At 43.4% G+C, this 121,896-nt stretch overlaps 4 protein-coding genes across 9 annotated transcripts in view; 3 read left to right on the top strand and 1 right to left on the bottom strand.

The window, feature by feature from the left end:
* Window positions 1-654: 654 nt before the first annotated feature.
* LOC108414959 (cytochrome P450 3A56-like) lies at window positions 655-28,829 on the top strand. 5 transcript variants are annotated; one of them, XM_037543410.1, is made up of 13 exons: window positions 655-811; window positions 3,722-3,815; window positions 3,918-3,970; window positions 8,271-8,370; window positions 12,848-12,961; window positions 17,061-17,149; window positions 20,031-20,179; window positions 20,366-20,493; window positions 20,748-20,832; window positions 24,586-24,746; window positions 25,025-25,251; window positions 26,291-26,453; window positions 28,425-28,829. In XM_037543410.1, the coding sequence occupies exons 1-13, from the start codon at window positions 741-743 to the stop codon at window positions 28,545-28,547; spliced, it is 1,557 nt and encodes a 518-aa protein (XP_037399307.1). In that variant the 5' UTR covers window positions 655-740; the 3' UTR covers window positions 28,548-28,829. The 5 variants fall into 5 exon arrangements, with proteins under 5 accessions (XP_037399307.1, XP_037399308.1, XP_037399309.1 ...); XM_037543411.1 differs by having other exon boundaries at window positions 20,748-20,814; window positions 28,425-28,562; XM_037543412.1 differs by lacking the exons at window positions 3,722-3,815; window positions 3,918-3,970 and having other exon boundaries at window positions 700-811; window positions 28,425-28,562.
* A 3,567-nt stretch (window positions 28,830-32,396) lies between these two features.
* Window positions 32,397-62,428, top strand: LOC108414960 (cytochrome P450 3A56-like). Its single transcript, XM_017687893.2, has 14 exons — window positions 32,397-32,423; window positions 39,213-39,373; window positions 47,771-47,864; window positions 47,968-48,020; window positions 48,319-48,418; window positions 48,838-48,951; window positions 49,969-50,057; window positions 52,818-52,966; window positions 53,111-53,238; window positions 53,389-53,455; window positions 54,650-54,810; window positions 55,708-55,934; window positions 56,213-56,375; window positions 57,643-62,428. Exons 2-14 carry the CDS (start codon window positions 39,303-39,305, stop codon window positions 57,763-57,765), a joined length of 1,539 nt encoding a protein of 512 aa, XP_017543382.1. The 5' UTR covers window positions 32,397-32,423; window positions 39,213-39,302; the 3' UTR covers window positions 57,766-62,428.
* Window positions 62,429-70,996: 8,568 nt separating this feature from the next.
* LOC108414575 (SEC14-like protein 5) lies at window positions 70,997-106,659 on the top strand. The gene is made up of 15 exons (XM_017687459.2): window positions 70,997-71,061; window positions 75,254-75,403; window positions 77,546-77,677; window positions 78,457-78,585; window positions 79,878-80,073; window positions 80,599-80,711; window positions 82,933-83,040; window positions 86,735-86,905; window positions 88,077-88,147; window positions 88,288-88,459; window positions 89,562-89,696; window positions 90,618-90,755; window positions 94,556-94,789; window positions 105,229-105,389; window positions 106,188-106,659. Exons 1-15 carry the CDS (start codon window positions 70,999-71,001, stop codon window positions 106,291-106,293), a joined length of 2,079 nt encoding a protein of 692 aa, XP_017542948.1. The 5' UTR covers window positions 70,997-70,998; the 3' UTR covers window positions 106,294-106,659.
* A 1,639-nt stretch (window positions 106,660-108,298) lies between these two features.
* The window catches only part of LOC108414577 (general transcription factor 3C polypeptide 1), a 50,812-nt gene continuing 37,214 nt past the window's right edge, over window positions 108,299-121,896 (bottom strand). Inside the window, exons 28-38 of one of the 2 annotated variants that reach the window (XM_037543398.1) lie at window positions 120,365-120,424; window positions 119,633-119,726; window positions 118,154-118,326; window positions 116,652-116,935; window positions 116,057-116,609; window positions 115,292-115,530; window positions 114,254-114,537; window positions 113,361-114,012; window positions 109,680-109,716; window positions 108,799-108,982; window positions 108,299-108,641 (exon numbers count right to left, since the gene is read on the bottom strand). In XM_037543398.1, the coding sequence (XP_037399295.1) occupies window positions 108,414-108,641; window positions 108,799-108,982; window positions 109,680-109,716; window positions 113,361-114,012; window positions 114,254-114,537; window positions 115,292-115,530; window positions 116,057-116,609; window positions 116,652-116,935; window positions 118,154-118,326; window positions 119,633-119,726; window positions 120,365-120,424 (2,788 nt within the window). In that variant the 3' untranslated portion in view covers window positions 108,299-108,413. Of the gene's footprint in view, window positions 108,642-108,798; window positions 108,983-109,679; window positions 109,717-113,360; window positions 114,013-114,253; window positions 114,538-115,291; window positions 115,531-116,056; window positions 116,936-118,153; window positions 118,327-119,632; window positions 119,727-120,364; window positions 120,425-121,896 lie in introns of both variants that reach the window. The other variant, XM_037543397.1, reaches the window with a different exon arrangement.

The following is a 121,896-nucleotide window of genomic DNA, read 5'->3' as shown; positions in this document are numbered from 1 at the left end:
AAAATAAATTGCTGCATCTCTACTGTTGTTATATAATTTGAAATTCTCAAACATTTGTCCCAATGAACTGTCACTTAGATAGACCAAGGCCAATGTTCACAGAGACATTTCTGCCTCCCATAAAGCCACTTACATAACTTCATTATCATAACAATAACAGCATGTACCCGTTAGAAATAGACCCAGGGTTCTTGTAGAACTGTCCGTTTTACCCCATAATGTACTTTAATATGTTTGAAGTAGTTCTGTAAATGCCCATAACAAGGTGTACATAGTTTGGAAAAAGTGTATATAATTATTAAACCATAAACACCTGAGCTAAAGGATTTCATAGAGAAAAGATTGTAAAAAACTACATTTGGGGATAGTAAGCCAATTGCTTGTTTATCTTTAAAAAATTGTTGTTTTTAATTTGTCTTTGGAGGCCAAAGTGCAGGTGTTTGTGGTGGGCCAAGGGCCAAAAAGATTAAACAGTAAACAAATAAAAAAGACTGGCAAGTTTTAAAAACGTGTTTTATAAACTGCCACTATATTTCAAAAACATACATTTAAAAGGATTATAAGACTTTGATTGAATAAGTTCACGGTGCGTATCAACGTGTGTCTGTGTAAATGTTCAGATCTGACATTTACTGTCTGTTTACTTACCTAATCATTAACCTGTAGGCTGAGCATTTAAAGGACGCTCCAGTCCAGGAACCATCCAGAGAAACAGAGACACTGTGGACAGTCCAACAGTCATGGGCTACTTCTGGTTCTTCTCTGCTGAAACGTGGGCTCTCCTGCTGCTGTTTATAGGCCTTTTGGTTCTGTAAGTAGATTATTATCATTATTTCTCTATCAAATACACACATCTGGTTGCCTCAGTGCTGTAAACACTGTTTTAACACATTGGAAAAAAGACTGAAGAGGTGCCAAAACTTTTGTGCAAGCCACATTTTTATTTCCAGTAACTGTATTAGAAGTGTGGTCTCTAGAGGATGCATTGACTTATTGTCACTTGGCAGGGGTGCTCACACTTTTGCACATTCAGTATTTTTCAGTGTTTTTGTCATGTTTGGTAATTTTCCTACCATAAAAACAATACGGATGCTTCTATTATCTACTGTGAAACCTGTTTAAAAGACTGCTGTGTTTTTCCACAGCCAAACATTATTTATGCACTCACCGGCTACTTTATTAGGTACTAGGTATTAGGTGTTCAGTGGCTTGTTAACACAAATAGCTAATCAGCCAATCACACGGCTGCAGCTCACTGCATTGAGGCATGTAGAGGTGGTCAGGACGACTTGCTGAAGTGCAGGCCGAGCATCAGAATGGGGAAGAAAGGGGATTTAAAGGGCTTTGAACGTGGCGTGGTTGTTGGTGCCAGACGGGCTGGTCTGAGTATTTCAGAAACTGCTGATCTGTTGGGATTTTCACCACAACCATCTCTAGGGTTTACAGAGAACGGTCCGAAAAAGAGGAAATATCCAGTGAGTGGTCAGTTGTGTGGACGAAAATGCCTTGTTGATGTGAGAGGTCAGAGGAGAATGGGCAGACTGGTTCCAGATGATAGAAAGGCAACAGGAACTCAAATAACCAACCAGAATCTCTGAGGAACGTTTCCAACACCTTGAGTGTGTATATTATTAATGTTATGGTTTGGCATGAAATGGTTGATTGTAGAGACCCAGATTTCTTTACAGTGGCGCTGATAAGAACCAAGGGCACTATGACTGCAACACAAATATAGACAATTTATTAATATTCAGAACAGTCAGTGAAAGAGCCCAGACTGGGCCCGGACTGCCTGCTAGGCGAATAGCAGCCACCAAAGGGATGCACAGAGTCAGTCTGCTGTGTTTAGGAGCAATTGGTGGCATTTGTCCCGCCCTTAAGCCAATAATTTGATACAGCCCTCGAGTTGAATCCTGGGTCTTCCTTCCCTCTTGCCACTCTAGTCTGTGCCAGACCCAACCCTTTGCATGTTTCTCTCAGGGTTTTTCTGCCAGGTTTCAGGTTAGATTAGATTAGACTAGATTAGATTCAACTTCATTGTCATTGTGCAAAGTACAGTTACAGAGCCAATGACATGCAGAAGTGCAAAATGCAGCATTATTTACCTATAATGTGCAGAAGGACAGTATAGTGGTAAGAAAAATATACAGATATGGAAGCATAACATGCGGTTAGAGTGGCAGTGTGGAGTTCAGCAGCACCACAGCTGAGAGGAGGATAAAAAATCCATGGTTAGAGTGAGAAACATCCTTGATGATGTTCCTCGCCCTGCCCAGGCAGCACTTATGGACAGTGCTCTCAACAGATGGTAACTGGGCACCTGTGATGCACATGGACACAGCAAGCTGCCCTGCCTATGTCAGGGAGATGCTATTGAGAGGCATCAACAGGCCCTGCACAAGATATTACTCTGCTGCAGGGCTCACCACAGCCATAAAGTCTGGGCCTGTCCCCTCCAGAACCTGCGCCTTCAGCAGCCCCTGGACTCAACCTTTGGATTGACCTCCACCTGCTGCTCCAGAGAGATGTGATGGGGACCCAGGGCATTGTCAGGCTTTGTACTCCAGTGCTCACTTGCCTTTGAGCAGGATCCCTCTCAGTTCCCCTCAGAGTGGGTAAAGGTGGCCTACATCATCTTCCTGCTCACAAGACGAGCCTTCACTTAGGTCACCCCAGTCTGGGAGAATCAAACTGCAATATGTGCTTCCTCAGGCCTGTACATGGCTGCCATGTGCAGCACTTTTGACCAGTCTGTAGAGGGGAAAGTGGCCCACTGTTTGCATATGGCAGAAGAGTTCTGCATTATGGCTGCAGAAAGTGGATAGAACTCATCCGCCAGGGTCTTATCCAGGATCCTGAAGACAAGTTGAGCCCTTGAGATCCTCCTTTCTCCCTCAAGGACCTTATTGAAATTGCCTTCAAAGACAACTGATAATGTGAGTGCTGCAGGGACTGTGACACCAGGCTCCCCATTCAACAGCATCTGCAGCATCATAACTCCTACTTTGACTGAGTGACATGGTCTGTGGCAGTCCTGGGATCCCAGTTATGGGGTTCCTGTTTAGAGTCCTTCCTGGAGTTCCCTCATCACCCTCCTGACCCATGATGCACCACTTTGATCTTCAGGAGATCTTCAGCAAACAGAATGCCCAGCTTCTGCCTGTCCATCGGCTGGACAATTGTGCATTGACTTCCTCAGAGGTACCAGTCCTCCCTAGGGCAGATTATCCTCTCTGTCAAAACTTCAGGCCATGGAGGACTACATCCATGAGGCTTTGGCCATGGACCTCATCAGGCCCTCTGCCTCTTCAGCAGGCACAATGTTCTTGTTTGTGGGGAGGAACAACTTTGTTCCTGCATTGAATACCAGGATATCAACAAGATCGTAGTCAAGCACTGTTATCTCCTATCCCTCATGACCTCTGCCTTTGAGGAACTGCAACTGTTTGTTGATTTTGATGACATCCTCATTTATAGCTGCTCATTGAACGAACATGTAGCTTTAAAATCTGGAGTAATACGTTTTCTTTGGGGGCTATTTTGTCTCACAGCTCCCTGCTTGTCTCCCTTCACCATGAATGGATTTTTAGGAAAACGTCTCAGACATTAATTCTGACTCAGTACGTTTCTTCTGCACCAAACCATTCCAAACTACTTCTTTTAGCATTTAATTATGCAGGAAATTGGTGAAGGTCCCCTGTACTGTATTGTATATGTGCAGGTATGGACACTGGCCCAACAGTTTCTTCAGAAAGTTAGGAATTCCTGGACCCAAACCTCTCCCACTGCTGGGGAACATGTTAGAGTACAGAAAGGTAAGTTAACACAGGATAAAGGTTTGTCTCTATTACAAGGGGATAGTTATTATTCCCATCATTTTTTATCATTATTTGTTTTTGTAATTCTAATATTTTCAGGGTTTCCATGCGCTTGATATGGAGTGCTTTATGAAGTATGGGAGGATTTGGGGGTGAGTATATACTCTTCATTGCAGCTTTTTACCATCTGGTACATAATAAAGGTGCTAGACGGAATCAAACATGCTCCTTAGGAGATGTGAAAGAGTTCCTTTGGTTCCATAAAGAACATTTCAATGAGTGGTTCTGTAAAGAACTGCTTTTGTGAAGGAGATGTGAGAGTGTGAGCTTTCTGTTCCCCCCAACACCAACAACTCAATGTTGCTTCCTTGGAATTGAATCACTTTTATCAGTCAGAATCAAACTTGTTTTTTGTGGTGAGCAGAGCTGGCAGCTAAGCGTTCCGTGTAGAAGTTCTGTGTGGAAAAGCCACTGGAATGCTTACCCTCCTTGCTCAGAACCACTTGGCCTTACAGTGGAAAGGAGGTCATTGAGATTTTCAAAAATAGACGTCCCGAAAAGGTTATTTGTGCGATGAACAATGATTGAAAATGAGATTTGTAAGAGTGCATGGGTTACACCCTGAGGACTTTACATTATGTGGAGGTTCTTTAAACCTAAAGACAGTTTGTTCACATTCACACTTCTAATTTACATAAATGATTCTCCATAGAACATTCACTAAAAGACATCCGCTGAAAACATCTTTACACATCAAGAAGTGGTACTTATATGGCATTGTTTAGAGAACCCTTTTTGGGACCTTAATTTTTAAGAGGGCTAGGTTGTTGGGTGGAGAATCAATGTTGACACTGAACACCATGCTGGATATCATGCCCATGCTGTACGTGATACAGAACACAGCTCAGAACACAGACAACATAATAGTCTAGCACATCAAGGACAGAGTTTAGAACTTTGAGGCGTGGAGAACAGAGAGGTAATTAAGGATAATTAATTGGTGGCTCTTTAAAGGTCTATTTTTGTGAACGAGACATATGAGTATGAAGAACCTTTTTAAACCCCAGAATAATAAAAGCAATAAAAGGCTTTTCCTAGAACCGCACGTTCAAGCCAAAAGCCATTCAGGAACCTGTATGTTTAAAGGCCTCAGCATACTTCTTGCAAAACGAAATTCTCGAGGGTGGTGCAGAGACTGAAACGCCTCCAAAAATCACACCAACTATTGCGATGTTTGAGTTACTGAATACTGCCACCATTTAAGCCAATTTCAGCCTCTAATGAACCTTAATATAAGATAACCTGTATGTTTTGGCACTCAGTGCTAGTTAGTACTACTGAATAAGATAAGATTAGATAAGATAGACTTTTATTATCCCACTGGGGGAAATTTGCATTGCTACAGCAGATAAAGAGCAGTAAGTAGACAAAGATGTGCATCATACAAAATGCAAAATATAAGATATACTATAGAAATAAATAAATAAACAAGGTGTCTGTTAGCAGAAAAATATAAAAAATAAAAATAGAATTAAGGAACTATACAAATTTACAGTTTACACATGCAGTTGTGTGGATATCACACATTTCTGAGCAGGTAATGACTGGATATCGCACAGAAACTGTAGATATTGCACAGTAATAATTACAGAACGTGCGTATGTATTGCACTTGTGCCATTCTGTCAGCAGCAGATACTGCACATTAATTAGAGGCAGGATAAGATACAGGTCTATGTGGTGTGTTCATGATAAAGTGCACTATGATAGAGTGACGTGTGAATCCATAGAGTGGACATGTTATATCTAATCTAATCAAAACAGATGTATTTGTGGCGCTTTTTATAAGTGATGTTGTCTCAAAGCAGCTTCACAGAATTCCAGTGAAGACAAAGTTTTAACAGGAATGTAAAACCCCCTGGTGGGCAAGCCAGGGGCAACAGTGGCAAGGAGAACCTCCCTCAGAACTGAGGAAGAAACCTTGGGAGGAACCAGGCTCACCAGGGGGGACCCGTCCTCCTCTGGTCATTGTTTACTTAACAAATAACAGTGAAATATTAGTGTCTTTGTCAAAGCTGAAGGTTGAAAGTTATACATCTTTCTTTAATGACACGCCTGGTTTTGGTCTTTGTCTAAACAGTTGGCCCAGCTGCCAAAAGCCTCCACATGATGTCACATTGTTCACGGAAGCCAGGCGAATGCCATCTCCGCAGAAGTCTGCTGAGGCCTTAGGAGTGTAGAGTCTTTTTCACATATTTAAAAAATTACATAAATACACAGGAATATTAACTACATTTAAGACACTTTGATATAGGTTCCTTTCAATATGCCATTGAAGAACCATTTTTGGTTCCCTAACAAACCAAGATTGAAGATGCAATTTGTGAATGTGAAGAACCTTGAGGTCCTCATAACGTACCAAATCATATCTTAGAACCTGCGCATTAAGTTGAGGTTCTTCAAATTTTAAAAAAGATTTTTAAAAAGTTTTTAAAATTTTAAAAAATTCTTCACATTCAGACATCTCATTAAAAAGAATGATTCTCCAAGGGCCCATCCACTGAAAGCTTCTATAGGCAACTGAAATGGTTCCACTGCGGTATCAAAAAAGAACCATTTTAGGGACCTTCATTTACAACCCCAATTCCAATGAAGTTGGGACGTTGTGTAAACCATAAATAAAAACAGAATACGATGATTTGCAAATCCTATTCAATTGAATACATTACAAAGACGTTTATTAAAGATATTTCAAATTAAACTTTTTAAATATTCACTCATTTTGAATTTGATGCCTGCAACACGTTCCAGAGAAGTTGGGACAGGGGCGTGTTTCCCACTGTGTTACATCATCTTTCCTTTAACAACTCAAGCGTTTGGGAACTGAGGACACTGACTGTTGAAGCTTTGTAGGTGGAATTCTTTCCCATTCCTGCTTGATGTACAGCTTCAGCTGCTCAGCAGTCCTGGGTCTCCGCTGTCGTATTTTGAGCTTCATAATGTGCCGCACATTTTCAATGGGAGACGGTATGGACTACAGGCAGGCCAGTCTAGTACCCGCACTCTTTTACTACGAAGCCACGCTGTTGGAACACGTGCAGAATGTGGCTTGGCATCATCTTGCTGAAATAAGCAGGACGTCCCTGAAAAAGACGCTGCTTGGATGGCAGCAGATGTTGCTCCAACACCTGTATGGACCTTTCAGCATTAATGGGCCTTCACAGATGTGCAGGTTACCCCTGCCATGGGCACTAACACACCCCCCACACCATCAGAGACGCTGGCTTTTGAACTCTGAAAACAATCCAGACAGTCCTATTCCTCTTTGGCCCGGAGATCACGACGTCCATGATTTCCAGAAACAGTGTGAAATGTGGACGCGTCAGACCACAGGACACTTTTCCACTCTGCGTCAGTCCATCTCAGATGAGCTCGGCCCAGAGAAGCCGGCGGCGTTTCTGGGTGGTGTTGATATGTGGCTTCGCTTTGCATGGCAGAGTTTTAACTTGCACTTGAAGATGGAGCGACGAACTGAGTTCACTGACAGTGGTTTTCCCGAAGTGTTCCTGAGCCCATGTGGGAATATCCGTTACAGAATGATGTGGGTTTTTAATGCAGTGCCGCCTGAGGGGTCGAAGGTCACGGGCATTCAGTGTTGGTTTTCTGCCTTGCTGCTTACTTGCAGAGATTTCTCCAGAATCTCTGAATCTTTTGATGATATTATGGACTGTAGATGATGAAATCCCTAAATTCCCTGCAGTTGCACGTTGAGAAACGTTGTTCTTAAACTGTTGGACCATTTGCTCACGCAGTTGTTCACTAAGTGGTGAACCTCGCCCGTCCTTGCTTGTGAACGACTGAGCCTTTCAGGGATGCTCCCTTTATACCCAATCATGACACTCACCTAAGTTTCCAATTAACCTGTTCACCTGTGGAATGTTCCAAACAGGTGTTTTTTGAGCATTCCTCAACTTTCCCAGTCTTTTGTTGCCCCTGTCCCAACTTCTCTGGAACGTGTTGCAGGCATCAATTTCAAAATGAGAGAATATTTGCAAAAAACAACAAAGTTTATCTGTTTGAACATTAAATATCTCGTCTTTGTAGTGGATTCAGTTGAATTTCGGTTGAAAAGGATTTGCAAATCATCGTATTCTGTTTTTATTTATGTTTTACACAACGTCCCAACTTCACTGGTATTGGGGTTGTAGTACTGTACAAGGTACAGAACATAACTTAGAACACAGAGAACATTACATTCTAGCACATTGGGGTTGCTAAAAAATGTATGTGAGTGTGAAGAACCTAATGAAAATTTAAATTGTAAAGGTTCTGCACCAAATGAAGATTTTCCTGGAATTGCAGTCTGAGATAAAAACTTTATTTAAGGACATTTAAGATTGTAAGCATTAAATTTTTCTGAGTTTTATTTCGGTATTATGTCTTTTCCTTTCAGGATATATGAAGGGAGAACGCCTGTCCTTTGTGTTCTAGACAGAACCATCATTAAATCAGTGCTTGTTAAAGAATGTTACTCGCTCTTCACCAACAGACGGGTAAGGACATCATTATCCATCTCGTTATCAGTGACGATGTCAGCAGGACTTTACTGTGATCCCTGAGGTTAAACATTAATCTGATTTCATAAAAGATGACTGTAAACAGCACTGAGCAAAAGTCAGAGACCCTTCATTCATTTAAATTCCTGTCAAAACAGACATTAAATACAAAATATTCATTTTTAAACATCATGAAAAAAGCAGAAAAGACACCTTTATGTTCAGTGAGTCGTTTTTTCCCTTCATTCCATCTTCCGTTCTTCTCAGGTGCCTCACTTTCAGCTCATCAAAGAATCTGCAGACAAGCCTCCAAAGCTCAGTCTGAGAAGCTGGTTGATGATTTCCTGAAGTGATCAAACCCATTCAGTGGTGCTGAGGTCTGGACTCTGGGGTGGTCAGTCCATCGTCCAGCTTCTTTGTTTGATGTGTCCGTCTCCTTTTCTCAGTGAGGTTCTTCTTGATCAGCTACATGTCCTTTCAGACCCACAGCGCTGAGTGGTCTTCTCACAGTAGAAGGATGGACAGAAACCTGTGGATGTTTTCAGATCTGAAGCAGCTTGATGTTCTCCTCTCTCTCAGAGAAGCTTTCAGCGCTGTTTATCTGATGGGGGCAGTTTTGGGGTCAAGCAGGTGGTTGTTAGGAGGAACATTTTCTCTGGAGCCGTTAACCATTTTTTGACCTCCAGTTCTTTTATTTTGATGTTCTCTTTCTTTATGCAGGTGGATGATCTTATGTCTAATCTCCTCACAGACATCTCAAAATTAAAGCGGTTGTACTTAATGGCTGTTTTGACTGTAAAGAATATAAATGAAGGAGCTCTTTTGAACAGTACTGTAGATCTACATGGCTAATATTTGCATATGCTGTTATACTGGTACAATGTATTTGAATATATTTGCATATGTCATTTACTTCAACACTTTGATATTTGACAACCAGCATGTAAATAAATAAAATTAATTACTGCAGTAGCTTAATATTAAACGTTAGTGCTGAAGTTCACAGACAGATCCTTCCTGGATCGGGGCCTTGTCATGGTGGAAGGGCTTGTGTGGTCTAGGGATCTTCAGAGCTAAGTCGTCGGGAGCAATATGCTCCTGGTAGGGTCTCCCAGGGCGAACAGGTCTGGAGTGAAGACCCAGACTAACACGATCCAAAGTTTATTCTCCATGAATATGGTACATAAAAAATCGTGTACCCTGCCCGGGAAAGGGTCACCGGGACCTACCCCTGGAGCCAGGCCTGGGGGTAGAGTTCCACGGCGAGCGCCTGGTGGCCGGGCAGCCCACGTAATCCGGCCGGGCTCAGCCCGAAGAGGCAACGTGGGGAGGCCATGTGGGCCCACCACCCGCAAGGTCCAGAATGAGGGAGCGGTGCAGTGCCATATTGGCAGTGGGAGATGGCGGGGAGGCCCTAGTTGGCCTAGGCCCCTGCAGCAGAAACTAGCTCTTGGTACATGGAACGTAACCTCACTGGGGGGGAAGGAGCCGGAACTTGTGCAGGAGGTTGAGAGGTACCAACTAGATATAGTTGGGCTCACCTCCACCCACAGTGTCGGCTCTGGAACCAAACTCCTAGGGGTTGATCTCTCTCCTACTCATGGGTTGCACAGGGTGAGAGGCGCCGGGCGGGTGTGGGGATACTCACAAGTCCCTGGCTGGTGACCAGGCAGTTGTAGTTTGTCCCGGTGGACGAGAGGGTCGCCTCAATGCGAATTAAAATTGCAGAGAGGAAAACTTTGACTGTTGTCTGTGCGTATGCACCAAACAACAGGTCAGAGTATTCGGCCTTCCTGGAACGAGTGGACGGGGTTCTGGAAAGGGTCCCGCCTAAAGACTCCATAGTCCTACTGGGAGACTTCAATGCTCACGTTGGCAATGACTGGGAGACCTGGAGAGGCGTGATTGGGAAGAACGGCCTGCCCGATCTAAACCCGAATGGTGAGTTGTTATTGGACTTCTGTGCCAGGCATGGATTGTCCATAACGAACACCAAGTTCGAACACAAGGATGTTCATAAGTGTACATGGTACCAGAGCTCCTTGGGTCAAAGGTCAATGATCGACTTTGTTGTCGTTTCATCTGACTTGGGACCATATGTTCTGGACACTAGGGTGAAGAGAGGTGCTGAGCTGTCAACTGATCACCATCTGGTGGTGAGTTGGATCAGATGGCAGGGAAGACTGATGGTCAGACCCGGTAGGCCCAAGCGAATAGTGAGGGTGTGCTGGGAACGACTTTCAGAGGCCCCTGTTCGGAATGATTTCAACTCCCACCTCCAGGAGAGCTTTTCTCACGTCCCGGAGGAGGTAGGGGACATGGAGTCTGAATGAACCCTGTTCAAAACCTCCATTGTGGAAGCTGCCAGGCGTAGCTGTGGCCAAAAGCCTGTGGGTGCCTGTCGGGGCGGTAACCCAAGAACCTCCTGGTGGACACCAGTGGGGAGGGAGGCCGTCAAGCTGAAGAAAGAGGCCTTTAGGGACTGGTTGGCCCGAAGGACTCCCGATTCAGCAGATAGGTACCGACAGGCAAAAAAGGTGGCAGCTGCAACTGTGGCAGAAGCAAAATCCAGGGCATGGGAGGAGTTTGGTGAGGCCTTGGAAAAAGACTTTCGTTCGGCCTCAAAGAGGTTCTGGACAACTGTCCGGCGACTCAGGAGGGGTCGGGGTGGCTGCGCCCAAGCTGTATTCGGCAAGGGTGGAGAAACTCTGACTTCAAATGAGGATATTGTCGGTCGGTGGAAGGAGCACTTTGAGGAACTTCTTAATCCGGGAGACGTGCCTCCCTCACAGGAGTCAGGGCCAGAGGCTTCTGGGGTGTCAAGTTCCATTTCCCTGGTGGAGATCACTGAGGTAGTTGGTAAGCTCCTCAGTGGTAAGGCACCGGGGGTGGATGAGATTCGTCCAGAAATGCTTAAGGCTCTGGATATTGTGGGATTGTCATGGCTAACACGCCTTTGCGATATTGCATGGACCTCGGGAACAGTACCCTTGGACTGGCAGACTGGGGTGGTGGTCCCTATTTTTAAAAAGGGGGACCGGAGGGTGTGTGCCAATTATCGGGGTATCACACTGCTCAGCCTCCCTGGGAAAGTCTATGCAAAGGTGCTGGAAAGGAGACTCCGACCGATAGTTGAACCTCAGATTGAGGAGGAACAATGTGGATTCCGTCCCGGCCGTGGAACAATGAATCAGCTTTTCACCCTCTCACAGATTGTTGAGGGGGCATGGGAGTTTGCCAACCCAGTCTACATGTGTTTTGTGGACTTGGAGAAGGCTTATGACCGTGTTCCTCGAGATATCTTGTGGGAGGTCCTCTGGGAGTATGGGGTGCAGGGGCTACTACTCCGGGCTATCCAATCTCTGTACTCCCGGAGTGAGAGCTGTGTCCGTATACTCGGCATTAAGTCAGACTCTTTCAGGGTTAGCGTTGGACTTCGCCAGGTTTGTGCTTTGTCTGCACTCTTGTTTGTGATATTCATGGACAGATTATCCGGGCGTAGCCGGGGTCAGGAGGGCATTATGTGTGGAGGCCGGAGGGTGGCGTCTCTGCTATTTGCAGATGATGTTGTTCTTTTGGCGGAATCACATGGATCCCTCCAGCGCTCACTGGAGCGGTTTGCAGCTGAGTGTGAAGTGGTTGGTATGCGGATCAGCACCTCCAAGTCTGAGTCCATGGTCTTGGCCCGGAAAAGGATGGCATGCCCACTCCAGGTAAGGGGAAAGGACCTGCCCCAGGTGGAGGAGTTTAAGTATCTTGGGGTCTTGTTCACGAGTGACGGGAAGAGGGATCATGAGATCGGCCGTAGGCTGGGACAGGCGGCAGCATCGGCAGTAACGCGGTCACTGTACCAGACTGTATTGGTGAAGAGGGAGTTGAGCCAAAAGGCGAAGCTCTCTGTTTACCGGTCGATCTACATCCCAACCCTCACCTAAGGTCATGAGCTGTGGGTAATGACCGAAAGAACGAGATCGCGAGTACAAGCGGCGGAAATGAGCTTTCTTCGTCGGGTGGCGGGCTACACGCTCTGCGATAGAGTGAGAAGCTCGGTCATCCGGAAGGAGCTCAGAGTAGAGCCGCTACTCCTCCGCATTGAGAGGAGCCAGTTGAGGTGGTTCGGGCATCTGATCCGGATGCCCCCTGGACGCCTCCCGGTGGGGGTGTTCCAGGCACGGCCTACCGGGACAAGACCCCGGGGCCGCCCTAGGACCCGCTGGAGGGATTATGTCTCCAAGTTGGCCTGGGAGCGGCTTGGGGTCCCCGGGAATGAGCTGGAGGAAGTTGCGGGGGACAGGGTCATCTGGGATTCTCTGCTCTCCCAACTGCTACCGCGACCCTGTTTGGACTGTAAGTTCACAGTAACCAAAACTCAACATTGTGAGTGTCTGAAGTCGAGGGTCAACAACAGACCCCTGTTCTGTTTATGTAGACCTGACCTTTAACCCTATGTGCTTTTATTCTGTAATGTGGTCAGGATTTCGGTCTGAATGGTCCACTGTACGACGTCCTGTTTGTGACCATAGATGAGGATTGGAAGAGAATCCGGAACATTCTCTCTCCCTGTTTCACCAGTGGAAGACTGAAGGAGGTGAGATTAACACTAATTAACACTAACTAACACTAACACTAATTAGCAGTATCTTACATGAATTAACATGCTTTTTGAAACACTATTGTGCACTAATTACATGAATTGTTATGAAGATATGAATAGACACCAATTAACGCTAATTAAGATCCTTTAAAATAAAATAATTAATGATGATAAACACTAACATATATTAACACTATTGTGCACTCTATTACATGAACTACCAATAATCTACATTAATTTGCACAAATGACTCATTTGAATAAATTACTGAATGCTGTCTGTTGATTACTGTGAGTACTGTTGATTACTGTGAGTACTGTTGATTACTGTAAGTACTGTTGAGTCCAGCAAATCAACACATATTAAAACATCAACCTTCAACTGAATGATACATTTTAGTAAACTGATTAACTGGCCAGTTTGTGGATCAGTCGGTCTGTTTGTGGATCAGTCTGTCTGTTTGTGGATCAGTGGGACAGTTTGTGGATCAGTGGGTCAGTTTGTGGATCAGTCTCTCTATTTGTGGATCAGTGGATCTGTTTGTGGATCAGTGGGTCTATTTGTGGATCAGTGGGTCTGTTTGTGGATCAGTCTGTCTGTTTGTGGATCAGTGGGTCTGTTTTTGGATCAGTCTGTCTGTTTGTGGATCAGTGGGTCTGTTTGTGGATCAGTCTGTCTGTTTGTGGATCAGTGGGTCAGTTTGTGGATCAGTCGGTCTGTTTGTGGATCAGTCTGTCTGTTTGTGGATCAGTGGATCAGTTTGTGGATCAGTGGGTCAGTTGTGGATCAGTCTGTCTATTTGTGGATCAGTGGATCTGTTTGTGGATCAGTGGGTCTATTTATGGATCAGTGGATCTGTTTGTGGATCAGTGGGTCTGTTTGTGGATCAGTCTGTCTGTTTGTGGATCAGTGGGTCTGTTTGTGGATCAGTCTGTCTGTTTGTGGATCAGTGGGTCTGTTTGTGGATCAGTCTGTCTGTTTGTGGATCAGTCTGTCTGTTTGTGGATCAGTGGGTCAGTTTGTGGATCAGTCGGTCTGTTTGTGGATCAGTCTGTCTGTTTGTGGATCAGTGGATCAGTTTGTGGATCAGTGGGTCAGTTGTGGATCAGTCTGTCTATTTGTGGATCAGTGGATCTGTTTGTGGATCAGTGGGTCTGTTTGTGGATCAGTCTGTCTGTTTGTGGATCAGTCTGTCTGTTTGTGGATCAGTGGGTCTGTTTGTGGATCAGTCTGTCTGTTTGTGGATCAGTCGATCTGTTTGTGGATCAGTGGGTCAGTTTGTGGATTAGTGGGTCAGTTTGTGGATCAGTCTGTCTGTTTGTGGATCAATGGGTCAGTTTGTGGATCAGTGGGTCAGTTTGTGGATCAGTGGGTCAGTTTGTGGATCAGTCTGTCTGTTTGTGGATCAGTGGGTCTGTTTGTGGATCAGTAGCAAGCAAGCAAGCAAAATTTATTTATATAGCGCTTTTTACAACAGGTGTTGTCACAAAGCAGCTTTACAGAACAATCAGCATTACAGAGAGAAGAGAAAAGAAAAGAGAAACTCCGGGTCCGAGCCCCCATGAGCAAGCCAGCGGCGACGGTGGCAAGGAAAAACTCCCTAAAAGAGGAAGAAACCTTGAGAGGAACCAAGACTCAGAAGGGGAACCCATCCTCCTATGGTCGACACCGGACAGCGAACATTATTAGTAAGAAGTATTATAGTAAAGTGGGAAAAGAAAGAGAGAGATCTGAGGGTGAGGACTGCACAGCGCTGTACAGCAAGAAGCTCAGTGGTGGTCAAACCGGTCCAGAAGGCTGGTGAGCAGCGGCACCAATCAAGGCAGTAGAGGCAACAGCATCAGGCGCACAGGATGGGCAGCTGATCAGCTCGGCAGAGAAAGGAGAAGAAAAAAAACAGAGTTAATACTGTAAAGAGTGGCTGACCACAGATTACAGTAAAACAGAGCGTAGAGTGTAGACTCCAGCAGGTCTAGACCTGACAGGGAAGACTAATCACCAAATGCTTGACTGTACAAATAAGTTTTTAGCCTAGACTTAAAGATTGGGGCTGTGTCTGATTCCCGAACATTGGCAGGAAGATTATTCCAGAGCTGGGGGGCTTTGTATGAGAAAGCTCTCCCCCCTGATGTAGCTTTATTTATTCTAGGTACCCGTAGTAAGCCAGCACCTTGTGATCTAAGTAGGCGTGATGGTTCATAGTAGGAGAGGAGCTCACTCAGGTACTGAGGGGCGAGCCCGTTTAGAGCTTTATAAGTCAGTAATAGAATTTTATAATCAATGCGAAATTTAACTGGTAACCAGTGCAGGGCTGATAAAACTGGACTAATATGGCCAAACTTCCTAGTTCTTGTGAGACTCTGGCTGCAGCGTTCTGGACCAGCTGAAGCTTGTTAAGGCTTTTGCTGGGACATCCAGACAGCAGGACATTACAGTGTCCAGCCTTGAAGTGATAAATGCATGAACTAGCTTTTCTGCATCCTGTAGAGATAATGAATTTCTTAATTTAGCGATATTGTGGAGATGCAGGAAAGCTGTTCTAGTGATATTAGATATATGTGTGTCGAAAGAGAGATCAGCGTCTATCATGACACCAAGATTTTTAACAGATAGGCTTGATGAAACTGAGAGATTGTTAAGTTTTAGTGTTGAGTTAGACAGTCTGTGTCTGGCTAATTTTGGACCAAGAAGCAGGACCTCTGTTTTATCTGAGTTAAGTAACAGAAAATTATTTGACATCCAATCTTTTATGTCTTTTACACAGTCCTCAATCTTGGCAAGTTTAATTTTATCATCCGGTTTACTTGATATGTATAACTGGGTGTCATCTGCATAACAGTGGAAATTTATGCCGTGTTTACTGATAATGGTGCCTAGTGGTAGCATATATATTGTAAATAATATAGGTCCTAAAACAGAACCTTGTGGAACACCATAAATTACTTTTGCACGAACAGATGATTCACCCTTTACATTAACAAACTGATATCGATCGGTGAGGTAGGACCTGAACCAGGAAAGAGCTGTTCCTGTTACCCCAACAAGTCTGTCAGTTTGTGGATCAGTCTGTCTGTTTGTGGATCAATGGGTCAGTTTGTGGATCAGTCTGTCAGTTTGTGGATCAGTCTGTCTGTTTGTGGATCAATGGGTCAGTTTGTGGATCAGTGGGTCAGTTTGTGGATCAGTGGGTCAGTTTGTGGATCAGTCTGTCTATTTGTGGATCAGTGGATCTGTTTGTGGATCAGTGGGTCTATTTGTGGATCAGTGGATCTGTTTGTGGATCAGTGGGTCTGTTTGTGGATCAGTCTGTCTGTTTGTGGATCAGTGGGTCTGTTTGTGGATCAGTCTGTCTGTTTGTGGATCAGTGGGACAGTTTGTGGATCAGTCTGTCTATTTTTGGATCAGTGGATCTGTTTGTGGATCAGTGGGTCTATTTGTGGATCAGTGGGTCAGTTTGTGGATCAGTGGGTCTGTTTGTGGATCAGTCTTTCTGTTTGTGGATCATTGGGTCTGTTTGTGGATCAGTCTGTCTGTTTGTGGATCAGTGGGTCTGTTTGTGGATCAGTCTGTCTGTTTGTGGATCAGTGGGACAGTTTGTGGATCAGTCTGTCTATTTGTGGATCAGTGGATCTGTTTGTGGATCAGTGGGTCTGTTTGTGGATCAGTGGGTCAGTTTGTGGATCAGTGGGTCAGTAAGTGGGTCAGTTTGTGGATCAGTGGGTCAGGTAGTGGATCAGTCTGTCTGTTTGTGGATCAGTCTGTCAGTTTGTGGATCAGTCGGTCTGTTTGTAGATCAGTGGGTCAGTTTGTGGATCAGTCTGTCTGTTTGTGGATCAGTCTGTCTGTTTGTGGATCAGTCGGTCTGTTTGTGGATCAGTGGGTCAGTTTGTGGATCAGTGGGTCAGTTTGTGGATCAGTGGGTCAGGTAGTGGACCAGTTGGTAAGTTAGTGGATCAGTAAGTCAGTTAGTGGATCAATGGGTCAGTTTCTGGATCAGTTGGTGGATCAGTGGGTCAGTAAGTGGGTCATTTGGTGGGTCAGTGGGTCATTTGGTGAATCAAAGAATGGATTAATGTTTCCTGTTTTTCTGTAGATGTTTGGGATCATGAAGACACATTCAGACACTTTAGTTAGAAACCTGCAGAAGAAAACGAAGCAAAACAGTGGAGTTCACGTTAAAGAGTAAGTATCAGTTTATTATTATTATTATTATTATTATTATCATCATCTCAATGCATTAGTTCTACATTTTAATGGGGGTTCATTCAGCTGACAGCTGTGTAGAGAACTCAATTTGCTGAACTCCAGCTCAAACACCAAACTCTTTATTATAACGTTATATATCGTTGTTATTTATCATTCTATGAAAAACAAGTATCTCCAAAATAGTAACTTTACAGGACAAGGCAAAAACACTCTTTACGCTCAACATGAGATAATGAAAAGAGATTTTATTCTAAGAAATTTTGGGGCATTTTAATTGGTCCAGTTGTCATGGAATTTTCATACAGTGTGACCTGTTGAGCTTAAACGATGCAGAAAAGTAAAAATCACAAAAAAAATGTTTTTCATTGGACGGCGACAATATGCAGTGTTGTGGTGTTGTGTATTGTCATGTTGTTAGTATGTTATGTTAATGTTATGCTGTGAGGTTTGTGATTTTGTTATAGTGTTGTGTTAAGGTGTGAGTTGTTATGTTGACGGCACATTAGTGGTGTTATGTTCTTGGTATGTAAAGTTGTTAAATTGTTATGCTATTGTTATGATTTGATGTTATAGTACATTATGCTATGTTGATGGCTTATTATGTTGTTATGGTGGTGTTATGTTGTTGATATTGTAACGTCACAAGAATCATTGACAACTCCAAGTTTGGACCCATAACGCACATTTATTAGAAACTTTAACCAGCAGATCACAAACAAAGCAGCATGCTCTCTGACTGTTCACACACACAGCCCTGACCTCCAGACTAAAAGTCTAAAGAGACTAAGTACAGTCTTAAAACTAAAAACATCTTCTGAGAAATCATAAAACAAAATAAAGACAAATTCTGAAAACATCATCTACTCTCTTTTTAGCTAAAAAACACAGGCGTGTTTTTACCCCACATTGTCCTCCCACTTTGTCCAACAGCAGCGAGCCCTGCTTACCAGTCCCACCAGACCAAGCCTTTGACATGTCTCGGGGCTCATTGCCTCCTCAGTCTGCAGTCCTCCTGAGAGATTCTAAAGCTGCTGAGGGGCATTGGTAGTGCTCTGGTGATGCCAGCAAGCCTGGAGGACTGCGTCTTCAATGCTGGAAAGGATGCTGCTTGTGCACACTGCTCACAGCCCTTGAGGATCCCTCCACAGGCACTAGTGCTGCATCTTTAGCTCCTAGAGCATTGGCTTTCTTGACTTGACAACACACTCTGCCTCACCAACCGGCTTTAACAATATGTGAGTTTCCCTCTAAATGAATAAAGCTGACACTGCCAGGGAGCTCCAACTCTTTGCCTTGGCTTCGACCAACTTCACTTGTCCCATCTCCAAACCCATAAGAGTCCTTCCTGAGGTTGAGCACAGACCTGGTCGATGAAGGGAAATCCAAAGTAAATATGCACAGATCCTGTTTAGGTGCAAGATACAACTTGTGCACTCAGCTCAGGCCCCCCACCATGAAGGAAACCGCCTCCTTCCTCCTTGGAAGACAGTGACAGATTTGAGTTGGATGCTTGTTGCTTCCCAGTTGGCAGATGTGAGGCAGCACACTTTTGCACATACAGAACACTGAGCTGCAGTCGACCCAACGTCTGCAGCAGCCATCAATCTTTCTGGCTGGCTTCCAATTCCCCATGGAAATGTTTCATAGCATTGAATGTGAATATGAACAGGGCAGTGTGCCCTCTTCCTGCATCACCAACAATCCACCTGCTCTGCTGCCAAACATATCATCTTCTCCATCAGCATGAGGTTACATGCCACAGTGTCTCCACACCAAGGACCAGCTCTGACCCTTCTGTCTCTTCTCCCTCACACTCTCTGGTATTGGAGTCCGCCTCGATGTCCAAACAACCTTGGCTTCAGCCTGCATATTCATTGATTCTGCTCACTTTAGAGCCTCTCCCCAAGGCAAGTTGGCTTTGCAAGCCACAGCCAATGGAGTTTTTCTCTAATGTCCGTCGCAAACACTTGCTCACCAAACTGCCTCTCTAGGCTGAATGTAAGGTGGTACCAAGTTAATGTAACATTGGCAGGGAGCTCTAAAGGTACCTGCAGGGCTGCCCCTTTCCATGGCAGAGGCTAACTGAGCCACCTTCACTCGGTCCCACCCAACAACCATCTCCACGTATCATCATAACACTTTACCTTAGGCATATACATTGATATTGTAGGGCTGGATTTGGCTGCTATGTTTGCAGAGTCACGGGTGATGGGAGTGGCATTGGGTTGGATGCCGTGGACATAATTTCAATGATTCATTGCTATTTTGACACTGTAGGTTTTTCAGCTAAACTGCATACACAAACCTCCACAAATTTTCAGGAGATTACTCTTCGCCAGGGCCAGGGGATGAGCACAGCAGATGGCTGAAGCTTTGGCATCTTCGGGAGAGCGCACTCTTCCCGGGGCCTCCAGACCTGAGTTTTGCAGCTTCTTCTTGTAGCAAGCAAGCAAGCAAAATTTATTTATATAGCACTTTTTACAACAAGTGTTGTCACAAAGCAGCTTTACAGAACAATCAGTACTTGTCCTCCATTGGCGCCGCCTCCTTCTGCTGCCAATTTCTTGAGCCACTTCTGAGACCATAGCATAGGCAATAATCACAAGAACCTTAGACAACTTGGAGTTCAAACCCGTAACACAGCTTTTTTAGGAACTTGAATCGGCAAACAGTACAAGCAAAGCAGCACATTCTCTAACTGTTACCTCATCCCTGTTCTTCACAATAAAAGTCCACAGAGAACAAATCCAGATCCCAAAACTAACATGTAATAACATCCACCTACTGTCTTTTCTTTAACTATATGGAACCCAGGTGTGTTCTGATAATATGTTATGATGTTATGTTGTGTACACAGGTTGTTTGGAGCGTACAGTATGGACGTGATAACCAGCTCAGCATTCAGCGTTGACATCGATTCTCTGAATAATCCCAAAGATCCGTTTGTGAACAACGTGAAGAAGATCCTGAATTTTGATTTCTTAAAGCCAGTGTTCCTCATTACACGTAGTTCAGCTTTATATTTACTCCTATTTACATTCAGATGTTTACAAAATAGTTGGTACTTAAAATATTTTGTGCTATTACCACACTCACATCACTCTATTCTTCATTATATATTTATTATTCATAGTAAGTTTACCAAATATCTTAAGCAAAAATAAGTGTTGTTCCTCTTCATGGCTTCTCTAGTTTTGTTCCCCTTCACCATCCCCCTGCTGGAGAAAATGAATGTTGCTTTCTTCCCTACATCTGCGACTGACTTTTTCTGTGCCGTCCTGCAGAAGATCAAGGCTGAAAGAGTGGCCAAAGACCACAAGGTTCATTCAAGACTTCAAGTTGGCAAAGATGCTGATGTTATTGTACTAAAGACCTTGCTTTTACACAATATTTTAAAAATATAATAAGTATTTGTTCCTCAATAATACTAATTTTCTAAAGCAAATATTTTACAAAGACACAGTTCAGATTCAGATTATCTACAGTATCTTGTCACTTTCTAACTTTTCATGTAGCAGTTCCAGGATGTGTGGGAGAATTACCTGTTTTTTTATGTGTCCCTCACTTCCTGTAGAGCAGAGTGGACTTTCTGCAGCTAATGGTGGATTCTCAAACACCAGAGAAAGTAGAAGCCCAGCAAGGTGAGGAGATAAAGGAAGGTAATGCTTTATCACTTTAGAATGCCTCCTCCCTGACCAGGTCAGATCTGATTAATATTTTCAGGAAATAATGTCCACATTCAAAACATGCTAAACTTAAGACTTTTATTTGTTTCTGAGATATAGAGGCTTTAAAAAAATTGCCTTAAAATGCAGTACTGTGCAAAGGTTCTAGGCATCTAAGCTAATTTTTAAACGATTGACCTCAGCAGTGAGTTTATCACAATATACATTAGAATAAAGTCGTATTCATAATTCAAATAAACAGAAAAACAAAATTCTTGGGTCCATATTTTTTCTTGACACCTTCACAGCCGCCACAAAGACTCGTTAATATCATCAATTACATCATGAGCTCAATTTACTGAGCACTGATTGGTCAAACCAGGAGCTGCTTTTTAACTACATATAATACTGGGCTTCCTCGAGGAGAGGCTTGGAGATGGTTAAACAGACACACTCACATCCTGAACATCACTGTTTATTTTATATAATTTTATATAATACAAATAAACACAAATGACACAAATAAATAGATTTTAAAAATGTGTCTTGGGTGCCTAAGACTTTCACACAGTACTGTAAATGCTGTGGGAAAAAAGTGCAATTCCATTTTCAGGGATTTTTTTTATATATGCATCTCCAGAGACCAGGAAATTGGCAGAAATGTCATCTTATGGCTAAATAATTGTACTTGTTTTGTGGTTTTGCCTTTTTTTTGCATTGAAATATTTGTCCTCCATGTTTTCACAGTTAAGTATATTCTGTTTTTCAGATTTTGATATTAACTACATATAACTAGGTATTGATCTTAAAGTAATGAAGATGTTTGATTCGTCAAAAGAGGAAAAATCAAAAAGATTAGATCATGGCTGTGTTTGAAATTCACACTGTTAACTCATCTCAGATGAAATTTACCATAAAATTCATTTAAAAAATGCCATTAGAAAAAGAACTTTTCAGTTAACCTGTGTACCAAACAATGTTGGAATGTTTTGGTCAATGACAAAGTTTTAAAAATGACCATTTTAAAAATCTTATTAAAAATGTGCATTTTTATATCTGCTTATACAGGGCTGTGAAAAATGATTTGCTCAATTTCTTCTATTTTTGCCAATTTGTCAAATTGAAATGTTTCAGGTCGTCCAGCAAATTTTAACAGAAGATAGAAACAACACAAGTAAACACAAAATGCAGCTTTTAAGTGATCATTCCATTCATTGAAGATATAGATTAATTCAAAACCTATATCATCATCATCATCATCACCATCATTAACCGCTTAGTCTAGATCAGGTTGCGGTAGCAGTTGGGAGAGCAGGGAATCTCAGACAACACTGTCCCACGCAACTTCCAGGGAACCCAAGCCACTCCCAGGCCAACTTGGAGATATAATCCCTCCAGCAGGTCCTAGGATGCCCCCTCAACAATCTGTGAGAGGGTATGAAAAGCTGGTCCATTGTCCCACGCCCAGGATAGAATCCACATTGTTCCTCCTCAATCTGAGGTTCAACTATTGGTTGAAGTCTACTTTCCAGCACCTTGGCATAGACTTTCCCAGGGAGGCTGAGCAGTGATACCCCAGTAGTTGGCACACACCCTTCGGTCCCCCTTTATTAAAAATAGGAACCCACAACATCCAGAGCCTTAAGCATCTCCAGATGAATCTCATCCACCCCCGGTGCCTTGCCACTGAAGAGCTTGACAACTGCCTCAGTAACCAGAAATGGAGCTTGACATGCCAGAAGTCTCTGGCTCTGACTCTCATGAGGGAGGAATGTCTCCCGGATTAAGAAGTTCCACAAAGTGCTCCTTCCACCGACCGAAAATATCCATATATTAAATCAGTGTTTCTCCACCCTTGCCAAATACAGATTGGGGTGAAGCCACCCCGACCACTCCTGTGTCAAAGTCTTTTTCTGTGGCCTCATCGAACTCCTTCCACACCCTGGATTTTGCTTCCACCACCTTTACCACTGCCACTGTTCTTTGGTTATTGCCCTAACAGGCACCCATAAGCTTTTGGCCACAGTGACGCCTGGCAGCTTCCACAGTGAAGGCTTTGAACAGGGTCCATTCAGACTCCATGTCCCCTACCTCCCCAGGGACATTTGAAAAGCTCTCCCGGAGGTGGGAGTTGAAATCATTCCAAACAGGGGCCTCCGACAGTCGTTCCCAGCACACCCTCACTATCTGATCCAACTCACCACCAAATGGTGATCAGTTGACAGCTCAGCACCTCCCTTCACCCTAGTGTCCAGAACAGGTCCCAAGTCAGTCAGATGAAACGACAACAAAGTCGATCAATGACCTCTGACCCAAGGAGTTCGGGTACCATGTACACTTATGAACATCCTTGTGTTCGAACTTGGTGTTATGGACAATCCATGCCTGGCACAGAAGTCCAATAACAATTCACCATTCGGATTTAGATCGGGCCGGCCGTTCTTCCCAATAATGCCTCTCCAGGTCTCCCAGTCATTGCCAACGTGAGCATTGAAGTCTCCCAGTAAGACTATGAAGTCTGTAAGCAGGACCCTTTCCACAACCCCTCCCACTCGCTCCAAGAAGGCCAAATACTTTGCATAGGCACAGACAACAGTCAAAGTTTTCCTCTCTGTGATTTTAATTCGGATTGAGGTGACCCTCTCGTCCACCAGGACAAACTACAACTGCATGGTCGCCAGCTGGGGACTGTGAGTATCCCCACTCCCGTCCGGTGCCTCTCACCATGGGCAACCCCTGAGCAGGAGAGGGACCAACCCCTATCAAGGAGTTTGGTTCCAGAGACGACACTGTGGGTGGAGGTGAGCCCAGCTATATCTAGTTGGTACCTCTCAACCTCCCGCACAAGTTCCGGCTCCTTCCCCCCCAGTGGGGTTACATTCCACGTGCCAAGAGCCAGTTTCTGCCACAGGGACCAATGCCACCAAGGGCCCCCCCACCATCTCCCACTGCCTATAGGGCACTGCATGCATCCCCCATGCTGGACCTTGTGGGTGGTGGGCCACATGGTCCCCCCACATTGCCTCTTCAGGCCATGCAATATTACCCCAAAAGTTTTGGATGTGATCTGGATGCTTTTTTTGGCAAATGCAAGACGGGCCTTTGTGTTCTTTTTGGTCAGCAGTGGTTTGCACCTTGCAGCTCTCCCATCAATGCCATTTTTGTGGAACTCCACTTATTGTGGAATCATGTACATTAACTTTAAGTGAGGCAAGTTAGGCCTGCAGTTCTTTAGATGTTAGTCTGGGTTCTTTTGTGGCCTTCTGGATGAGCCATTGATGCACTCTTGAAATTTTGCTAGGTTGACCACTCCTGGAAAGGTTCACTGTTCCACATTTTCTCCATTTGTGGATAATGGCTCTCACTGTGGTTCTCTGGAGTCCCAGACCCTCAGCTATGGCTTTTTCAAATCTGTATTTGAATCCCTTTAGAATGTCCATTTTTTGAGGCCTTTTATTTGCTTGACATTACCAGACAGGTTTTATTTAGGCGATGTTTAGGCCCACTTGTTAAAGTTTCCATACCACTAATAAAGATGAAGTTTAAAATTTTGCACACTATCTATTAGACACAATGACAATATTTCCTTAAAATATTGTCCTGCAAATCTGAAATAGTTAATCAGGTAATCAACTTTTCCTGGTATCTGGTCATTTGAGACAGATTTACAGAATGATGGTTATGTTACTGGTTTTAGATACATAAGAAATTACAGTACTTCTTTTTGTGTATGCTTTACCTCTGAAGGTCTGAGTGACCATGAGATTTTATCTCAGTCCATCTCCTTCATCTTTGCTGGTTATGAGACGAGTAGCAGCACACTGTCCTTCTTCTTCTACAACATGGCCACCAACCCAGAAACAATGAAGAAACTTCAGGAAGAGATCGACCAGACCTTCCCTGATAAGGTGGCTGTCATATTTCGCCATACCTACACATACCGAAATTTGTGTTCCTGGGATATCAGAGATCAGCAACACTGAAATTCTCAACTGAATATGAAACATTATTAAAGTTGCAAATGGTGGGAATTTCACATTAATGCCCATGGATTTGTAATGGGATTTCCAAAAGACTCATAATAAGTCTAATAGTCAAGTGTCCCCATATTTTTGAATGTGTAGTGTACTTGTTAATTGCATTTAAACAACCTTGACAGCATTGACTGTGTCTTTTTTGTCTTTAGACTCCAGTTCAGTATGATGCAGTGATGAGTATGGACTATCTGGATGCTGCTCTGAATGAATCTCTGAGGTTGTACCCTGTGGCAGCACGGACTGACAGAGTTGCCAAGAAAACTGTGGAGATTAACGGTGTGAATATCCCCAGGGGAACCACTGTCATGATCCCCATATATCCCCTCCACAGAGACCCTGAATATTGGCCTGATCCGGATACCTTCAACCCTGAGAGGTAGAAACTACAGTGAAGTAATGACTGCACACAGCAGAATGAAAGTAGACTCACAAAAGGAACTAAGACATGAGCATTAATGTTAAAAAGTAAATTACTTTATTTAACAATATACCTGAGTAAATGGAGACTCTTACTACACATATTTTACTAGTTGCGTATATATTAAGAATGTCAAGAATGAATTAAAGACAGTCATGCACAAAGCAAATAATGTGACTGTCTGTTTAATTGAATTAATTGGCAGATTATAACTCTCAAATTGTTTTAGTGATGCTTTCAGTAAAGTCAAGTCTGAATATTACCAGAGAAGCCTGTTAGCTGTTTAGCTCACTGCTGAGCTGTTCAGTATTTACTAAGTAAATAAAACCATTTATTTTAATTCATAACGTCAAACAAGTATAAATGTACAGTAATTAGTGAGATCCTGCTGGTGTGGGTTTCCTCACTTTCTGTGATGCTATCACTATAGTGAATCATTCTAATTGCTTTGAAACTAACATTTGTTCTACAGACAATCCAGAGAACTTGCTTCTTAAGTTTTCGGTGAATCTCAGAGACACTGATAGGCCAGGCAATTACAAATGTAATGCACCCTCAGGAAATAAGATCAGAAAAATCCCAGCGATGCCTCAAGCAGGAAATCCTTGTGAGGTTTCGCTGACTTGGCACAAACTGTGCATTCTCTTCTAAAATAAAGAAATTGAAAGCACACTGTGAAGTTTTTAACCTGCAGTAGCAGCTTAAGTGCAGTAGCCACAGCTGTCACTTTAGACAGAACTGAGGGATGCCGCAGGAGCAAAAGCTCGGTCAGACCCTTAATTGTGCTCACAGTTCTTGTCTCTGATCTGAGAGCGGGTGAAAGATAATCCTTGTAAATAATGGCTAGAGCCTCAACAGTCATCTATGGACTGGTGGGGTCATCAAATTGAAGCCAATTTGAGAATGTACATTTTAATCCATTATTTTTTTCTGTTCATATTTCTAGTTGTTTATTTGTGACAGCCAATTAAATCGTGTGATTTGTGCTGCCCCTTAGGTTCACTAAGGAGAATAAGGAGAGTATAGACCCCTACATGTACATACCTTTCGGTGCAGGACCCAGGAACTGTATCGGAATGAGGTTTGCTCTGGTGTCCATGAAGCTGGCCATCGTAGAGATACTGCAGAGATTCGATGTCAACATTTGTGATGAGACGAAGGTTAGATTGTCTAAAGCTCCACCTACAATTGTGCTTTTTTGTGCCAACTGTTGTGAGATTGGATAAGATTATTGTTTTAAACACAGTACCTACATTTAGAGCCAGTTATGGGCACGTATGTTGTTCTACTAACCAAAAGTCAAGGATTACTGAAGTGAATTTAGTAAATTTGAGGCCATTGCTGTGTCTGAAACGTGATGATGAGAAAGTTTATCATGTTGGACTGGACAGATATGAGCTGTTTACAGTTAACAGGAACAATAAAATAGCAGGAGGCGCTGCTCTGTACGTTGATACACATTTAAAATGCAGTGTAGTCAAACGTATGTCAAATGCTATAGATAGCACTTTGGAATGTACACTCACTGGCCACTTTATTAGGTACATGCTAGTGAAAGGTTCGACACCCTTTTGCCTTCAGAACTGCCTTAATTCTTCACAGCATACTTTCAACAAGGTGTTGGAAACATTCCTCAGAGATTTTGGTCCATATTGACATGACAGCATCACGCAGTAGCTGCAGATTTATCGGCTGCACGTCTATGATGCGAATCTCCCGTTCCACCACATCCCAAAGGTTCTCTACTGGATTGAGATCTGGTGACTGTGGAGGCCACTGGAGTGCAGTGAACTCATTGTCATGTTCAAGAAACCAGTCTGAGATGATATGAGCTTTGTGATATGGTGCATTATCCTGCTCGAAGTAGCCATCAGAAGATGGGTACACTGTGGTCATAAAGGGACGGACATGGTCAGCAACAATACTCAGGTAGGCTGTGGCATTTAAATGATGTTCAATTGGTACTAAGGGGCCCAAAGTGTGCCAAGAAAATATCCCCCACACCATCATACCACCACGACCATCCTGAACCGCTAATACAACGCAGGATGGATCCATGATTTCCTGCGGACCCGACCATCTGAATGTCGCAGCTGAAATCGAGACCAGACCAGGCAACATGTTTCCAATCTTATATTGTCCAATTTTGGTGAGCCCGTGCGGATTGTAGTCTCAGCTTCCTGTTCTTAGCTGACAGGAGTGGCACCCGGCGTGGTCTCCTGCTGCTGTAGCCCATCTTCTTCAAGGTTCGACGTGTTGTGCATTCAGAGATGGTATTCTGCATTCCTTGGTTGTAACAAGTGGGTATTTATAAAACAACAATCTAAAAATATCAATATTCATCAGCTGTGTATGTAGAACACCAGGCACCTGCACTGATTATTCAGTGATAAATTAGCTGGACTTTTTGATCAATTGAATAATAATAAGGTACAAATTGTATGTGGTGATTTTAATATCACATATTTAATCAACACCAAACTTATTTTCATGCTACAGAAGAAAGCTATAAGAATTATAAGTTGATCAGGTTATTGTGAACAGTTTTCCATTTAGCCTCAGGCCATTTCAAATGAGCTCTGACCCAGAAAAGGCGGCAGCGTTTCTGGATCATGTTGACGTGGCTTCTTACAGCTTTAACTTGCATTTGTGGATCCCATAGCAAACTGTGTTCACAGACAATGATATCTGGAAGTGTTCCTGAGCCCATGCCTCTTTTTAATGCAGTGGCGCCTGAGGACCCGAAGATCACGAGCATCCAATACTGACCGTCAGCCTTGTCCCTAGCATACAGGGATTCCTCCAGAATTTCTGAATCTTTTGATGATATTATGTACTGTAGGTGGTGGGATCTCCAAAGTCTTCACAGTTTACATTGAGAAACATTTTTCTGAAATTGTTTCACAATTTCTAGACACAGTTTTTCGCAGATCGGTGAACATCTGCCCATCTTTGCTTCTGAGAGACTCTAAAATGCTTTTTTTATACTGAGTCATGTGAGTTGTTTGTATTAATACCACTTACCTTTCCAGCCTTTCGTTGCCCCTGTCCCGACTATTTTGAGATGTGCTGCTGCCATCAAGCTGTACTGTAATGTGAATAATCCTGTCTGCTCTTATTCATTTTTGTAGATTCCGTTGGAGTTGGGTAATGATGCTTTCCTGTCTCCTAAAGACCCCATCAAACTAAGATTCACCCCTCGAGCTAACTCCAAATCAGACGACTTCTGCAACAGCAATTGCTCTAAATCCTAACATGGTTTTGTGGCTTACTGGTCCCAGTTTTGTTGTCTAGGCTGATTCTAACTACTTTTTAAGTACATAATATGTGTATAAGTAACAAAGTTGATTATCTTTAGAAAATGTATGTTTACAGTCTCCTGATTTCTGAGTACATCGTTGATTGACACAATGCAAATATAAAGACAGATGGAGGAGTTATTCAAGGCAAAAAAAATTGCAAATGTGAGGAACGTTGAATTAAAAGTTGAATTGAAACAAAGGAAAAGCAAAATAAACAAATACATGCCTAACAAAGTGCTGCTGTTTGTTTAAAGTCAGTGATCACCAGTCGACTTTTTTCTTGCTGTTATACGTTTTCACCGTCTATACGTGTGAGAGCAGAGCGTCAGTTAGTCCCGCTGAACCTGCGCTGAGGAGTTCGGATCTCTTTAGCTGGAGGGAAGCTTCTGTAGTGAACCAAAAGTGGTTCCAGTATGGTATTATACAAGAACCCTTTTTGGGACCTATTTTTCAGATTGATGGGGTTGTTTAGAGAATCAACCATGTACATGACAATAAACATACCTTAGAACACAGAGAGTGTTACACTCTAGCACATTGGAGTTGTAAGAATTTCCTAAGCTCTAACTACAGAACCGAGTAGTCATCAATGAATTTGGAGAAACCAAAGCTCGGTCTGAGAAGCTGGTTGATGATTTTCTGAAGTAATCAAACCCATTCAGTGGTGCTGAGGTCTGGACTCTGGGGCGGTCAGTCCATTGTCCAGCTTCTTTGTTTGATGTGTCCGTCTCCTTTTCTCAGTGAGGCTCTTCTTGATCAGCTACACGTCCTTTCAGACCCACAGCGCTGAGTGGTCTCACAGTGGAAGGGTGGACATAAACACCTGTGGATGTTTTCAGATCTGAAGCAGCTTGATCTTCTCCTCTCTCTCAGAGATCAAAGCTTTTAATGCTGTTTATCTATCTTATCAAGGTGGTTTTTAGGAGGCCCATTGGTTTTTGGGATCTCCTGTTTTTTCACTTTAACTTTCTCCTTCCTTATGCAAGTGGATCATCATATATCTAATCTGCTCAGAAACATCTGAAAATTCTTATGTTTTAACTGTAAAGGATATAAATGAAGCGTCTCTTTTGAGCAGTAGATCTACATGACTAATATTTGCAGTTACTTGACCAATATTTGCATTTGCAGTTATTTTGGAACAATCTATTTGAATATACAACCCAAATTCAAAATAAGTGAATATTTGCAAAAAACAAGAAAATTTATCTGTTTGAACATTAAATATCTCGTCTTTGTAGTGTATTCAATTAAATATGGTTTGAAAAGGATTTGCAGATCATCGTATTCTGTTTTTATTTGTTTTACACAACGTCCCAACTTCATTAGAATTGGGGTTGTATTTGCATATGTAACTCACGTCAATGCTTTGAGATTTTTTGAGAATTGGTAAAATTAATTACTACAGTAGTTTAATATTACTCGTCAGTGCTGAACATTATAAGAATGTTTTGTTTTCAAGATGGAGGTCAACAATAGACCCCTGTTCTGTTTATGCAAACCTGACCTTTAGTAGTAGTAGTAGTGTTGTAATAGTAGTAGTGTAGTAGTAGTATTAGTTATTGTAGTAGTAGTAGTAGTATAGTAGTAGTAGTAGTAGTTTTTGAAGTAGCAGTATTAGTAGTAGTAGTTATTGTAGTAGCAGTAGTAGTAGTAGTTGTTATTGTAGTTGTAGTAGTAGTTATTGTAGTAGCAGTAGTAGTAGTAGTAGTAGTAGTGTTGTAGTGTAGTATTGTAGTAGTAAGGCAAGGCAAGGCAAGTTTATTTATATAGCACCTTTCATACACAACGGTCATTCAGTAGTAGTGTAACAGTAGTAGTGTTTAGAGCAGCAGTAGTAGTAGTAGTGTTGTAGTGTAGTATTAGTAGTAGCAGTGTTGTAGTGTAGTATTAGTAGTAGCAGTGTTGTAGTGTAGTATTAGTAGTAGTGATGTAGTGTAGTATTAGTAGTAGCAGTGTTGTAGTGTAGTATTAGTAGTAGTGTTGTAGTGTAGTATTGTAGTTGTAGTGTAACAGTAGTAGTGTTTAGAGCAGTAGTATTAGTAGTAGTAGTGTTCTAGTGTAGTATTGTAGTAGTAGTGTAACAGTAATAGTAGTAGCAGTAGTACTACAGCAGTAGTAGTGTTTAGAGCAGTAGCAGTAGTAGTAGCGTAGTGTAGTGCAGTATTAGTAGTGTAGCAGTAGTAGTGTAGCAGTAATAGTGTTTAGAGCAGTAGTATTAGTAGTAGCAGTGTTGTAGTGTAGTAGTAGTAGTAGTAGCAGTGTTGTAGTGTAGTATTGTAGTAGTAGTGTAACAGTAAAAGTAGTAGCAGTGTTGTAGTGTAGTATTAGTAGTAATAGTGTTGTAGTGTAGTAGTAGTAGTAGCAGTGTTGTAGTGTAGTATTAGTAGTAGCAGTGTTGTAGTGCAGTATTAGTAGTAGCAGTGTTGTAGTGTAGTATTGTAGTAGTAGTGTAGCAGTAATAGTAGTAGTAGTGTTGTAGTGTAATATTGTAGTAGTAGTGTAACAGTAATGGTAGTAGCAGTGTTGTAGTGTAGTATTAGTAGTAGCAGTGTTGTAGTGTAGTATTGTAGTAGTAGTGTAGCAGTAATAGTAGTAATAATGTTGTAGTGTAGTATTGTAGTAGTAGTGTAACAGTAATAGTAGTAGCAGTGTAGTAGTGTAGTATTGTAGTAGTAGTGTAACAGTAATAGTAGTAGCAGTGTTGTAGTGTAGTATTGTAGTAGTGTAACAGTAATAGTAGTAGCAGTGTAGTAGTGTAGTATTGTAGTAGTAGTGTAACAGTATTAGTAGTAGCAGTGTTGTAGTGTAGTAGTAGTGTAACAGTAATAGTAGTAGCAGTGTTGTAGTGTAGTATTGTAGTAGTAGTGTAACAGTATTAGTAGTAGCATTGTTGTAGTGTAGTAGTAGTGTAACAGTATTAGTAGTAGCAGTGTTGTAGTGTAGTAGTAGTGTAACAGTAATAGTAGTAGCAGTGTTGTAGTGTAGTATTGTAGTAGTAGTGTAACAGTATTAGTAGTAGCAGTGTTGTAGTGTAGTAGTAGTTTAACAGTAATAGTAGTAGCAGTGTTGTAGTGTAGTAGTAGTAGTGTAACAGTAATAGTAGTAGCAGTGTTGTAGTGTAGTATTGTAGTAGTAGTGTAACAGTAATAGTAGTAGTAGTGTAGTAGTGTAGCAGTAATAGTAGTAGCAGTGTTGTAGTGTAGTATTAGTAGTAGCAGTGTTGTAGTGTAGTATTGTAGTAGTAGTGTAACAGTAATAGTAGTAGCAGTGTTGTAGTGTAGTATTAGTAGTAGCAGTGTTGTAGTGTAGTATTGTAGTAGTAGTGTAACAGTAATAGTAGTAGTAGTGTAGTAGTGTAGCAGTAATAGTAGTAGCAGTGTTGTAGTGTAGTATTAGTAGTAGCAGTGTTGTAGTGTAGTATTGTAGTAGTAGTGTAACAGTATTAGTAGTAGCAGTGTTGTAGTGTAGTAGTAGTTTAACAGTAATAGTAGTAGCAGTGTTGTAGTGTAGTAGTAGTAGTGTAACAGTAATAGTAGTAGCAGTGTTGTAGTGTAGTATTGTAGTAGTAGTGTAACAGTAATAGTAGTAGTAGTGTAGTAGTGTAGCAGTAATAGTAGTAGCAGTGTTGTAGTGTAGTATTAGTAGTAGCAGTGTTGTAGTGTAGTATTGTAGTAGTAGTGTAACAGTAATAGTAGTAGCAGTGTTGTAGTGTAGTATTAGTAGTAGCAGTGTTGTAGTGTAGTAGTATTTGTGGGCGTCGCTATGACGTCATCTCGTGCGTCACGCGCCTCCTCCTCAGTCCGGTCACAGCCCTGCCGGAGGAAGGTCGGTAAAACTTAAGCTCTGAGTTATAAAGTGATTAAATCGTTCGCTGGAGCGTAAATCGTGATTGAAGTGGTTAAATATGGAGTGAAATGCCAGCAGGGTTCTTGATCGGCTGCTCTGTGGTCGTGTTTTGTGTGTTTTGGAAGGTTTTGCCGAGTGAACCTGTCAGAGGTGTTAGCGAGCTGTAGCTGAGAGACGCTAACCGTTCCCGCCTTTCCCCTCAGACCCGGCTGCGCAGCCTCTCTGCGCGGTCTCCTCACTGCTTTTACACTCCTAACGGGTTATAAATCGGATTCATACACGCCGAACGTCCGTCTGACACTGAGTCGGTCGTCTGTGTGTCGTGAGGCGTTCAGACTAGCCGACAGGGCAGAGAGAGAGAGAGAGAGAGAGAGAGAGAGAGAGGGAATAACGCACAGAGCGAGTTCGGGCTATGAGTGAAAACTCCAACTCCCAGCGCGCCTGAGCGATCACGCGACGCAGAGCCGCACTCACTGGACCTTTTTCGTGCTTCTGTGCGCAGCGAATGCGCAAACTGGGGGCTGAAATCGCAGCGAGAGCTGGAAAATGTTGCACCACAATCTGGCAGCTGAGCCGAAGCTGTTAAGCGAGTGCTTTGACGTCTGGATCCAAGCTTATAAACGTGATAGCAGCTCTTATCTGCCTGTGTTTTACACGCAGCGTCATTATGGTGCTTTAAATCCACTCCAGCTGGAACAAACTAGGGAAGCCACTTTTCTCAGGGCTCTGGTTAAAGACGTTCCCACTGTTTTCTCAGAGTAAAGGTGGTATAATATGACTAAAAGTCACTGAGGTAAATGATCACGCACAGATATTGATTATCAGCATCATTATTGTCCTTTAAATACACCCTGGCCTCCGAAGCTGTAAAGACTCTGAGCTGATCTGGACCGACGCTGTAAACACGATATCGGCTCTAATCTGCTGTTTCACCCGCAGCTCCTCCGACTCCACTGCTCTGTTTCTCCGCTCTTCCACCCCTGACTGGCTGTTTGAATCACTCCCTGAGCTCATCTCTGACCGTCTCTCGCTGCAGGACTCATGAACGTTTACAGATGTACATATTAAATGTGTTTGGTAATATCTGAGGGTCTCTGATCACTCCAGAGTTCGATCGGGGGGTTAAAGATTCACTCATTTCTCCTCTCACACTACAGACCATCCGCACTGTCGATCCTCTCGGCTGGCGGTCCATGACTGAAGGGGGGGGGTACGTAGATTGTTTATATTGCGAATATAATAAAGTGATAATAAATAATAATATAATAATAAACATTATAAAAAATACACGTGGAGAAACTAAATAAAGAACAAGAACCAGCAATTCCGCATGTCTTTCTTTATTATTTAAATATACATACACAACAGTTACATTTTTTATTATTAAACACTCCATGAACGTTATTTTTCAACAGCTGCGCCACAATACAGACGCCACAAAAATGAAAATAAAGTGCATGAAAATTTTAACTAACCATAACGCTAAATCAATGGGAGCCCTGAGCTTGTCTCGCTGCAACAAGATGGTCCCATCTGGGGGTAATTGGAGACAATGACACCCGAAGTGTGTTGCTTATGTCTAGTCTGCTCCGTTGTCTTGTTTTGGTTGCTGTCACTGCAGAAAACCCCGCTTCACACAGGTAGGTTGTCGGAAAGGGCAACAGGTTTTTCAGTGCTGTGGTGGCGATCTCCGGGTATTCTGCCATGACTTTAATCCAGAACATCGGCAGAGTTGTTGTCTCGAAACTACTTTTAAAGCCGCCGTCGTTTGCGATCTCCAGCAGTTGATCTTCTTCTTGCACAGACGTGCTGGATTCACCTGGTTTGTTGATAAATGGGTCACGGATACATCCCTGGCCAGTTCGTGGGTCCTTTTTGGTTCGGAAGTAGCGCTCGAACTCTTAAAAGCAAAGAGAGGTGATCGTGCACCAGCTGTGAGAATGAAGGCTCAGGCTCAGCCTCACAAAAAATCCTGGGTGCTTGGTCTCCAAGTGGCGAAGCAAACTTCGCCTTCGAAAAGAAACTTTCCAAAGACGTTTGTTTTTTACTCATTTTGCTAGCTTGTGGGTTAAATTTTTGGCGCTCAAGTGACAGAGATGTAACCGAGAGAATCCAGTCATTTTTCAAAGTAGTAGATTGCCCAGACTCAGCTAATAAATACAACGGAAATAATTATTTCTTGGGCAGCCCGGTACCAATTGATCCACGGACCGGTACCGGTCCGCGGCCCGGGGGTTGGGGACCACTGCCCTAGTGTGTGTGTTCACTAGAGTGTATGTGGGTGTTTCACTGCACAGATGGGATAAATGCAGAGGTCTAGTTTCACAGTGGGCAAAACACAGTTAGCTGATAACATCCTGACCACCTCCTTGTTTCTACGCTCATTGTCCATTTTATCAGCTCCACTTACTGTATAGCTGCACTCTGTAGTTCTTCAGTTACAGACTGTAGTCCACCTGTTTCTCCGTTACCCTGTTCTTCAGTGGTCAGGACCCTTGTAGATGTAAAGTCAGAGATATCAGACGTCAGCCTCACCTGAGTTTCCTAGTAGCACCTTTATCTCATTCACTTGCAGCTTATCTATCTCTCTTTAAAAGGACCCACACCATCACATGCTCTCTGCAATGTATTGCCAGTTTGGTTACTGCACCTTGTATCTCTTCATTTACTGGATTTATGGTTGATTGGACTTGCATCTGAACTCTTGGTCATTGCCTTTTCGGATGCCCTTTGGTACTGTTTCTAGGTTTTGTAAGCCGTCCTGGTTCTTTTAATATTTCGGACTCTTTTGACTCTGCTTCTGGTTTTGCGTTCATTACAGAATACTTAGCCAGTCCAGATTCCAGAAAGCCCATTTGATCTCCATGCTACTGTTTTGGCTTAAGGCCAAATGTTGGGCACTAATGCTCAGCGACTGCCTGCACCTGACTCCTGCCCTAAAATGAGTGACCCACACGGTCCGTAATCTTCAAGCTCCAGCTCCTCCACCTGTTCTATTGCCACCATCACTCCCTGTACAGCTTCCCCCATCCACCTCTGACACCTCCCTGCCCTCTGTCAAATTAGTCCTTCCTGATAAGTATGACGGGTCCCCAGGTCTGTGTAAAGGATTTCTAACGCAGTGCTCATCTTTTCCCCCATTGATTCAGCTAAGATAACCTTTGTCATGTCCCTGCTCACGGGTAAAACACTCTCATGGGCCACCAGGCAAACTCAAGTACCCGATTTCACCACTTACTCTGATTTTGAACCAATATTTAGGGAGGTTTTTGATCACCCAGTTAGCTGCAAGCATCTAGGTGAGCTACTGCTAATCTCTCAAAGTAACAAGATCACATCTGAGCATGCTTTGAACTTCCATATGCTCACTGCAGAGGCTGGATGGGGCGAGAAATCACTGAAAACAGCCGAATGAAGCTCTTCAGACAGTGCTAGCTTACCAGGATAGAGATAACACTCTTTCCGTTCTTATACAATTACATTGGACAGTCTTATTCACTCCAGATGCCACTCCACCTCTAGCTCCTCTCCATGCCTCTATCTTGGTCACACTACCTCTGAGCCTAAGGAGGTTAGTTGTGTTCAGTTTAGTCCAGAAGAACAGCAATGACACATGCGAGAAGGGCTTTGCTTCCCAGAGCAGAATATGCCCAAAATTCCCTTTCCCATTCTTCTACAGGTCTATCTCCTTTCCCATTGGTATTGGGCTATCAACCCACATTTTTCTGATGGTCAGGTGAACTGTCTGGATTCTCGGCAGTGGATGACTGGATGAGGAGCAGTGAGGAGGTTTGGAACTCTGTATGTGTATGTCTCCAGAGGGCGGTCCTCCAGCAGAAGTTCCATCTTTCCATGTCTCTCTCCTGAAGCCTGTCTCCCCTGGAGGTGTTATGCTGATCTCTGACACTGAACCTCCCTCTGGAAGTAGACAGGGGATGTGCCTATACTTTCCATGCCTTGTTGAATTCCTGTCGCCATTGGTCGCTGGCTGTGGTACCTTGTGGCTAAGGCCCTGAGGAACGTTGCTGGGTCCCTGCTGAAGACATCCTCGAGCCATCACTCGTTACTGATTTCCAGGAGTTCAGGTGTAATATTTCTGAACTGTTTCCTAGTAACTCTTTGGTCACCTGCAACCCATCTTCCTCCCCTTTAAAGGACCCACACCATCACCTGCTCTTTGTGGAGTATTGCCAGTTTGTCTTCTTACTGAGCCTTTATGGTTGACTTGGACTTATATTTTAACTTTTGGAATTTTTGGATATCCCCCTTGGGTACTGTTGCTAGGTCCTGGTTCTTTGAATATTTTGGACTGTTTTGACTCTGCTTCTGGTTTTATGATTATTGGAACTTTTTTTTTTTTTTTGAGTAAACAGGAAGTGGATTCTAACCCGTCTGGAGAGCTCAAGTCCCTCTGTATCTCCACAATGTAGAATGTCTGATCTTTAATATTTTGAAATTTGCTATAATTCATATCTTAGTCATTCTTTTCCAGGTAGGCATTTGTCTGAATATACTAAATATTTCTGAATTAGCTATTAAAATAGGAAAAAAAATCAAGCCTAGGTCAAAGTATACAAAACTCCTGAAAACTTCCCAGTTGACCACCTCATATTTCCTCAATAACTACAGGCAATACTGTAAATGTGTTCACTAGATGGCATGCATCTTCATTAGTTTAAGAGATATAGAGGCTTACGTTTTCCTCAGAAAGTGTGCTATAAAAGGTACAAACCTGTATAAGTCATACATTTTGAACTATTGATGGTAGTTGCATGAAATTTGCAGGTGTTATTTTTCTTATTTTCAGCTATGTTTAACAACCAGAATAGCAAGCAGGAGCTGCTAGTTAGTCCTGCTAGTTAGCTGCTACTTTGTCCCTCATCTTTACAATGAAGTAGATCAGATCTTTAACATTGTGGTATTACTCCTGTCCCCGAACTCCATTGCCAATGAGATATTAATCACAAAGTAATAAAGGCTTCTGATTTATAAGCTGGCAGCAAATGTTGAGCTGGCATCTCGTTAGACTCTGATGGTTTTTTTAGATGCTTTTAATATAAAATAAATTGCTGAAGCTCTAAATTGAGTTGACTGATCAACAGTAAAGCAGAACAACAGAATGAAATTAAACCGAAGCTTTTATTGTAGCTGCAGCTTTATCTGCTTTAGGTGTTTCTGAAGAAGGTCCCTGTTTGAAAGATTAAACCATGGAACTCATTCTTTATGAGCAGATAGGCACATAAATAAAACAGAGTGCCCAGAATTTGGAGTTATAAAGCAGATAGTTGCAGCCCTGAAATCTAATTGGCTGAGCCACGATTGAAGCCGTTGTAAAATACACAATATAACACTCCTATGACCACCACTCCTAACGCTGATCGCACAGAGCACCGAGTGTACGGATGAAGTAAGAACCCATTTTGGTTTAAACTGAGGGCCTGAAAACTTGTGTTCTTAACTAGAACTGGGCTGGTCAGCTAGCCAACAGGCTGAAAGAGTAAACATGCCAAACAACTCCAACATTAATATCACAGGCTTGAACTAAAGCACTCACGATGTGATTCACTGAAAACAGCAGTATAAAAGTCTAAAGAATGTCACCTGAATGTCCTACACGCTGCGTACCATTAAGTGAAATTGAATTGAACTACAATTGAAATTGTAGTTCTACTGTCAGATAACGTTAGCGCACTGCTTGTCGAGTCTGAATGTGGACGAATCTCAAATGAACATTTATTAGCTGTGCTAGGCTGCAGGAGTCAGTATTTAAATTCTTACGTAGTGCAGTATGTAGGGAGCAGGGAGCTGATTGAGACTGAGCCCCAGCCTGAGAAAAGTGGCGTCATCAGACTGATAGACGACTCGCGATGGTGATTTGCACCAAAAAGCTCTTATTATATGGTGATTTGCACCAAAAAGCTCTTATAAATGGAACGTTTTTGCATTAAGCAGTGCTGTTATCTTACGTTCACTGTTAGACCAAAAACATTTCAAAGAATCATGAAGTGTCTGTTTCCAGTGATTCTCGACCGAACGTTCTCCTGATTCAGTTGTCAGTGGTTGCTTAGCAGCGATACTGTACTCCAAAGGAACTACATTTCTTCATAATAACTTGAAGAATTATCTAAAACATAGTGTATTTTAATATATTTTATGTTGGCCGCCGTTTTATAAAATCAATCAGCCACTTGAGGCAGTGCGTTACAGTGATTGTATCATAAGAACACCCTACCCTGTGATAGATCACAGTAACCCACAAACTCTCATGGCTTATTGCTTTATCAAACACCTGCCCCCAATGACCTGTCATTGAATTACGCAAAGGATAAAGTCGACAGAGGCACTCCTGCCTTCCATAAAGCCACTTACGTAAATCCATTCTTATAAAAATATTGCTGTCTAAAGTCTTGAGTCTCCATTTTGTTCTTTTGTTGTTTTTACAGAATTTGAGAATTACAGCTGGTCTTTATGAACATTTTAGTTTCTTTAACTTCCATTCAAAGTTAAGAATGCTTTTCCCTTTTCCTGTAAGGTTTTGTCTTGGCAAGCCAAAGTGCAGTGTTTTTGGTGGCCAGTTATTAGGAAGTTAACAAAATAAAACAAAGTTTGATGTATGATAAAACTAGTTAGGCTGCTTGAGATCATATGAAGTTGAAGTGATTATGTAAGCTTGCAGCATGGACTGTAAAGGTGTGTCCGTATAAATGCCTGTGTGTGCAGATCTGATGTTTATTTTGACTGTTTAATCTGCTGATCATTAACCTGTAGGCTGAGCTTTTAAAGGACACTCTGCTGCAGTGCAGTCACTTCAGCTGAACCGTCCAGAGAAACCGAGACACTGTGGACAGTCCAGCAACCATGGGCTACTTCTGGCTCTTCTCTGCTGAAACCTGGGCTCTCCTGATGCTGTTAATAAGCCTTTTGGTTCTGTAAGTACTTTATTATCATCATTTTTCTGCCAAACACATGAATAACAACACAGATAGTTACTCAATGTTTTAAGTCTAAAATAAAAAATAAAATAGAAAAGGTGCCGTAACTTTTGCCATTGTCACATTTTTCCAGTGTATCAAATTCGGTCAATAAGCAGTAACTGTATTTAAAGTGCAGAAGTGTGGTCTCTTTAGAGGATGCTTTTTTTTTTTTTTTTTTTTTTTTTTGCCTGTCTTGTCCGGCAGATTTGCAATCAGAATTATGGCCAGACTGCGTTACTGTGCCAAACAAATAAACAAATTTACTTTTCCAAAATGAGCACTATAGATTATAGGCTCATCTTGTCAGTGTTTCTTTCTTTCTTTCTTTCTTTTTTAATTATTCAATTTCATTTTGTTTATACATTTGATATTGTAATGAAATGTGTCAACATCATGCCAGACTTGACAGGCCAGGGGAATCTGTAAAGGAGGGAGAGGAGAGATAAAGGGGGGGGGGGGGGGGGGGGGGGGGGGGGAGAAAGTAAAAAAGGGAAATAACAAAAGGGCAGAGAAAAAAAAAAGAAAAACACAGCGCAAATGCCACGGCGATGGTTCACCAACTGCTGCTCCTGAGAAAAGAGAAGAAAGTGTAACGGAGACGTACAGCACTTGGAAATACTGCACAAATGACTGTGAAGTATGTGTATGTGGGTGAGGGTGTGTGTGTGTTGTGAGTGCAGTACAGTATAAATTTGTCACAAGATGCACTCAATATCGAGGGCAGAAAGCTGCGACAACATCTCCCCGGAGGCCAGAGGAAGGCAGAGAAAGACCAGGGAATCCCGCCCGCCGCGGCCCCCCCAGGAGTAGTGGAGACCCTGGGCCGCATCTCCCAGTGACCCCTGGATGCCCACCCCAGCGGAAGGTAGAGGGGGACTCCGGACAGCACCCCCCCAGCCACGGAGCGCAGATCCGGGGGAACCAGAGGAGCCAGAGCCGCCCCCAGGATGCCCCCCCCCATCACGAGGCAGCAGCGGAGACCCAGCGCCTCATGCGCCTGAGAGCTACCCACCTCCCAGCAGGGCCCCATCCCCGCCGAGGGGCCCTGAGACGCCCAGGAACACAACCACCCAGGGGAGCGGGCCAACCGTCCCGCCGGAGTACCAGGCCAGGCCCTGAAGCCCCAAGGCGCCCCCCATCCGGGGGGGAAGTGGCAACCACAGGGGAGCAGCCGGAAGAGGACCGGGGACAGCAATCCCCCGACCCAGAACCAGCTGTCCTCACATACACTCAACCTCATATATACCTCCTCGACCATATATACACCTACATACTTTCACTCCCATATATTCATCCACCCCTATATATACACACCTACGCACACATACCTCCACACCTATACACACTCCTACATACATACATACACACACATATATACATACACATATCACCCCAATATGTACACACACACCCATATATACACCCCCCCTCCCCCTAGATGAGGTGGGGGCGAATGGGAAGCCCACCCAGTACCGGTTTGTATATGGATGCATACATGGGACGAACGTGCACACGTGCGGGAGGGCGCACACACGGGAGGAACATGCACAACTGCACACGAGTCCGAGGGCACACGCCAGGGAAGAATGCGCGGGGGCACAGACGCCCACACCCACCCAACCATACAATGCCACATGACCGGCACCGCCGTACAGGCCACCCTCCGCGGCGGGGGCGGTGGGGGCCCGGGCAGCAACCCCAGGACGCCAGGAATGCCCCTGGCCCAGCCGGCGTCCAACCCCCCACCCCGGCAGGGAGCAGGAAACGGGTGAGGGATGACCTTCCCACCCTTCCGCCCCCAGTGAAGTGTTGAGTGCAGGAGTTGGTGTATATGAATGTGGGGTAGTGTGTGATACTATGGTGTAGTTAAAATTGGGGGGACAGGTGTGGGGGCAAACATGGGCTAAGCACCGGGCCACTGGTCTGCAGTGTCCATCTACACTGTCCCCTCAAAAGCCCTGAATGTCTAAAGTGCAGTAAAAGCTGAGGGACAGACAGTCGTGAGGAGACGAGTGAGGCCATGACAGCGGGTCGACCTCATCGACCCCCGGCAACATGCCTGCCCCCAGGATCCTAAATGTATGAGTACTGTGTGTGTTTGTGTGTGTTTGCTTGGGTGGGGGAGTAGTGTATGTGTGTGTGTGTGTGTGTGTGTGTCTGGGGGTGGATGGAGGGGGGGGGGGGGGGGGGGGGGGTTTAGGTCCAGAGGCAAGGGTCCTCTGGAAGAGGAGAGTCAGCTCACTAGCTGGCTCATGAGGCTCCGCGTTTCACTGCCCCTCCGCTCGAGGCAGGATGAGGTCGGCCCGGGGAGGCCACAGAGACCCCACGCCGCCCAAGCCCCCACCACAGAGAGCAGCCCGCCCAGCAGCACCAACCACACATCACCACATGTCCGTGCAAACGTGGACGTCCACACATCCACACCAAACAACAACAGACATCAACGAGACAAAAGACAAGCTGGCCTGAGTCAGGAACCCACTGCCCACCGGCCCACCCCACACACCCCCCAATGGTCACCACCCCACCCCCGCCACCCAGGCACCCCAGAACCCCAAGGCACAGACCCGACGCCCCGACGCAAGGCAGGTCAACCCGCCCCACCCGGTGGTGCAAGCCATCCCCGCACGGGCAGGGACCCAGCATGGGGTCGGGCGGCTCCAAGGCATCGGGCCCCAGGTCTCGCCACCAGCCTCGGAGGGGAGGCCAGCTATCCCACCCAGGGCCTGCACCCGCCCTCCATGCACCCCCGGACCTACATCCCGAGGCAAAACGGCAGCGCCCCCCGAGCCCCCACCCATCCACCACCAACCAGGGCAAGCACACAGACACCCCAGGTCAGCCGCCGAGGCCCCCCAGCTTACTCAGGAAGTTACCGACACAAGCAGTCATCCCAGCGTCAATTCCCAGCCACCAACTAGGCCACCCGGGAGATGAAACCACAGCCAACCACCCCGACTAACTAGTGGAATTGATCAGTGGGAACCAAAGAGAGTTAAATTCCTCCAACTGGTTTTTAGAGGAAGCAAACATTCTTTCCAGATTAATGTGATCAAATAATACATTTTTGTAAAGAGTAATATGTAGATCTTTTTTTTGCTTCCAGTTAATGAGGATGGTTTTCTTGGCGATGCATAGGGCAGTGAGAACTATGTGTGATGTATTTGCATCCATAACCAATTCACTGACGTCTCCTAAGATGCACAGTCTGGGTGAGGTTGGGATGCAACATTTAAGCCACGTGGACAAGTCTGTGCATATCCTGTGCCAGAACACCTGAACAGGCCTACAATCCCATATAGCATGCATATAGTTATCGGTTACATTGGCTGTACAGTGGGTGCATATGTTTGATTGTGCTAGGCCCATTTGGAACATCCTTTGTCCTGTATAATGTACTCTATGAAGGACTTTGTATTGTATAAGTTGCAAGTTGGGGCTTTTACTTATTTTGAAGATATTTGAACATATTTCTGTCCAAAAGCTTTGATCTTGATTGACAGAAAGATCACGTTCCCATTTGGCTATCGGGAGGGAGATTGAGTCATCAAATTTTAACAATAATTTGTATAGTTTTGATAATAATTTAGGGGTACATAAATTAAAAAATTCAGTTACCCATGTTGATATTTCCAAATTTAGTTGGTTGAGATTAAATCTCTCTTGAATGATGGATTTCAATTGTTGATATTCAAGAAATTTACTGTTGTTTATTCCATATTCTGATATGAGTTCCTGGAATGTGACAAAGTTTCCATCTTTAATAACATGTTCTAAATTTTTTATTCCCTTTTCACGCCATGATGTGAAATTTAGTACTTTCTTATTCTGACAAATGTCTGGATTGTTCCAAATGGGTGTTAGTTTGCATGGAATAAGTGGAGACTGAGTTAGTTTTAGAAATTCCCACCAGGCTGTCAGTGAGCTATTTATACTGAGACTTTTAAAAGCGTCGTGGCGCTTAATATTAGAGCTAATGTAAGGTAAGTCTGAGAGTTTTGTTTTTCTACAGAATGCTTGTTCTAGGTCCAACCATGGACTGTCTAGTAAGTCAGGTTTGATCCATTTTGAAATGTACTGTAATCTATTGGCTAAGAAATAATTATAAAAATTTGGTAGTTCTAAACCACCACTGTTTTTCGCCTTTTGTAGAGTTTTCAGACTTATTCTTGATGGCTTATTTTTCCATAAGAATTGTGAGATGTTTGAATCTAAGGACTTAAACCAAGCAGCAGGGGATTTATTTGGGATTAGTGAGAATAAATAGTTGATTTTTGGTAAAACCATCATTTTAATGGTAGCAACTCTCCCCATGAGTGATAGAGGTAAGGCATTCCAACGTTTGAGATCATCTTCTATTGTTTTTAGTAAAGGGATATGATTTAACTGCACTAAGTCTAAAAGCCTAGCAGAGACATGTATGCCTAAATATCTAATATTACCTGATTGTAGTGGAATGGTGGTCGTGTTCTGGAAACTACAGTTTATAGGCAAAACTGTTGATTTTCCCCAGTTGATGGAATAGTCTGATATAGAAGAGAAGCTATCTATTAGTCTAATTGTATTCGGGAGAGAAGCTTGGGAGTTTTCTAGGAAAAGTAATACATCATCTGCATAAAGACTTATCTTGTGGTTTGTAGTTTCTGTGTTAATTCCTTTAATATTTGTATTCTGTCGAATTGCTGCTGCTAATGGCTCAATGAAGATAACGAAAAGTGAGGGTGATAGTGGGCAGCCCTGCCTGGTGCCCCTCTGCAGAGTGAAGCTTTGTGAAGTGATATCGTTTGTCCTAACACGTGCACTAGGAGAGCTATGTAAGGTTTTGATCCAGTTTATGAAGGATGAACCAAATCCGAATTTGTGTAGAACTGCTAATAAATATTTCCAGTTTACCCGATCAAATGCCTTTTCTGCGTCTAAAGATACAATGGTTGTCTCTAATTTGTTAATTGTGCAGTAATCTATTATGTTTACTAGTCTGCGTGTGTTATTGGCTGATTGTCTACCCTTGATAAAACCTGTCTGGTCAGGATGTACTATAAGTGGAGTGATTTTCTCTAATCTTCTGGCAAGGACTTTGCAAATAATTTTAAGATCTACGTTTATGAGTGAAATTGGGTGATAGCTAGAAGGCAGTGTAGGGTCTTTGCCTGGTTTAAGAAGTAGGCTAATGTTAGCAGAATTCATGTCTGGGGACAGTACGTTCTCATTTTGAATTTGAGTTACCATTCTAAAAAAGGTTGGTTCAAGCACAGACCAGATTTCTTTGTAGAACTCTACTGGAAATCCATCTGGGCCTGGGGCTTTGTTATTTGGTAGATGCTGCAGGGCTTCATGTAATTCGGATAAAGCAAGTGGTGAATCTAGGGCAACAACTTGTTCATTTTCCAGCTTGGGGAGATTAATATTATTAAGAAATTCTTCAATAGCTGCGTCAGATGGATTAATCTGTGATGAATATAAGGCTTTGTAAAACTCTTTAAAAGCTTTATTTATCTGTTGTGGGTTATGAGTAATGTTTCCAGTTGAGACTTTAATAGAAGAGATAGTTGTTTTTTCTTTATTTAGCTTTAACTGGTTAGCAAGGAATTTTCCGGATTTATTGCTATGTTCAAAGTTCTGCCAACGCAACCTTTGCAGTGAAAATTGTGTCTTTTTGTCTATTATTTCATTTAATTCCAGTTTGAGTTTCCTCAGCTTGCTCATTGTGTGTTCTTGTGGTGAAGCAGCATGGGCAGCTTCTAAGGATTTTATTTTTTCTTCCAATTCTAATACCTGCGTTTTTTCTTTTTTTTTCTTATGTGTGCAGTAGGATATTATCTTCCCCCGCATTACCGCCTTTCCTGCTTCCCAAAGAACACACGGTGATGTTCCTGGCAGATCGTTATTTTCTAAATATGTTGTCCATTCCTTTTTGAAATAATTAATGAAATCTTGTTCTTTAAGTAATGATGTATTTAATCTCCAGTTCCTATTTGTTGGTGTGGTTCTTTTCTGTGCCAGAGAGAGAGATACCGGTGCATGGTCACTGATAGTGATAGGGTGAATCTGAGTGTCTGTGACATCCATCATAATAGAATTGCTAACTAAGAAGTTGTCTAAACGAGAATGTGAATGGTGTACTGCTGAGAAGAAGGTGTAATCCCGGAGAGTGGGGTGATGTGAACGCCACGCATCAGAGAGCCCAAAGTCGTTCATATATTGTTTTAGAGTGTCTGCAGACTGCCAGTTCCTTTGACTCATTGCTGTACTGAGCCTGTCGATATTTGGATGAAGCACCAGGTTGAAGTCTCCTCCTATTATTAGTTTGGTGTCAGAATGATCAGAGAGTGCTGTGAAGATATTATGAAAAAAGGAGGGGTCGTCAACATTTGGCCCATATATATTAGCAATACATAAATGCATATTTAGAATCGACAAGTTAAGTATTATAAATCTACCTTCAGGATCTGTTATATTGTTGCTAATGGAAAAGTTTATCCTTCTGTTAATTAGTATGGCCACCCCCCTTTGTTTTGAGTTGTAGCAGGCTGAGTACACATGAGGGAACTGAGGAGAGGTCAGTGTGTATGTAGATGTTTTTGACATATGTGTTTCCTGTAGAAAGACAATATCTGCTTGCAAGTCGCTTAGCCGATTAAAAATTTTCAATCTCTTTTCCCTCGAACCAGCTCCACGTACATTCCATGTAACAAACCTCAGTGTACTCATGTTAAAACTAGCTGTTTAGGTGTTGGAGGTTTACTAGAAGTGTGTGTGTTGTATAAGTGTGCTGTATGCCTGTGTTGTATGTTTTGTGTGTGTATCTGCACTATATGTCTGTGTGTGTGTGTCTGTGCCTGCATGTATCGGTCGTGTATGTCTATGTGTCTGTGCTGTGTTTGTGTGTGTGTGTCTCCTGTATGTTTGTGTGAGTGTGTGCTGTGTGTCTCTGTGTGTGTCTGTTAGATATGCCTGTATGTATGTGTGTGTGTGTGTGTGAACGAATCGCTTAAAGTGAATGAACAAATCGCTGTGTGGGTGTTGAAAGAGAGAGGGGGAGGAAAAAAAAGGTGATAGGTAAAATGAAAGTGCATATACAACAACAACAAAAAAAAGGAAAAACAAATAAATCTGGATCACAGAGGATGCATTATTTGACTTATTGTTTTTTAGTTAAGCAGTGGCGCCCAAACCTTTGTACATGAAGTAGTTTTCTGTTTTTGTGTGTTTTTTGTCATGTTTGATGCTTTTTCTACAATGGAAACAATAATTATGTCTATTTTATCTACTGTGAAACTTATTTAAAACACTGTTATGTCTTTTCCACAGCCAAACTTTGCAAATTTGCATACGACTATAAGTGTTATTATTTATGTTATGGTTGGATGTGCAGTGGTTCTTTGTAGAGACTCAGGACGTCTTTATAGTGGAAGTGATGGGAACCAGGGTTCGCCATGACTACAAGACAAATACAGCATATTTTATTTACTATCCAGAATCACCAGTGTAAGAGCCCAGGTTAGGGCTCTGCTGCCTGCTATGCCAACGGCAGCCACCAGAGGGAGACACAGAGGCACTCTGCCGTTCTTAGGGGCAATCAGTGGCATCTGTTTTTCCCAAGCTGATAATGACGTAAAGCCCTTCGGGTTTTCTAATGGGTCTCCCCTCTGTCTTTCCCCTCTAGTTTGTCTAGTCTTCGATTGTTTCTCTCAGGGTTTCTCTGGCAGGTTTCAGGTATGAACCTATCTCTGGGTGAGTTACCATGTTACCGCAAGACTGAGCCACAGCATGGACACAGCAAGTTGCCTGAGCTGGAGCAAGTCAGGATTGCCCTAGTTAGTCAGGGAGCTGCTATTGGGAGACATGTTACTCAGCTGCGGGGTCTCACTGCGTCCGTACAGTCTGGGCCTGGTCCTTCCAGAACCTGCTTGTTGACCTCCTCCCAGGTACCAGTGCTCCCCAATGCAGACTGATCTCTGTGTTGGGTCCTGAACCTAAGGCCATGGAGGACTGCTTCCGTGAGACTTTGGGCTTGGGCTTATTTGTGGAAAAGACCATCATCCCCTACCTCTCATGACCTCAGCCTTCAAGGAACAGCAGCTGGCCTTTTTAATCAGTTGGACCTACGTGAAAGCCACAGGCTCATCCAGGTTTGGCAAAGTAATGAGTGGCCTTCATCACTTAGTCATCAGGCAGTGAATTCAGAACCAGTTCATGTAGGAACTTTCTGTGAGGAGCTTTTAGAGGGAGACGTCTGGTTCCCATCACCACCACTGTGAACAGTTCTGATTAAATAGTTTTATATAGAGTTGAACATTTTATATCAAACCTTAAACATCTTAACCACTTTAATACATTGTAAATGTGCAGGTATGGATATTGGCCCTACAGTTTCTTCAAAAAGTTAGGAATTCCTGGACCCAAACCTCTCCCCCTGTTTGGAAACATGTTTGAGAACAGCAAGGTGAGTTAATACAGGATAAAAGCGTATCAACCGATAAAAATGATTATTTCACATAGTTGTTAATCAGTATTTATTTCTGAACGTATAATTCTGATCATTTCAGGGTTTCCATGCGTTTGATATGGAGTGTTTTGAGAAGTATGGCAGGATTTGGGGGTGCGTATAAAGTATGAATAAAGAGTATAAAGTATGAATAAAGAGTATAAAGTATGAATAAAGAGTGAAGTATGAATAAAGAGTATAAAGTATGAATAAAGGTGCTAAATAAGGAAATATGCTCCTCTGGAGATGTAAAAAAAACTCTGGTTTCACAAACAATTTTTCAGTTGATGGTTCTTTAACCATCTGCTTTTGTAATTGGGATGAATAAATACATGACCTTCATTTTCAAGAACTGTTCATTTAAAGATCTTTATTTGTTGTTTTTTGGTAATAAATCTGTCTTTTTTTCCAGGATATATGATGTACGAGAGCCTCTACTTTGTGTTACGGACAGAACCATCATTAAATCAGTGGTCGTTAAAGAATGTTTCTCGCTCTTCACCAACAGACGGGTAAGAACAGAATAATTATCCATGGAAATGTTTAACCTTCTCATCAGTGATGATGTCAGCAGGACTTTTACTATTAAGTTAAACAGTAATACCATAAATACAAGGGACGACTGTAAACAGTGCAAACGTCCAAAAGTGCAAAAGTACACCCTTTATTTGTGTCATTTCCTGTCATGGAAGTACAAATGATTCATTTTCAAGCATCATGAAAAACCAGAAAAGACTCATTGATGTTTAGTGTGTTCACTTTTTGCCTTTATTCCAGCTTCCATTCTTTTCAGGAGACTCACTTTCAGTTTTAACCAAAACTCTGTAAGAGTGAAAGAGCATCTGAAGTCGAGGGTCATCAACAAACCCCTGTTCTGTTTATGTAAATCTGACCTTTAAACCTGTATGCTTTTATTCTGTAATGTGCTCAGAGTTTCGGTCTATTTGGTGAACTGTACGACACCCTGTTTCTGACCAAAGACGAGGACTGGAAGAGAATCCGGAGTGCTCTGACTCCCTTTTTCACCAGAGCACGACTGAAGGAGGTGGGATTAACGCAAATTAACACTAATAAACGTGTCACAATATTTGACAATAATAGACACTAACATTAATAAACACTAATGTGTGCTTATTTACATGAACTAATAATAATGTATATTAACTTACATTAACAAATTACTAAATGATCTGTTCAGGTTAACTGTTCAGTACTGGACAGTGAGCCCATCATTCACAAACCAACACCAACAAAAATATCAACTGTAACTGATAAATACATTTTAATAAAGTGACTGATTGATCAGTTGGTGGACTAGTGGGTTAATTTGTGGACCAGGTCAGTGGGTAAGGTGCTTGATCAGTGAGTGAAGTGGTCAATCATTAGGTCAGTTTTTGATCAATGGGTGGGTCAGTTGGTGGATCAGATGGTGGATCAGTGGGTCGGGTGATAGATCAGATGGTGGATCAGTGGGTCAGTTCGTGGATCAGATGGTGGATCAGTGGGTCGGGTGGCAGATCAGATGGTGGATCAGTGGGTCGGGTGGTAGATCAGATAGTGGGTCAGTTGGTGGATCAGATGGTGGATCAGTGGGTTGGGCGATAGATCAGATGGTGGATCAGTGGGTCAGGTGGTAGAACAGATGGTGGATCAGTGGGTCAGTTGGTGGATCAGATGGTGGATCAGTGGGTCAGGTGGTAGATCAGATGGTGGGTCGAGTGGTAGATCAGATGGTGGATCAGTGGGTCAGGTGGTAGATCAGATGGTGGATCAGTGGGTCAGTTGGTGGATCAGATGGTGGATCAGTGGGTCGGGTGATAGATCAGATGGTGGATCAGTGGGTCGGGTGGTAGATCAGATGGTGGGTCAGTGGGTCGGGTGGTAGATCAGATGGTGGGTCAGTGGGTCGGGTGGTAGATCAGATGGTGGGTCAGTTGGTGGATCAGATGGTGGATCAGTGGGTCGGGTGATAGATCAGATGGTGGATCGGTGGGTCGGGTGGTAGATCAGATGGAGGATCGGTGGGTCAGTGAGTCGATGAAAGTTTGTTGTGTTTTTGTAGACATTTGGCATCATGAAGACACATTCAGAAACCTTAATTAGAAACCTGGAGAGAGCAGTGAAGCAAAAGAGCGGAATAGACGTTAAAGAGTAAGTATCAGCTTATTATATTTAAAATAATTCAGCCTACAGCAGTTTATCTCCACCCATTCAGCCTACAGCAGTTTATCTCCACCCATTCAGCCTACAGCAGTTTATCTCCACCCATTTAGCCTACAGCAGTTTATCTCCATCCATTCAGTCTACAGCAGTTTAGCTCCACCCATTCAGCCTGTAGCAGTTTGTCTCCACACATTCAGCTACAGCAGTTTGTCTCCACCCATTCAGCCTACAGCAGTTTGTCTCCACCCATTCAGCCTACAGCAGTTTATCTCCACCCATTCAGCTACAGCAGTTTATCTCCACCCATTCAGCCTACAGCAGTTTATCTGCCTCCATTCAGCTACAGCAGTTTAGCCCCATGGTATTGGCATGCAATGATGGTATGTTGTTGGTATTGTAATGCAGCTTTATTAGAAACCTGAATCAGCAAACCGAGTATAAGCCAAGCAGCATGCTCCCTGTTAGTTCACTACTACTCACTGGAGCTCACTCTTATTGCTCACTTCACACACACAGTCCTGCCCCCAGAGTAAAAGTCCACAGAGAATAAATCCAGAACCTAAAACTGACACATAATAACATCTTTACAAAAAACACTATATACTGTCTTTTAGAATTAAATGGAGCATGCCACATTGCCTTCCCACTTTGCGCAAGAGCAGCACCCCAGTGCTTACCAGTCCCACCAGACTAAGTCTTTGAAATGTCTAGGGATTCATTCCATGTTCTTTGAGAGCTCTTGGCCTGAGGTGGGGTCTTGCTTACCCTGGGCTCAGCCTCTGGGCTGTCTGCTTCAGCAGTTGGGATGATGCAGTCTTGCTGGGTCACCGAGGGGATTCTGAAGCTGCTGAGGGACGCTGGTAATGTTCTGAAGATTCCAGTGATCCTGGAGGAGGAGAATGATTTGGGTCTTGGTGGTCTAAGAGGACAAGGGTGTCCCTCCTGATCATCCACATGTGCAGCCAGGTTCTGGTGTGCACCTGATACACCAAGTCGCCATCCTCTCTGTAATGAGGCATGGTCCCATCCACTCATGGTCCTGCTCGGGAGAGCAGCTTTTCTTTTAGGGCAGCGTGGAGTAAACACTCAGTCTCTGTCTCCTGAGGTCAAGCACAGCCCGGGCTCCTGCAGGGAATCCAAAGAATATAGCATCCTGTAAAGGCATGAGCCAGAACTTGGACTCAGGCCCTCCACTATGATAGAAGCCATCTACTCCTTCTCATGTCGACTTGGCTGCCAGTGACAGATTTGTGTTGGACACTCTTTGCTCCCCAGTTGGCAGGTGTGCTGCTCCCGTGTGAAGGAGCACGCCTGGACATAACATCAACACCAACAATTCAGTGTCAATACAACCACCTGCACTCCATCCAAAATGGAGAGCTATAATTGACCCAAAGTCTGCAGCGGCTATCAGTCCTCCTGACTGGCTTCCATTTCCCCACAGAAATAGTTTGTAGCATTGGTTGGTGTGGTATCTCATCTTCCTGCACCGCCAACAAACCATTCACTCCACTGCAACTTCACACCAATGGTGAGTTCTGCCCCCTCTGCCTCTTCCCCCTTGCACTCCCTGCCAAGACAGACTACCTCCACCTCTGAACAAACCTGGCTTCAGCTTGCACATTCCTGCAAAATCACCTTCATCAATTCTGCTCACTGTAAAACCTCTCCCCAGGCAAGCTGGCTTTGTAAGCCGCAACTGTTGCTGGAGCTCTCTCTGATAGTTTCTCTCTAATGTGCATGGGAAACACTCATTCATCAAACCACCTCCCCAGATCAGCGGTAAGTGTTGCCAAGGTAACACTGGCAGGGAGCTCTAACAGTACCTGCAGTGCTGGCCCTTCCTATGGCTGAGGCTAACTGCACCACCTTTGCTTGGTGGTGCTTTGCTCCCATCACCCGCCACTGCTACAACCATCTCAAACTGCTGCAGGTAAGCATCGTAATGCCTTACCTTACACTTATGCACTGGTAATGTAGTGGTGACTTTGGCTGCTGTATTTGTCAAGTGTCAGTTTGTCAGTGGGGGCTGGTAGTGGCATTGGGTATTGACGCCATGGACGTTCAACACCTAAAAGCTCTACTGACCACTGCAGGCTGGCTAATTTTTCATTTAACCTGTATGTGGTTGGGTGCCACACCCCTCCACCCAGCATGCCATGAGTTTTCAGGACTCTCGTACCCTTCCCGAGGGCTGGTGGAATAAGCCATCCTGGTCACTCGCTCTTCACAGCTGTTTGCTGCCTCCTTACGAGATCTTCAGCAGAGTGTACTCTTCACCTAGGACTCTGGGCCTGGTTCTTATCAGCTTCATCTCATTCTTCTTCAGCCTCGCCTCCCTCTCAGTTTCTTGAGCCACTTCTGACACCATTGTAACATAGGGGGTTCTTAGCAAAGCAGCACATTCTCTTAATGTTGGCTCATAGCATCTCACTGAAGCTCAGACATTGCTCACTTTATATACACAGTCCTGTTCTTCAGAATAAAGATCCACAGAGAATAAACCCAGAACCCAAAACTAACATGTAAAAACATCTACTTAAAAATTATGTTATGATGACATGCTGTCATATAGTTGATCTTTTGTTTTGTTACATTAGTGTTATGTTTTGTTATATGTTGTGTTATGGTGTTGGTGTCTTATTGTGTTATTATATATTGGTGTTTTGTTGTTACATTGTTTTATATTCCATGTTGTTTTGTATTGCATGCTATGTTGTTGTTCTAAGCTGTGTTCTGTATATGTAGCTTTGTTGGAGCGTACACTATGGATGTGATAACCGGCTCAGCCTTCAGCATTGACATTGATTCTCTGCACAACCCCAATGATCCAGTTGTGAGCAACGTGAAGAAGATGGTAGAACTTGAATCTTTCAGGCCAGTCTTCCTCATTGCAGGTAGATCAGCAGATTTCATTCATTTACTCATATTTACATTGTGATCTTGATTAAATATTTATAAATTATAATAGAATTTACTGAACTTCTTATGCTAGGCGTGTCAAATACACTTTTCTTATCTAGCTACTGTTTCTTCTCTAGCGTTGTTCCCCTTCACCATCCCCCTGATGGAGAAAATGAGTATTACTATGTTCCCCACATCTGCGCTTGATTTTTTCTTTGCCTTCACGCGGAAGATCAAGGCTGACCGAGTGGCCAAAGACCACAAGGTACATTTGCAGTAAATATATATATTTTTTACTTGTTTTTTTTAGTATAAATACTTAGTTTTGTACTATTTGGATTCAGATTATCTTCACTATCTTTCAGTCACATTCTAACTTAAATTAACTTTTTTTTTCGTCTTTCACTTCCTGTAGAGGAGAGTGGACTTTCTGCAGGTAATGGTGGATTCTCAAACACCAGAGAAAATTGAAGCCAAACAAGGTGAGGACATAAAGAAAGATAATGCTTTATCAGTTTAGAGTGCTGACTGACTGACCAGCTCAGATGTCCACATTCATAATGTGATAAATTTAAGGCTTGTATCTTCATTAGTTTCTAAGATATATAGCCTTTAAAATTGGATTTGCCTTAAAATAAGTGCAAATTTTGAAAAGTAATAACTTTCGAACTGTTGATGCTTAAGAAATGAAGTTCTTTTCAGGGAATCTTTTGTTTCTGCATCTGTTGACAACATGAAATTGCCAGAGATGCCGTCTTATGGCTTGTTTATTATGGCTTTTTTTTTTCCCCTTTTTTTGCATGTGAACAAATTTGTTCTCTAGGTCTCCACAATTACAATAATTTTATTTAGATTTATGTGCTGATCTGGTTGCTCCATCTGACTTACAGCTTGAGCCACCAGACTTTTCAGACTAATTTCAAATTAAACAGGCATCTAATTAGACCGTTAAATTTGTGTTTATGTAAATAAACATTATAGTATATTCCACATTTCCGTAGATCTCTGGAGGTCAGTCACCTGACATGATCAGCAGTTCAAAAACGTGATATTGGGATATACGAAGAGGCAGAAATCGTTGCACATACAGGCAGATGCTCTTTTATTTTATTTTTAACCTGTACTTCAACACGCAGCAAGAAATTCCCAACCCAGCTCTACTGTATCAAAGGGAAAATAGCAGGGAATGTCACCACTAGCCATACAACACCCACTAACTGTGGACACTCTGACTAACTAACCCACAACAGAGCACAATAAAACACAAAATATAAACATCTGACACCAACAGCAACAACGTTGTTTGCAACGTAGCAGCAGCAGCACCTTTTTACTGCTTTGCGTGGCCACACCTCCTGAGCACCTCACAGCATAAACCACAATAAGTTTAGATTTACAAAAGTTTGTGCTGTTCTTCATAGCATTCTTTTTCAAGTAAAACTTATGCAATGCCCATTTGTGCACTGTACCTCAAAAACTTTTGGAAACACAAGCTTGAAATTTTGCACACTATATATTAAGCACAATGACATTATTTCCTCATAACGAAATTTGGCTCACCAGGAACTTTTCCTGAAATCTGGTGATAAGAGGCAGATATATAGAGTGTCTGTTACATTATTGGCTTTAGATACATAAACAAATTACTTGTTTTTTTGCATGTTTTACCTCTGAAGATCTGAATGATCATGAGGTTTTATGTCAGGCCGTCTCCCTCATCTTTGGTGGTTATGAGACGAGTAGCAACACGCTGACCTTCTTCTTCTACAACATGGCCACCAACCCAGAAACGATGAAGAAACTTCAGGAAGAGATCGACCAGACCTTCCCAGATAAGGTGGCTGTCGTATATCACCATACCTACACATACAGAAAAACACTGTCATATAATGTTACTTTTGTGACATATCAGTTTGTGAATTTTTTCCCTGCTAGATCTGCCCCTGTCAACTGTAAGTGCAAATTATCAAATGGAAGCATCTAGGGAGCAAAAGCCACTCAGCTACAAAGTGGTAGACCATGAAAACTCAGCATCGCAAAGTGCTGAAACGTGTAGTGCGGGGTGTCAAATCTTGTCCACAAAAGGTCAGTGTTGCTGCAGGTTTTAATTGCAACAAAGCAGAAGCCCAACAGATCTGTCGTTTGAAGGCTGAGACTGATTAAATAAGTGGAATCTGGTGTGCGCTGCATCTTCGGTACAAAAACCTGCACCTACAATGGGCCTTTGTGGACAAGCTTAGACACCCCTGATGTAGCACCTAAAAATAGCCTATTGTCTGTTGCAACACTGTCTACAGAGTTCCATACTTCTTTTGAAAGCATTGGGAGCTTAATGAAATGGGTTTCCATGGCTGAGCAGCTGCTCACAAGCCTAAGATCACTGTGTGCAGTGCCAAGTGTCGGCTGGAGTGGTGTAAAGTGCCGCCACTGGACTCTGGAGCAGTGGAACCATGTTCTTTGGAGTGATTTGTCAAATCTGTCAGCCTGTTGATGAATCTGGATTTGGTGGATATCAGGATAACGTTACCTACTGGAATGCACAGTGCCAACAGTAAAGTTTGATGGAGGAAGGATAATGGGCTGGGGGTGTTTTTCAGGCTTGCCCCCCTCAGTTGCAGTGAAGACTGGTGTTAATGCTACAGCATAAAAGGACTTTTTATGCAATTACATGCTTCCAACGTTGTGGCAGGAGACCTTATCCAGTTAACATTGACTGTGTCTTGTTTGTCTTTAGGCTCCACTTCAATACGATGCAGTGATAAATATGGAATATTTGGATGCTGCCCTGAATGAATCGATGAGGTTGTACCCCGTTATGCCACGGATTGACAGAGTTGCCAAGAAAACCGTCGAGATTAACGGCCTCATTATACCCAAAGGAACCGACGTCATGATCCCCATATATCCCCTCCACAGAGACCCTGAATACTGGCCTGACCCGGATACCTTCAACCCTGAGAGGTAGAAACTACACTGAAATAATGACTGCAGTAAAAATGAATGTACCTTTATGAAAACAACAACCAAAGGACTGAGCAACTTATATAACGGCAGTGGAACTTCTTAGTTTCCAGCATTTGGAAGCATAGGAGCTGAAATTTGTACAGCTCTATTCTTCTCGTTTTAGGCAATTTATCAAGAATATACTTTTATATCATTTATTTTTTCGCTGGTGTGACTAGTTTTGATTGTTTAGTCATGACAGGCAATTAATTAATAAAATTTGTTTACCCTGTTAGGTTCACTAAGGAGAACAAGGGGAGTATGGACCCCTATGTGTTCATGCCTTTTGGTGGCGGACCCAGAGGCTGTGTCGGAATGAGGTTTGCTCTTGTGTTCGTTAAGCTGGCCATCGTAGAGGTACTGAGGAGATTTGATGTCAACATGTGTGAAGACACAAAGGTTAGATCATCTAAAGCTAATCATCTCCTTAATTTACTTTGTTAATCAACCTATCGAGGCCCCGCCCACAAATGATTATAGTTTGTCACAATACCTACATTTAGAGTCGGTTATTCATTCAGCCTAATGAGAAACTGTAGAACAGACTCGGTTTATATCACAATACCTACATTTAGAGTCAGTTATTCATTCAGCCTAACGAGAAACTGTAGAACGGACTCGGTTTATATCACAATACCTACATTTAGAGTCGGTTATTCATTCAGTCTAATGAGAAACTGTAGAACGGACTCGGTTTATATCACAATACCTACATTTAGAGTCGGTTATTCATTCAGTCTAATGAGAAACTGTAGAACGGACTCGGTTTATATCACAATACCTACATTTAGATTCGGTTATTCGTTCAGCCTAATGAGAAACTGTAGAATGGACTCGGTTTATATCACAATACCTACATTTAGATTCGGTTATTCGTTCAGCCTAATGAGAAACTGTAGAACGGACTCGGTTTATATCACAATACCTACATTTAGAGTCGGTTATTCATTCAGTCTAATGAGAAACTGTAGAACGGACTCGGTTTATATCACAATACCTACATTTAGAGTCGGTTATTCATTCAGTCTAATGAGAAACTGTAGAACGGACTCGGTTTATATCACAATACCTACATTTAGATTCGGTTATTCGTTCAGCCTAATGAGAAACTGTAGAACGGACTCGGTTTATATCACAATACCTACATTTAGAGTCGGTTATTCATTCAGCCTAACGAGAAACTGTAGAACGGACTCGGTTTATATCACAATACCTACATTTAGAGTCGGTTATTCATTCACCCTAATGAGAAACTGTAGAACAGACTCGGTTTATATCACAATACCTACATTTAGAGTCGGTTATTCATTCAGCCTAACGAGAAACTGTAGAACAGACTCGGTTTATATCACAATACCTACATTTAGAGCTGGTTATTCATTCAGTCTAATGAGAAACTGTAGAACAGACTCAGTACCTGATATATAAACTGTCTGCTTATTCTGTCAGTCAGAGCTTTGTGACTAAAAACTTTGATTGTACAATCATAAAACTAACATGAATTATATTAACAATTTATTTACTTCATCATAATTCTAGTTTTCATCAAGGAAATGCTTACTCAGAATCCCAGAGACCTTTGCTCGGTACTGTGTGAGTATATATGTATGTTTATTTGTCAAACTCTGGTGTGAATAATCCTGTTTCTTCTTGCTGATTTTTGTAGGTTCCGTTGGAGATGGGTGTCGGTAATTTCCTGGTTCCAAAAGACCCCGTCATACTCAAATTCGCCCCTCGAGCTAACTCCAGATCAGACGACGTCGGCAACAACTGCTCTAAATCACAATGAGATGTGACTAACATAGCAGTTCTGTTCTGTTGATTTTTGAGTAGTTATTGATGGACACTACTGTCCCTCTGTGCAATGTGGAGATGATGATGTAGAGGAGCTACTCAAGGTGGGAAAATCTAGAGAGCATAAACAGCTGAACTGAAAGTTAGTTGGCTGGCAAACATCAGTGTTCTTCTCAAAGACACAGGATACAAAGAAAAAACTAAATCAAACATAATAATTCATACATAACAATAATTGTTTCTTTAAAATCAGTGATGGTTCCACAAAATGGTCGCGTTGCAACCTTATGTTTTCATTTACAAAATCTGCCAAAATCTTCCCTGCTAAAGAAATCTTCATAGATCACCAGTAAAACCAGCAAAAGCTTTGTTTTGGATGCTGTTTTGTTGGTCAACCACCATGACCTTGCTGGGTCACCACCAAGATCAGAACTAGACCACCATAAACCAGCATGAAATTCATGCTAGTCTGGGTTGATCTTGGTATAATCAGCTCACTGAAAATGTGGCTACTATTGCTTCACTTATTGCTGTAATTTTTTTTCCAGATTACTCTGGATTGTACATAGAAATCCTAGAGACACTAACAGACCAGGCAGTGGCAAATAATAGTAATACTATATCATTCTATTTATATATCACCGTTTTCATGACAACATCAGCTCAAGGTGCTCACGCCTGTACTCTGCTCTGCCTTCCCGCCAACTGGAAGTTCTGCTCGGAATACCGATTGAATGTGGCTGCTTAACCGTTGTGATCCTGCACTGCACAACAACTGAGTGAGTGTGGCTGCTTCCACTGTTGCTGTTTATATGTACTCTCCTATTCTATGATGCTTTCATTACTTGCCTTGACGTTGCTGTTAAGTCCTCCTGGCCTTGTGCACAGTCTGTACTGCTCAGCGCCTCCTTACTGTCCTCAGCTCTTATCCTATACGGCTAATGAACTGCGCAAATTGAACAATATCTACCACCTCCCTAAAGCCACTGCTGTTTCTGCCAGTAGAGCTGGAATACTACGCCGTCGCCACTATGTCCACCGTGGCTCAGGACAACACCGCAACAGAACTATCCACCGCTCTGATGGCACTAATATACCCTCACTCTGGTCCACATCTCGCCCATTGGTACTCTCTAACCTGCGGAACTTGCGCCGTCTCCCTCCCACTTCTCCTGGTACCACTTTCGGGTTGCTGAACGTTCGCTCCCTGTCCAACAAATCATCAGTGCTGCAGGAGCTTATACTGGACAGCTGTATTGACATACTTTTCCTAACTGAAACCTGGCAACAAGCCGGTGATTTCTATGCTCTTAATCAGGCGACCCCACCTCATTTCAAATATATCTGCAAACCTCGTTCGTCTGGAAGAGGAGGTGGTCTAGCTGTGATTTTCAATACTAAAGTCAACATCACAGAAGTTTACTTTACAGCTCCCACTTCTTTTGAATATATTGCTCTTAAATGACCTGGCTCTGTTATTACACTGTTACTTCACTGTCCCCCAAAACCTAATGGTTCATTCCTTTCCGAATTATCAGAGTTACTCACACTGGCCTGTTCAGTTTCTCACTGCCTGCTGCTAGTTGGCGATTTCAATATCCATGTAAACTCTCATTACTGTAAATATACTGAGGACTTTACTGCAATTCCTGACCGCTTCCATGTTGCGCAGCATGTAAATTTTCCCACCCATGACAAAGGTCACACCCTCCACTTAGTCTGTTCTTCCTCCTTGTCTCTTATTAATCCACATCCTCTGCTGTCCCTGCTCTCTGACCACAAGCTGATTCTGTTCACTGCTCCTCTGGCTGAGCCCCGTCAATCCACTCAAAAGGGTATTTCCTTCTGTAAAACTCAGTCTGTCGTTCCTCTCCGTCTTATCCAGTCCATTTCTTCTGCCTTTCCTGTTGACTCTGCTCCTTCTTCTCCTGAAGCTCATGCTATGTTGTTAAATGAGGCTCTCTCTGAGTCTCTAAATGCACTAGCTCCTCTTTGTCCACTCCTGCTCCATGGTACACTGGTGAGCTCCGTAATATGAAGCAGGTTGGTCGCCGTCTGGAGCGACTTTATAAGAAGTCGAAGCTCACTGTTCATGGTGAGGCTTATAAACAACACATATCTACCTACAGAGATGCCTTGCGTACTACTAAGTCAACTTATCTTTCTAGCCTCATTAAGAATCAACACAGCACAACCTCCCGTCATCTCTTCTCTACAGTCACCAAGCTTTTTAAACCCCCTGATGCCATTGTAGCTGCTTCTTCTGAACTTTGCAACACATTCTTACATTTCTTTGAATCTAAAATTGCAAACATTAATAGCTCCCTGGCAACCTCTACTGCTGATATCCCTTTTTGATCTTCTCCTTCTACTCTTCCTCCTGGCTATAAACCATTCTCTTCCTCTCTTTCTGCCTTTAACATTGTCAACTCTTCCTTCATTGCTAACATCATAACTACTACCAAGAACACAACCTGCTCTCTTGATCCTACAACCTTAACTAAAGCTAGTCTACCTATCCTGGTCCCTCACCTCACCATCCTTATTAATCAGTCATTGCTCCTAGGCCAGGTTCCTTCAATCTATAAGATTGCCGCAGTAACACCCATCCTTAAAAAACAGGCCTTGACTCATCTGACCTAAATAATTACCGTCCTATCTCTAACCTTCCCTTTCTGTCCAAAGTTCTTGAACGAACTGTTGCCAGTCAGCTGCTAGTACCTAACATCTAATAATCTCTTTGAACCTTTCCAGTCTGTTTTCCATCCATTCCACAGCACTGAAACAGCTCTAATTAAGGTCACTAATGATCTCCTTGTGTCTGCAGATGCTGGTGCTTTAAACATCTTGTTACTGCTTGACCTAAGTGCAGCCTTTGACACAGTGAGTCATTCCATTCGCCTGTCAAGGCTGCATGAACTGGGCATTGATGGTTCTGCCCTGGACTGGTTTACATCCTACCTGACCAATAGGCAGCAGTTTATCACCCTCTCTGGTCTCTTACTTCCTCTACCTCTGCCGTCTCTCAAGGGGTCTCACAAGGATCCGTCCTTGGACCTCTCCTTTTCATTGTATATATCCTTCCCCTTGGTCACATACTACGTCAATGCAATCTTGATTTTGCAGACGACACCCAGATTTACCTCAACACCAAATCATTTCATAATCCACCCCTCTCTCACTTAGAAACCTGCTTATCTGAAATCAAGAGCTGGATGAAACATAACTTTATGTTAAATAGTGGCAAAACAGAACTCATTCTCATTGGATCCAAATCCACCCTCACGAAAACTCCACCTCTCATACTTTACATCGATGATGTAGTTATCTCTCCTCCCCCACTGATCCGAAATATGGGGGTCATCCTTGATTCAACGCTCTCGTTCACTGCTCTTATTAACTCCATTGTCAAAATTTCATTTTTCCATCTGCGCAATATTGCCAAAACCAGATCATCCCTCTCTCGGTCAGCTGCAGGAATCCTTATCCATGCTTTCATTTCCAGCCGTCTCGACTATTGTAAGTCTCTTCTAGCGGGAATCAGCTCTTCCTCCACTCACAAACTTCAAATGGTTCAGAACTCTACCGCCCGTCTCCTCACCCACATCACCACATCACCCCTGTTCTCCAACGTCTCCCCTGGCTTCCTGTGAAATATCGCATACAAAAGTCTTCTGCTCACCTTTAAAGCTCTTAAAAATCTAACCCCTTCTTACCTGTCTGATCTTCTTCACTATAAACCCTCTCGCTCTCTCAGGACGTCTTCAGCTGGACTTACCGTCCCTCCATCTAACCTCCAAGGCTTTGGTGACCGAGCCTTCTCCAGATCTGCCCCTCGACTCTGGAACTCTCTTCCACTACTGGTCAGACAATCCAGTTCACTCTCCGTATTCAAGTCTAACCTGAAATCTTATCTCTTCGCACTCGCCTATAACCTCCCTCATGCCTTCAGATTCTGACCCTGTCAATACCCAGCATTGCTGATATAACTGGTCTGCCCCTCCACACTCATCACCTGCCCTCAGTCTGCTCTGCTCCTTCATGTGACCCCCCATACACTGCCTTGACTCTTTGTATTATTGTGCTCTTGCTGTCTGTGTTAATTATGTTATCTATGTACTTTGAATTGTAAGCGTCTTTGGGTCCTTGATAAAGCGCGATATAAAAATAAAGAATTATTTTTATTATTAAATCAAAGGTACCCTGACTTGACTGGCATGTAGTAATGCAACAAGACTCAAGCTCGGTGATCTGTATTCCAACATGCTAACAGACAGAATACAAAAAGCACCCTTAGCTCGTACAGCTCGCTTTCAATGCTGAGAACAGCGAGTCTAGAACGTTGTGCTTCTCAAGTAGTTTAAATATTAAGTGCTGTAGCCACGTCTGTCACTCTAGACGGAATTGAGGAATGCCTCACAAGCAAAAGCTCAGTCAGGCCCTTAATATATATATATATTTTACTACTTTGCCATTATTAATTGTATATATTGATACCACAGCATCGCCTACCACGGTTGATTTCATGCACTGTATATCGCTGCTGTCGGAACAAAACCTCGTATCTCCATTTTCATCATTTTTCAGTTTTTATCATAATTTCAAAACGGCTGTTGCCCTTTATGTTGTGTGTCATTTTCATGAGGAATGGACCAAAAGAAACGGCCCAAAATGACTTATAAAAGATGTTATAGAACATTCTGGTTCCATTGACTTACATTATAAGTAAAGTAGGTTTTCTCCTTCTCCTGTAAAGTTACCAGTGTGGAGATACGAGGTTCTGGTCTGACAGCGGTGGTATGTAAATGATACTGTATTTTGCACTTCTGCTTAAACGCTAACAGTATTTCATTGCTTTTGTACCTGTATGCTGCACAATAGCAATAAAGTTTAATCTAATCTTAATAAAGCAGGTACTGTTTGGGTGGTGGGTCATTCTCAGCACTGCAGTAACACTGACGTGGTGGTGGTGTGTTAGTGTGTGTTGTGCTGGTGCGAGTGGATCAGACACAGCAGTGCTGCTGGAGTTTTTAAACACTGTGCCCACTCACTGTCCAATCTATTAGACTCTCCTACCTTGTCGGTCCACCTTGTAGCTGCTGGCTGGATATTTTTGGTTGGTGGACTATTCTCAGTCCAGCAGCTCTACTGTGCCTGATCCACTCAGACCAGCACAACACACACTAACACAGGATGCTAGGTTAAATGCTGACAGGGTAGCGAACAACATCGATTTGGGATTTAGGAAATATAAATTGTAGGAAAAGGACAGTTTTACCAAAATGGAAAATGATTGGAAGATTTGATTCATTACATCATTTCCTCATTTCCTGTTTGTAGATGGACAAAATGAATGGTTTGAATTTCATAACTAAATTTGTTTTCCTTCCTAAGATTAAATATAAACGTGTATTAAAAATATGGCTGATGTCTTTGTCTGTAGAGGTTCTGGATCAATTTACTCAAACCTCAGTCAGATGTTTGCTGGAACTGAATCACAATTGATTAATAATGTCTGAATAAATGTAAATATATACATGAATAAATAATATAAATAAAACATTGTATTGGATTCTATTTTAATTACATGTCAATAAATCTGAACTGATTTAGCAACACAAAGTTCATCTGATCCAGTTTATTAAAATTCTTTTATTTGAGGTTATTATTATTATTATTATTATTATTATTATATTGTGTATGAATGCACTGAGAATCATGTAAAGCTCAATGGCGCCACTATGTGGCTGGAAGGTTCGTTGGTGTTCGAGTTGATTGAAATGCGAGGTTTATCAAACAGTGGATCAAAACATCGTTTCCAGAGGTGGACGAAGTTCACAAACCCTGTACCTGAGTTAAAGTCGAGACCCCCAAGGTAAAATATTCCTCCAGTAAAAGTAGAAGTTCCTCCACTTGAGTAAAAGTACTAAAGTATTTCCCTTCAAATGTACTTAAGTATAAAGTAAAAGTACTAAAAGAGTAATTCTGGCTCTGATGTCCTGTTATCATTTTTATAACCAGACTGGCTTCATGAACTCATTTCAGGTGAAAGTCCTCCAGCGTCTCTCTTGGTAAACCAGTCTTTTAATAGAACGTCATTAATTAGTGACGCTGACGTCTATTAAAATGATCAGAAGCACAAAACACTGAAGGTAAACAGTTTCCATCAGGGAGAACCGAGTGGCTCTGAAATCACTTTTTACACACAAGCAAAGTTTCAGTTTCAGATTTATTTACAACTTAGTTCCAAGTTTAAGTTGAATAAAAACTGGCTTTAAACTCAGGATCACAGATGAGCTCCTTTACTATGTTGATCTGTAGGCGTCTGTTCATAAACATAAACCAGCCCAAACTCATTTACTATAAAATGAAATGGTGTTTGTAGAAATTCAGAAAAAAGCCGCGTCAGTCTCGACTGCATATGTGGACATATTTCTATATTGAGCTCTATTTACACAAAGTTAGGTTAGTTCATCATTTATGTTGAACAGACTCTCCCAAAGTTTTACGCTGCTGCGCTGACGTTGAACCGCGTGCTGCACTGGGTCGGTATGACCAACAGGTCAAAACCAGCTCTAAACAAAGTGACCGCTGGGCCCTGATTGGTGCTCTGGCTTTGCGCTTCTTTCGTTTTGACATGTTACGCTTTTATACACACAGAAACCAAAAGGAACCACAGATTTCTCAAAATGTAGGAGGAAAAAGTCGGATATTAGACTCTGAAATGTAGTGGAGTGAAAGGAAAAAGTCGCCCAGAACGGAGAAACTTCAGCACAGATACACCAAAAATACTAAAGTACAGAAACTCATTACATTTACTCAGATACTCAGTTACTCAGTTACTCAGATACTCAGTTACTCAGTTACTCAGTTACTGTCCAGTACTGCTGAGCTTATATGGAATGTTGATGATGGAAAACAGTGGAAAATCTGGAATAATGAGTTTTCTTTGGGGACTATTTTGCCGCACAGCGCCCTGCATGTCTCCCTCCACCATGAATGGAGTTGAAGTTCTCTAAACTCTCATAAAACAGCGTCTCAGTCATCAGGCAGTGAATTCAGAACCAGCTCATGGAGGAACTTTCTGTAAGGAGCTTTTAGAGGGACGTCTGGTTCCCATCACCACCACTGTGAGGAGCTTTTAGAGGGACGTCTGGTTCCCATCACCACCACTGTGAGGAGCTTTTAGAGGGACGTCTGGTTCCCATCACCACCACTGTGAGCGGTTCTGACTCGGAACGTTTATCAAGAACAGAGCGTTTCACGCCAAACCGCTCAGAACCACTTAGAACCGCTCTGTTTACATCTTAACTGTTTAATCGTGCCAGAATTTGGGAAAATTCCCCTTTAAAATGAGGTCTTTATGAGGTCCTGATCCAGAGTTTTGGTAGGCTTTTAGTTCCTCTGTTTAACTGAAGGGGGCAGTGTCAGTCTGTCTCACACACACACACACACACACACACACACACACACAAACACTGTGGTGACGTCAGAGTGTAAAAGAGCTCTCACACACACACAGACCGGAGCAGCAGCACTTCACACACACTCACCGCTACAGTCAGGTAAGCAGCACCTAAACCTCCTCTCTACACACACACACACACACACACACACACACACACACACACACACACTCACACTTCTTAAAGGGGGACTCCACAAATTTTACAAAATTCTCTGCATAATTAATTGGATGAGATGTAAACAAAGTCATTCAGAGTGACTCGATTCTAGATAAACTGACCGAGTCAGAGTCGTTCACAGTGGTGGTCATAGGAACCAGACGTCCCTCTAAAAGCTCCTCACAGTGGTGGTGATGGGAACCAGACGTCCCCCTCTAAATGCTCCTCACAGTGGTGGTGATAGGAACCAGACGTCCCTCTAAAAGCTCCTACAGAAAGTTCCTACATGAACTGGTTCTGAATTCACTGCCTGATGACTGAGACGCTGTTTTATGAGAGTTTAGAGAACTTCAACTCCATTCATGGTGGAGGGAGACATGCAGGGCGCTGTGCGGCAAAATAGTCCCCAAAGAAAACTCATTATTCCAGATTTTCCACTGTTTTCCAACATCAACATTCCATATAAGCTCAGAAGACTCGTGTAGGTTCTCTGGTGGTTCTGGATGGTAAATAAAGTGTCTATATCTGTGTTGTCGTCATGGCGACGCCTGGTTCCCATCACCACCACTGTAAAGACGTCTGAACCGTTTCACACCAAACCCTCTGAACCTCTGATTACACCTCACACTCTGAGTTATGTGGGAATGAAATAAATGAAAAGTGAAAATTGGTGGACTTCCCCTGAGTGGAACCGTATATTTAATAGGTGTGATTCCTGGTGATGAGTGTGTTAGCTAGTACCGTAACCTGCCCGACCGTTACGGGAGCGTTTCTCTGAGCATCATGAGGCGGAGCGATGGATTAACCGTGAAGCAGAGCTGATCGAGCTGTTTCATTAGGGAAGGTCTGAATATGAAATGTGTGTCTGTTTGTGCTCTCAGCTCCAGCTGTGTACAGTAAGTGTCAGAGGATGAGACAATCACCCTGACGGTGAAAGGAGAAACAGTTAATGAGCTCTACTCAGCTTTATAACAGCTTTATAACAGCTTTCTAACAGCTTTATAACAGATTTATAACAGCTTTGTAACAGATTTATAACAGCTTTCTAACAGATTTATAACAGCTTTATAACAGATTTATAACAGCTTTATAACAGCTTTATAACAGCTTTATAACAGATTATAACAGCTTTATAACAGCTTTATAACAGATTATAACAGATTTATAACAGCTTTGTAACAGATTTATAACAGCTTTATAACCCTAATGCTGGAACAACACAGTAATCCAGCAGGGAACTCGGTCTGTGTGTCGGTTAATGTAAAGAGTTCAGACACGGAACCGCACTCAGCTCTAAGGGTCAGTGTCCAAATATCACCCCGCCGCACCCCAACGCGCCCCACCGCGCCCCACCGCACCCCACCTCGCCCCGCCGCGCCCCGCCGCACCCCGCCGCACCCCACCGCACCCCACCGCAACCCACCAGCCGAGAACCTCACGCTCTCTCAGACACCGTTTACCAGCCGAGAACCTCACGCTCTCACAGACGCCGTTTTTTACCAGCTGAGAACCTCACGCTCTCACAGACGCCGTTTACCAGCCAAGAACCCCACGCTCTCACAGACGCCGTTTACCAGCCGAGAACCCCACGCTCTCACAGATGCCATTTACCAGCCGAGAACCTCACGCTCTCACAGACGCCGTTTACCAGCCGAGAACCTCACGCTCTCACAGACGCCGTTTACCAGCCGAGAACCCCACGCTCTCACAGATGCCGTTTACCAGCCTAGAACCTCACGCTCTCACAGACGCCGTTTACCAGCCGAGAACCCCACGCTCTCACAGACGCCGTTTACCAGCCTAGAACCTCACGCTCTCACAGACACCGTTTACCAGCCGAGAACCTCACGCTCTCACAGACGCCGTTTACCAGCCGAGAACCCCACGCTCTCACAGACGCCGTTTACCAGCCGAGAACCCCACGCTCTCACAGACGCCGTTCACCAGCCTAGAACCCCACGCTCTCACAGACGCCGTTTACCAGCCTAGAACCCCACGCTCTCACAGACGCCGTTTACCAGCCGAGAACCTCACGCTCTCACAGACGGCGTTTACCAGCCGAGAACCCCACGCTCTCACAGACGCCGTTTACCAGCCGAGAACCTCACGCTCTCACAGACGGCGTTTACCAGCCGAGAACCCCACGCTCTCACAGACGCCGTTTACCAGCCGAGAACCTCACGCTCTCACAGACGCCGTTTACCAGCCGAGAACCCCACGCTCTCACAGACGCCGTTTACCAGCCGAGAACCTCACGCTCTCACAGACGCCGTTTACCAGCCGAGAACCCCACGCTCTCACAGACGCCGTTTACCAGCCTAGAACCCCACGCTCTCACAGATGCCATTTACCAGCCTAGAACCTCACACTCTCACAGACGCCGTTTACCAGCCTAGAACCCCACGCTCTCACAGACGCCGTTTACCAGCCGAGAACCCCACGCTCTCACAGACGCCGTTTACCAGCCGAGAACCTCACGCTCTCACAGACACCGTTTACCAGCCAAGAACCTCACGCTCTCACAGACACCGTTTACCAGCCGAGAACCTCACGCTCTCACAGACGCCGTTTACCAGCCTAGAACCTTACGCTCTCACAGACGCCGTTTACCAGCCTAGAACCTTACGCTCTCACAGACGCCGTTTACCAGCCTAGAACCTCACGCTCTCACAGACGCCGTTTACCAGCCGAGAACCTCACGCTCTCACAGACACCGTTTACCAGCCTAGAACCTTACGCACTCACAGACGCCGTTTACCAGCCTAGAACCTCACACTCTCACAGACGCCATTTACCAGCCAAGAAACTCACGCTCTCACAGACGCCGTTTACCAGCCTAGAACCTCACGCTCTCACAGACGCCATTTACCAGCCAAGAACCTCACGCTCTCACAGACGGCGTTCACCAGCCTAGAACCTCACGCTCTCACAGACGCCGTTTACCAGCCAAGAACCTCACACTCTCACAGACATTTAGCTAGCGCAGTTCTAGACAACCAACGTAGTTCTGGATGACTAGCGCAGTGCTGGATGACTAGCGTAGTTCTGGCCAACTAGCTCAGTGCTGGATGACTAGCACAGTTCTGGATGACTAGCGTAGTTCTGGATGACTGGCACAGTGCTGGAGGACTAGCGCAGTCCTGGATGACTAGTGCAGTGCTGGATGACTAGCACAGTGCTGGAGAACTAGCGCAGTTCTGGATGACTAGCGCAGTGCTGGAGGACTAGCACAGTTCTGGATGACTAGCGCAGTTCCGGAGGACTAGCTCAGTGCTGGATGACTAGCGCAGTGCTGGATGACTAGTGCAGTTCTGGATGACTAGTGCAGTGCTGGATGGCTAGCTCAGTGCTGGATGACTAGTGCAGTGCTGGATGGCAAGCTCAGTGCTGGATGACTAGCTCAGTGCTGGATGACTAGCGCAGTTCTGGATGACTAGCACAGTTCTGGATGACTAGCGCAGTGCTGGATGACTAGCATAGTTCTGGATGACTAGCGTAGTTCTGGCCGACTAGCTCAGTGCTGGATGACTAGCACAGTTCTGGATGACTAGCGTAGTTCTGGATGACTGGCACAGTGCTGGAGGACTAGCACAGTTCTGGATGACTAGCGCAGTTCCGGAGGACTAGCACAGTGCTGGAGGACTAGCGCAGTCCTGGATGACTAGTGCAGTGCTGGATGGCTAGCGCAGTTCTGGATGACTAGCGCAGTGCTGGAGGACTAGCACAGTTCTGGATGACTAGCGCAGTTCCGGAGGACTAGCACAGTGCTGGAGGACTAGCGCAGTCCTGGATGACTAGTGCAGTGCTGGATGGCTAGCTCAGTGCTGGATGACTAGCGCAGTGCTGGATGACTAGCACATTGCTGGAGAACTAGCGCAGTTCTGGATGACTAGCGCAGTGCTGGAGGACTAGCGCAGTTCTGGATGACTAGCGCAGTTCTGGATGACTAGCACAGTGCTGGAGGACTAGCGCAGTCCTGGATGACTAGTGCAGTGCTGGATGGCTAGCTCAGTGCTGGATGACTAGCGCAGTGCTGGATGACTAGTGCAGTTCTGGATGACTAGTGCAGTGCTGGATGGCTAGCTCAGTGCTGGATGACTAGTGCAGTGCTGGATGGCAAGCTCAGTGCTGGATGGCTAGCTCAGTGCTGGATGACTAGTGCAGTTCTGGATGGCAAGCTCAGTGCTGGATGACTAGTGCAGTTCTGGATGACTAGTGCAGTGCTGGATGGCTAGCTCAGTGCTGGATGACTAGCGCAGTTCTGGATGACTAGTGCAGTTCTGGATGGCTAGCTCAGTGCTGGATGACTAGCGCAGTTCTGGATGACTAGCGCAGTGCTGGATGACTAGCTCAGTGCTGGATGACTAGCGCAGTGCTGGATGACTAGTGCAGTGCTGGATGACTAGTGCAGTGCTAGTTATTGAGCTTTTTCAGATTTTACTGTGAACAAGTAAATCCACAGTTTACTTGTTAATTTTGTTGTTAAAACATTTTTAGGGATTTTACTACATCAGTAATTATGTTGTGACTGTTATTGTTCATTATTTTATTAATGTTGGTATATTCTTTAATAATGTTAGTAAAGATATTAATGATGTTAATCGTGTTGTTCCTGTTTTTCATTATGGTATTAATGTTGTTACCGATGTTGTTACTCTTGTTAATTATGGTATTAATGTCATTGACTATGTTGTTAATTATGGTATTAATGTTGTTAATGACATTGTTAATGTTGTTAATTATGGTATTAATGTCATTAACGATGTTGTTACTGTTGTTAATTATGGTATTAATGTTGTTAACGATGTTGTTAATTATGGTATTAATGTTGTTAACGATGTTGTTAATTATGGTATTAATGTTGTTAACGATGTTGTTACTCTTGTTAATTATGGTATTAATGTCATTAACTATGTTGTTAATTATGGTATTAATGTTGTTAATGACATTGTTAATGTTGTTAATTATGGTATTAATGTAATTAACGATGTTGTTAATGTTAATTATGGTATTAATGTCATTAACAATGTTGTTAATTATGGTATTAATGTTGTTAACGATGTTGTTAATGTTGTTAATTATGGTATTAATGTCATTAACGATGTTGTTACTGTTGTTAATTATGGTATTAATGTTGTTAACGATGTTGTTAATTATGGTATTAATGTTGTTAACGATGTTGTTACTCTTGTTAATTATGGTATTAATGTCATTAACTATGTTGTTAATTATGGTATTAATGTTGTTAATGACATTGTTAATGTTGTTAATTATGGTATTAATGTAATTAACGATGTTGTTAATGTTAATTATGGTATTAATGTCATTAACAATGTTGTTAATTATGGTATTAATGTTGTTAACGATGTTGTTAATGTTGTTAATTATGGTATTAATGTTGTTAACGATGTTGTTAATTATGGTATTAATGTTGTTAGCGATGTTGTTAATTATGGTATTAATGTTGTTAACGATGTTGTTAATTATGGTATTAATGTTGTTAGCGATGTTGTTAATTATGGTATTAATGTTGTTAACGATGTTGTTAATTATGGTATTAATGTTGTTAACGATGTTAATGCTGTTGTTGTGTTTAGTTGAGAATGGTGCAGAAGTACTGCTCTCCGGTGAGGGTCTATAAATACCCCTTCGAGATGGTGATGGCAGTGAGTAAGAACTTATTTCTATTATTTTATTTATGTCTTCTTTCATCTTTATCCTGTTTATGTTTATTCTTATTTGGCAGTTAATTAAATTGGTAACATTCATGATTCAGAGAGAGACACAGAAAGACAGAGAGAGTGAGAGAGCAAGAGTCAGAGAGAGAGAGAGAGAGATAAACAGAGCGAGAGTGAGAGAGAGACAGAGAGAGAGAGACAGACTGAGGGGGAGAGAGAGACAGACTGAGGGGGAGAGAGAGAAAGAGTGAGAGAGCACTCTGCTGTGTGAGTGAGAGTCAGTATGTATGATATGTGAGTGGGGAGCAGTAATGCCTGAAATGAGAACTATTTACCCCCCCGACACACACACACACACACACACACACACACACACACACACACACATATCTATATGCAGTATATATTTATAGAACAGTCATATGTAAAAGTTTGTGCGCCACTGGTCCAAATGAGCACATCCTCTACAGACACACTTTAAAACACAAGCACTGAATTTAACATAAAATCTGGCCAAAAGTTATGAAGTTCCCACATCCTTTGGGCTGCAGTCATGATTTTAAAGGAATCGTGCTGACTTGCTGCCGTTTGATCATTCGGTGTTTATGTTGTAAATGAGACGATCGTTACTGTTGTGAATAGCAGATCATGAAACGGTTTGTGGGAATCGAATCCTGAGATGTCGAGCTTTATGGTAGTTCATCGCTGCATTGCTGGACGAGTCGATGCTGAAAATGACGTATAAAACAGAGGTAAAAATGACAGGTGTGTGTTTTTAAACTTCACAGAAATCATTTCTCCTCTGAAGCTCTGGAGGTCCTGAGGTTTCCGCGCTCTTATTTACACATCTTTACGTCAGATATTGAACATTCATCTCCCTCTCTGTCTTTTTCCCCTCTTTTATTGTGCTTGTGTTGATTTTAATTAAGCGGAGTCTCCAGTTCCTCGTCTGTAAAGCGCCCTGCTCCGGTTACGCTCGCCCACTCGCTGTGGTATTACTCCACTACAATGTGTGGATTCATAATGACCACTCTGCGTGCCTGAGTGTACAGGACAGGCTGTGCGGAGGTCACTTCAGCACTGGCTAATCTAAAGAAAGAGTCCAGATTCTACATTTTTAAGGTTTTTTCCTGTTTTGTGTTGTTTTATAGTCATAATTCATTTCTATATGACCATTTTCCAACCTATCTTTATCACAATAAAAGTCTGTTTAGCTCCACCCATTCAGCCTACAACAGTTTAGCTCCACCCATTCAGACCACAGCAGTTTAGCCCCACCCATTCAGCCTGCAGCAGTTTAGCTCCACCCATTCAGCCTACAGCAGTTAAGCTCCACCCATTCAGCCTACAGTGGTTTAGCTCCACCCATTCAGCCCACAGCAGTTTAGCTGGCAGGTCAGCCAGTTAGAACAGAGCTCATTTACATATATTCGTCTGTAAGAACTGAATTGAATTATGACTTTTTGGTTCATGCAACTACATAAATGTTATAAGTGGACCCTCCTAAGATTGATATATGTAAATCATCTCTGTTCTGATTGGCTGCTTTTAACTTCTTATAACATGAGCTTGAGTGGACGGGGCTAAGCTGCTCCAGGCTCAGAGGGCGGATTTATGGTGAAGTGTTGGATTTGTCTGTATATGGACTGTATGGTGACGAGTGAACGGTATGAACTTTAACAGCGTTTACAAAGTACATCAGACTAAACAGTGTTAGTTTTTCCTGATATGGGCCCTGTAGGGTTTGTAGACCGACTGTATGCTATACATTGTGTGTGTGTGTGTGTGTGTGAGACTGTATAGTGTTTCCTCTGTTCTAATTATATCGCTGGTCCTAGATAGCTCAGCTCAGTTTCAGGTTACGCTTCAAGGGCTTGTATTCACACCCACAACAGCAAATGTTGGCCCCGAAATTGTAGACTGTAGCCGCTGTGACACGAGAGGCGGTTGCCGCGGTGACGGTCTGCTGAGAGGATGTTAATGTTGTCTCATTTCCCAAAACGAGCGATCCCACTGAATCCCGAAGCTTTACAACACTGAATCCTGGATTTTACAGCAAGTTCACTCCTAAAACAAATGAAAAAATCTACGTTGATCAATAAATTGTTCATTATTTTATGTTATTGTTATGCAAAGGGAAAATATTTGGAAATATTTCTGACATATTTGAGAATATTAGAAGTTGTCATAGACAATCAAATCTGAAGAAGTTAAACCTTACATGACCAGAAATGTAGATCTGCAGGAACAGGCTTAGTGAACCCTGACCTAAACTAACACGTCAGAAACGTTTCTAAAGCAGGGTTTCTCAACTGGTGGGCCGCAGACCACTAGTGGGCCGTGAAGCCTGTTCATAGTGGGCTGTTGCTGGCACTTTGTCACAAAAACTAAAAGAAGAATCAAACATTTCCAAATTTTAGACCATATTAACAGAGATGTATAAATAAAGTAATCGCAGACATCGTCAGTTTGACACTGTGCAGTCGCTGGCTCGCGGCGCAGACGGTTAGCCAGAGATGGACAGTTTTCTCAGGGCATTCTCTCCAAGCTTGTTCAGTGCAGACCTATCAAATGTTTTTCTTTAGTTGACTCTGTTTTGATTTGACACCTGTATTCAGGTCTACATCAAACAGTGGTCCAAACCCAATAGTCACTGAGGGGAGTGAGTTTATTTCAAATGAGACACTAAAACCCTCAAAAATAAAAAAGAGACTCAAGGCCAAACACTAGCCACATTTACATGCAGCTTAATAATCCATTAATAATCAGACTAATAGCTCAATCGGGATAGAATATGTCCATGTAAACACCTCAAACGGAATAGTCTAGTCCAATTGAGACCAATCGGGAATACAGCTTCTATCCAATTGAACGAGATGGGTGATAAATAATCTGCTAAATAGAAGAATAATATCAGTGTAAACGTCTGTATCCGATTACATTCCCTATCGGAAAGTTTCAGTCCGTTCTGCATGCGCGTCGCGTCACAGTGAGAGTTTATACCGTTCAACACGGCAGAGCAGAAACTGGTCTGCAGAGGAGACGAAGTTCATGCTCTGATCTTTAAAAGACGGCGGTGGGACGGACGTCCAGCTTATGTGTCTCAGAGCACGACGTCCTCCTCTCGGCCTTCTTTAATAAGGACATGTGAAGGACGTTTTCCTGAGTCTGACGTCATTTTAAAGCAGTTAAAAAAACAATCACTGCTCACTGCTGCTCATCTCACTCTGACTGGACATCACGTGATGTTCGCTGTCATGGTAATTCTGGATTGGATTAGTTGTAGTGAGCATGTAAGAGAAGATTTTTCTTTAGATTGTTGAATAGAGTGAGAATAAACGCCTCAGTCTGAATCTATAATCGGAATATATTCAGTTGGATTGGGGAAAATCTTTGAATGTAAACACAGAAACAGTGAACAAACTGTGGGAACAACTTGAGTATTTTCAGTGAAAATAAGATGGAAAGCTCCAAATCACAGTCAACATCTAAATCCCCCCTTTTTTCCTTTCCACCCTTTTTTTTAAATCTCTGCAAATGCATGTTTTATTAACATTAACAAACTGAAATGGATGACCTGACCTTTTACAGTGTGAGAAATTAAGAAAATGAATTCAAAAAGCTGATTATAGTTTTTCTGTGGGCTGCTGTTCTTTATAGTTATAAACAGGTGGGGGAGCTCCAGAGTGGCGCAACCGTCTAAGCGTGGCCGTGTCATCAAGAGGTCATGAGTTTGATCCCTGTGATGCTACAGCCGTCCGTAGCTGGGAGTACTAGACAGCACAAATGGCCTCGCCCTCTCTGAGAGGATGTAGGATTTATTAATAAACAAATTAATAAATAAACAGGTGGGCTTTATTAAGATGTCAAGCTTGCAGATTCGCCTTTTGGTGCTATACAGAACCATATACAACACATTTTCCATCAATCTGAAGAAACCTTTCACAATACAAAGAACCCTTTTACCATGCAAAGAGTTCTTTGAGTGTTCATGGTTCTATATAGAACCATTTTTTTTACTAAAGAACCTTTCAAGAACCATATGCAGCTAAAAAATGCACAGTCCTGTCATGTGATAGACTGAAGGTGATGCATTAGCCGGTGTATACAGGTGAGCACTGCAGCCTGTAATGTTCTAGCAGTAGTCCAGATAGACACTGATTTCGTATGTACTCTGCAGGCGTACGAGCGGCGGTTCCCCACTTGCCCCCTCATCCCGGTATTTCTGGACAGCGAGGTTCTGAGCGACACCTGGAGCGAAGATGGGGCCGTCCACACCATCCAGCGCAGCTGCAAACTCAGCGTGGATGCTCCCCGTCTCCTCAAGAAGGTCAGATGGTCAAACAGGGTCAGAGTAACATCTGTAGCCTCACAGCTTCGGTTCTAACTTAAAAGAAGCTAAATTTGGACTCCAGACACGTCTGGCTGACTGAAGACATCTGGAACGAAAAGGGAAATTTGGTAAACTATAACCAGCCAAGCAACTTGCATTTGCCTGTTTGCTCACAGCTTCAGTTTGTTGATCGTTTGTTAAAGAGTATTTTTTCCACTTATGTTTCAAAACTAAATATCAGTTACTTTACTTACTTCTTTTACACTCAGTGGCAGTGAAGTATATCTTCTGGATATCTCATACAGTCTGCATCACTGTAGTCATTTCCTACTGGCTAAATGTAAAGACTAAACCGGATCCCAAATGTTAAAGAGCTAATCTGTCTCTTCAACAAAAATCAAGCCCACAATATTTGTCCATTTTACCATCTTAGCTGTAAATATGTCTCAGTATGTGCTGAAAAATATAAAAAATATAATATAAACAAAAACACAGATTCACTTTGTTCTGCTTTAAGCTTCAGCTCAGCTAAAGCTGCTTTTCTCACATCTCCAGCAGGAAACTTTTCTGCATTCGACTTTTTACGAGGCTGAAGGTGCTTCTCATTCACCAGCTTCTTGTTTGAATTGTCCCATTCCACCTTAAATGGTGCCTGTGGTGGCAGAATATACCTGCTGCACCGTTTAAGGTGGAACGGGACAATTCAAAAGAGAAGATGGCGAATGTGAAACTATGAAATGCAGCAGAATGACGCAGACGTTCGCGGGTAAAAAGTGAATGAGAGGCTTTACTGGTGCAAACAGAATCCACAATCATAGTCAGGTAACATGCAATGGTCAAATGCAGAAAAGACAATATACACAAAAACACAAACATAACCAGTCGAACAGTCCAAAAGGGATCAAACAAAAGGTCAAAAAACAGGCAAAAGAGGTCAGATCAGGAACGAACAATCAGGGAATAACGCTCAGCAGCTCTGAGGAAAGAAGCAATACCTTGCAATGAATCTACAAGCCCGGGCTTTAAGCTAAACTAATCAGAGAAGAACAGGTGAAACCAATCAGTACTCTGGGGAACTGGAGCGCTGATTGAAGCTCAAGAGTGAGGCTGATGTCATGTGATCTCCCAGGGGATTCTGGGAGATTGAGGCCAAAGAGAGTTCAAAGCCAAAGGGAGTCGTGACAAACTGACTTCACTTTCACCACTTTTTAGTGTTTGTTAGTCTCTGGTTGCAGATTAAATGTATCAGGAAACCAGCTGGAGTGACTATAAACAATAATAAGTCCATTTGTCTCCAAATTGGGGCAGTCGTGGGCTGGAGGTTAGGGAACTGGCCCTGTGACTGGAAGGTCACTGGTTCGATCCCCAGCACTGGCAGTCCATGACTGAGGTGTCCTTGCTCCGGGCAAGTGTGCTCACTGCCCCCTGGTGTGTGTGTATTCACTAGTGTGTATGTGGTGTTTCACTTCACGGATGGGTTAAATGCAGAGGTGGAATTTCCCCGGTTGTGGAATTAAAAAGTGTCACTTAAATTATCGATGTTCGTCTTAAATCTCTCTCTTTGTCATTTCATTAACTACTAGCTAGGCCAGATTATTGTATGTGTTGCTATAGTGACCAGCAGTCTGAGCTGATCTTCAGGGTTAAAGGGTGAATCAGCAGTTCTACATTAACTCCAGCGTTTAAGACCATTTACTGTTAAAGTACAATTTTTAACTAGTATTGTAAAAAACATCATGTTTGAAAATACAAATACATTAAAAATTTTCCTGACTTATGTAGAGCCTCTTTCTGCAAATCTCTGATCCCAGACCCCCCAGGATGATGAAAGCATAACTGTTTAGGGGTCGTGGTGAGATTTTGTCATTTTTTGCAGATTTTATTAGAAAAAGTAAACATTTGCTTTATGTAGCTAATCATTGTCTACAGAAAGGGTGAAAACTGAGTGAGTCCCTGCTGAAGAAAGACCATTAGAACCTGATGGTTTTGCTTCCTATTGGAAACTGGCAGGAACCAGCAGAGACTTTTATGGGTTCTTACTGTTTTTCAGCAGGTTTTTTTGGCCAAACTGAGTATGTTTAGGTGAAGCAGAGCAGCTGCAGTAACACATCAATCATGCGTAACGTGTGTTTGTTGTAGATCGCTGGAGTGGAGGTGGTGTATTTTATCCAGAAGAACACTCTGAACTGGAGAGAGCGCACTTTACTCATCGAAGCTCACAATGAAACCTTCAGTAACCGAGTCACAGTGCTGGAGACCTGCCTCTACAGTGTGAGTCACAGTGCCAGAGATAATGAGAGGCACGCTTTCCTCAGTGCTTTAAAAATAGCATCACTGAGCTCAGTAGACAACGTGCAAGGTGCGAAATTTGAAGTAATAAAGTTTAAACTTCTGACATGCATGAAATTTCGAGGAATTATTCTTTGGTTTAAAGTGTGTTTAACAACCGAGTTCAAGGACGCAGAGGTTTTATGGCTTACTAATAATCTGAAAACAGTATATATACTTTATATATATATATATATATATATATAAATGTCAAAAAATAAAATAATAATAATAATAATACAAAACTTGTGCTAGTCCAATACATACTACCATTTAATAAGTTTTAAAGAATACATTTAAATGAAAAACTATACCACATGTTATTTTTGTTCAATTGTTATTAAATGATTAATTCTCACATTATAATGTCAGACACAAAAATGATGTTTACATCACATTCCATTCAAATTCCATTCATCCAGAACCACACATTTAAAGCTAAGGCTTGTTTTTAACTTTCTGTGTGGAACTTATTTTAAGGCCACACCTATTTCATAAATCCTCCAAATCTCAATTTATTTTACAAGTAAAATGTTTAAGAAATGTAAAATATTTTACACTGTATGTTGGGCTCAGTTATTTTATTTATATTTTCTATGAAAACCATTACACATATCTTAGATGGTCAGTCAGTATTGATGGATTCGGTGTTTTCACATGGATTGATGCACAAAGACTGTGTCTATAAAGTGCTTATAAAGCGCTCTGTCTGTGTGTTGTAGGTCCACCCTGACAATGAAAGCTGGACGTGTTTTGAACAGTCGGCTTCTTTAGACATCAAATCATTCTTCGGTTTTGAAAGCACAGTGGAGAAAATCGCCATGAAACAGTACACGGCCAACATCAAACGGGTAAACCTTGGTATTTATGCCCTGATTTATCTTGGTCTCAATGGTATTTGTACTCTTATTCTTCTTAGTCTTGATAGTATTTGTTACTCAATAGTATTCATACTCAGACTTGTCTTGGTCTTGATAGTATTCATACTCAGACTTTTCTTGGTCTTGATAGTATTCATACTCAGACTTTTCTTGGTCTTGATAGTATTCATACTCAGACTGGTCTTGGTCTTGATAGTATTCATACTCAGACTTTTCTTGGTCTTGATAGTATTCATACTCAGACTGGTCTTGGTCTTGATAGTATTCATACTCAGACTTGTCTTGGTCTTGATAGTATTCATACTCAGACTGGTCTTGGTCTTGATAGTATTCATACTCAGACTGGTCTTGGTCTTGATAGTATTCATACTCAGACTTGTCTTGGTCTTGAAAGTATTTGTACTAAGACTTTTCTTGGTCTTAATAGTATTCATACTCAGACTTTTCTTGGTCTTAATAGTATTCATACTCAGACTTATCTTGGTCTTGATAGTATTCATACTCAGACTTTTATTGGTCTTAATAGTATTTGTACTCAGACTTATCTTGATCTTGATAGTATTCACACTGGGACTCATTTTGGTCTCAATAGTATTTGTATTGGGACTCATCCTGGACTCGATAAGATGTGTACTGAGACTCATCTTGGTCTACACACTATTTGTACTCAGACTCTTCTTAGTCTTGAAAGTATTTGCATTCAGACTCATCAAAGTATTTGTACTCAATCTTACCTTGGTCTCAATAGTATTTGTACTCAGACTGGTCTTGGTCTCAATACTGTGTGTACTTGGACACTTCTAGGACTCGAAAGTATTTCTACTCAGACTTGTCTTAGTATCAAAAATGTTAGTACTGTGACTCGTCTCAGTATCATAGTATTTGTAGTGGGACTTGTCTTGAACCTTACAGCATTTGAACTTGGATTTGTTTCGGACTTGATAGTATCTGTACTCTCAAACTGAAAACGTTACTGCTGCGTGTTTCAGTGTTATTGTTACTGTAGTCTTGTTTTGCGGTAGGAAAAAAATAAATCCTTTCCATTTTTACATCTTAAAGTTTCTGTCTTTTCTAGCATTGACATGAATGAAAAAACATGAAAAGTGCAGACTCGAACGTTTTGAAACTGCCCCCATCAGATAAACAGCACCTAAAGCTTTGATCTTTGAGAGAGAAGAGAACATCAAGCTGCTTCAGATCTGAGAACGACTCTGAGAAGACGTCTCAGCGCTGTTTGACAGTGTTACTCTCTGTGTGTGTAGGGAAAGGAGATAATAGAGTATTATCTGTCTGAGCTGATCTCTGAGGGTGTTACCGAAATCCCCCGCTGGACACCTCCTCTACAACCACCTCTGTCCTCTGACCCCTACACCATCGCGGCACCAACCTCGACAGAGCTCCACACAGCCAGCAGCAGCGACATCAGCCTCGGTGCCGGCAGCACTGAACCAGCTGAAGGTAAAACATAGTCGTGTATTCCTGTCTGTTTGGGTTTTTTACACTTACATTAATCCTGTTTGACCATTGAAAAAGACCTTTATTACCATGGTAGCATAGATCTGGTCATTTCATGTATGAGTCATCATATCATCTCACATAATGGGTAAGTTCTCATCCCTGGAAATGACTATTGCCCCGCCTCTAAAATCCCTTCTGATTTTTGATTACATCACCAGGAAACAGCACTATCCAAACACCACAACTACTTTCTACACTCACCGGCCACTTTATTAGGTTCAGTTGCTTGTTAACACAAATAGCTAATCAGCCGATCACACGACCGCAGCTCACTGCATTTAGGTGTGTAGAGGTGGTCAAGACAACTTGCTGAAGTGCAGACCGAGCATCAGAACGGGGAAGAAAGGGGATTTAAGGGGCTTTGAATGTGGCGTGGTGTGTGTGTGTGTGTGTGTGTGTGTGTGTGTGTGTGTGTGTGTGTGTGTGTGTGTGTGTGTGTGTGTGTGTGTGTGTGTGTTCGTACAGGAGATAAACTGGACGCTGACTATATAGAGCGGTTCCTGGGTCAATTGACTCCAATACAGGAGAGCTGTTTAATTCAGCTTAGAGCCTGGCTGCAGCAGACACACAGAGGAAAGGTAAACACACACACACACACACACACACACACCTACACACACACATTCACACACACACACACACACACACACACACACATACTCACAGTAAAGTTCAAAGTGTGTCCCACAACAAATGCTGTTAAATTCGGTAAATAAGTGCATCACTGCTGTTGGAACAAAAACCTTGTACCTCAATTTTTTTAAGCTTTCAGTTTTTGACATCATTTGAAAATACTTGCAATATGCTGTGTGTAAATTCCATGATCAGCGGACCAAAAGAAACATCCCAGCATGCCTTGGAAAGACGTCTGGTTCCACTGACTTACATCAGGGGTGTCTAAAGTCCGGCCCCAGGGCCAAGTCCGGCCTGCAGATTGGTTTGCGGTTGCTCCTTTCGCTTGATGGTGGCAGCGGTAATGTAAACCTATAATTCGTTTACAGTTAAGCCGCAAATGAAATCACTGCATGACGTTTAGTCGTGACCGCACACAAACAGCGCCGCCAGCTTAGACACACACATCACGAAGCAGCTCTGAATCAGAGCAAATTCAGGGAATTCAGCAAATTCAATATGTAAACATCATTGTTCTGTATCTTTTTTATGAGAAGCGTGTTTTTCATATTTTGGATACTGTACATTTAAAATCATTTATGAATAATATTTTGGCAAAGAATGGCTGGCCTTCAGGTATTTAGTTAGGGTCCATGCTTTCATATGTGGCACTGAAATCCGTCAGTCCAACGTCAGTCCAACTCGACATTCATCATCATTCTGCGCTGCTGAGAAGGCTGAAGAGGAGTCTGGGCTGATGTTTCTCTACTAAAGAATTATTAGAGACTCATCCTCCGCCTTTAAATAGATCTAAAGAAACGTCCGTACGTGGCCACAGGAGAACGAGACTGCAGCATCGAACAACAGCTAAAAGTCTGAAAGCAGAGTTTAAAGAAAGTCATTGGATTTGGTGAGACACTGGAGTTTTTATAGCAGAGCTCCTCATTTCCCTCAGATCACCGTGGATCGTATCCGACCAGCCGAGAGCGGATATTCTCTGACAGGGTGTTTCAGGGTCAGTGAAGTGAAGCAGTGCTGAGTCGTATTTTTATCTGTTCCAACTACAGTGACGACGGTCCGTTTCTCCTGCAGGGTGATGAACGAGTGTAGCTGCAGAACGCTGCGAATGCAAACCCCACTGAGATTTACACCAGATATTTATACCTCCCTCTCCACCTCTTTTAGTTTCCCTTGCTCTTTCCCCTTTCCAGTTTTCCCCCTTTTCCTTTTATCTCTCTCAGTTGCATTCCTCTTTCTCTGTCTTTTTCTCTTTCCTCTTTGCTTCTCTTTCAGCCTATTCCTTTCATCCTTTCTTTCGGTCTGTTTCTCGTTTCCCCTTTCCGTCCCTCCCTCTTTCTCTCCTTGATTACACTCCTCTTTCTATGTTTTTTTTATTTCCCCTTTCTCTTTTTCTCTGTTTCATTCCTTTCTTAACGTTACTCTTTTTAGCGTTATTCTTATGAACATTAGTCTTTGTAGCATCAGTCTTTGTAGCGTTAGTCTTTGTAACGTCAGTCTTTGTAGCATTAGTCTTTGTAACGTCAGTCTTTGTAGCGTTAGTCTTTGTAGCGTCAGTCTTTGTAGCGTTAGTCTTTGTAGCGTTAGTCTTTATAGCATTAGTCTTTGTAGCGTCAGTCTTTGCAGCGTCAGTCTTTGCAGCGTCAGTGTTTGCAGCGTCAGTCTTTGCAGCATTAGTCTTTGCAGCATCAGTCTTTTTAGTGTTAGTCTTCGCAGCGTCAGTCTTTGCAGCATCAGTCTTTGAGCATTAGTCTTTGCAGCGTTAATCTTTGTAGCATTAGGATTTGCAGTGTCAGTCTTTGTAGTGTTAGTCTTTGCAGTGTCAGTCTTTGTAGCATTAGTCTTTGTGGTGTCAGTCTTTGTAGCATTAGTCTTTTTAGCATCAGTCATTGTAGCATCAGCCTTTTTAGCATAAGTCTTCGTAGCATCAGTCATTGTAGTGTTAGTCTTTGTAGCATCAGTCTTTGTAGCATTACTCTTTTTAGGGTCAGTCATTGTAGCATCAGTCTTTGTAGCATTAGTCTTTTTAGGGTCAGTCTTTGTAGCTTTAGCTTTTGTAGCTTTAGCTTTTGTAGCGCTAGCATTTGAGGGTTAATTTTTAAACTGTTAATGTTGGTATATTTTACATATTTACCAATTCCAGTTTTCCCTTTTTCATTCTTCTTTCAGATCCCGAAGGACGAGCACATCCTGCGTTTCCTGAGAGCGAGAGACTTTAACCTGGAGAAAGCTCGAGACATGCTGTGCCAATCGCTCAGCTGGAGGAAAGAGTTTCAGGTTAGAGAGAGAGAGACATACACATCCATGCGTACATTTATGTACTGATTCATAGTAATTATTTGGAGCTGTATTGACTGCTGTACTTTGTACTTTGTACTATGTATATTCATACATAGTACAAAGATCTTACACAAATTGAAACAACTATTTATGCTACTTATTTGCATTTGGTTATCGCACAGGAAGAAAGCCAAGCCACAGTCATGCCAGAGTCAGTGGTGTTTCCATCAGTGGTGTTACTGTCAGTGGTGTAAAATCAGTGTTGTTAGCATCAGTGGCATTACAGTCAGTGGTATTAGAGTCAGTTATTGTCAGTAATGTACAGTAAGTAGTGTTATTATTAGTGTACAATAAGTAATTAAGTAAAAGTCAATGTTGTTAGCATCAGTGGTGTTACAGTCAGTGGTGTTGTCAGTGGTCTACAGTCAGTAGTGTTGTTAGTGGTGTACATCAGTGATGTTATTGTCAGGAGTGTGCAGTCAGTGGTGTTATTTTCAGTGGTGTACAGGCAGTGATGGTGTTCTCAGTGGGGTACACCAATGCTATTGTAAGTTTTGCTACAGTCAGGGGTGTTAAAGACTGTGATGTACAGTCAGTAGTATTATTAGTGGTGGTACAGTTACTGGTGCTATTTTTAATGGTGGTAAAGTCGGTGGTGTTATTGTCAGTGGTGTTATTGTTGGTGGTACAGTTGCCAGTGTTACAGTCAGTGGTGTTATTGTCAGAAGTGTTATTGTTGGTGGTACAGTTAACAGTGTTATTTTCAGTGGTGTTACAGTCAGTGGTGTTATTGTCAGTGGTACAGTTGCCAGTGTTACAGTCAGTGGTGTTATTGTCAGTGGTGTTACAGTCAGTGGTGTTATTGTTGGTGGTACAGTTGCCAGTGTTACAGTCAGTGGTGTTATTGTCAGAAGTGTTATTGTTGGTGGTACAGTTAACAGTGTTATTTTCAGTGGTGTTACAGTCAGTGGTGTTATTGTCAGTGGTACAGTTGCCAGTGTTACAGTCAGTGGTGTTATTGTCAGTGGTGTTATTGTCAGTGGTACAGTTACCAGTGTTACAGTCAGTGGTGTTATTGTCAGTGGTACAGTTACCAGTGTTACAGTCAGTGGTGTTATTGTCAGAAGTGTTATTGTTGGTGGTACAGTTAACAGTGTTATTTTCAGTGGTGTTATTTTCAGTGGTGTTACAGTCAGTGGTGTTATTGTCAGTGGTACAGTTGCCAGTGTTACAGTCAGTGGTGTTATGGTCAGAAGTGTTATTGTTGGTGGTACAGGTAACAGTGTTATTTTCAGTAGTGTTACAGTCAGTGGTGTTATTGTCAGTGGTACAGTTACCAGTGTTACAGTCAGTGGTGTTATTGTCAGTGGTGTTATTGTCAGTGGTACAGTTACCAGTGTTACAGTCAGTGGTGTTATTGTCAGTGGTACAGTTACCAGTGTTACAGTCAGTGGTGTTATTGTCAGAAGTGTTATTGTTGGTGGTACAGTTAACAGTGTTATTTTCAGTGGTGTTATTGTCAGTGGTGTTAGAGTCAGTGGTGTACTAACTATAGTACATACTAACTATAACTATATGCATGAAGGTCAAAAGGAATGTACTTGGGCCAAATCAAATGCCACATTAGCCTCTGTAGTTGGTCTTTACATCATTAGCCTTTGTAGCACTAGCTGTAATGGCAGAATGACCCAGACAGCTACAATATGCCATTACTAATCCTATAGACAGAGAGAGAGAGAGAGAGAGAGAGAGAGAGAGGCAGGCATTGAGAGAGAGAGAGAGAGAGAGACAGAGAGAGAGAGGCAGAGAGAGAGAGAGAGAGAGAGAGAGAGAGAGACAGAGAGAGAGAGACAGACAGAGAGAGAGGCAGAGAGAGACAGAGAGAGAGGCAGAGAGAGAGAGAGAGAGACAGTTAGAGAGAGACAGAGAGTGAGAGAGAGAGAGTGAGAGAGAGAGAGAGAGAGAGAGAGAGAGAGAGAGAGACAGTTAGAGAGAGAGAGAGAGAGTTTCAGTGAGGTCGAGGTGGTTCAGTCTATTTGCCTCAGTACACTGAGTGTGTGTATGATAATGTACACTGTAAGTCCAGTTTTATCTGATCTGACCGTTTTTTACTGTTTCAGTCACGCGAACGTTATGCTAAAGTAAACATGCTGGAGAGTTAGAGCTTCGCTTTACCTCCCCCTGACTGTCTACAGCAGTACTGAACTGTGTGTCTGTGTGCAGGTTGCTCCTCCTGGTGGTCTGCAGGAGAACTGCGCTGCATATGCATATATCCTCGCCGTATAATCATAACCTTCTAAATTCATGTTTTAATTTACATTTTCTTAAACTATTGAAAAACACACCTGGTGATATTCAGTTTATTCATGAGAAATTATTAAAGCCTCATTGTAATGTTTTTATCTGATGTTTCAGAGATAAGGCATTCTGTTATGACAGCAATTCAAATGTACAGTTTGCTCCTTAATCATTTGCACCCTGGGGAAAATGAAAAAGGTCTTTGTGGTTAGTTAGTAGTTAATTAGCTCAATCTCACTTAAAAATGAGAAAAAAATAAAATCTCATCAGAAATTATACTTTAAGAAAAACTGAACTAAATGTAACCGAAACTCCAATTTGTGTTTCACCTTTTAAAGTCCACTCCAAAGTGCTCATCAACGACATCCCGTTTCACTGGAGGTTTACACATGAGCTGACAGAAAGGCCAAATTCCCCAAAAGGCGCCCAAAGCCCTGCAGTCGTCCTCAAAGTGTGTACTTTGGTGACGTCAGTGACCGAGTCCTTGAAAAGGCAGGCGTTTGGGACCGATTCATACATCGTACAGGTGCTCCATGTGCCACACCTGGGGATATTGTCTTATTGCTTGTATTTGCTTTTGGATGTGAGCTAATTCGCTAATGTCAATGAACAAAGTAAATGAATAAACTTCTCCACTGTGCTGGCCTGTCTCAAAAAGAGGCTCATGAGTGACGCTTTAAAGCAGAATTCCCCAAATTTACTTTCAATTTCTGCAAAATTTAAGACATTTAGATGTAAACAGAGTCATTCAGAGCAGTTTGGTGTGGTTCTAGATAATCTTACAGAGTCAGAGCTCCTCACAGTGGTGGTGATAGGAACCAGACGTCCCCCTCTAAAAGCTCCTCACAGTGGTGGTGATGGGAACCAGACGTCCCTCTAAAAGCTCCTCACAGAAAGTTCCTACATGAGCTGGTTCTGAATTCACTGCCTGATGACTGAGACGCTGTTTTATGAGAGTTTAGAGAACTTCAACTCCATTCATGGTGGAGGGAGACATGCAGGGCGCTGTGCGGCAAAATAGTCCCCAAAGAAAACTCATTATTCCAGATTTTCCACTGTTTTCCATCATCAACATTCCATATAAGCTCAGAAGACTCGTGTAGGTTCTCTGGTGGTTCTGGATGGTAAATAAAGTGTCTATATCTGTATTGTAGTCATGGCAACGCCTGGTTCCCATCACCACCACTGTAAAGACGTCTGAACCATCTCACACCAAACCCTCTGAACCTCTGATCACACCACACACACTGATGGGGAAAAAAGTGAAAAATTGGTAGAATTCCCATTTAAATGTCAAACTAAGAGATCGCACAACGTGCAGCAGTACTGTCTAGCACCTGCATGAGTTTTACACTGTCAATAAACCTGACTGCATGTTTTCTTTCTCCTGTAGGTGGACACTATTCTCAACTCATGGATGCCCCCTAGCTGTCTGCAAGAGTACTACGCTGGTGGCTGGCACCATCAGGACAGCGAGGGAAGACCACTGTACATCCTCAGACTCGGACAAATGGACACGAAAGGACTGGTCAAAGCTCTGGGAGAGGAGGCTCTGCTCAGACACGTGAGATGAAACTTCTTAAATGAAGTCAATGTATCTAATATTTCTCTTTATGATACTGTTGTGAGGACATTTTCCAACCTATTTCAAAATAAAGTGAAATCATCTCATAATTAGTTACAGTAATGTGTAAAGGTCAGACACTCTTCATTCATTTAAATACATTAAATACATATGGTTTTTGAGATACAATATAAGATTGTACAAAAACAATATAACTTGCATAATGAAAGAGAAAATCAATGGAAAAAACTGGAGCTCAAAAACTGATTACAGTTCCAGAAAAAATGTGGCTCCTAACAACCACCTGGAAGAGCTGGTCGACCCCAGAACTGCCCCCATCAGATAAACAGCACTGAAAGCTTTGATCTCTGAGAGAGAGGAGAAGATCAAGCTGCTTCAGATCTGAAAACATCCACAGGTGTTTCTGTCCATTCTTCCACTGTGAGAAGACCACTCAGCACTGTGGGTCTGAAAGGACGTGTAGCTGATCAAGAAGAACCTCACTGAGAAAAGGAGCACATCTGCAGTAGAACACTGAAACTAGACATCCGAGATGTGGAACGAGTTTCATGGACTGATGAGTGTAAATTGAAGATGTATGGTAAGAACAGAATGTACAGCAGCTGAAGAGATGCAGAATAACATCTGGAGTTGGTGATTTGTTTTTGATTGAAGGCATCATGATTGTAGATAATTACCAACGAAGTTTAATCCACCTCGCAGTCCCCTCTGGAAAACGTCTGAATGAGAAGAAATTAATTCTACGGTAAGATAACAACCCCAAGCACACTGCTGAGAAGATCAAGATGTAGAAGCTGCTGGTGTTCCTAGAACTGACCACCACAGATTCCAGACCTCAACATCACTGAATGGGTTTGATTACTTCAGAAACTCATCAACCAGCTTCTCAGACTGAGCTTTGGAGGTGTGTCTGCAGATTTTCTGAGCACCTGAAAGGTTTCTCCTGAGAGTTCTTGAGATTTTTGTGTAATTGTCCTATAAAATACGTCTTTTGCTCTTTCTTTCTTGAAACGACTGAAAGGAAGGAAATATTTACTAAATATAAGAAGTTTTCATTCACCAAGACATCGGGTTTCTCAGTGTGAACATTTTTACTGTAGCAATGTATTTATTTGTAAACAACACAATTGTCTGTGTGCTTCGTTTGTAGGTTTTATCCATTAATGAGGAGGGTCAGAAAAGGTGTGAAGAGAACACAAAAATATTTGGGCGTCCAATCACGTGAGTTTACCTAGATTTGCCCTTCCTAGCCCAAATGTAGTCACTCAGCCAAGCCAATTATTGTGTCTTAAGTCAGAGTTTTTAGTTTTGACACTTGTGCTATGAGGATCCAGCTAACAGTGGAAGCTCATACCCCACAGCTCCTGGACATGCCTGGTGGACCTGGAGGGGCTGAACATGCGTCACCTGTGGAGGCCAGGCGTGAAGGCCCTGCTGCGCATCATTGAGGTGGTGGAGGCCAACTACCCTGAAACTCTAGGCAGGCTTTTGATCGTCCGGGCACCAAGAGTCTTCCCTGTGCTCTGGACACTGGTAGGATTGTGCAAACAACTGACCGATTAATATTAATTATATCATGATTGATATCATGCTGTACTCTACACCCCAGTTCCAGTCCTGGTTCTGACAAGGCCTGATTGGGGGCCCCATCTTAAGTGCCCTTTGATTATCAGCTGACGTGAAGGGTCGTAGGTGAGCCTTCAGAGCGGTAAGGGACAGGGTGAACACCAGTGTCGACCCAGAAACCAATGCAACCTGACGCATTTCCTGTTTCAAATCCATAAGAATGGCTGGCAAAGCTGTTTATGAATCATAAAATAATGTAAAGCTTTATATTTCAAAACCATAACATTCAGTTTGCTGGGCTTTAAGTTAAAATCTACTCCATCTGTTATACATGACTGTAGATACAGCTTCATCACTTTGCTGGCTGGCTACTAATGTACGTTGTGGTCAAACATATCCCTCTGTGCTCTGAGGACATCTCTCAATCTTCTTAAACTCTCCTCTAAAGGTTCTTCATAGAACAGGATCCTCATATGTTTCATATCTAAGCGCTCCGTTATCTTCATCACTACTTTCCAAACCCACTGCAGCAGCTTCAGCAGCTGTAAACGCCGTTTCACACGAGTCTCCGATGTGGACTGAATGAAGAATGAAGGGTTTCCGGCATGATGGTCAGTCCTTAGTGATCTCCTGAAGGTGAGATCGGTCAGTTTCACACAGAATGTAGACGGACACACAAATCCAGGAGCTCCACACGGTGAGAGGCAGATGACATGTATCTCAGCCCCTCTTCATAGTCTCATAACTCCAGATGTGAGTCTCGTATGATCTTGTTGTGAGATGGAATGGAAAGGGCGGCTCTACGGATTCAGGAAGGCTTTGAACTGGATTTCTGAGCTGAAACATCACAATGAGAGAGAAACAAAGTTGAGCTGTTGTCATCCAGCTAGTGGACCCACTTCTCCAGTGATTACAAAATTTAACAAACCAACCGACTACAAAGAAAGACCTTGAATACAGTTTCTTGTCCATTATTTTGCTTGAATGATACACATAGAAAACATTAAGAAAACAGCTAACAATTCACAAAACTGAAGATATAAATTATCTTGCCTCTTTCTCACTGCAGGTGAGTCCCTTTATTAACGAGAACACCCGTCAGAAGTTCCTGGTGTACAGCGGCTCTAACTATCTGGGCTCCGGGGGGCTGGTGGACTACATCCAATCTGAGATCATCCCAGACTTTTTGGGTGGAGACTGTCTGGTATGGTTGGCTTTCCTCACCTACATCAACCCATTTGAACAATTACAGTGCGATTAATGGATGAGCATAAATTAATGCATTTCTGGAACTCTTGATGATGTCTAAAGTACTTGTGCATAAATTGTCTAGTGAAAGTCAAAACAAAATTACATGCTATAGCTTTACTGAACAAATGGTTTTACCTAATTTATGGTAAAGTACAGGCTGGGCCATTTATATGGCTACACCCAAATAAAATGGGAATGGTTAACTTCCTGTTTGTGGCACATTAGTGTGCTTGGTTTTAATGTAACTTTATTCTTTCATTAATTATTTACAAGTTTCTGACCACTTATAAAATGTGTTCAAAGTGCTGCCCATTGTGTTGGATCGTCAGTGCAACCCTCTTCTCCCGCTCTTCACACACTGAGAGCAACACCGCAGAAGAAATGCCAGCACAGGCTTCCAGTATCCGTAGTTTCAGGTGCTGCGCATCTCGTATCTTCACAGCATAGACAACTGCCTTCAGATGACCCCAAAGATAAAAGTCTAAGGGGGTCAGATCGGGAGACCTTGGGGGCCATTCAACTGGCCCACGACGACCAATCCACTTTCCAGGAAACTGTTCGTTTAGGAAGGCTCGGACCTGACACCCATAATGTGGTGGTGCACCATCTTGCTGGAAAAACTCAGGGAACGTGCCAGCTTCCAAAGTGGATAGGTGGCCCACCCTGTATACGAGCCCTACCTCTGTTTAGTAGAGATCATGACTAAAGTAAAAAAACAAAGCAAAAACAAAACTGAGACAGATAAGACTTTCTTATGTTCTCACAGCTGGACTAGGTCTGAGAGACCACCTCAAACTGAAACATCTGGGTTTTAATTTTAAAAAGATGAAATACTTTCCAGGAAGGTTTGACCTTTTGATATGTGTCCGCTCAGTGTGAAGTGCCAGAAGGAGGGCAGGTCCCAAAGTCATACTACCAGACAGAAGTGGAGCTGGAGAACGCTGACCACATCCGCCTGTGGACAGATACCATCTACCAGTCAGCTCAGGTCTTCAAAGGAGCACCTCATGAGGTAACAATAAACTGACTAGTGGTGCGACACTACGCAGAAGTCATGGTTCTGTTCACACTGTGGTGTGGACATCATGATTCAGTACGAGTTCAGTAAAACAGGAAAAAACAGGAAAATGCAGGAAAATGCATGAGTCTAGGTTTCTTCTCATTGGCTTTGAACAGACAGTAGTGTGAGTTCCACCTATTGTGTAGTATAGCGCCCCTCTGAGGTAGCTGGTGCAGTCTGTAGTGTAGTAAGCAGTAAAATTAGATTAGATTAAGTGACCCTTATTAGACCCACAACAGGGAAATTCACCTCCTCATTTTAGCCCATTCGTGCAGTGAAACACCACATACACACTAGTGAACACACACTAGGGGGTAGTGAGCACACTTGCCCGGAGCGGTGGGCAGCCCTATCCACAGCACCAGGGGAGCAGTTGGGGGTTGGGTGTCTTGCTCAGGGCCACTTCAGTCATGTACTGTCGGCTCAAGGGATTAAACCATGCAACCTTCCGGTCACAGGGACGGTTCTCTAAACCCAGCCCCACAAAAAATGTAGATGTAAAATATAAACAGTGAACATACTTTCATGCATTGGTCATATTTCTATGCAGGGCTGATAAAAAAACAAAAGGCAATAGATCACAATTTCCTACAAAAATGAAAGAATATCAAATGAAATAGTCAAGTCCAGTCAAGAGGCTTTTATTGTCATTCCATCTCTGTACCAGTACACAGTGGAGTGAAATTCCGTTCCTCCAAGAACATCACGGAGCAACAAGGAACACAATGTACAAAGTGTGAACGTGCAGACATCGTGTGCAAACAACAAATCAAACTAGAAACAATAAGTAAACAATAACAGTAAACAGACCGGACAGTAAACAGACCGGACAGTGCAGCACCGACAGCACTCATTCTGGACATGAGGTCGTGGAATAAGGAGCAGAGATATTAACCTGCTGTGATCTGAGAGTCACGCAGTCAGACGACAGACAGAAACACAGCAGTTACTGAGGTAGAAAAACCAGAGTAAACAGTGAAAACACAGAGTAGCAGCAATGACCAGATAGTGCAGGTAGAGCATCAAAAGAGCTGTGTGTGTGTGTGTGTGGAGTGTGTGGAGTGTGTGTGAGGGGGGTGGGGGTTCAGTCCTTATGAGTTTAAGAACCTGATTGCTTGAGGAATAAAGCTGTTGCAGAGTCTGGCAGTGGTGGCACGGATGCTCCGGTACCTTCTGCCAGACGGCAGCAGTGAGTAAAGTCCGTGTGAGGGATGGACGGGGTCGTCCACAATGCTGGTGGCTTTCCGGATACAACGTGTGGTGTAGATGTCCATGATGGAGGGGAGTGAGACCCCGATGACCTTCTCAGCTGTCCTCACTATACGCTGTAGGGTCTTGTGGTCTGAGGCGGTGCAATTCCCAAACCAAGTGATGATGCAGCTGCTCAGGATGCTCTCCACAGTCCCCCTGTAGAACATGGTGAGGATGGGAGTGGGGAGATGAGCCTTCTTCAGTCTCTGCAGGAAGTAGAGGTGCTGCTGGGCTCTCTAGGCTATGGAGTTGGTGTTGAGGGACCAGGTGAGGTTCTCTGTCATGTGGAACTTGGTGCTCCTGATGATTTCCACAGCAGAGCCAGTGATGTTCAGTGGGGGGTGGTCACCTCGCACTCTTCGGAAGTCAACAACCATCTCCTTAGTTTTGTCCACGTTCAGAGACAGGTTGTTGACTCCGCACCAGTCCATTAGCCGCTGCACCTCCTCTCTGTACGCTGACTCGTTGTTCTCGCTGGTCAGACCCACCACAGTCGTGTCATCAGCAAACTTGATGATGTGGTTTGAGCTGAACTTTGGAGTTCAGTCATGAGTCAGTAGAGTGAACAGCAGTGGACTGAGCACACAGCCCTGAGGGACACCGGTGCTCAGTGTGGTGGTCCTGGAGATGGTATTTCCTATCCTGACTAGCTGAGGTCTCTCAGATAGGAAATCCAGGATCAAGTTACAGAAGGAGGCGTTCAGGCCCAGCAGGCTCAGTTTTCCAATCAGCTGCTGAGGAATGATGGTGTTGAACACTGAAGTGAAGTCTATGAACAGCATTCTTGTGCAATAAAACTTGTGCATTAGGAGAAATGTTTCACTTTGTTCCATTTAGGTTATTTCTAAACATTCAAAGCTTCGGCCCAACCCACCCAAAGAACAGACAGAAGAAAACACCCTGGCTGGTAGGGAGGGACAGCAGGTACAAGCAGGTAGCATTTCACCCTTCACCACTGTCGTAGGTCACTGGGAACCCAAAATTTTCATACACAGCTGTTTTGGGGAGAGAAGCAGCTGCTTTGGGTCCTTTGCACTCGCCATAGTGACTAACTCAGTTGGACGCCAGTCAGCTTGAGTTAAGCTTAGTATGGCATTTGGTAACTTGCTATAGGATCACAGCTTAATGTTTCTGAGGGGAATTCATTCGATTCGGCATTACGTTCCTCATTCATGGGCTACCGTATATTCTCTGTTTGACTACATGCACTGAACCTTAACATGCGCACCATGGCCATTTGGGATGAATACTGTAGCTTCACACCCCTAGAATTGACCAGTCAGGGTTGTTTTCTTCAGCGGGTGATTTACTAGGTTACTGTAGAATCAACACAGCGGGATCTAAATGGACATCTCATGAGGTAACAGGAACTGAGCAATAAAAGAGGGTTTTTAAATCATACCTCATGAAATGTGGATTTGACCAATCTGGGATATTTTATAATGGGTAACTCATGAGGTAACTATAGAACTGACCAGTCGAAGATGTTTTTTAATAGAAATGTCAAGAGATCTACTAAACCAACAAGTGGTGTTTTTGGAATAACTATAGAGTGGACCAATTGGCAGTTGTTTATAAATGGGTTCCTTATGAGGTGAAAGGGTTTGAAAATGGTTACCTAGTAAGATAACTGTGAAATCAACCAATCAGAGGTGGTTTTTTAAATGGGTATCACGTGGTAATACAACCCCATTTCCAAAAAATTGGGACGCTGTGCAGAATGTAAATAAAAATAGGATGCAATGATGAGCAAATCATGTAAACCGTATTTTAAAGAAAAATACTACAAAGACCACAAATCACATATTGAAACTGAGAAATTTCATTGTTTTTTGAAAAATATTTGCCTATTTTCAATTTGATGCCAACAAATGAACATGTTTCAAAAAAGTTGGGACGGGGTCTGTTTACCGCTGAGTTTCATCACTTCTTTAACAGCACTCTGTGTTTGGAAACTGAGGAGACGCTGCTGTAGTTCTGAAAGTGAAATGTTTTGCTGTATTAAACAAGAACAGGAAAACATTTCACAAGTGTTAGGAGTGTTTACGGGGATTTTTGACCGTTCTTCCAGAAGCGCATTTGTGAGGTCAGACACTGATGTTGGACGAGAAGGCCTGGCTCACAGTCTCCACTCTAATTCATCCCAAAGGTGTTCTATGGGGTCTTCCCAGAAGAGTTGAAGCTGTTATAGCTGCAAAGGGTGGGCCGACATCATATTAAACCCTATGGATTAAGAATGGGATGTTACTTAGGTTCATAGGCATGTGAAGCCAAACGGCCAAATACTTTTGGAAATATAGTGTATGTAGTCACTGGTAAATACCCGAACTGTTGATGTACCTGATCTGGTGTCTACCTGTAATTACGAATTTCAGATCAGAAACTGGTTTTAAGTCCAGAACTTAAGTCCAGACTTCTCTGTCTTTCATGAATTGGGGCTCTGTTCAAGTTGTTGCTGGGTGCTCAAACTGTTGACTGACTCACCTGTGAACATCTTGCAGGTGATGATCGAGGTGGTGGAAGAATCATCGGTGATCACATGGGACTTTGACATCCTGAGAGGCGACATTGTGTTCAACATCTTCCACTCCAAAAGGACCCCTCTGAGGAAAGACACGTCCACAGCACTGCCTGAGCTGAATAACGTGCAGCTAATAGACAGGAGCTGGACTTTGGGAGTGGACTACAGCATGGTGGAGTCACCTCTTACCTTCAGAGAGGGAGAGAGTATACAGGTACACACACTCACCTGAAAAGAGACGGAGAGACACTACAGGTACACACACTGACCTGCAGAGAGAGAGACAATACAGGTACACACACTGACCTGCAGAGAGAGAGACACTACAGGTACACACACTGACCTGCAGAGAGAGAGACACTACAGGTACACACACTGACCTGCAGAGAGAGAGACAATACAGGTACACACACTGACCTGCAGAGAGAGAGAGACAATACAGGTACACACACTGACCTTCAGAGAGGGAGAGAGTATACAGGTACACACACTCACCTGAAAAGAGACGGAGACACACTACAGGTACACACACTGACCTGCAGAGAGAGACAATACAGGTACACACACTGACCTGCAGAGAGAGAGAGACAATACAGGTACACACACTGACCTGCAGAGAGAGAGACAATACAGGTACACACACTGACCTTCAGAGAGAGACAATACAGGTACACACACTGACCTGCAGAGAGAGACAATACAGGTACACACACTGACCTGCAGAGAGAGACAATACAGGTACGCACACTGACCTGCAGAGAGAGCCAATACAGGTACACACACTGACCTGCAGAGAGAGACAATACAGGTACGCACACTGACCTGCAGAGAGAGACAATAAAGGTACGCACAATGACCTGCAGAGAGAGCCAATACAGGTACACACACTGACCTGCAGAGAGAGACAATACAGGTACGCACACTGACCTGCAGAGAGAGCCAATACAGGTACACACACTGACCTGCAGAGAGAGAGACAATACAGGTACACACACTGACCTGCAGAGAGAGCCAATACAGGTACACACACTGACCTGCAGAGAGAGACAATACAGGTACACACACTGACCTGCAGAGAGAGACAATACAGGTACACACACTGACCTGCAGAGAGAGACAATACAGGTACACACACTGACCTGCAGAGAGAGACAATACAGGTACACACACTGACCTGCAGAGAGAGACAATACAGGTACACACACTGATCTGCAGAGAGAGACAATACAGGTACACACACTGACCTGCAGAGAGAGACAATACAGGTACACACACTGACCTGCAGAGAGAGACAATACAGGTACGCACACTGACCTGCAGAGAGAGACAACAAAGGTACGCACACTGACCTGCAGAGAGAGCCAATACAGGTACACACACTGACCTGCAGAGAGAGAGAGAGTATACAGGTACACACACTGACCTGCAGAGAGAGACAATACAGGTACACACACTGACCTGCAGAGAGAGAGACAATACAGGTACACACACTGACCTGCAGAGAGAGAGACAATACAGGTACACACACTGACCTGCAGAGAGAGAGACAATACAGGTACACACACTGACCTGCAGAGAGAGAGAGAGTATACAGGTACACACACTGACCTGCAGAGAGAGACAATACAGGTACACACACTGACCTGCAGAGAGAGAGAGAGTATACAGGTACACACACTGACCTGCAGAGAGAGACAATACAGGTACACACACTGACCTGCAGAGAGAGAGACAATACAGGTACACACACTGACCTGCAGAGAGAGAGACAATACAGGTACACACACTTACCTGCAGAGAGAGACAATACAGGTACACATGTAGATTCAGACTAGAAACATGACGATAGAGCTTGGTTTAGGTCCAGACTTGGTGTAGTGCTCAAAAAGTGACGATGGAGCTCGGTTTAGGTCTGGACTTGAGACGGATTTGGTTCAGATTCAGACTCAAAACATGACGACGGGACTCAGGTTTGTTTTGTACTAAAACGTGAAGACGGGGCTCAGGTTTGTTTTGTACTAAAATGTGACGACAGGGCTCAGGTTTGTTTTGTACTAAAACGTGACAACGGGTCTCAGGTTTGTTTTGTACTAAAACGTGACGACGGCTCAGGTTTGTTTTTGGACTAAACCGTGACGACAGGGCTCAGGTTTGTTTTGTACTAAAACGTGATGACGGGTCTCAGATTTGTTTTGTACTAAAACGTGAAGACAGGGCTCAGGTTTGTTTTGTACTAAAACATGACGACGGCTCTCAGGTTTGTTTTGTACTAAAACGTGACGACGGCTCAGGTTTGTTTTTGGACTAAAACGTGACGACGGGGCTCAGGTGTGTTTTGTACTAAAACGTGATGACGGGTCTCAGGATTGTTTTGTACTAAAACGTGACAACGGCTCAGGTTTGTTTTTGGACTAAAACGTGACGACGGGGCTCAGGTTTGTTTTGGACTAAAACGTGACGACGGGTCTCAGGTTTGTTTTGTACTAAAACGTGACGACGGGTCTCAGGTTTGTTTTGTACTAAAACGTGACGACGGGTCTCAGGTTTGTTTTGTACTAAAACGTGGCGACAGGGCTCAGGTTTGTTTTGGACTAAAATGTGACGACGGGTCTCAGGTTTGTTTTTGTACTAAAACGTGACGACGGGGCTCAGGTTTGGTTTTGTACTAAAACATGACGACGGCTCAGGTTTGGTTTTGTACTAAAACGTGACGACTGGGCTCAGGTTTGGTTTTTGGACTAAGACGTGAAGACAGGGCTCAGGTTTGTTTTTGGACTAAAACGTGACGACAGGGCTCAGGTTTGTTTTTGGACTAAAACGTGGCGACAGGGCTCAGGTTTGTTTTTGGACTAAAACGTCATGACGGCTCAGGTTTGGTTTTGTACTAAAACGTGACGACGGCTCAGGTTTGGTTTTGTACTAAAACGTGACGACTGGGCTCAGGTTTGGTTTTTGGACTAAGACGTGAAGACAGGGCTCAGGTTTGTTTTTGGACTAAAACGTGACGACAGGGCTCAGGTTTGTTTTTGGACTAAAACGTGGCGACAGGGCTCAGGTTTGTTTTTGGACTAAAACGTCATGATGGCTCAGGTTTGTTTTGTACTAAAACGTGACGACGGCTCAGGTTTGGTTTTGTACGTGACGACGGGGCTCAGGTTTGTTTTGTACTAAAACGTGACGACGGGGCTCAGGTTTGTTTTTGGACTAAAACGTGACAACGGGTCTCAGGTTTGTTTTTGGACTAAAACATGACGACGGCTCAGGTTTGGTTTTGGACTAAAACGTGCCGACAGGGCTCAGGTTTGGTTTTGGACTAAAACGTGACGACGGCTCAGGTTTGGTTTTTGGACTAAAACGTGAAGACAGGGCTCAGGTTTGTTTTTGGACTAAAACGTGACGATGGGGCTCAGGTTTGGTTTTTGGACTAAAACGTGAAGACAGGGCTCAGGTTTGTTTTTGGACTAAAACGTGACGAAGGGGCTCAGGTTTGGTTTTTGGACTAAAACGTGAAGACAGGGCTCAGGTTTGCTTTTGGACTAAAACGTGACGACGGGGCTCAGGTTTGCTTTTTGGACTAAAACGTGACGACAGGGCTCAGGTTTGTTTTTGGACTAAAACGTGACGACAGGGCTCAGGTTTGTTTTTGGACTAAAACGTCATGACGGCTCAGGTTTGGTTTTGTACTAAAACGTGAAGACGGGGCTCAGGTTTGTTTTTGGACTAAAACGTGAAGACGGGGCTCAGGTTTGTTTTTGGACTAAACCGTGACGACGGCTCAGGTTTGTTTTTGGACTAAAACGTGACAACGGGGCTCAGGTTTGTTTTGTACTAAAACGTCATGACGGCTCAGGTTTGGTTTTGTACTAAAACGTGAAGACGGGGCTCAGGTTTGTTTTGTACTAAAACGTGACGACGGCTCAGGTTTGGTTTTGTACTAAAACGTGAAGACGGGGCTCAGGTTTGTTTTTGGACTAAAACGTGAAGACGGGGCTCAGGTTTGTTTTTGGACTAAACCGTGACGACGGCTCAGGTTTGTTTTTGGACTAAAACGTGACAATGGGGCTCAGGTTTGTTTTGTACTAAAACGTGACGACGGGGCTCAGGTTTGTTTTGTACTAAAACGTGACGACGGGGCTCAGGTTTGTTTTTGGACTAAAACGTGACGACGGGTCTCAGGTTTGTTTTTGGACTAAAACATGACGACGGCTCAGGTTTGGTTTTGGACTAAAACGTGACGACAGGGCTCAGGTTTGGTTTTGGACTAAAACGTGACGACGGCTCAGGTTTGGTTTTTGGACTAAAACATGAAGACAGGGCTCAGGTTTGTTTTGTACTAAAACGTGACGACGGCTCAGGTTTGGTTTTGTACGTGACGACGGGGCTCAGGTTTGTTTTGTACTAAAACGTGACGACGGGGCTCAGGTTTGTTTTTGGACTAAAACGTGACGACGGGTCTCAGGTTTGTTTTTGGACTAAAACATGACGACGGCTCAGGTTTGGTTTTGGACTAAAACGTGACGACAGGGCTCAGGTTTGGTTTTGGACTAAAACGTGACGACGGCTCAGGTTTGGTTTTTGTACTAAAACGTGAAGACAGGGCTCAGGTTTGTTTTTGGACTAAAACGTGACGATGGGGCTCAGGTTTGGTTTTTGGACTAAAACGTGAAGACAGGGCTCAGGTTTGTTTTTGGACTAAAACGTGACGAAGGGGCTCAGGTTTGGTTTTTGGACTAAAACGTGAAGACAGGGCTCAGGTTTGCTTTTGGACTAAAACGTGACGACGGGGCTCAGGTTTGCTTTTTGGACTAAAACGTGACGACAGGGCTCAGGTTTGTTTTGTACTAAAACGTGACGACGGGTCTCAGATTTGTTTTGTACTAAAACGTGAAGACAGGGCTCAGGTTTGTTTTGTACTAAAACGTGACGACGGCTCTCAGGTTTGTTTTGTACTAAAACGTGACGACGGCTCAGGTTTGTTTTTGGACTAAAACGTGACGACGGGGCTCAGGTGTGTTTTGTACTAAAACGTGACGACGGGTCTCAGGATTGTTTTGTACTAAAACGTGACAACGGCTCAGGTTTGTTTTTGGACTAAAACGTGACGACGGGGCTCAGGTTTGTTTTGGACTAAAACGTGACGACGGGTCTCAGGTTTGTTTTGTACTAAAACGTGACGACGGGTCTCAGGTTTGTTTTGTACTAAAACGTGACGACGGGTCTCAGGTTTGTTTTGTACTAAAACGTGACGACAGGGCTCAGGTTTGTTTTGGACTAAAATGTGACGACGGGTCTCAGGTTTGTTTTTGTACTAAAACGTGACGACGGGGCTCAGGTTTGGTTTTGTACTAAAACATGACGACGGCTCAGGTTTGGTTTTGTACTAAAACGTGACGACTGGGCTCAGGTTTGGTTTTTGGACTAAGACGTGAAGACAGGGCTCAGGTTTGTTTTTGGACTAAAACGTGACGACAGGGCTCAGGTTTGTTTTTGGACTAAAACGTGGCGACAGGGCTCAGGTTTGTTTTTGGACTAAAACGTCATGACGGCTCAGGTTTGGTTTTGTACTAAAACGTGACGACGGCTCAGGTTTGGTTTTGTACTAAAACGTGACGACTGGGCTCAGGTTTGGTTTTTGGACTAAGACGTGAAGACAGGGCTCAGGTTTGTTTTTGGACTAAAACGTCATGACGGCTCAGGTTTGTTTTGTACTAAAACGTGACGACGGCTCAGGTTTGGTTTTGTACGTGACGACGGGGCTCAGGTTTGTTTTTGGACTAAAACGTGAAGACGGGGCTCAGGTTTGTTTTTGGACTAAACCGTGACGACGGCTCAGGTTTGTTTTTGGACTAAAACATGACAACGGGGCTCAGGTTTGTTTTGTACTAAAACGTCATGACGGCTCAGGTTTGGTTTTGTACTAAAACGTGAAGACGGGGCTCAGGTTTGTTTTGTACTAAAACGTGACGACGGCTCAGGTTTGGTTTTGTACTAAAACGTGAAGACGGGGCTCAGGTTTGTTTTTGGACTAAAACGTGAAGACGGGGCTCAGGTTTGTTTTTGGACTAAACCGTGACGACGGCTCAGGTTTGTTTTTGGACTAAAACGTGACAACGGGGCTCAGGTTTGTTTTGTACTAAAACGTGACAACGGGGCTCAGGTTTGTTTTGTACTAAAACGTGACGACGGGGCTCAGGTTTGTTTTTGGACTAAAACGTGACGACGGGTCTCAGGTTTGTTTTTGGACTAAAACGTGACGACGGCTCAGGTTTGGTTTTGGACTAAAACGTGACGACAGGGCTCAGGTTTGGTTTTGGACTAAAACGTGACGACGGCTCAGGTTTGGTTTTTGGACTAAAACGTGAAGACAGGGCTCAGGTTTGTTTTGTACTAAAACGTGACGACGGCTCAGGTTTGGTTTTGTACGTGACGACGGGGCTCAGGTTTGTTTTGTACTAAAACGTGACGACGGGGCTCAGGTTTGTTTTTGGACTAAAACGTGACGACGGGTCTCAGGTTTGTTTTTGGACTAAAACATGACGACGGCTCAGGTTTGGTTTTGGACTAAAACGTGACGACAGGGCTCAGGTTTGGTTTTGGACTAAAACGTGACGACGGCTCAGGTTTGGTTTTTGGACTAAAACGTGAAGACAGGGCTCAGGTTTGTTTTTGGACTAAAACGTGAAGACAGGGCTCAGGTTTGTTTTTGGACTAAAACGTGACGATGGGGCTCAGGTTTGGTTTTTGGACTAAAACGTGAAGACAGGGCTCAGGTTTGTTTTTGGACTAAAACGTGACGAAGGGGCTCAGGTTTGCTTTTGGACTAAAACGTGACGACGGGGCTCAGGTTTGCTTTTTGGACTAAAACGTGACGACAGGGCTCAGGTTTGTTTTTGGACTAAAACGTGACGACAGGGCTCAGGTTTGTTTTTGGACTAAAACGTCATGACGGCTCAGGTTTGGTTTTGTACTAAAACGTGACGACGGCTCAGGTTTGTTTTTGGACTAAAACGTGAAGACGGTGCTCAGGTTTGTTTTTGGACTAAACCGTGACAACGGGGCTCAGGTTTGTTTTGTACTAAAACGTCATGACGGGGCTCAGGTTTGTTTTGTACTAAAACGTGACGACGGCTCAGGTTTGGTTTTGTACTAAAACGTGAAGACGGGGCTCAGGTTTGGTTTTGTACTAAAACGTGAAGACGGGGCTCAGGTTTGTTTTGTACTAAAACGTGACGACGGCTCAGGTTTGGTTTTGTACTAAAACGTGAAGACGGGGCTCAGGTTTGTTTTTGGACTAAAACGTGAAGACGGGGCTCAGGTTTGTTTTTGGACTAAACCGTGACGACGGCTCAGGTTTGGTTTTGGACTAAAACATGACGACAGGGCTCAGGTTTGGTTTTGGACTAAACCGTGACGACGGCTCAGGTTTGTTTTTGGACTAAAACGTGACAACGGGGCTCAGGTTTGTTTTGTACTAAAACGTCATGACGGCTTAGGTTTGGTTTTGTACTAAAACGTGAAGACGGGGCTCAGGTTTGTTTTGTACTAAAACGTGACGACGGCTCAGGTTTGGTTTTGTACTAAAACGTGAAGACGGGGCTCAGGTTTGTTTTTGGACTAAAACGTCATGACGGCTCAGGTTTGGTTTTGTACTAAAACGTGAAGACGGGGCTCAGGTTTGGTTTTGGACTAAAACGTGACGACGGCTCAGGTTTGGTTTTTGGACTAAAACGTGAAGACAGGGCTCAGGTTTGTTTTTGGACTAAAACGTGACGATGGGGCTCAGGTTTGGTTTTTGGACTAAAACGTGAAGACAGGGCTCAGGTTTGTTTTTGGACTAAAACGTGACGAAGGGGCTCAGGTTTGGTTTTTGGACTAAAACGTGAAGACAGGGCTCAGGTATGGTTTTGGACTAAAACGTGACGACGGCTCAGGTTTGGTTTTTGGACTAAAACGTGAAGACAGGGCTCAGGTTTGTTTTTGGACTAAAACGTGACGATGGGGCTCAGGTTTGGTTTTTGGACTAAAACATGAAGACAGGGCTCAGGTTTGTTTTTGGACTAAAACGTGACGAAGGGGCTCAGGTTTGGTTTTTGGACTAAAACGTGAAGACAGGGCTCAGGTTTGCTTTTGGACTAAAACGTGACGACAGGGCTCAGGTTTGTTTTTGGACTAAAACGTGACGACGGCTCAGGTTTGGTTTTGTACTAAAACGTGAAGACGGGGCTCAGGTTTGTTTTTGGACTAAAACGTGAAGACGGGGCTCAGGTTTGTTTTTGGACTAAACCGTGACGACGGCTCAGGTTTGTTTTTGGACTAAAACGTGACAACGGGGCTCAGGTTTGTTTTGTACTAAAACGTGACGACGGGGCTCAGGTTTGTTTTGTACTAAAACGTGACGATGGCTCAGGTTTGGTTTTGTACTAAAACGTGACGACGGGGCTCAGGTTTGGTTTTGTACTAAAATGTGAAGACGGGGCTCAGGTTTGTTTTTGGACTAAAACGTGACGACGGGTCTCAGGTTTGGTTTTGTACTAAAACGAGAAGACGGGGCTCAGGTTTGTTTTTGGACTAAAACGTGACGACAGGGCTCAGGTTTGTTTTTGGACTAAACCGTGACGACGGCTCAGGTTTGTTTTTGGACTAAAACGTGACAACGGGGCTCAGGTTTGGTTTTGTACTAAAACGTGACGACGGCTCAGGTTTGGTTTTGGACTAAAACGTGACGACAGGGCTCAGGTTTGTTTTTGGACTAAAACTTGACGACAGGGCTCAGGTTTGTTTTTGGACTAAAACGTGAAGACAGGGCTCAGGCTTGTTTTTGGACTAAAACGTGACGAAGGGGCTCAGGTTTGGTTTTTGGACTAAAACGTGAAGACAGGGCTCAGGTTTGGTTTTGGACTAAAACGTGACGACGGCTCAGGTTTGGTTTTTGGACTAAAACGTGAAGACAGGGCTCAGGTTTGTTTTTGGACTAAAACGTGACGATGGGGCTCAGGTTTGGTTTTTGGACTAAAACGTGAAGACAGGGCTCAGGTTTGTTTTTGGACTAAAACGTGACGAAGGGGCTCAGGTTTGGTTTTTGGACTAAAACGTGAAGACAGGGCTCAGGTTTGCTTTTGGACTAAAACGTGACGACAGGGCTCAGGTTTGTTTTTGGACTAAAACGTCATGACGGCTCAGGTTTGGTTTTGTACTAAAACGTGACGACGGCTCAGGTTTGGTTTTGTACTAAAACGTGAAGACGGGGCTCAGGTTTGTTTTTGGACTAAAACGTGAAGACGGGGCTCAGGTTTGTTTTTGGACTAAACCGTGACGACGGCTCAGGTTTGTTTTTGGACTAAAACGTGACAACGGGGCTCAGGTTTGTTTTGTACTAAAACGTGACGACGGGGCTCAGGTTTGTTTTGTACTAAAACGTGACGACGGCTCAGGTTTGGTTTTGTACTAAAACGTGACAACGGGGCTCAGGTTTGGTTTTGTACTAAAATGTGAAGACGGGGCTCAGGTTTGTTTTTGGACTAAAACGTGACGACGGGTCTCAGGTTTGGTTTTGTACTAAAACGAGAAGACGGGGCTCAGGTTTGTTTTTGGACTAAAACGTGACGACAGGGCTCAGGTTTGTTTTTGGACTAAACCGTGACGACGGCTCAGGTTTGTTTTTGGACTAAAACGTGACAACGGGGCTCAGGTTTGGTTTTGTACTAAAACGTGACGACGGCTCAGGTTTGGTTTTGGACTAAAACGTGACGACAGGGCTCAGGTTTGTTTTTGGACTAAAACTTGACGACAGGGCTCAGTTTTGTTTTTGGACTAAAACGTGACGACGGGGCTCAGGTTTGTTTTTGGACTAAAACGTGACGAAGGGGCTCAGTTTTGGTTTTTGGACTAAAACGTGAAGACAGGGCTCAGGTTTGTTTTTGGACTAAAACGTGACGACGGCTCAGGTTTGGTTTTGGACTAAAACGTGAAGACAGGGCTCAGGTTTGTTTTTGGACTAAAACGTGACAACAGGGCTCAGGTTTGGTTTTGTACTAAAACGTGACGACAGGGCTCAGGTTTGGTTTTGTACTAAAACGTGACGACGGCTCAGGTTTGGTTTTGTACTAAAACGTGACGACCAGGCTCAGGTTTGGGTTTGGACTAAAACGTGACGACAGGGCTCAGGTTTGTTTTTGGACTAAAACGTGACGACAGGGCTCAGTTTTGTTTTTGGACTAAAACGTGACGACGGGGCTCAGGTTTGGTTTTTGGACTAAAACGTGACAACGGGGCTCAGGTTTGTTTTTGGACTAAAACGTGACGACGGGGCTCAGGTTTGGTTTTTGGACTAAAACGTGACGACGGGTCTCAGGTTTGGTTTTTGGACTAAAACGTGACAACGGGGCTCAGGTTTGTTTTTGGACTGAAACGTGACGACGGGGCTCAGGTTTGGTTTTTGGACTAAAACGTGACGGCGGGGCTCAGGTTTGGTTTTTGGACTAAAACGTGACGACGACTCTGGTTTGTTTTTGGACTGAAACGTGACGATGGGGCTCGTACTTGGTTGTTGAGCTACAGTGGTTTGGACCACATTTTAAGGCCGATTACAGCTCTAGTTTATACCTTGGTGAAAACTATAATAACGCCTTCTGTAACTGTTCCACTGCGTTCTAGGGTTCCCACATCACCCGATGGCCTGGCCTGTACATACTGCAGTGGAAAGCCTATGGCTCCGCCCCCTCGAGGGTAGATGATGTCATTTCATCACTCCCAGGCTCCGCCCACACCAGCAAGCTCATGTACTACACTGAGCTGCTGGCTTCGCATGACTTCAGGTAAGCCAAGTTATGATGATGCTTCCATTTCATTTCATAGTTCTTTAAAACCAAATACTCACCTTTGGTTCATTGCATTTATTTTACATGCCTACATTTAATTTCATACGTATTTAAGACTACATACATTTACTGTTCAATAAATATGTTCATATGTAGTAACTTTACAACTCAGTCTAATACGTTTATCGCGTTTTACTCTATTTCTTTACTTTTCTACTTAAATTTAACACTTCGGTCATACCAGGGTAAATGTAGCCGACTACATATTGCAAACATGAAAAAATGAAAACCGTAGCTGCTCTTTACATTGTGTGACTATTTCATGATAAATGGACTAATAGAAAAGCCCCCAAATTATTTGGAACAATGATACTTTTATATTAATGTTAGTGATTAATTAAAGTTACTGATCTGGAGTTGTGTAGTTTTGTTGTGCTACATACTGTCAGACTTATCGCTGTTGTTGGAACAAAGTTGTAACTTTACAGGAGAAGGAAAAAACCTACTGTACTTTTAATGGAAGCCAATGGAACCAGAGTTTTTTCCTCGCCATTTTGGGCCGTTTATTTAAGTCCATTCACCATGAAATTTACACACAGCGTAAAGGGAACGAGGCACTTTCAAATGATGTGGAAAACTGAAAAACGACAAAAATGAAGATAAAAGGTTTTTGATCTGTTTAATTAGTGCATTTAGTCCTCTGTGCATAAATTTAAGACTACAAACCAACTTCTAGAACAAAAAGAGACGGATTACAGCATAACGCAGTGTTACTGTACGAATGTGTTTGTGTAGGGGATCAATGACGAGTCTGGAGTCGTGTCACAGTGGGTTCTCTCAGCTCAGCGGTGGAACTACCTCCTCCAGCCAATCACACGGCAGCTCCTTCATTTCCAGATAATAACACTCACAATCACACAGTGACCAACCCGGTGCACAGACCACAAGGAAGGGCTAATTTCACACGTTTAACTCGACTCTTACTGAGAGAGAGCTCTGAATTCTGCACTGCATGTTTACAAATACCTCCAGCAGCTGTAAACAGCACTGAAATCGAAAATCAGCATGAAAAGAATAAAAATACGGGATTTCTCAGTAATCTAGATAATGTAAGGAGCCCATATCACAGAAAACTTCCCTCACTTCAGCTCCACCCCCAAAGCCTACAGCAGTTCAGCTCCACCCACCCAGCCTACAGCAGTTCAGCTCCACCCACCCAGCCTACAGCAGTTCAGCTCCACTCACCCAGCCTACAGCAGTTCAGCTCCACCCACCCAGCCTACAGCAGTTCAGCTCCACCCACCCAGCCTACAGCAGTTCAGCTCCACTCACCCAGCCTACAGCAGTTCAGCTCCACCCACCCAGCCTACAGCAGTTCAGCTCCACCCACCCAGCCTACAGCAGTTCAGCTCCACCCAAAAACAGACCATAGGATATGGGCTTGTTAAATGATCCAGCTTCACTGAGAAATTCTTATTGCTGAAATATGTGAAGGAGAACATCGAGTCCACGGCGCTGCAGTGAGCTGCAGCAGGCACGGCGTACTGAATGACCACTAACCCCCAGCACTGATGCTTCCTAATGCACTATGGGTCAGCATGGGTAGCGCACGTGTCTTCCACAACGAGGCCAGTCAGCAAATGTAGTAGTGACCTCACAGCTGCAGCTCTAAACCCCAAGCACAGAGGATGTATAACAAACTTCATACAGTTACAGCCTGTGGTCCATCTGTTACCCTGTTCTTCAGTGGTCAGGACCCCCATGGACCCTCACAGAGCAGGTACTGTTTGGGTGGTGGGTCATTCTCAGCACTGCAGTAACACTGACGTGGTGGTAGTGTGTTAGTGTGTGCTGTGCTGGTGCGAGTGGATCAGACACAGCAGTGCTGCTGGAGTTTTTAAACCCTGTGTCCACTCACTGTCCACTCTATTAGACACTCCTACCTCGTTGGTCCACCTTGTAGATGTAAAGCCAGAGACGACAGCTCATCTGCTGCTGCACAGTTTGTGTTGGTCATCCTCTAGTCCTTCATCAGTGGTCACAGGACGCCGCCCACAGGACGCCGCCCACAGGACGCTGTTGGCTGGATATTTTTGGTTGGTGGACTACTCACAGTCCAGCAGCACTGCTGTGTCTGATCCACTCGGACCAGCGCAACACACACTAACACACGTCAGTGTTACTGCAGTGCTGAGAATGACCCACCACCCAAACAGTACCTGCTCTGTGAGGGTCCATGGGGGTCCTGCCCACTGAAGAACAGGGTAACAGAGTATCAGAGAAACAGATGGACTACAGTCTGTAACTGTAGAACTACAAAGACCAGCTATACAGTAAGTGGAGCTGATAAAGTGGACAGTGAGGGTAGAAACACACAGGTGGACTCTTACAGTGACGTCTGCATGGAATTTTTAAACTGTATTTTGGTGGATCTTCCAGCCATACAAGTGATGAATATGTATTTATGCAAATTGTTAATTATGAAAAAAAAGGGCTAAAATGAAGTTTAACAGAACGCAGAAGCTCAGAGTCGCACACCACCGTTAGAAATCAAACTCCGCTTAATTAAACAACCTGAGGGCTACAGAGAGAACAAGCACACGTCTTCTGGACCCGTCGGTCCGAGCTTTCTGAAATGCCCTAATGTGAAATGACCTTTGCGCTATTTTTGTACAGGAGAGTGGACGTCTGTACTGAATGTTTGAGTTAACCGGACTGACTGGACTCGTCTGTAAGCACTAAAGAGCTCTGAATCAGAATGTACTGGACGCTGTGACTGACCGTCCTGGATCTCAGCTCAACTCTTAGCTGGTTGGGAAACAGAGACTGGTCTGTGAATTTCTGTGTCGGTTTGCTTTTCGTGCAGTAATTTATTAAAGATAATGACACAAACACGGAGCTGCTGATTCTTTGGTTTCCACATGCGTAAATTAAAGGAGTCTTTATTCGTTTTGTGCAAACACAAACAGGCGAAAGTGAAAAATAACTTACAAAAATAACAAAAAGGATCTTTGGGTGCGGTTATCGCACGCAGAGCTGCACCCATTTGTTCCAGTTGGTTTCGTGAGGGAACATCTGGGCCAGTCTCAGGCTGCAGTCCACTGTGGGCTCGTAAAAGGCCACCACGTCCTCCACGACGCCAAACTCTCCCTGGCTTCTGACCTCAGGGACGCTGGGCCGAGAGAACAGAGACGCTTTGGGCCGATTCAGAGTAAAGCGCTTTTTCACGCATCCCAGCTCCATCAGAACCTGAAACACAAGAACACAAATACACGACCTGAAGACGCACCTCTGAGTGTCTGAACACCTGGCAGGTAAGGTGAGGTACTGGCTGATTGGGTTCTGAGGTGAGTACCAGTTCCCTGGGTTATCAGGTGAGCTGAGAGCTCTGGCCAGGTGGTCTTACCTGCAGCAGGTCGAGGACGATCACAGGCTGCAGGACTCCGCTGTAGTGCTGCAGCAGCGCAGGCTCAGGAACGCCTGGATTCGTCATGATATGTAGCAGTAAAGCCTCCAGCATGCCTTTACAGACCGGCCGGTTCAGAGAGCCGTCCACGATGCGCCACGGCCGAGCCACAAAGCTCAACACCCTGAGAGACAGAGAGAGAGAGACAGAGAGAGAGTGTGAGAGAGAGACAGAGAGAGAGAGACAGAGAGAGAGTGTGAGAGAGTGTGAGAGAGAGAGAGAGAGACAGAGAGAGAGTGTGAGAGAGAGACAGAGAGAGAGAGACAGAGAGAGAGTGTGAGAGAGTGTGAGAGAGAGAGAGAGACAGAGACAGAGAGACAGAGTTAATGATAATGGTACACAGCCCATTTCCTCACCTCACATACGCGTCTTTCATTTTCAGGTGATGTGTTTGTGTTATTTTATGTTATTAACTGAATGATCACGCTCTGAATTACAATGGGTGATGAGAAAGAGGTCGTTCTAGTCCTTCTGGGAGTTCTAGATATGTCACTGACAGTGTAGTCTAAGCAGGTTCCGGTTAGTTGTTAGGAATGTAAAACAGCGGCGGCAGCTCTGGGTCTTTACTGTGAGACTGATTTACACCAGCTCAGATATCTGATCATGTCTGACGCAAGACTCAGACTAAAGTGTGGAACGCATGGATTTTAATCAACTTTGTGCAAATTCAACATTTCTTGCTCTGCCTAACCAGGCCTAACGACCTGGAATGGTGTCCAAACTTTCCCACTTTTTCCTACATTTTTAATGATTTATTTATTTTCTAATTCCCAAGTTAATCCACACTTTAGGCTGTAACATGATGATGAAACTAGACTCACTCCTCCTCTTCAGAACTCCTCACATCCCCTCCTCCTCCTGCAGCAGAAACGAAGAAAGGCATTAGAACATAAACACAAACACAGACTCCACATCGTTTGAGCTTCAAGACCAGCGAAGTCTAAACGAACTCTACTGTTTAGGTCCCGTGTGTTAGACTCCAGTCCTCGCAGGCCGGGACTCCGCAGACTTCAGCTCACTGCCTCAATAAACACACCTGATTAGCTCTTCATTGATCAGCAAGGCCTTCAGGAGCTGAATTCAGAGCGTCAGATGAGGATGAACTGGTTTCTGCAGCACTTCTGCTTCAGGTCATCAAACCTAATCATTCCTCTTAATATTGTAGACGTATTTGAGCTTTTCTTAAAATCCACTTTCATTTACTCTGTAAACGGGAACGTTTGTAGACCATATAGATTTTTTTGTTTTTATTATTATTATTATTATTATTATTATTATTATTATTATTATCTCTCCACTTATGGCAGGCCCTGGCAATGTAAACAGTTCTGTCATGTTTACTGTTTCTAGCAGATAAAATAAAAACTATTGGTCACCAAAAAAGTTTATATATTTTAATTTCTAACCGTTTTGAAAAAATGGAAATGCATTTTGTTTCTCTAATAATTGTGTTGTTGACAGAGGTGGACAGTACCTGAATATTGTACTTTTTCCTTTCACTCCACTACATTTCAGAGTCTAATATCCGACTTTTTCCTCCTACATTTTGAGAAATCTGTGGTTCCTTTTGGTTTCTGTGTGTATAAAAACGTAACATGTCAAAACGAAAGAAGCGCAAAGCCAGAGCACCAATCAGGGCCCAGCGGTCACTTTGTTTAGAGCTGGTTTTGACCTGTTGGTCATACCGACCCAGTGCAGCACGCGGTTCAACGTCAGCGCAGCAGCGTAAAACTTTGGGAGAGTCTGTTCAACATAAATGATGAACTAACCTAACTTTGTGTAAATAGAGCTCAATATAGAAATATGTCCACATATGCAGTCGAGACTGACGCGGCTTTTTTCTGAATTTCTACAAACACCATTTCATTTTATAGTAAATGAGTTTGGGCTGGTTTATGTTTATGAACAGACGCCTACAGATCAACATAGTAAAGGAGCTCATCTGTGATCCTGAGTTTAAAGCCAGTTTTTATTCAACTTAAACTTGGAACTAAGTTGTAAATAAATCTGAAACTGAAACTTTGCTTGTGTGTAAAAAGTGATTTCAGAGCCACACGGTTCTGCCTGATGGAACCTGTTTACCTTCAGTGTTTTGTGCTTCTGATCATTTTAATAGACGTCAGCGTCACTAATTAATGACGTTCTATTAAAAGACTGGTTTACCAAGAGAGACGCTGGAGGACTTTCACCTGAAATGAGTTCATGAAGCCAGTCTGGTTATAAAAATGATAACAGGACATCAGAGCCAGAATTCCTCTTTTAGTACTTTTACTTTATACTTAAGTACATTTGAAGGGAAATACTTTAGTACTTTTACTCCAGTGGAGGTCTAAAGGGAGGAGCTTCTACTTTTACTGGAGGAATATTTTACCTTGGAGGTCTCGACTTTAACTCAGGTACAGGGTTTGTGTAGTTATTTCAACGCTGGTTGTTGATCATAATGTAGCAGCAAAATTCCTCGTATGTGAAAAACCCACCCCAAATGCTGCAGAACAAAATCCTTCAACTTCACCTTAATTCCTACTGTAGCTGGACTCGTTTGACATGCAGAGGTGCTGTGATTTGAGCGACTGATGGGATCTGTCCAGAGTTTTTATGAGTCTGCTGAGTAAATATGAAGCACATCTTTTAAACTTTGCTGAACACTGAAGTCCATCAGGAGCAGCAGTGCTACTCAAATGAATCTCACGCCAATAGACAACCTCCTCTTCAGTGACTGGAAGACAAGGCTAACTGCTAAAACAGTGCATAGGTGGTGGCACAGCTTCTGTATCTGCAAGTCCAAAACTAGATGATCCGCACCCTAAAAAGACGGTTCCTCGAGAGTTCTTTAATAAAGAAAAATGCTCTATATAGAACCATGAACGGTCAAAGAACCCTTTGCATGATTAAAGTGTTTTTCACATGATGAAATGGTTCTTCAGAAAGTGCTGTAAATGGTTCTATATGGAACCTTTTAGAAAAGAGTGCAATATAGCAACAAAACTCTTTCCACTATTGTTACAAGCTAAAGAACTCTTCTTTTGTACTATATAGAACATGTTTTGTTATGAGTGTAGCCCAAGTAACAGACTGTTCCTATTCAGAAGAACACTATACGGCCAAAAGTTTTCACTCACTCATCCAAATCAGCGAATTCAGGAGTTCCAGTCTCTTCCATGGCCACAGGTGTATAAAGCCGAGCCCCTAGGCCTGCAGACTGCTTCTACAGACATTAGTGAAAGAATGGGTCGCTCTCAGGAGCTCAGTGAATTCCAGCGTGGTACCGTGATCGGACGCCACCTGTGCAGCAAGTCCAGTGGTGAAATTTCCTCACTACTAAATATTCCACAGTCCACTGTCAGTGGGATTATAACAAAGTGGAAGCGATTGGGAACGACAGCAACTCAGCCACGAAGTGGTCGGCCACGTAAAATGACAGAGCGGGGTCAGTGGATGCTGAGGGGCATAGTGCACAGAGGTCACTGACTTTCTGCAGAGTCAATCACTACAGACCTCCAAACTTCATGTGGCCTTCAGATCAGCTCAAGAACAGCGTAGAGAGCTTCATGGAATGGGTTTCCATGGCCGAGCAGCTGCATCCAAGCCTTACATCACCAAGCGCAATGCAAAGCGTGGAATGCAGTGGAGTAAAGCGCCGCCACTGGACTCTAGAGCAGTGGAGATGAGTTCTCTGGAGTGACCAATCACGCTTCTCCGTCTGGAAATCCGATGGACAAGTCTGAGTTTGCCGGTTGCCAGGAGACGGTACTTGTTTGACTGCATTGTGCCGAATGTAAAGTTTGGTGGAGGGGGGATCATGGTGTGGGGGTGTTTTTCAGGAGTTGGGCTCGGCCCCTTAGTTCCAGTGAAAGGAACGCTTAAAGCTTCAGCACCAAGAGATTTTGGACATAATTTCAACTTTGTGGGAACAGTTTGGGGACGGCCCCTTCCTGTTCCAACATGACTGCACACCAGTGCACAAAGCAGGTCCATAAAGACGTGGATGAGCCAGTTTGGTGTGGAAGAACTTGACTGGCCTGCACAGAGTCCTGACCTCAACCCCATAGAACACCTTTGGGATGAATTAGAGCGGAGACTGTGAGCCAGGCCTTCTCGTCCAACATCAGCGTCTGACCTCACAGATGTGCTTCTGGAGGAACGGTCAAAAATTCCCATAAACACTCCTAACCCTTGTGGAAAGCCTTCCCAGAAGAGCTGAAGCTGTTATAGCTGCAAAGGGTGGGCCGACATCATATTAAACCCTATGGATTAAGAATGGGACGTCACTCTAGTTCATATGAGTGTGAAGCCAGGGGACCGAATACTTTTGGAAATATAGTGTATTGTTGTGTTTAGACCTGTTTAATTCTAATCTTTACGCTAACAGGCTGTTTCAAACTCAACTATCTGGGTTTATTTTGGAGAAATTCCACAGTCAATCAAATCCCATACAAATGACATCAAACGACTCCTCTGGAAAAACTAATCCAGCTTAATCAGGGCTTCCTCGACACACCCACCTGTGGCTGGAGGCTCTGCTGCGTTGTCTTTCTGAAGTGAACTACCAGTCGCTCCAGAAGCTTCATCACGGAGTCCTGCTTCTGAGGAGGATGGGTCTGGAGGAAGACTTCTAGCCCCTTCTAAGTTTTCAGCACTACATTCCACCCCAGGTGTGGAAGTCTCAGGTGGAATGGTTTCCACAGCAGTCAACTTTACTGTGGAGATCTCTATAGTAACTTTCCCTGGCTGAACTGTCTCCGAAGCAGCAGTCTCAGCTGAGGCAGTCACCGCTGCAATGGAGGAGGCGGTCTCTATGGTAACAGACGTGGCAGCAGTGGTGTCGACTGCAGTGGATTTGACAGTTGTTGTCTCCTTGGCAACTGTTTCAGTGGCAGCAGAATCAGCAGAGGTGGTCACCATGGCCGTGGTTTTCATGGTACCCATCTTCATGGCCTGCCGGGGTCTCTTGGCCAGAGGGGGTCCGTGGCTGCCCAGCTGATGGCGGGAGAATCCCAGCTTGCGTTTCAGGGACTCCGGGATGGAGAACGCCCGGACTAGCTCATCACACACCTGTGTCGGGCACTGCAGCAGCCAGGGGGCGCCAGAGTCCACACATACCAAACGCTGAGAGAGAGCTCCCACCTCCACCAGCTCCTCAGCATCTATCAGATCCTACAGAAAATACATAAGTCTATCCATGTGGAATTGCCAAAGACCACCTGAATGACCATTTATATAGAAAATGATTGATTCTAGGCCTAATCCTGTGTGTTCGAGCTGCTGTAGTGTTATTGTACCCGTATGCGCTGCTGTAGTGTTGTTGTACCCGTATGCGCTGCTGTAGTGTTGTTGTACCTGCATGTACTGCTGTAGCGTTGTTGTACCTGTATGTACTGCTGTAGTGTTATTGTACCTGTATGTACTGCTGTAGTGTTCTGCTCCTGCTGTGCTCCACCTGTTCCAGGTGAGAGAACATCCTGCTCAGCTCCAACCTGTCGATACCAAACTCCGCCTCTTTTTGCACGGCAGCTCTGAGGGCCTGAACTGCCTCCATGTCCATACTGCTGTAACCCAATGAGGGCACAAACTTATCCACAAAACTCTGCTCACTGACACTGCTCCGCTGCTTAAACACCCGCGAGAGCGACGCCGAGACTGTGGGAACAGACGAGCGAGTCACCACGGAGAGAGCTCCGTCTGAGAGAGGGAGAGAGAGAGAGAGAGGGAGAGAGAGAGAGGGAGAGAGAGAGGGGGAGAGACAGAGATAGAGAGAGAGATAGAGAGAGAGAGAGACAGAGACAGAGACAGAGAGAGAGAGAGAGAGAGAGAGAGGGAGAGACAGAGATAGAGAGAGGGAGAGAGAGAGAGAGAGAGAGAGAGAGAGACAGAGACAGACAGAGAGAGAGAGAGAGAGACAGAGACAGACAGAGAGAGAGAGAGAGAGAGAGAGAGAGAGAGAGAGAGAGAGCGCAACAAGTTAGCTAGAACAGGGTGTGTATTCTCAGTCTGGCATCTCCATCCATTTGTTTTCTGTGATAAATGGCTTTATGTAAAAAAATCTATACCATGTGCTATCTTTAAAGCGCATTTAACACAAACTCTCGAAGAACCAACTGCATGCTTACAGGGTTCTTTGCATGATGAAACTGTTCTTCGGGTTCATAATGAACTTGGTACATTCGGTTCTATATAGAACCATTTTGGAAAAGTCTTCAAACAGCATCTACGGGGAGTTAGATTTGGCATTCTTCTACCTTCTTTGACTACAGAGTAAAAAACACAGCGCCACCTCATGTACGTAAGCACTGACTGCTCAAACGTCAAGCCTTCACTGCTACTGCCAAATGGACGACCAGAATGGCATCATCGTTCTATCAAAAACACATTAAACATCCAACAGCCATTCTGTTGTAAGAAATTGCCCAGGCCTGGTTCGTAGGTGGTGTCTTACCGGCCTCTCTGAAGAGCGTGTGTGCAGGCGTACGCCGTAGCTGTATCCTAACAGTGCAGGAGTTGACTGCGATGTGGTCAGTGGAGTTCATGTTCCTCAAGCTGATGATGCCCGGGACGAAGTATCCTCTCATCAGCAGGTAGTTGGTGTGGGAGGCCTGCCGAGCTTTCACCTCAAAACGTCCTCTCCTTTCATCCTCGACTTCATCCTCCTCCTCCTCATCCAGCTCTTTAGTGATGCTGGGACACATACACAACGTTGAGATATGATTGACTTTAGTATAGTGTAGTGGATAACACCTCTGCCTTCTACGCTGTAGACTGGGGTTCAATCCCCACCTGGGTAACCACCCTAAACAATACCAATAAGAGTCTTTGGGCTAGACTCCCAACACCACCTTGGCCTTCCTGTGTAAAATGATCAAACTGTAAGTGGCTCTGGATAAAAGCGTCTACCAAATGCCGCAAATGTAAAACATAGATAAATGTATAGAATCAATCAATTAATTAATTAATTAATGTCCTGGTCCTGTTCCACTTCACAGCTGTCAAATAATTAGTAGAAAGCTGTAACTAATTACTAAATGAACCAAAAGAAGACCTAATTAAATATCCAGAAATACAATAAAATTAAGATAGAAATAAGAATGTATCCTTAAAAACAGGCAAATCTTAATAGATAAATACAAAAAAAGTGCAGAGTATTTTATTTAAAATAAAATAACTTCATATTTATTATCTATTCTTCCCAAAATACACGCATTACCTCTTCATAACATCACTGTCCACTAGCGTACTGTCCACCACCACGACCTGCTGTGGTACGGACACGTCCACGGTAAGCAGACCCAGAGTCATGAGTGACAGGCAGCAGAGCGATGCCCCTCCTGGAGCATCAATGGGGAATGTCAGCATGTCCTCCACATCAGTTGGGGGTGCTATAGAGTCTACTGTAGAATCATCCACATCACCAGGAGGTAACAGAGGGTCTACTGCAGGTTCCCTTAAATTACCAGAAGGTAATGCAGAGTCTACAGAAGGATCCTCACCACCAGTGTGGGTTTTAGGGACTACAGCTGGATGCTTGACATCTCCAGGGGACTCTTTAGGGTCTACAGCAGGATGCTCCACATCTCCAGGGGACTCTTTAGGGCCTACAGCAGGATGCTCCACATCTCCAGGGTCTACAGTAGGATGCTGCACATCTCCAGGGGACTCTTTAGGGCCTACAGCAGGATGCTCCACATCTCCAGGGTCTACAGCAGGATGCTCCACATCTCCAGAGGACTCTTTAGGGTCTACAGCAGGATGCTCCACATCTCCAGAGGACTCTTTAGGGTCTACAGCAGGATGCTCCACATCTACAGAGACAGGGTCTATACCAGGAACCTCTTGCTGTTGTCTTTCCACCCCAGCCCCTGGTCCCTCAGCCTTTTCTAGTTGATCATTCCTCTCCTCTGCTTTCTCGCTCTCTACATTTACTCTCTCCTCTTCCTTCTCTTCTATGTACTTCTGCTCCTCCTTCTCCTTATCTTGCTGGAAGGAGAAGGTGTTCCGCCGATCCACTCCGTCTTTCTGACGCAGAACTTCTAGCAGGTCATAAACTTCATTGTACACTGTGCTGGGAAAACGCCATGTGAAATACCTGAAAGGAGAAAGCTCAAATGTTCAGACCAGAAAGCAAGAACACGTGAGCAATTTCTTTGCACCATCCTTAAGATTGTCCACAGACAATCACTCAATCCCATAGATCAGCCATACATCACCCTCAGATCTTTATTAGCTTCTCTACGGGTTACCAACAAAACTCCATAGATCCCAAACACCCCCATAGATCTTCTGCAGATCATCTACATCATCCTTATATCTTCGGCAGATCATCCAAATATCACCCATACACCCCCCATAGATCTTCAATAGATCCACTGATGAATCCTCCATGGATCACCCATTAAAACTGCCAGGCCTCCTTTAGGTCAGCCATATATTGCACATTTGCTCATTGCCAAAAGATCCCCATCAGGTCACTTGAGAAACCTCACAACTAAAAGACAAGATTCCCAAGACATCACTCACAGATCACCCGCAAACCCCACACAGACCTGATGGGTAGAATAAAAATGATTCCTAACACATCAATAGCTAGATCACCCACAAATACCCTGCTGATTCCTTATAAATCACCCTCCAGATGCCTCACAGCTTGTAGAACCTCTTGTCCCTCAAAAAAAGCACTGTACACGTACTTGAGTTTGCATTTCTAAAGCAATTAAAGTATCCCAAATACAAAGATCCAGACAATATGAAATCTCTGGGGGATCAAAAATGATCTATACATTCCCACAGACCACCTGTTGATTCCCCAAAAGGCCCCTGTAGTTCCCTCATAGATTACCCTTAAAACATTCTAAGCCCCTGTAAATGCCCTGGCGATTCCCTGTAGATTAACAGCACACATAGGTTCCCCTGTAGTTTGTAGCTCTGTAATGGGGACATTCAGTAGATTTACAAATGCAGGACTGAGTGAGTGCAAAGCATGGTTTGAGGAGAAAGAAGATCAATAGTGTAAAAATACAGGAATACCTTTAGTAGTGGTGAGAGAGCTGATAGGACCTGCAGTAGTGCTGAGAGAGCGGATAGTACAGTAGTACCTGTAGTAGTGCTGAGAGAGCTGATAGTACAGTAGCACATGCAGTAGTGCTGAGAGAGCTGATAGTACCTGTAGTAGTGATGAGAGAGCTGATAGTACAGTAGTATCTGTAGTAGTGCTGAGAGAGCTGATAGGACAGTAGTACCTGTAGTAGTGCTAAGAGAGCTGATAGTACCTGTAGTAGTGCTGAGAGAGCTGATAGGACAGTAGTACCTGTAGTAGTGCTGAGAGAGCTGATAGGACATGGGCACAAAGGGGACGGCTCTGCTCTTCTTCGGGCCGAGGACCTTGTTGGCCCGACGCCGGTTTACCAGTCCACGTTTCTTGCAGTTCAGGAAGGCCTGGTGCAGCACCTCTGAATTATATCTACTGTAGAGCGAGAAGGACTAACAGAGAGAGAGAGAGAGAGAGAGAGAGAGAGAGAGAGAGAAACAAAGGTAGAAATATAAATTCACAATCCCAGATTGAGACTAATGCAAAAATGTGCCATGAAATTAGGAACAATGTAATGTACAATGTTCAGTCACAGCAAGATAGCTTGTGTTGCTCAAATACCGTCTATGTAAGTTATATCTAATTACTGTGGAGTGTATATTTGATGTCGGATCACTGCATATTCACAGAGATCTGGATATTATCCATATTTTTGAGAAAGTAGATATATTTAACTTCAGGTACCAGCCATGACGTTTTAAGCATCAATATACCAACAGCGTATTTTCATCAGCAGAGGTTTTATGTTAGGCTGTTGGAAACAATGTGCTGTAGAACATTTGGACCATCAGGTCATGTACTAACACAACGTAGGTTCTGCGCAACGTTAACAGCAACATACACTCACAGGCCACTTTATTAGGTACACCCTGGTGCTAGTAAAAGTCTGGACCCCCTTTTGCCTTCAGAACTGTCTTAATTCTTCATGTCAGACTTTCAACAAGGTGTTGGAAACGTTCCTCAGAGATTCTGGTTGGTTATTTGAGTTCCTGTTGCCTTTCTATCATCTGGAACCAGTCTGCCCATTCTCCTCTGACCTCTTACATCAACAAGGCAGTGAGCTGCGGCTGTGTGATTGGCTGAGTAGCTATTTGTGTTAACAAGCAACTACAAACAAAGTAGAAATGTCCTCTGAAATGTAGTTTCATGCAAAAGTTTGTGCGCCCCATGTCAAAGTACATACTGTGGATTTTGTCAAGTGTAAATAATGTTTACACTGCATGCTTTAAAGCACAATTCCTGCTAATTCAATTCATTTAAAACACCAAAAATTGTGGCTCATGCAAAAGTTCTGGCATTAGATATTATATTTATTGATGTTATGACGTTATGTTTAATTCTTTTTCAATATGTTAAACTTATAAAATAGAAATATGAATAGAAACTGCACTAAAATGTGCTGAAAAACAAAAAAAAAACAAACAAACAAAAAAAACCACATCTCTGTGGGGGTGCTAACTTATTTTCACATTTTCCAAAAAAAAAAAAAAAAAAAATCTAACCCAAAGTGTGTTTTTTTTACAAATAGTCCAAATCAAGTCGATCGTCACATCACATTTACAGAAGAGTGAAGGTGAGTGAAAATCTTGAACGCAACTGCTGGCACATGCAAACAGAAGATAGGCATCGATTATGATTTTTGACAAAAAGGTACAACAAAAACTGCAATATTAATTTCTTCCACAACAAAACAAGCACCTGAAAGGACTGGCAGGTCTTCATCTGTGAGCTGGAGAGGACGAGGGTGCTCTGGATCAAATTATTCAGCACTAGAGAGTGAATATCCTCCACGCTGAGCACACAACAAACAAACAAACAAACAAACATCATAATCATCTACACGTCCGCCAACACATTGCTCTCAACACACTTGTAGTTAGTTTATTAACTAAGTGTATAATCATTTTCAGATCAATACAATTAAATAAATAAACGTTTAAGGATTTCCTTCATCACTGAACTCAAGCAGAACATTCAGAGCAACGTTTATTCATTTACCAGAATGACTTACAGCATCAGCCTCGGCACAAAAACAATATTATCTATAATTCTGTTTATTCCAGCAAACTTTAATAGTCATTTAATGATGCAATGACTATAAAACTTTGAGCTTGGCTTTATGTGGTTGAACACAGCGGCTTGAAATTTAAACTACATTTCACTGAATAACGTAAAGTCTCATGCAAATCACATGAAACTTGCTGGAAACTGATGATCAAGCCAAACCAATCAATTCCATCGGCACATCATGGACAAGAAAACAAACCAGAAAATGGAATGACAGCTGCTTGAGCTTTTGTCGGTCAATGTTAGTTATTATCCATTATATAATTGTAGAATTATTATTATTATTATTATAAATTTCCCTCCCTACTGATTTAAAGACGCAACCATAGCATAAATAACACACCACAGACTTAACGTTCTTACCTGGTGAGCACATCCTTGGTTCTCAGAGCTGGTTCTTCCCCGATAACGTACACTTTAAACCTGGAATGGGCAGATGAATTAGAACAGATCTGTTTGAATATGGTTCAAAATTAACATGTTCAATTACATACTGGCACTTATTCATCAACGCTGTGTTATTCATCAGTAGACATGTTTACATACAGCCTAACAATTCGTTAATAATCCAACTAATAGCTCAATCTGAATGGAACACACCCACATTCTATACAGAATAGTCTAGTCTGATTGAGCCCAGTCAGAATACAGTTTCTATGTGATTGATCGAGGTGGGTAATCCATTAAATAATCCGTTAAACAGAAGAATAATATCCATGTAAGCGCCTGTATCCGATTACATTCCCTATCGGAAAGTTTCAGTCCGTTCTGCATGTGCGTCACGTCACAGTGAGAGTTTATACCGTTCAACACGGCGGAGCAGAAACTGGTCTGCAGAGGAGACGAAGTTCATGCTCTGATCTTTAAAAGACGGCGGTGGGACGGACGTCCAGCTTATGCATCTCAGAGCACGACGTCTTCCTCTCTGCCTTCTTTAATAAGGACGTGTGAAGGACGTTTTCCTGAGTCTGACGTCATTTTAAAGCAGTTAAAAACACAATCACTGCTCACTGCTGCTCATCTCACTCTGACTGGACTCACGGGATGTTCGCTTTCATGGTAACGTCTACACTAAGGGAGACCCCCTGTTTTGCACACGGTGAGCAGAAGGTAAGTAAAGAAATCTCATTAACAAAAATGGCCAATCAGAGGCATCACACACTACACAACTTTCAAGCTGCGGCTTAAACGGAGCTCACTGAACTCATGCAGACAAACCAATGTGGAGCTGCTCGCTACTCACTGCTGTTTTCTCTGTCGTTTGCACTGAAACAGTAAAGAAGCAGCAGGTAAACATGTTTAAGTGGAGTTTTAAATGTACATAAAGTCGACTGAGTCTTAAACTCAGCTCACTGAAAAGTTTGCTCCACACAGGAAAGACTTCTAGCCTTTTTTTTGTTTACTTGATGTATTTTCCTCTCTTGCTCTCTGTTTTCATTGGTTGTTGCAGGAATCTGTTCAGATTGAGTCGTTGACTAGTTTACCGTAAACTACCGTAAACTGAGTCGGGTCGAAAAAGCCAGATGTTTGATGACCTCTGACTTGTCTGAAACGCAATGAGGAGGCACTAAATCTGAGTCAGTGCCCCTCAAACACAACTCTGGTCTCTCTCCAACTGTTGACTCCGACTGATCCAAACATCTCCAGACTACAGCCACCAGCTCAGACTCAGACTGAGAATCAGGGCTAGAATCAGGGTAAAAGTCATGAACCCCGAGTTTAGTGAAGAACACTAAAGCCAGAACCTGACTGTGGGTGAAGCAGATAAACAACGAGCTTCACTCAATCTGGATTGGAGCATTTGTTTTACCCAAATGACCAACATAACGTCATAATTTTGAGACATTCGGGGGTCCGAGAGCTGTACTTTGCGCATGGTGTGTATGTGTGGATGA

This window comes from Pygocentrus nattereri, chromosome 12 (genome assembly GCF_015220715.1).
Source record: "Pygocentrus nattereri isolate fPygNat1 chromosome 12, fPygNat1.pri, whole genome shotgun sequence".
Classification (NCBI taxonomy): Eukaryota; Metazoa; Chordata; class Actinopteri; order Characiformes; family Serrasalmidae; genus Pygocentrus; species Pygocentrus nattereri.
Note: the sequence above shows the minus strand (reverse complement) of the source record. Positions and strands in the feature narration are given on the sequence as shown.

Bases quoted from the DNA above. Each gene is read 5' to 3' on its own strand.
- LOC108414960 (XM_017687893.2), top strand. From the start codon at position 39,303: ATGGGCTACTTCTGGCTCTTCTCTGCTGAAACCTGGGCTCTCCTGATG. The intron at 55,935-56,212 runs GTAGAAACTACA...TTACCCTGTTAG, and splicing joins GATACCTTCAACCCTGAGAG to GTTCACTAAGGAGAACAAGG. The intron at 56,376-57,642 runs GTTAGATCATCT...TGATTTTTGTAG, and splicing joins ACATGTGTGAAGACACAAAG to GTTCCGTTGGAGATGGGTGT.
- LOC108414575 (XM_017687459.2), top strand. From the start codon at position 70,999: ATGGTGCAGAAGTACTGCTCTCCGGTGAGGGTCTATAAATACCCCTTC. The intron at 71,062-75,253 runs GTGAGTAAGAAC...TGTACTCTGCAG, and splicing joins CCTTCGAGATGGTGATGGCA to GCGTACGAGCGGCGGTTCCC. The intron at 86,906-88,076 runs GTGAGATGAAAC...CTTCGTTTGTAG, and splicing joins AGGAGGCTCTGCTCAGACAC to GTTTTATCCATTAATGAGGA.
- LOC108414959 (XM_037543410.1), top strand. From the start codon at position 741: ATGGGCTACTTCTGGTTCTTCTCTGCTGAAACGTGGGCTCTCCTGCTG. The intron at 3,971-8,270 runs GTGAGTATATAC...TTTTCCTTTCAG, and splicing joins AAGTATGGGAGGATTTGGGG to GATATATGAAGGGAGAACGC. The intron at 20,833-24,585 runs GTAATGCTTTAT...TTACCTCTGAAG, and splicing joins AGGTGAGGAGATAAAGGAAG to GTCTGAGTGACCATGAGATT.